This window comes from Vulpes vulpes, chromosome 16 (genome assembly GCF_048418805.1).
Source record: "Vulpes vulpes isolate BD-2025 chromosome 16, VulVul3, whole genome shotgun sequence".
Lineage (NCBI taxonomy): Eukaryota > Metazoa > Chordata > Mammalia > Carnivora > Canidae > Vulpes > Vulpes vulpes.
The window spans coordinates 62,707,556-62,851,734 of record NC_132795.1 but is presented as its reverse complement, the minus strand read 5'-3'; the positions used below and the strand labels follow the sequence as shown (position 1 = coordinate 62,851,734).

The 144,179-nt window shown below is 39.5% G+C and overlaps 2 protein-coding genes across 5 annotated transcripts; one reads left to right on the top strand and one right to left on the bottom strand.

Annotated features, from left to right (window-relative positions):
* Window positions 1-37,085: 37,085 nt before the first annotated feature.
* Window positions 37,086-90,715, bottom strand: SEPTIN10 (septin 10). 4 transcript variants are annotated; one of them, XM_072742595.1, is made up of 11 exons: window positions 90,307-90,670; window positions 70,342-70,410; window positions 64,570-64,690; window positions 63,969-64,164; window positions 58,987-59,173; window positions 55,155-55,316; window positions 53,595-53,691; window positions 52,229-52,397; window positions 44,407-44,539; window positions 40,486-40,673; window positions 37,086-37,320 (listed from the first exon to the last, which is right to left on the bottom strand). In XM_072742595.1, the coding sequence occupies exons 1-11, from the start codon at window positions 90,331-90,333 to the stop codon at window positions 37,218-37,220; spliced, it is 1,452 nt and encodes a 483-aa protein (XP_072598696.1). In that variant the 5' UTR covers window positions 90,334-90,670; the 3' UTR covers window positions 37,086-37,217. The 4 variants fall into 4 exon arrangements, with proteins under 4 accessions (XP_072598696.1, XP_072598697.1, XP_072598698.1 ...); XM_072742596.1 differs by lacking the exon at window positions 90,307-90,670 and adding an exon at window positions 88,833-88,932; XM_072742597.1 differs by lacking the exon at window positions 37,086-37,320 and adding an exon at window positions 37,668-38,710 and having other exon boundaries at window positions 90,307-90,715.
* A 90-nt stretch (window positions 90,716-90,805) lies between these two features.
* Window positions 90,806-95,177, top strand: SOWAHC (sosondowah ankyrin repeat domain family member C). The gene has a single exon (XM_072742898.1). The coding sequence runs from the start codon at window positions 90,959-90,961 to the stop codon at window positions 92,537-92,539; it is 1,581 nt and encodes a 526-aa protein (XP_072598999.1). The 5' UTR covers window positions 90,806-90,958; the 3' UTR covers window positions 92,540-95,177.
* Window positions 95,178-144,179: the final 49,002 nt, after the last annotated feature.

The window sequence follows — 144,179 nt, the reverse complement described above, 5'->3', positions numbered from 1 at the left end:
AAGGTTGGAGAACAATTTACCATTCAAATGGTCCTCAAAAGAAAGCTGGGGTAGCAATCCTCATATCAGATAAATTAAAGTTTATACCAAAGACTGTAGTAAGAGATAAAGAGGGACACTATATCACACTTAAGGATCTGTCCAACAAGAGGACCTAACAATCATGAATATTTATGCTCCTAATGTGGGAGCTGCCAATTATATCAATCAATTAATAACCAAAGTAAAGATATACTTAGATAATAATACGCTAATTGTAGGAGACTTTGACACAGCACTTTCTGCAAATGATAGATTTTCTAAGCACAATATCACCAAAGAAACAAGAGCTTTAAATGATACACTGGACCAGATGGATTTCAAAGGTATGTACAGAACCTTGCATCTGAACACAACTGAATACACATTCTTCTCAAGTGCACATGGAACTTTCTTCAAAATAGACCACATACTGGGTCAAAATCAGGTCTCAACTGATACCAAAAGATTGGGATTATCACCTGCATATTTTCAGACCACATCACTTTGAAACCAGAACTCAATCACAAGAAGAAATTTGGAAGAAACAGAAACACATGGAGGTTAAAGAGCATCCTGCTAAAAGATGAATGGGGCAACCAGGAAATTAGAGAAGAATTAAAAAGACTCATGGAAACTAATGAAAATGAAGATACAACCATTCAAAATCTTTGGATACAGCAAAAGCAGTCCTAAGAGGGAAATACATTGCAATAAAAACATCCTTCAAAAAATTGGAAAAAACTCAAATGCACAAGCTTACATCACATCTAAAGGAACTGGAAAAAGAAGAGCAAATAAAACCTACATCAGGCAGAAGAAGAGAGATAATAAAGATCTGAGCAGAACTCAATGAAATAGAAACCAGAAGAACTGTGGAACAGATCAACAAAACCAGGAGTTGGTTCTTTGAAAGAATTAATAACATACATAAACCATTACCCAGCCTTATTAAAAAGAAAAGAGAAAAGACTCAAATTAATAAAATCATATAATAATAAAAGAGAGATCACAACCAATACCAAGGAAATACAATTTTTAAAACATTATGAAAGAAACATATTATAAGCAGCTATACTCCAATAAATTAGTCAATCTAGAAAAATGGATGCATTTCTGGAAAACCACAAATTACCAAAACTCGAACAGGAAGAAATAAGAAACCAGGACAGGCCAATAACCAGGGAGGAAATTGAAGCAGTCATCAAAAACCTCCCAAGAGAATATAAAAATTGGTGAAAGGGAATAAAGGGAAAGGAGAGAAAATGAGTGAAAATATCAGTGAGGGTGACAAAACATGAGAGACTTCTAACTCTGGGAAATGAACAAGGGGTAGTGGAAAGGGAAGTGGGTGGGGGGTTGGGGTGACTGGGTGATGGGCACTGAGGGGGACACTTGACGGGATGAGCACTGGGTGCTATGCTAAATGTTGGCAAATTGAACTCCAATAAATTAAAAAAAAAAAAAAAGGACACTGGGCATGTAATTTCAGAGGCCAGTCCTGCTGCTGAAGCAGAACAGGAAAGGAAGGGCCTGGGCCTGAGGGCAGGCTGGCAAAGGACCTGCTAAGGGGGTCCCCTCATGGGGGCTCCAGCCCAGGGACACCTGCAGGAATGGGATCTTCTGGTTCTTCCAAACAAACTGGGATCTGTGTTTTTATCTGACATCTTCCAATTATTTTAACTCTGTGCAGGTTCCCAGCATGCAACATGTGGTTTAAAATGACAGAGATGTTTGGGGTGCCTGGGGGGGCTGTTGGTTGAGCATCCCACTCATGGTTTTGGCTCAGGTCATGATCTCAGGGCTGTGAGATCAAGCTCTCTATCAGGTTCTGCCTAAGTGCAGTCTGCTTGGGACTCTCCCTCTCCTTCTGCCCCTCCCCCCACTCTCTCTCTCTCTCTCTCTCTCTCTCTCAAATAAATAAATCTTTAAAGTGGAAAAAAAAAAAAACCCTCCCAAGACACAAAAATCCAGGGCCAGAAGGCTTCCCAGGGGAATTCTATCAAACGTTTAAAGAAACAATACCTATTCTACTAAAGCTGTTCCGAAGGCTAGAAAGGGATGGAATACTTCCAAACTCGTTTTATGAGGCCAGCATCACCTTAATTCCAAAACCAAAGACCACACCAAAAAGGAGAATTATAGACCAATATCTCTGATGAACACAGATGCAAAATTTGCAACAAGATACTAGCCAATAGGATCCAACAGTACATTAAGAAGATTATTCACCATGACCAAGTAGGATTTATCCCCGGGATGCAAGGCTCGTTCAAGAACTGTAAAACAGTCAACATGATAGATCACATCAACAAGAGAAAAAACAAGAACCATATGATCCTCCCAATTGATGCAGAGAAAACATTTGACAAAATACAGCACCCATTCCTGGTCAAAAGTCTTCAGAGTGTAGGGATAGAGGGAACATTCCACCATGTCTTAGAAGTCACTTATGAAATGTCCACAGCGAATATCATTCTCAATGGGGAAACACTAGGAGCCTTTTCCCTTAGATCAGGAACACGACATGGATGTCCACTCTCACCACAGTTATTCAACACAGTTCTAGAAGTCCTAGCCTCAGCAATCAGACAACAAAAAGAAATAAAAGGCATTCAAATTGGCAAAGAAGAAGTCAAATTCTCCCTCTTTGCAGATGACATGATACTGTATATAGAAAACCCAAATGACTCCACTCCAAGATTGCTACAGTAATATAGCAATTCAGCAATGTGACAGGATACAATAGCAATGCCCAGAAATCAGTGGCATTTGTATACATTAACAATGAGACTGAAGAAAAAGAAATTAAGGAATCAATCCCATTTACAATTGCACCCAAAAGGATAAGATACCTAGGAATAAACCTAACCAAATAGGTAAAGGATCTATGCCCTAAAAACTACAGGACACTTCTGAAAGAAACTGAGGAAGGCACAAAGAGATGGAAAAATATTACCTACTCAAGGATTGTAAGAATAAATATTGTGAAAATGTCAATGCTACCCAGGGCAATTTACAGGTTCAATGCAATCCCTATCAAAATACTACGGACTTTCTTCAGAGAGTAGGAACAAATGATCTTAAGATTTGTGTGGAATCAGAAAAGACCACGAATAGCCAGGGGAATATTGAAAAAGAAAACCAGAGCAGGGGGCATCACAATGCCAGTTTTCAAGTCCTCCTACAAAGCTGTGATCATCAAGACAGTGTGGTACCGACACAAAAATAGACACATAGATCAATGGAACAGAATAGAGAACCCAGAAATGGGCCTTCAACTCTATGGTCAACTAATATTCAACAAAGCAGGAAAGTCTGTCTACTAGAAAAAAGACAGTTTCTTTAATAAATGGTGCTGGGAAAATTGGACAGCCACATGCAGAAGTATGAAACTAGATCATTCTCTTACCCCATACACAAAGATAAACTCAAAATCGATGAAAGATCTAAATGTGAGACAAGAATCCATCAAAATCCTGGAGGAGAACACAGGCAACACCCTTTTTGAACTTGGCCACAGCAACTTCTTGCAAGATACATCTACGAAGGCAAAGGAAACAAAAGCAACAATGAACTATTGGGACGTAATCAAGATAAAAAGCTTGATTGCTCTGCAGAGCAAAAGAAACAGTCAACAAAACTAAAAGACAACCTACAGAATGGGAGAAGATATTTGCAAATGACCTATCAGATAAAGGGCTAGTATCCAAGATCTATAAAGAACTTATTAAACTCAACACCAAAGAAACAAACAATCCAATCATGAAGTGGGTAGAAGACATGAACAGAAATGTCACCAAGGAAGACATATATATGGCCAACAAGCACATGAGAAAATGCTCTGCATCACTTGCCATCAGGGAAAAAGAAAACCACAACGAGATACCTCCTCACACCAGTGAGAATGGGGAAAATTAATAAGGCAGGAAACCACAAACGTTGGAGAGGATGTGGAGAAAGGGGAAGCCTCTTGCACTGTTGGTGGGAATGTGAACTGGTGCAGCCACTCTGGAAAACTGTGTGGAGGTTCCTCAAAGAGTTAAAAATAGATCTGCCCTGCGACCCAGCAATTGCACTGCTGGGGATTTACCCCAAAAATACAGATGCAGTGAAATGCCAGGACACCTGCAACCCGATGTTTCTAGCAACAATGTCCACAATAGCCAAACTGTGGAAGGAGCCTCGGTGTCCATCGAAAGATGATGGATAAAGAAGATGTGGTCTATGTATACAATGGAATATTACTCAGCCATTAGAGACGACAAATACCCACCATTTGCTTCAACGTGGATGGAACTGGAGGGTATTATGCTGAATGAAATAAGTCAATCGGAGAAGGACAAACATTATATGGTCTCATTCATTTGGGGAATATAAAAAAAAGTGAAAGGGAATAAAGCGGAAAGGAGGAAAAATGAGTGGGAAATATCAGAGAGGGGACAGAACATGAGAGACTCCTAACTCTGGGAAACAAACTAGGGGCGGTGGAAGGGGAGGTGGGCAGGGCATGGGGGTGACTGGGTGATGGGCACTGACGGGGGCACTTGATGGGATGAGCACTGGGTGCTATGCTATATGTGGGCAAATTGAACACCAATAAAAATAAATTTATTTTTAAAAAAAGGGGGGGAAATGAACATTTTTTAAAAAAAGGAAATAACTGGCTGAGAGAGCCTTGGGTGGGTAGAAAGCCAGGGAATTGGGGGGTGGAGATGAGAGCAGGAGAACAGACCGGGAGATCCCCCTGAAGCCCATTCAGGGTGGCAAGGTGGAGCCAGTGCCAAACATCCTACAGATGAAGCAGAACCATGCTCCCAATGTCCTAACCCCAGGAGCCGGTGAATCTGTCATATTCCATGAGGAACTGAGGCTGCTACCCAGCTGGCCTCGAGCCCGGGAAATCCTCCGGGGTTATCTGGCTGTACCCTTGCAGGTAGATATGGGGGCAGAAGAGTGAAAGACAAATGCCATGTAAGAAGGGCTGAATCTGCCTCTGCAAGCTTTGAAGGTGGGGGCGGGGGGGGGTGAGCCAGCAAGAGCACCCGGCCTTCCACGAGCTGGAAGACGTGAGGAAACAGATTGCCCCCTAGAGCTTCTGGAAGGGACCAAGGCGCGGCCACCCGGATCTCAGCCTAGTGAGGCCTACGTTGAGCCAGCGCCAGAGCCAGAGCCAGAGCCGCAGAGGATGAGGTGCCCTCCCCCGTTCAGGGCGCGGGCCTGGGTACCGCAGCCGCGGGGAGCACGCGTGGCCGCCACGCAAGTGGCCCCCGACCCCAGTCCCTGACCTCAGGGAATCCTGGAGGGCTTCCAGCCGGTCCTGCCCCTGGGAAGGATGGAGGTGGGCTTGTTTGAACATGGACAGGAGGAGGAGGCGGCCAGGCAAAGGCGATGGGCGGCCGAAGCAGGCAGAGGAGGACCAGAAGCCCTGACTGGCGGCTCGGGGGAAGCTGCTGAGAATTTTCCAGGGGGGCCCCCAGCGTGGGGCTGGGAGGGAGCCCGGAGCCGCGAAGCCCGAGGAGGAGGTGGGCCCGGTGGCTGCCGAGGAGAGCCTGGCCTGGGAGCGCTGGCCGCGGAGATCACGAGGTGGCCGGAGGTGGACACGCAGCAGGTGCAGAGCCACAGGGACTGGGTCGTGTTGGCTTCCTTTTTCGGGACACAGTGAAACCATGTGCTCAGGAGCAGGGAGGTGTGGAAGGCTTCCCAGAGGTCTGTTTGGGGGGGCGGGGGGAGGATACTGTCACCACACCCATCACCCCTGGGGCTCTGCATCCGAAGCACCATTGGACAGATGCCTTCCAGGCACCCACCAGGCCCCAGGCTGTGCTCCCCAGCCCCTCCAAATGAATGAAACTTCTTGCCCTTCGGGGCATGGATACTTCTCTTGAATCATCACCCATTCTTCCCCATTCTATTGTTTACGAATAAATCTCATGGTTTACATCCTCCCTGCCCTCCCTCAGCTTTCTGACAGTAAAAACAACTCCTTTCTTAAAAACAAAAACAAAAACAAACAAACAAACAAAAAAACTGTTCTTTCCCTGACTTCCAAGACTGATATTTCTGCTTTGCGTCTGAAGAATCTAATGAATGGTTTCCAGAAAATAAATACAAATGACCTTTGCCATAGGAAAGGATGGCCTCACTCATCATCAGAGAAATGCAAATTGAAAAACCACAGTGAGATGTTACTCATCGCCCATGAGACCCACTGATGTCCTCAGATGCCTGGCAGGCTGCACTGGTGATCAGCTGGGAGTGTGCATGTGGGAGCATAGCTCGGGGAGAGGACTGGAGCCACATGGATACACACTTGTGCACCGAGAGTGACGTTTGGACCAGAGCATTCACTGCAGCCTTGTAACATCACAGGACACAAAGCAGCCAAGCATGCAGCAGCCAAGGACTGAGTGAACACACGTGGCACGCATAGCACATGCCTACCACAGAGCCCACAGGGAGCCCAGCTTAGCAAATGTCTCCACGTGGTTTTTTTGTTTGTTTTTAAAGATTTATTTACTTATTCATTTATTTATAGACATATATATATATATATATATATATATATATATATAGAGAGAGAGAGAGAGAGAGAGAGAGAGAGGCAGAGACACAGGCAGAGGGTGAAGCAGGCTCCATGCCGGGAGCCCGTCGGGGGACTCAATCCCGGGACTCCAGGATCGCACCCTGGGCCAAAGGCAGGTGCCAAACCATTGAGCCACCCAGGGATCACCTCCACGTGGTTTGTTAAATGAAGGAAGTAAGATGTGGAACAATAAATAGTGCATATCTTTTTGTAGAAATGTACATTTTTCAGTAATAAGTGTATTATAAAAGTAGTAAGAATATATATATATTCATATATATACACACACACACACACATACATACATATATACACTGTATTTGCTTGGTTTTGCATAAGCAATACTAACAAACTGATGATAAACACAATTCTAATAAAAATGGTTAAGGAGGGATCCCTGGGTGGCGCAGCGGTTTGGCGCCTGCCTTTGGCCGGGGGCGCGATCCTGGAGACCCGGGATCGAATCCCACATCGGGCTCCCGGTGCATGGAGCCTGCTTCTCCCTCCGCCTGTGTCTCTGCCTCTCTCTCTCTCTCTCTCTGTGACTATCATAAATAAATAAAAAATTTAAAAAAAAATGGTTAAGGAAATGGGACCTTGACAGCAGAGGCAAGCACAAGACAGCTCTGGGTATGCCCTTTTATACAGTGTTTACTTTTTATCCATATAAATATCTTACATCCTCAAAACATAATTTTCAATTTAAAAATCAAATGATCTTAGATTTGATTTGGATTCAGTTGGAGTCTGAGCAGAACACCAACTGCTGGTATCCTGGGCTAGTTGGGGGGATCCGTGTGTCCAGTATTCACCCTACCCAGAGACACCTGGGAGGAAAGGCTGGGCCAAAGCTGGTTCCTCCTCCCCAAGTGGCCCTGAGGGCAGTCTGCTGAGCCTGTGACAGTGGAAGGTAGGGCTGAGCCCTGCCCAAAAGAAGAAAAATTCAGAACCCCACCCCCACCCATTCCGAGGCCCAAGCTTCCATGTGCTTTCCCATCCCACATCCCAGGCCTAGTTCAACACTGTCCTATCCAGCCAAGGAGGGTGTGAACAGAGGGAACAAACAGTGCAGATCCAGGCAGAGGACCCTTCAACCAAGATCTTTGAATATGTGGCCCAATACCTCTGTCTTTGGTCTCAGAGCTTGTCCCTTGGCTATCAATGCTGTCAGAGGGTTTTTTTTTTCTTCCCTCTTTTTTGATGTTCAAAGCTGCAATCCTGACACTTGGTTTCTGATGTGAAAACATCCTGCTCTCCAGACTGATTCCGTGTTTGATGTCAGCCCTTTCAAATGTTCAAGACGTGCTTTGCAGAAATGCGGACTCTGGAAGCCTCCCTCTTGGCTATTTCTTTCTACTCAGTTATCAGTGCTGTGGTGCTGAGCACTTATAAGGGGAAGGAGGGGCACACCCTGAGTTATTAAAATCTCGGCCAATCCAACACATTACCCTGAACTCAGCCCTTTCATGTGACTCTTAAATATGCATCATAGCCCTAATAAATGTAAATCAGTCTGGGAATGACTTCTCAGCTGTTCATTGGGAGCATCACTGATTTAGATTTTTTTTTCAATTAACTTATCAAAGGGCCTAGATTTTAATCAAAGACTTCAGAATCTTCTGTGGGGCCAAGTCAAATCACTGTCAGTGTGAAGGGGAGTCTCTAGTGGCATACCACAGGGCTCTCCCCAGTAAAGCATTCTATAATTTAGGTGAAGGCATCAAGGAATAAATATTGCATCTAACAATTACCCTAAGCTCAGTGGGACAGATAGATATGGTAGATGACAGACTCAAGGTCACAGTTACCTTAAGGGAAGAGATTAATGTGCCAACCTGAATAATTGTAAAACCTTATATATAGAAACCAGCAATTCATTGCACTTGACCAAAGATCATTTGTAGAGTGACTGAAGTTCCTCCAAAAGTAGGATATAATATAAACAAATTTTTTAAAAAGCCTATGTGGGTGAATGTAGAGTGTCACACTGCAGTCTGCACTGGCTCCCTGTCCCACTGAAAGTCCAGCTGCCATGTTGTACGACATGTGGTAAAACACTAAAGATGAGCATTTGTGGAACCTGGAGAAGGTCAGTGGTAAGACAGCATTGCTCTCAGAACTGGGGCTGGAATGGCTTTGGACTCTCAGGATAAACAGGCAGAATTTGCAAGGAAGGTTGGTTTCTCTTCGATTATACACTAGGTCACTTTCCAGGCATTGGAATGATCTATTAATACAGACTTTTGAGTTGCACCAAGCAAGCAAATTATAAATGAACTGCTTTATACTTCATATTTTTAAAAGACTAGAAACTTTTGTTCAAATGAAATCTCATCTGGTGTAGTGAAACAAAGGGGCACCTGCACCCCAAAGTTCACAGCAGCAATGTCCATAGTAGCCAAACTGTGGGTGGAGCCATGATGTCCTTTGACAGATGAATGGATAAAGAAGATGTGGTCTATATATACAATAGAATATTAGCCATCAGAAAGGACAAATACCTACCATTTACATCAACATTGGTGAAACTGGAGGGTATGATGCTGAGTGAAGTAAGTCAATCAGAGAAGGACAATCATTATATGGCTTCACTCATATGGGGAATATAAGAAATAGTGAGAAGGATTATAAGGGAAGGAGGGGAAACTGAATGAGGAAGAAATCAGAGAGGAAGACAAACCATGAGAGACTCTTAACTCTGGGAAACAAACTGAGGGTTGCTGGAGGGGAGGTGGGTAGAGGAATGGGGTAACTGGGTCATGGGCATTAAGGAGGGCATGTGATATGATGAATGCTGGGTGTTATACTATATGTTGGCAAATTGAATTTAAATTTAAAAATTAAAAAAAATTAAAAATTTTAACTGGAAGTCTAACATATAAACTAGATAGGGTTATTCTTCTTGAAACCGAGGTGGGGGCCCAGAATACCATTTTTATGGATGCCCCCTACATTCTAGAACACTCATAAAGTTCTTCCATAGAAAAGCCCCAAATCCCTGTGATAAAGAGGCCTTGAACCATGTGTGCTCTTGACTCCTTTTATTTCTCCCTGGCAAATATAACATTTTTGTAATCTAAAATTTCTATAACAATTGACAAGCTGTCAGTTGTGTTGGGGTGTGATGTTCTAACATGCTCCTAGAGGAGCTTATAAGGATGTTTAGACTTAAAAATATGATCAAGAATTGATATCACAAAGATAAGTTAAACAGCTCAGCTATCACATTTTATATCCAGCATACACTATATTCCCAAAGTCCCCCACAATTTGATTTGGGGCCAGATCTCTCAGGCTTGCTTATTCCTCATCCCCTCTTACTCAGTATCAGGCATGAGACCATTGTCAAGGGACATCCCTTTAAAGCCACTTCACAGCCACGATTCAGGTGGAAATGCACCATTCCAAACAAATCTTCACTGGTTATCTCCTGAAATGCCCAGCTATGTTGATGCTGCCTGGTGTACAGGATTTTGCAAGGATAAGTTCCCTCTTACATCCCATTTAAAAAGCTTCTTATCTCATCAAACACAAAAGTTTTACTGATGTGGCGCAGACTGCTATCATTCTCCCCTTCTTCCATAGAAATATAAATTTTATCTGAGTATAAGATTGCCTCTCACGGTCTCACGAGGTGATCTGGCCTGGCCGTGAGCAGGATAGGTGTGGAAAGCTATACAGTCCCCCACTTCTCTCCCTATTTCGGCAGCAACTGGAGCACAGTTGTGTAGAAAGCCAGCTCTGGCCATGAGGACCGGAGCAAGTCTACAGACAGCAGAAAAGCAAGAAGCAGGGAGGTCTGACTCCATCAAGTTGCCTGCCCAAGGTATTGTGTGAGAAAGAAATAAAGTCTTACCTGTTTAAGCCCCTTTGACTTTGAGTTTCTTATTATAGTAGTCTAGTTTTTTCTTCTTATGGCTGTGTTTTATAGTCTCCTTCAGACTTCTCTCTAATCTGACATTCTGTGAATTGTCATCTCTTCTTGGATCACAACTAGAGCTGGAGCAGGTATTGCTGAGTGACTAAAGCTATAGTTCTGATTTCTGCTTATGGACATAATGGAAGGCAGGAATTGGATTTCCTTCCAGCTTATATAACTAGAAAATCAGACAGAAGACAGGACTTTAGAACACAGACATCATAGAACACTGATTCCTGAGAAAAGGAATCCAAAGGAGGTACATTATTTTGCTGGGGCTGCCATAGCAAAGTACCAGAGGCTGGAGGGCTGAAACAACAGAAATGTATTTTCTCACAGTTTTGTAGTATGAAATTCTGAGATCAAGGTGTGGGAAGCATTAGTTTCTTCTGAGACCTCTCTCTTTGACTTGAGAAGGTTGCTCTCTGCCTGTGTCCTCACATGCCCTCCCTCTGTATATCCATGCTGCAATCATCTTTTCATATCAGGACATCAGTTACATTGTATTAGGGCCAACCCTCATGACCTTATTTAACCTCTTCAGAAGTCCTACACCAAACACAGTCACATTCTCAGGTCTAGAAGATGGGACTTCAACATATGAATGGGAACACAACTCAGCCCATAACACAGAGTGTACCCAGTGAATGCCTAGGCCCTGCCTGGAGAGTATCTAAGCTTTAGTACAAGGAAAGGAGACCCAAAGATAATCTGCTGAGTTCTGCAGACAGAAGCAAAAGTAAGTAGAATTTGTGGGAGAGAGTACCAAAAAGGAGAGGGCTGTACAGAGTGAGCAAGATGTGGAAATCTGCATAGGGACCCCTCAAACCTTTATTTGAGTACCACTCCATGTGAAGGAATGATGCAAGCTTGGGAAAGCACTACCATGAGGAAGTAAGCAAAATAATCCCCAGGACTGACTTGACCAGTAGCTTGTGCTCCCACTAGCAAGTAAGAAGAAACCTCCTAATACAAGAGGCCTCAGAATGGTATGGTCTCAGTAATGCAACCAAATTCACTCCAGAATGAAGCTGCTTGGACAAAGCTCAAATACAAGTCTCATAAAGGTTAAACTGATTCCAAGGAATTTAATTGCATCTAGAACAAAGCCAAAACTATTTGAAGGAATACAATAAACTCCAGCACTCCATTTTTAATAATATAAATTTTACGACATCTGCCATTCAATAAAGAGTCACTAATAAGTGATTGGATTGTATTAAAATTAAAGTATTAAAATATGATTTTCAATGTTTAAAAAATCAATCAATAGAAATAAACATACACAAGACACAGCTTATGGATTTAGTAGACAAAAACATTAAAACTATTATCATGGGCAGCCCGGGTGGCTCAGCAGTTTTGCCTCGCCTTCAGCTTGGGGTGTGATCCTGGAGACCCGGGATCAAGTCCCACGTTGGGCTCCCTGCATGGGGCTCTGCCTGTGTCTCTGTCTCTCTCTCTCCCCTCTCTGTGTTTCTCATGAATAAATAAAATTGTAAAAAAAATAAAACTATTATTATAACTATAGTCCATAAGTTTAAAAAGGTAAAAGAAAGCATGGAAATGATGGAAAGTAAAATGATAGATTTTTAAAAGACACAAATGTAATGTATAGAGAGGAAAAATACAGTACCTGAAATGAAAACTACACTTTATGCTCTTAATAGCAGATTAGGTGATTCATGAAAAAGATCAATAAACTTGAAGACACAACAGTATAAATTATCCAAAATGAACATTCAGAAAAGAGAATATTAAGAGAATGTCAATGAGCTGTGGGAAAATATCAATTAGCCTAACACACATATAATATTGAGAAAATAAGGAAGGTGGACAAAAAGAGACTTTGAAGAAATTATGAAAAAAATTTTCCAAACTTGATGAAAACTATAAATGTCCAGATACAAGAGACTACGTGAGTCCCAAGTAGAAAGAACATGAAAACACACATGAAGATTCACACAGTATGCATACACAAATCATGATCAAATTCCAGAGGGCCAGTGACAAAAAGAAAAGCTAAAAGTAGCCAGAGGAAAAAAAAGCATGTATGTAGAGAGGAACTAAGTTAAGAATAAGGGAGACATCTCATCAAGAACAATATAAGCCAGGGGTGCCTGAGTGGGCTCAGTCAGTTAAGCATCTGACTCTTGGGTTTGGCTCAGGTCCTGATCTCATGGGTCATAAGATGGAGTACCGCATCAGGCTTTGAGCTCAGCAGGAGTTTGCTTGGATATTCTCTCCCTCTACCGCTTCCCCCACTCATACTCTCTACTCACTCTCTCTAATAAATAAAATCTTAAAAAAAAATACAAACAATACAAACCATAAGACAATGACACCTTTTAAGTACTGAATGAAAAAAAAATCAACCTGAACTCCATGTTGGGGTATTTATCTTTCTTTTTTTGTTTGTTTGATTGCTTTGTTCTCATTGAAGTTCAATTTGCCAGCATATAGTATTACACCCAGCACTCATCCCATCAAGTGCCTTCCTCAGTGTCTGTCACCCAGTTACTCCATCCCCCTGCTCACCCCCACTTCCACAACCCTTTGTTCATTTCCCAGAGTTAGGAGTCTCTCATGGTTTGCCTCCCTCTCTAATTTTCCCACTCATTTACCCTCCTTTCTCTTATAATCCCTTTCACTGTTTCTTATATTCCTCGTGTGAGTGAAACCATATGATGATTGTCCTTCTCTGATTGACTTACTTCACTCAGAATCATACCCTCCAGTTCCATCCACATTGAAGCAAATGGTGGGTATTCATCCTTTATGATGGCTGAGTAATATTCCATTGTATATATAGACCACATCTTCTTTATCCATTCATCTAATGAAGGACATCATGGCTTCTACCATGGTTTGGTTATTACGGACATTGTTGCTGTGAACATTGGGGAGCAGGTGTCCCGGCTTTTCACTGCATCTGTATCTTTGGGGTAAATACTCAGTAGTGCAGTTGCTGGGTCATAGCGTAGCTCTATTTTTAACTCTTTGAGGAACCTCCACCCTGTTCTCCAGAGTGGCTGCACCAGTTTGCATTCCCACCAACAGTGCAAGAGGGCTCTCCTTTCTCCACATCCTCTCCAACATTTGTTGTGTCCTGTCTTGTTAATTTTCATCATTCTCACTGGTGTGAGGTGGTATCTCATTGTGGTTTTGATTTGTATTTCCCTGATGGCAAGTGATGCGGAGCATTTTCTCATGTGCTTGTTGGCCATGTCTATGTCTTCTTTGCAGAAATGTCTCTTGATGTCTTCTGCCCACTTCATGATTGGATTGTTTGTTTCTTGGTTGTTGAGTTTAATAAGTTCTTTCTAGATCTTGCATACTAACCCTTTATCTGATAGGTCATTTGCAAATATCTTCTCTCATTCTGTAAGTTGTATTTTAGTTTTGTTGAATGTTTCTTTTGTCGTGCAGAAGCTTTTTATCATGATTAACTCCCAGTAGTTCATTTTTACTTTTGTTTCTTTGCCTTCATAGATGTAGCTTGCAAGAAGTTCCTGTGGCCAAGTTGAAAAAAGTGTTGCCTGTGTTCTTCTCTAGGATTTTGACGGGTTCTTCTCTCACATTTAGATCTTTCATCCATTTTGAGTGTACCTTTGTGTATGGTATAAGAGAATGGTCTAGTTTCATTCTTCTGCACGTGGCTGTCCAATTTTCCCAGCACCATTTATTGAAGAGACTGTCTTTTTTTCCAGTGGATAATCTTTCCTGCTTTGTTGAGTATTAGTTAACCATAGAGTTGAGGGCCCATTTCTGGGTTCTCTATTCTGTTCCATTGATCTATGTGTCTGTTTTTGTGCCAGTACCACACTGTCTTGATGATCACAGCTTTGTAGTACAACTTGAAGTCAGGCATTGTGATGCCCCTACCATTGGTTTTCTTTTTCAATATTCCCCTGGCTATACAGGGTCTTTTCTGATTCCATACAACTCAAGATTATTTGTTCCTACTCTCTGAAGAAAGTCAATGGTATTTTGATAGAGATTGCATTGAACCTGTAAATTGCCCTGGGGATCATAGACATTTTCTCAATTGTTAATTCTTCCAACCCATGAGCATGGAATATTTTTCCATCTCTTTGTGTCTTCCTCAATTTCTTTCAGGAGCGTTCTGTAGTTTTGAGGGTATAGATCCTTTACCTCTTAGGTCAGGTGTATTTCTAGGTATTTTATGGTTTTTGGTGCAATTATAAATGGGATTGATTCCTTAATTTCTCTTTATTCAGTCTCATTGTTAGTGTATACAAATGCTTCTGATTTCTGAGCACTGACTTTGTATCCTGCCACATTGCTGAACTGCTGTGTGAGTTCTAGCAATCTTGGGGCGGGGGGAGTCATTTGGATTCTCTATAGACAGTATCATGTCATCTGCGAAGAGGGAAAATTTGACTTCTTCTGTGCCAATTTGAATGCCTTTTATTTCTTTTTGTTGTCTGCTGAGGCTAGGACTTCTAGAACTGTGTTGAATAATTGTGGTGAGAGTGGACATCCCTATTGTGTTCCTGATCTAAGGGAAAAGGCTTTCAGTTTTTCCCCATTGAGAATAATATCTGCTGTGGACATTTCCTAAATGGCTCCTAAGATATGGTGGAATGTTCCCTCTATCCCTACACTCTGAAGAGTTTTGATCAGGAATGGATGCTGTATTTTGTCAAATGTTTTCTCTGCATCAATTGAGAGGATCATATGGTTCTTGTTTTTTCTCTTGTGATATGATCTATCACCTTGATTGTTTTACGAGTGTTGAATGACCTTGCACTCCGGGGATAAATCCCACTTGGTAATGATGAAGAATCTTCTTAATGTACTGTTGGATCCTAGTATCTTGTTGCGAATTTTTGCATCTGTGTTCATCAGGGATATTGGTCTATAATTCTTTTTGATGGGGTCTTTGTCTGGTTTTGGAATTAAGGTGATGCTGGCCTCATAAAATGAGTTTGGAAGAATTCCATCCCTTTCTAGCCTTCGGAACAGCTTTAGTAGAATAGGTATTATTTCTTTAAACGTTTGATAGAATTTCCCTGGGAAGCCATCTGGCCCTGGACTTTTGTGTCCTGGGAGGTTTTAAATGACTGTTTCAATTTCTTCCCTGGTTATTGACCTGTTAAGGTTTCCTATTTCTTCCTGTTCCAGTTTGGTAATGTAGTTTTCCAGAAATGCATCCATTTCTTCTAGATTGCCTAATTTGTTGGCATAAAGCTGCTCATAATATGTTTTTAAAATCATTTGTATTTCCTTGGTATTGGTTGTGATCTCTCCTCTTTCATGATTTTATCAATTTTAGTCTTTTCTCTTTTCTTTTTAATAAGGCTGGGTAATGGTTTATGTATGTTATTAATTCTTTCAAAGAACCAGCTCCTGGTTTTGTTGATTGTTTTATACAGTTCTTCTGGTCTCTATTTCATCGAGTTCTGCTCAGATCTTTATTATCTCTCTTCTTCTGCCTGATGTAGGCTTTACTTGCTGTTCTTTCTCCAATTCCTTTAGGTGTGAGGTTAGGTTGTGTATTTGATTTTTTTTTTCCCACTTTTTTGAGGGAGGCTTGTATTGCCATGTATTTCCCTCTTAGGACTGCTTTCACTGTACCCAAAGATTTTGAATGGTTGTATCTTCATTTTCAGTAGTTTCCATGAATCTTTTTAATTCTTCTCTAATTTCCTGGTTGCCCCATTCATCTTTTAGCATGATGCGCTGTAACCTCCATGTGTTTCTGTTTTTTCCAAATTTCTTCTTGTGATTGAGTTCTAGTTTCACAGTATTATGGTCTGAAAATATGCAGGTGACAATCCCAATCTTTTGGTATCAGTTGAGACCTGATTTTTGACCCAGTATGTGGTCTATTCTGGAGGAAATTCCATGTGCACTTGAGAAGAATGTGTAGTTATTTGCATTCAAATGCAAAGTTCTGTATATATCTGTGAAATCTATTTGGTCCAGTGTATCATTCAAGGCCCTTGCTTCTTTGGTGATGTTGTGCTTAGAATATCTGTTATTTGCAGAAAGAGCTGTGTTGAAGTCTCCCAGTATTAGTGTATTATTTGAGTATGTCTTTACTTTGGTTATTAATTGATTGATATACTTGGCATAGGGGCAAGTAATGCCCACATTAGGGGCATAAATATTCATGATTGTTAGGTCCTCTTGTTGGATAGACCCTTTAAGGAACACTTTAGTGTTCCTCTTCATCTCTTACTACAGTCTTTGGTATAAACTTTAATTTATCTGATATGAGGATTGCTACCCCAGCTTTTTTTTGAAGACCAGTTGAGTGGTAAATAGTTCTCCACCCCTTCGTTTTCAGGCTGGAGGTGTCCTTAGGTCTAAAATGAGTAGATAGCATATAGATGGGTCTTGCTTTTTTATCCAGGTCAATACCCTGCTCTTTTGATGGGATCATTTAGCCCATTCACGTTCAGGGTAACTATTGAGAAATATGAATTTAGTGTCATGGTAATACGTATACAGTCCCTGTTTTTGTGGATTGTTTCTTTGGGCTTCCTCTTTCTTTTACATGGTCCCCCTTAATATTCCTTGCAGAGCCAGTTTGGTGGTCACATATTCTTTCAGTTTCTACCTATCCTGGAAACTCTTTCTCTTTCCATCTATTCTGAATGACAGCCTTGCTGGATTAAGTATTCTTGGCTGCATATTTTTCTCATTTAGTACCCTGAATATATCCTGCCAGCCCTTTCTGACCTGCCAGGTCTCTGTGGAGAGGTCTGCTGTTAATCTGATATTTCTCCCCATATAATAGTGTCTTGTTTCATGCTGCTTTTAGAATTTTTCTTTATCTTTGAAATTTGCAAGTTTCACTATTCAATGTCAAGGCAGTGAATGTTTTTGTTTTTTTTTTATTGATTTTGGGTGGGGGTTGTCCTCTCTAACCCTTGGATCTGAATGCCTGTTTCCTTCCCCAGATTAGGGAAGTTCTCATCTATGACTTGTTCAAATATACTTTGTGGTCCTCTCTCCCTCTCTCAGCTGCTTTGGGAATCTGAAATATATGTAAAATCTTCTCAAGCTCTCATTTATTTTCCTAAGCCTTTCCTCATGGGATTTTAATTGTTTTTTTCTTTTTTCCTCAGCTTCCTTCCTTGACATCAGCTTGTCTTCTAGGTCTCTCACTCTCTCTTTCACCTCATTAACCCTATCAGGACATTCAGTTTGAATTGCATCTCATTTAATCTATTTTTAATTTCAGCCTGATTAGATCTCAATTCTGCAATAATGAAGTCTCTAGAGTCCTTTATGCTTTTTTTCCAGAGCCACCAGTAGCTTTATAATTGTACTTCTGAATTGACTTTCTGACATTGAAATCCAAATTCCGTAACTGTGGCAGAGAGTACTGTTTCTGGTTCTTTCTTTTGTGGTGAATTCTTCCTTCTAGTTATTTTTTCCAGTGCGGAGTGGCTGTATGAGTGGGCTGAGTCAAAGATAACAACAATGAAATCATGACCTAAGTAAAATACACCCTAGATGATTCTGAAGTGGTCAGAGACCACAAAATAAAAGAAAAAGAAGAACAGAACAAAATAAAAGGGCCACTAAAATGAAAACAAATTTTAAAATAAAGTAGTGAAAATAAAAAGCCAAAAACCACAAAGAAGAATAGAAAAGAAAAATAATAGAAGAAAAAAGGAAAAAGAGAAAAGAAAAAAGGAGGGTAGGGGGATGGTGGTGGTGAGGACAGTGATAGTGGAGAGAGAATGTAATCTACCTGAGGGGTCCTAGAGGGTGATCCTCTTGGTTCTGAGTGTATTTTGTTCTGTATGTTAGTTGATGCTCAACCCCAAATTTACATAATCCAGCAATACTTATAGAAACCCCAACCTTGACCACCAAAACATAAACAAGGTAAATGAGGGAGGCAGAATGGGAAGGAAGAGAGAATATAATCTCAGAATGAACCAGCTCAGTATTCCACTTGGTTCTGGGTGTATGTTGGTCGTGTTTTAGAAGGTACTAACTTCCACCATTGTAAAATCAAACAAGGCAGAAAAAAACAAAAAAACAAAATCCCCTATCTCATGTATGTCCCGAAATTTAATTGAATACATTGAATGGAATCCAAAAGTGTAAAATATATTTAAGACATGTAGTTGTAAAAAAAAAAAAAAAAAAAAGACATGTAGTTGTAGAAATATGAAAGTCAAGAAGGAAAAAACATAAAAATGAAGAGCTGGTAAAATATTGTAATATTGTAGTTAAGGTGGGAAAAGAGAAAAAATATTGGAAATTTTTATCTGCTATAAAAACGAGTCGTAATGGAAAAAGGAAAAGAAAAAGGAAAGGAAAGGCTCCTCTAGGGGGGCCTATTTTCTCTCAGTCCTGGAGCTTTCCAGCACTGCTGGGTCAAGAACTTGCTCTTCCCTGGTTCTTCCAGCTGGTCTTCTGGGGGAGGGGCTGCTGTGCTGATTCTCAGGTGTGTGTGCCTGGGGAGCTGCCCTGCCCCTGCCGGGTGCCAGGCTCAGTGGGAGCTGTTCACCTTGTAAGGCCTTTGTTCCCTGAACACCCCACCTCTCCCAGGCACACGGTGAAACATGGAGGAACACTGGTGGCTGCCAGACTTCCAGGTCTGGAGAGTGCTCCCTGTGAGTAACTAACTACCTGCAGCTCCCATTCTGCACTGGCCTAGATGCTTCCGGGGAGGTGCATGTGCGCTGATCTGCACAGCTTGGGGGCACCCAGCAGCAGGAGAGTCCTTGCTGTCCTGGGCCCTCCCCACTTCTGCCTTTCCCAGGGGGAACACAGGATCACTGGCTGTGTCTGCTCGGCGCCCTGGGATCTGTGTCCCTGTGTCCCTGGTCCCACCTGGGGGCCACCTCTCCAGAAGACAATGGGGCTCAGCCACCTGGGTCCAGAGCTGGCCAGCCTAACCAACTGGCTCCTCCCAGAGCCCCAGAGGGCTGTGACGCTCCGGCACTTTATCGAGATCTCAGCCCCTTGTTTGTAGTGAGCTTTCCCCTGGGTGCCCCTCCTCTAATAGTGACTCTGGGAATCTTGAGGCTTCACTGCCCGTCCTGTGACTCTGCCTGATTTCCCTGCTAAGCACTTTTCCATCCAGGAAAAATCCGGTGTGGATTTTTAAAGTTTCCACTTCTCCAGGGCTTGGCTTTCCTGTCCCAGAGGCTCTTGCTGCTCCACTTCAGCCTGGCTTCTCACGGGGCCCTCCCCGACTTTATTCTTTTTTTTTTTTTTTTTTTTTCACCTTCCTTCCTTGTTAGCATTCCAGCTGTTCTCTCTTTAAATCTCAGGTCAAATTCATAGGTGTACAGGATGTTTTGAAAGTTATCTAGGTAAGTTTGTGGGACCAGGTGACTTGAGGACCCCTACTCTTCTGCCATCTTGCCCCTCCCTCCTCAGGGAATATCTTTCTAAAACAAAAACAAAAGAAAGGCATTGAAACAAACACTGAAAAAGTTTATTGTTGGTACTCTTAGATTATAAGAAATGGTAAAGAAAGTTCTTCAGGCAGAAGGAAAATGAAACTTGAAGGAAATTCAACTCTAGACAAAGTGTAAAGAGTGCTGGAAATAGTAAATATGTAACATAAAAGACTATTTTTCTCATATTAAAAAACACTTTAAAAGATAACCCATTGTTTTAAGGAAAATCAAAGGATATTATGGAATTTATAACATGTAGAAATAAAATATATGAAAACAGTATAACACAATGTCTGAAAAAGTAAAATGGAAGCATACTATAATAAAATGCTTAAAAAATATGTAAAGTGGTACAACATTTATGTTTAATATCATGATAATTTAATTGTAACTAATTAAAGATGTGTAGTGTAAACTCTTTAGCCATTACAAAATCTTAAAACAAAGAAATATGCCTCTTAAGCAAACAAAAAGGAAATAAAATGGAAACATAAAAAAATATTAAATTAACCCAAAGAAATCAGGAAGAAAATGAGAAAGAAGAAACAATGAGTGGATGAAGCAAAACAAAACAGCAAGATTGTATATTTAAATTCAATTTTATTACTGGAATGGCCAAAAACACTCCAATATTAGCAGGCAGAGGTCATCAGATTGGATTGAAAGAGTAAGATTCAGTTATATGCCATCTAGTAAAACACTATTTTAAATATAGACATAGCTAGATTAAAAGGAAAAGAATGGAAAAAAAGATATATTCTGAAAATGTGATTGAAAAGAAAGCTGAAGTGTCTATATTAATGTAAGACAAAGTAGGTTTCAGAGCAAATAATTTTATCAGAGATAAATTTTATCATTCTTACTGATAAAGGGACAATTCATGAAGAGAACTTATCGATCTTAAGAGTATATGCACCTAATAACTGAATTCCAAAGTACATGGACCAAAAAACTGACGAAGTGAAAAACATCTCCAAATCCCATAGCCAGTAAAAAGGTCAAAACTACTATTGTAATTGGAAATTTCAAAAATGTTCTCAGCAACCAATAGAACAAGTAGGAGCTCTATAAAGATACAGAATACTCAGCACTATCAGGTTGCCCAAATTTACATGTGTAGAGCACTGCACCCAATAGAAGCAGAATAATAATTCTTTTCAAGTACACACAGAACATTTGCCTACATATACCATATTTTTCACCTCAATAAATGTAAGGGGGTTGAAATCATATAAAATATTTTATTTGAACCACAATGAAATTAAACTAGCAATTAATAATGAAAAGATATCCGGAAAATCCCCTCAAATACTCAGAAATTGAACAACACACTTCTTATGAAATGAAACTCATGGTTCAAAAAATTTTAACAAATTTACAAAATATTTTGAACTTAACAAACCTAAAAACACATGTAAAAAATTGTGAGATACAGCTGAAATAATGGTTAGAGGGAAATTTATAGCATTAAACAGTTACAATAGAAAAAAAAAGTTGTAAAATAATGATTCAAGTTTCCATCTTAAGAAACTAGAGAAACAAGAGCCAATAAAGCCAAAGTTAGTAGGAAGAAGGAAGTAAAGATAAAAGCATAAATCAATGAAATAAAATGTGAAAAAATAAGAAAGAATTTCAATAAAATCAAAAGCTGTTTCTTTGAAAAACTAGGAGATTGAGGAGGGCAAAAAGAGAGAATACACAAATTATCAATATCAGATATGAAAATGAGGACGATAAACAGACCCTATAGTCGCTAAATGAATAAGAAAGAGATATTATTAATAAAAATTGATGCCCATCAATTTGATAATTTAGACAAAATTAAAACAAATTTCTTTTTTTTTTAATTTTTATTTATTTATGATAGTCACAGAGAGAGAGAGAGAGAGGCAGAGACACAGGCGGAGGGAGAAGCAGGCTCCATGCACCGGGAGCCCGATGTGGGATTCGATCCCGGGTCTCCAGGATCGCGCCCTGGGCCAAAGGCAGGCGCTAAGCCGCTGCGCCACCCAGGGATCCCATATTTAATATATATATACTGGAATATTACTCAGCCATCAACAAAGAATGAAATATTGCCATTTGCATCAACATGGATGGAACTAGAAGGTATTATACTAAGTGAAATAAGTCAGTCAGAGAAAGACAAACACTATATGATCTCACTCATATGTGGAATTTGAGAAACAAAACAGATGAACATAGGGGAAAGGAATGAAAAATAAAATAAGATGAAAATTGAGAGGGAAGCAAACCAGAAGAGATGCTGAACTCTAGGAAACAAAAAACTAACTGAGAGTTGCTGGAGGGGAGGTGGTGGGGAGGAAGGTACAATTGGGTGATGGTTATTAAGGAGGACACATGATGTAATGAGCACTGGGTATTGTATGCAACTGATGAATCGCTAAATTCTACCTCTGAAACTAATAAAAAATAAGTTAAAAATTAAAAAACATTTAAATATGTTAAGCAAATTATTAACAGATCTGATGGGAAAAATAGACAACAAATACAATAATAGTAGTGGACTCTAACACCTCACTTTCAGCATTGGATTCAGACAGAAAGACAACAAGGAAATTTTGGGCTTGAACCATACATTAAACCAAATGGGTATAACAGACATTTATAGAAAATTCCATCCAACAGCGGCAAATACACACTCTTCTCAAGTGCACACAGAAAATTCTCCAGGATAAGTCACATGATAGGGCCCAGAACAAGTCTTAGCACATTTAAGAAGATTGAAATCATATCAAGTTTCCTTTCTGACAACAATGGTAAGAAACTAGAAATCAACAGTATGAAATCTGGAAAATCTACAAATATGTGGAAAGTAAACAACACACTCCTGAATAATCAATGGATTGAAGAAGAAATCAAAAGGGAAAATTTAAAAATCGCAAAACAAATGAAAATGGAAACACAATACAGTAAAACCTATAGGATCCCATAAAAGCATCTGGGGGGATATTTACAGGAATAAATGCATATAGTAAGAAAATAGAATCTAGATCTCAAACAACTTAACTTTACCTCAAGGAACTAGAAAAATAACAAAGCCCAAAGTTAGCATAAGAAAGAAAATAACAAAGGTCAGAGTAGAAATGAATGAAATAGAGACTAGAAAACATCAATGGGGGGATCCCTGGGTGGCGCAGCGGTTTGGCGCCTGCCTTTGGCCCAGGGCGCGATCCTGGAGACCCGGGATCGAATCCCACATCGGGCTCCCGGTGCATGGAGCCTGCTTCTCCCTCTGCCTGTGTCTCTGCCTCTCTCTCTCTCTCTCTGTGACTATCATAAATAAATAAATAAAAAAAAAAAAAAAAAAAACATCAATGGAGCTAAGAATAGGTTTTTTGAAATGACAAACAAAATAGACAAACATTTGGTAGACTACAAAAGAAAGAGACAAGACTTAATAAGTAAAATTAGAAATAGAAGAGACATTACATCTGATACTACAGAAATACATAGTATAAGACACTACCATAAACAACAAATTAGAGATTGAATTGGTAATCCAAAACCTTCCAACCCAGAAAATCCGAAGACCAATTGGCTTCACTGATGAACTCTATCAAACATTTAAAAAAGAATGAACACCAACCTTTCTCAAACTCTTCCCAAAAATTGCAGAAGAGGGAAAACTTCCAAATTTGTTTTATAAGGCCAGCATTATCCTGATACCAAAATCAGATAAAGACACTACAAGAGAAGAAAACTTTAGGCCCAATGAATGTAGATGTAAAAATTCTCAACAAAATGTTAGCAAACTGAATCCAATACATTAAAAGGGTTATACACCATGGCCATATGAAATTTATCCCTAGGATACAAGAATGGTTCAACATCTGCAAATCAATAAATGTGAAACACCACATTAATAGAATGAAATAAGCATTTTATGATCATCTACATGGGATGCAGAAAAAGGATTTAACAAAATACAACATACTTTCATGATTAAAAACCCTCAAGAAATTGGATACAGAAAACAAATTAAATCAGTTGCATTTCTATACACTAAAAATAAAACAACTGAAAAAGAAAAGAAAACTGTCCCATTCATATGAGCTTCAAAAATTAAAAAAAAAAAACTTAGGAATAAATTTAACCAAGAAAGTGAAAGAGGGAGAATTGGATGAAGGGGGTCAAAAGGTACAAAGTTCTAGTTACAAGAAAAAAAAGTCCTGGGGATGTAATGTACAGGAAGATGACTGAAGTTAACACTGATGTACCATGTATTTGAAAGTCATTAAGAGAGTAAACCCTAAGGTTCCCACTACTAGGGGAGAGAAGTACTTTGTGTGTGTCTCTATGAGATAATAGATGTTAACTAAACTTATCGTGGTCATCATTTCACAATATATGAAGGTCAAGTCATTATGCTCTTTGCCTTAAACTTACACAGGGCTGTATGCCAATTATAACTCAGTAAGACTGGAAAAAAGTAAAATATCTGAAGAATGAAAACTATAAGACTTTGATAAAAGAAACTGAAGACAGATGAAATTTATTCCATGTTCATGGATCTCAAGATTGAATATTGTTAAAATGCCTATACTATCCAAAGCCATTTATAGATTCAACAAAAGCCCTACCAAAATTCCAATGGTATTTTACATCGAAATCGACAAAACAATTCTAAAATTTGTATGGAACCACAGAAGATCCCAAATAGCCAAAGCAGTCATGAGAAAGAGCTCAGCTGAGGCATCGCACTTCCTGATTTTAAACTACTATAAAACTATAGCAATTGAAACAGTATAGTACCAGTATAAAATAATACACACAGACCAATGAAACAGAATACAGAGCTCAGAAACAAACCCCTGATTTTGATAACATTTGACAGGGAGTCAAGAACACTCAGTGTAGAAAAGATAACTTCTTTGACAATGGGGTTGGAAAAAACTGGATAACTGCATGCAGAAAAATGAAATTGGACACCTATCTTATTTACCCCACTCACAAAAATTAACTTAAAACTGATTAAACACTTAAACATAAGACCTGAAACAATAAAACTCCTAGAATAAAACATAGGTAAGATGCTCCCTATGACTTTGATTGTGGCAATGATTTTTTAAGATATGACACCAAAAGCAAAGGCAACAACAGAAAAAGCCACCCAGTGGGACTACATCAAACTTTAAAACTTCTGCACAGCAAAATAAATGATCAACAAAATGAAAGGGTAGCCCCTGGAATAGGAAAAAATGTTTGCAAACTACATATGGGATAAGGTATTAATATTCAAAATATATAAAGAACTCCTAGAACTCAATAACCAAAAAACCCAAAATTACAATTAAAAACAGGCAGAACTAAAAAAAATTAAAAATAAAAAAATAAAAACAGGCAGAACTAAGTAGATATTTCTCCAAAGAAGACAATTGAATGGCCAAAAAGTACATGAAAGAAATATTTAACATCACTAATCATCAGGGAAATGAAAATCAAAACCACAATGAGATTTCAAGAAGACAAGAGACAACAAATGTCGGTGAGGATGTGGAAATAAGAGAATCCTTGTACAGTGTTGGCAGGAATGTAAACTGGTTCACCCATTCCAGAAAACCGTATAAAGTTTCATCAAATAATTAAAAATAGGTCTACCACATAATCTAGCAAAAAATAAAACTACCATATGATCCAACAATCCCACTTTTGGGTGTCTATCCCAAGGAAATTAAAAGAGAATATTGAAGAGGTATCTGCAATCCCATGTTCACTACAGCATTGTTCACAATAGTCAAGATATGGAAACAACTTATGTGTCTGCCAGTGGGTGAAGGGATAAGGAAGATGTGATCTATGAATATATACAATGGAATATTATTCAGATAAGTCAGATAGGGAAAAACAAATACTGTACGACATCACTTACATGTGGAATCAAAAAGAGCTGACCTCCTAAACACAGAGAGTAGAATGATGGTTACCAGGGCCTGGGGAAACTGGGGGAGATACTGTTTTAGGATGAAACTTGCAACTAATAATAGTCCTGGAGATCTCATGCACAGCATAGATTATAGAGAATAATACCATATTATAAACTTCAAAGTTATTAGAAGACTGATTTATACTATGTCAATTATACCTCAATAAAATACATTTAAAAATAAATTTAAAAAATAAATTAAAAAGGAAAAAACATGATCATTTCAATAGAGAAAGCATTGAACAAAATCCCCAGCCTCCAGTACTGATTAAAACAAAAGAAGGCTAATTCACCATCCTTTAGACTTCTGCATGGGTGTTAACTCATCTGGAAACATTGCTTGAGGGGATCCCTGGGTGGTGCAGCAGTTTAGCGCCTGCCTTTGGCCCAGGGCACGGTCCTGGAGACCCGGGATCGAATCCCATGTCCAGCTCCTGGTACATGGAGCCTGCTTCTCCCTCTGCCTATGTCTCTGCCTCTCTCTCTGTGTGTGTGACTATCATAAATAAATAAAAATTAAAAAAAAAAGATTGCTTGAGGCTCCACCAAGTTCAGATTGGGCATATGCCATTTTATGAGTTTTGGTAGCATCCTGAGCTTCCCCATCAGAGCCCTCAAACAGCGGAGCTCTGAGCTGTGCCTGCTGGCTGTGTTATCATGCCTCGAACTTTTTAGCCCACATAGATATCTGGAAACTGAATAAATGGATAAATAAAGTTACGGGCTAAGCTTTACAAAACATTCCTCAAAGTAGAAGAAAAAATAATTAGAAGACCCGTATAGGAACTATGTATGCTTGTTTAAAATGTATGGTCTGCCAAATTCGAAAACAAAAAAGAGATTTTGATAAGCTTTATAGTAAAAACATATACACAAGTAAATATGGCAGTTAGTTTTTTTTTTTAAGCTATTAGAAACCTTACAGAGGAAGCAGGGAGGTAAATGTACCAGGAATTAAGAACAAACTTATTAATCTTATTGGGTGCTGAATTGAACTTTGAGCTCCCTAGTAGCCCAAGCAAAAAGAGGAGGATATCAGAAGGGACTGTAGAATTATCACTGGCTCAAAAGGAAGGCAGGGCCTAATTAGTAGCATAAATAAGCTGCTTAAAAAAAAAAAATAAGCTGCTTATACAGATAAAAAGATGGGGACAAGTTAGTCAAGGAAGAATTATATGATTGCGTCAACAATTGGGGCCTTTTCAGACAGTAACACTATCTACAGATCATTTATCTCTCCTGGGCCGCCAGGCCCCCATGTTAAAATCAAGATTCCACATGAGCTGTCTATCCATCCCCTAGAATAAAAGATAAGCATTTTCTCTATTTAAATATCTTTTTTTTTTCCTGAAGAAATACAGAATGTATCTTGTGGAACTGTAAAGCCACTTGGACGTGGATGACTTTTGGTTGTTTTCTGTGAATCATCCATGTTGACTTGCTTCTGATCATGGCACATTAGCTCAGCACCCCCGTGAAGCTGGCATCAATCTGCCCGTCCCTGGCTGTGTAGTGCTAAACCATGTCATGCTCATTAAGGAACCAGAGATAAATGATGTGTGAGTCTGCTGACCACACCTGCTTTTGTGTCTTGGATCTCTGCTAAAGGAGGATCAAGTTCCTTGCCTGGGCAAGGTGGAATTTGAGCAACTGCCACCTTCCTCTGAGAGGAGCAGGTGGGGTGACTCCATACTTCATGCAGGTACTTCATGGGGTGTAGCCCAGCTAGCTCAGGGAAACACTGGCAGAGGAAGACCCAAGTGCAAGGATCCTGTCTCACGGAGGAAAGAAGTCAACAACAAGGTCAGTTCTTCTGAAGGTAAATAAGTAAATAACAACAACAACAAAAGCTACCTAACTGATAGATCTTGTGTACTTCTTGCTTAAATAATATATACTGTGTCAACCATCATTAAACTGTCTCTCAACTTCAATTTCACCCTTCATCGCCTGTTCGTGAAAATTAAGATGATTCCTTTAAGTATTTTTTCTTCGCTGGCTGGTGCCACATTCATTTGTCAGTTGAGGGCATTGGAGAATGGTGCTTGTGCCGTGCAGTGCCTTTGCTGCGACACCTCCCTGAGAACAGCCTTCCTGGCACACTATCAGGTGGGTTTCCAGCAGGTTTTCCAGGGAAGCACCACAGAAGCCACTCCCTAAGCCTGGCAAGGACCCTGGGGTGGGAAGCTGGGTCAAATCTTGTCCTTGGCAAACAAGGGGACGTCATGAATCTCATCTAAATTGTATGGGAAGGGGGATCTTGGCAGAAAGTCATTTCTGGGAACACAAAAAGCAGGGGTTTTTCCAGTCTTCAGTCTTCACTGTTTTCCAGGATCACAGGCTTGGATAAAGTTTGACTACCACTTTTATTTTTGATGTTCTCTTGGATTTTACCACACAAGGAGAGAGAGAGAGAGAGAGAGAAGGGTCAGTAGACTGGTGCTGACCTTACCCTGTCCTGATTTCTCAGGCCCTGCTGTGGCTGCTGATCACCACCGGCTTCACATTCAAACTCATTGGGACAGTCTCACTGGTTTATAAGCCCGAGGCTCACACCCTCCCTCCCATCTCTTCCTTTGCAACTCCATAGCCCATATTTTAATTTTGCAGCACCTTCTGATTAGGCTTTGCAGAGGGGAGCCAAGGGAGCACTGCAGGGTGAGAGGGGGCAAAGGCAAAGCACCAGTCGCTTGCCGTACTCATCAGCATGGCCCTTGGGCACGCTGGAGCTACCATTTCAATGTTACTCAGAGTCCTCCTGTGTTCTGCAACACCTATATAACCAGTTCCCTCTGTGACATTCTTTCTGAGCTCCCGGGTTCCCCTCTTCCTGATGATCCTAACTGATCTGGACAGTTAAGTTGTTGTTAAATGCAATGTAAGGCCCTTATTTCATTCTCTCATTCCAGAGAGGTTAATCCCACAGGCTACTAGTCAGCCTTGGCTGGTCAGGAGCCCTCCTGGGTTGAACCAGCTATGGTTACAAGACCATGTGGACCAGGAGGGGAATTCTCTGGGCACAGTGCTACAAGAGGCTGGTAGGGTAGGTGCCCAGGGCCCCACAGCCTCCTTGGCACAAAACTGAGGTTCCCCAAGGACCAAGGGGATCCCATGTGGGAGCCTCTGGAGACAGGTTTGAACAACTGGACAGATAGTGTTCCATTAACCAGACTAGGGTACCCAGAAGGAAGAGCAGGGAGCAGATATGAGGAGGCCCACTTGGGACTGCTGAACCGTTGGTACTGGGTAGATATTTCCAGTACATGGTTAGAAATATCGATCCAGTGCTTAGACGAGAGATGAAGGCCACAGTAAAAATATGGCACCATGGGCATGTGGCTGAAGTGAAAAGTGGAGGTGAGCACACACAGGAGGACCAAGGAGGGGAAGGAGAAGGAAAGCTGAGGATGGAACACTGCTGACACCACTTCAACGGATTAAGGAAGCTGGTCCAACACAGAAGGGGGAGTAGAAGGGGAAGTAGGTGGAGAGGGAAGAGAAAAACAACTATCTTTTGGAGTATGCTGAGGATAAGTAAAATAATAATATAACAACATAATGCATCCACATGGTGCCTCACACATAGCATGTTAACCTCATTACATGAAGAAACACACAGGTCCAAGGCCCAGGAAAAGCAGGGGCTCCACTCATTCATATTGACAGTAGAGCGTCAGGAAGACCTCAGTGGACATGAGAATGGAATAAGCCACTTAGCAGATGGGTCATAGTCCTGTCATCCAAAAGGAGAGATGGTAATCTGTCCATAGGAAGACATCAGAAAAACTATAAGGTCAACAACTTATCTAATGCTAGAGATTATTTTTATGGTTGGTCTGTCATTACTTTTGCTTATGAACACCAGGCACCTCTTAAGGTCATTTGTCACACTTAAGTATAAAAAATCTCATATATTTACCCAAATGATAGATTTCTAAAAGAGATGGGAAGCTACTCAAATCAACCATCTCTGTGAATATCCCACTATACTTCGGAACACTCTTAAAAACCTCTCAGGTATTTCCTGGACAGCCTCAAGTGACTTACTAAATTCTTACCTCTCTCACAACCCACTTTGACACTGGGTAAACCTTACATTTGTTCAGAAATTTGCACAGAATTAATGCTAGTCATCAAGACAGTCATCCTAAACCGCATGATTAAGACACGCAGCCACATACAACTGACAGTGATCACTTAGCAGCATCTGCTGGTGGAATCATAAACACTTGGATTTGAAAAGGAAATTATCTTACTTATGACAAACTGCCTATATATTTACTAGGAAAAGTCTAGCACCTCAGAAAGATTTTATTATTTTTTGTTGTTGAATGAGGAGGGAAAAAAGAGAGAAAAATGGTTCATGTTTAAATGGATGGTTCTTAAGATGTTAGCATTTGAAAAATCAATATACCAAGGTGCACTGTGAGTTGTGTGCAAACACGTGTGAACTGGAGCCCACAGGAGGACTAGCAAGACAGGGACTTCCTTTCTGTTATTGTGCTATTCTCTGTATTTTCAAAAGATATATTAGACACTGATTTTTTCCCTTGGAAGACACAGTATTTTATTTGCATCTGCTACTCAAGAACAACAAAACATCTTCTGTGGCAGAAAATTTTTTAAGAATAAAGATTTTATTTATTTATTCATGAGAGACACAGAGAGAGGCAGAGACACAGGCAGAGGAAGAAGCAGGCTCCCTCTGGGGAGCTGATGCAGAACACCATCTGGGGACCCCGGGGTCATGCCCTGAGCCAAAAGCAGGTGCTCAACCACTGAGCTACCCAGGTGTTCCATATGGTGGAAGTTTTGATGTGGAGTTCCATGGGAAATCTTGATCAAACTCAGGCTGTGCAATGGGATAACATGGGTGTGAGGTAATGTCTGCATTCCAATAATATTCTCCACTCATGTCACATTCATGTATCATTTTTTCTTACAGAATAACCTTTAAAACATTTTTAAAAAGGAAATAGGCTCTTAGCAAATAAAGAAACAGCTAAGTATTAGAGTGATACAGTGCCATATGAACTATGAATCCACTAAATTCCTGTAAACACAATTTCTAACCAGTAAAAAACAGCCTTTACTATGATCATATTAGAGAATAGGAGGTCTTGGGAGGTGCTTTAAATAATTTCCCATCTAGGGGCATCTGGGTGGCTCAGTAGGTGGAGCGCCTGCCTTCACTCAGGTCCTGATCTCAGGGTCCTGGGATTGAGCCCAGTGTCAGCTCTGTGCTCAGCAGGAGCCTGATTCTCCTTCTCCCTCCACCCCTCCCCCTGCTCCTGTGTGCTCTCTCAAATAAATAAAATCTTTTTAAAAATTTATCATCTACTGGTATTCCTGAAATCCCATCACTCAAACTTGTTCAAGTCTTGAAGATTTTTTCGTTCTTAAAGCATCTTTTTAAAGCTAGCATTTCTCTCTATCTGGGGTAAGACCTTGAAACACTGAAATTAACAACTCTGCCATAAGAAACCGGAACAAATAACTGAGGAATCCAGGGTCAAGCCCTGGAGAATGCTAGCAGGTGCTGGCAAGGGGAGGCAAGCTGCCCTCCCTCCTTTGGTGTCTAGCCTGAGGACACTATAACTGCTTTCCAGATGCCCAAAAAGAAATCCTCTTCAGGTCACTGCTTCCTGGAGACATTCTTTCTTTGGACAAGACTGTTGGTATGACTGTCAGGGACAAGTTTTGTGGACAAACAGCTACACTGCTAACTGGAAAGACTTGGAAATGCCTGGTTTCCTTAACCTGGAGTACAGGGCAATACAGCAGGAGACAAGGGCGGTCAGTAACAGGCACCCACCTGCTGCCTGAGTCACATAGGAGCACAGACATTAGAGCAGAGTCTGAAAACTACTAAGTGCTTTAAAAGCAGCTGAGAGGGCACCAGACTCGGCAACTGCTTAAGCCAATGCTACTGAAATGTCTGGGACCGAAACTTTCTCATTTTTCTATTTTACCTGATTCAAGTCAGGGAGTTTAGGGGAGGTGATAGTGGATGTAACTCTGAGAAGGCCGGCATCATCCAGCACTGCCTGGGTGGGTGCAGGGAAGGGGACTCTCCCTGGTTGTGGGCTCCATTTAACAAGCGCATCTGGCTCTCACAGTAGTAAGCTTAGCCTTTGTCGGCAACAAAGGTGACATTCTGGCTTCCAGCTGCCTATTTTACTTTTCAATTTCTTTCAGAACTCTGGTGAGGAAACTGGGAGCTATTTATTAGCCCCTGGAAAACTTTAACTGGTCAGGAACGCTGAGAAATAACAGAGAATGGATTACGTGGACCAAAGGAACTCATGGTGAGGTTCTGTGGGACCAGGTGCATGGACCCCAGAATGTGGCACTTCCCCTCCTTCTCTTCTCTCTTACCACTTGCTAGAGTATTGCAGGAAGTGCACAAGTAGATGTACAGCCTAACAAATTTTCATGAAACCCATGTAACCAACACCAAGATCGAGAAATGTTCCAGGACCCCAGAGTGTCCCTTCAAGCCCCCTCCAGTTACCACTTCTTGCCTGGAATGACCGTGACTCAGACTTCTAGCTGCACAGATGTGATATGGGTGGGTGTTGGGGCGTGGTGTCCTGTGGGGTATTTCTGGCTGTGCACTTGACTTTACACTTCTAGACTTGGAAGAATCTAAGGTTTACAGCACCTGCTGCTTTGACCTTGTGGGCAACAGCTACTTGGAGCTAAGAGAAGCAGGAATTTAAGTAAAGGTCAGAAGTCTCAATTGTATCTCATTGGGCTAAAATCAAAGACTCAAAAAACAAGCAAACAAACAAAAAACAAAAAGCACAGCTGAGTTCCTTCTGGAGGCTCCAGCGGAGAATCGTTCCTCACTTTCTCCAGCTTCTGGAGGCCTGGGCGTTCCCTGGCTGTGGCCCCTTCCTCCATCATCAGAGCCAGCAGGGGTGTGTCCCTCGGATCCACTCTCTGCCTACAACCAGGAAAGGCTCTCGGCTCTAAGTAACTGAGTGATCAGACAGGGCCACTGGTACAATGCAGGCCCTCGGTCTCTTATGGCAGAAGAGGGGACAGCTTCCCAGGTTCAGGACATCAGGGCACAGACATTTTCAGTGGTGGGGAGAGGGAAGCGCCATCCTACCTACCCCAGGGGGAGTACTGAAAGAATGCCCGCCTCTTTAAATGTCTGGTACGAGTCTTAGGTGAAGCTATCTTGGCCTAAACTTTATGAGGATTTTAATTATGGATTATCTGTTATTATGAGACTTCCTATTAATTTTTGTAAGTTATTTTTAAAATGAATTTATCATTTCTTCTGTATTTTCACATTTATTTATGACATTTTAATGTTTAACAGGATCTGTATAGTGACACTTTTTTTTCATTCCCATTGTTCCTGCCTCTTTAGAGTTTTAAGAAGAAAAATCAGGCTTAGTTGAGGTCCGTGGAGTTTTCCCACCACTCCGAGAGGTTTCCCTGTGTGCCTTTGAAGTCAGTCTGCTCCCTCCCCTTCACCAAGCCCAGGAACCACAGCTCAGTTCTGTCCTGATAGTTTTGCTCTGACAAAAATGTCACATAAATGGAGTCACACAGACATCTGAGTCTGGCTTAGCATAATACTTTTAGGTTTATTCACGTGTCTACATGTATCAGTGTGCTCCTTTTCATCGTACGATGAACCACAACTTGTTTATGCATTTACCAGTTGATGGACATTTGGGTTGTTATATGAGTTTGGCAGATTATGGGAAAAGCTGCTATGAACATTTCAGGATAGGTCTTTGTATGGATAAATGTTTTCATGTATCTTGAATACATTTTTTAGGACTGGAATTGCTGGCTTGTACGATATGGCAGGCAGACCTCAATCTGGGAGGGAGACATGCCGTCCCCCTACCGCCCCAGACCTCAATCCCTGTGAATGTTAGGTTACATGGCAAAGGGAAAACCTCAGGTTGCTAGCCAGCAGACAGATGTTGCTAGACAGCAGACCCATGCTGTCACTAGGGTCTCTGAAAGCTGAAGAGAGAGGAAGAAGAAAAGGTCACACTGAGGCCCTGTGAGGATTCAACTCACCACTGCTGACTCTGAAGACGGAGGAAGCTTCATGAACCAAGGAACATGGGCAGCTTCCAGAAGCAGGAAAAGGAAGAGGGTTCTCCGCTAGGGCTTCCAGGAATACAGCCCTGGCCACACCTTGATTTTAGCCCTGTGAGATCCATATCAGCTTTCTGTCCTCCTAAACTGTGGTTTTTAAGCCACTAAGTTTGTGGCAATTTGTTACAGTAGCTGCAGAAAACTAACACATATGGTGAGGGAACGGGAAACCACAGACATGCCACAATGGCTGAACATTATGCATTCCCACCAGCAATGCTCTTCACAATCTCTCTCCCTCTCTCTCTCTTTTTTGTAATGTCAGATTTGTTGTTTTTAATTTTAGCCATTCTATGCCTCTTTCTTTTCTTCTTGGTCATTCTTCCCATGGTATATCAATTTTAATAATCTTTAAAAAATATAAGAACTTTTGATTTTTTTTCCTACTTTATTAATTCCTGTTTTCATCTTTATTGTTTTGTTTTGGGTTGAATTTACAATTTTTTTCCCAACTTCTTGAGATGAATTTAAACAACACTGGTTTTCAGTCTTCTTCCTCTGCTAATACTAGCATTCAAGATTATGAATTGTGACTCTAAGAGTGGCATTAGCTGCTTCTCACAAGTTACGATGTATGGTATTTTCATTATCATTCAGCTCAAAATATTTTTCTAATTTCCTTTTTTACTTCCTCTCTGACCCATGAGGGACTTAGAAGTATATTTTTTAGTTTCCAAACAGGAGAATTTCTGTTATTACTGATTTCTGTCTTAATTATATTATGATCAGGGAACACAGTCTACATGATATAATTCCTTTAGAAGGTACTCAGGCTCACTTTGTAGTCGAATGTCCTAGTAAGTTTTCATAAATGTTCCCTGTGAGCCTGAAAGCAGTGTGTGTTCTGTGATTTCGTGTGCACTGCTCTGTAATTGTTCACCAGGCCAATGTGCTTGAATGTTTTCTTCAAGGCTCCCATAGCTGTACCAATATTGGCCCACTTAGTCTGTCATATACAAGAGGTGTCTGAAAATCTCTCAGAGTATGGATTTGCATACTTTTCCATGTATTCTCATAATTTCTGCTTAAATATGCTAAAGTTGTTATGTATGTACAAATTTGGAGTTGTTACATATCCTTGTATTTGAAGTATCTATCTCCATTTCTAACAATGCCTTTGCCTTAGAGTTTTTTTTAATATATAGAAAATACAGCTATACATTAGCTTTTGGTTAGAGTCTACATGATGTATCTTTTTCTATCTTTTGTCTATGAAGACAGAGAAAGTGTCAGACCAGTAAGATGGTTATAGCTGATTTTTTAAAGACTTTTATCTTTAAAAAAAATTACAGCATGTAATCTATGTAATTACTTATTTATTTGGATCTAAATCTACCCATATTACTAAATGCTTCCTGATTGTCATATCTGCTTTATTTCCTTTGTTTTCTTTTGGATGAGCATATTTTGGACTAGTAGTGTTCCTTCTACTGGCTTCAGAGTCAGACACCTTAACACGTCTGTGTGCACTCCAAGCCTCATGTTACCAGGCTAACTGGGACTCTCAGTTAACACAAGAACCTGAGATTACACGATTTACCCCTCCCCAATTTATATGCCACTCTAGTTTTGTATTTTAGTTCTCTCTATATTTCCATCTCCACAAGACATTGTTTTGCAGTCACTATCCATTTAGATTTAACCATATGGTTACCACTTCCATTACCATATATACCTTTCTGCATCTGTATTTTTTTAAACACTACTTATCTATTCTACTACACACTTATTAATAACTGCTTGTCTGGACTGCAGTCTTTCCCTGAGTCAGCCAGCCTGGGTCAGCTCTAGCTCCACCAGTACATCTTTCCTGCAAACCCTGGAGGAGTATTATGTGAGGCCAACTCTTTTCATGGCTCCTACTGCCAGTGACATTGGGTTTATAAAGCTCTTTCACATAGACTATGATTTCAGCTTCAGAACAACACAAAGGGAAAAAAGTGCATTATGGGGGCAAATCCTTTTTTTAAATGATTTTATTTATTTGAGAGAGAGAGAGAGAGAGCAAGTGCAAGAGAAAGAGAGAGCAAGCATGGGAGGAGGCAGAGGGAAGGTTCTCTCTCCCACTGAGCAGAGAACCTGATATGGGGCTTGGTCCCAGGACCCCATGATCACGACCTGGGCTTAAGAGAGATGCCTAACTGACTGAGCCACCCAGGTGCCCCTATCCCATACCTAATTCTAAAATCTCATCCTTATTTATGCCCCACAGTGCCCCTATACTCTCTACTCATAGTTAGAGATTCTCTGGATTACCTGGATTTTATCAAAAATTGCTATTTCTTGTAACCTGGATTGCTCCATTCATGTATCTGAAATACTGCTTCCAATCTTTTAAGACCCAGTCACTTCCCAGGATGCTTTCTTGTGCTGTGTGGGTGGAGGCTGAAGCCTTTCTGAGAGCTCTATACATAAATCTACTCTCTTGTTACCACTCTGGTTGCTCCATGAGGGCATGGCTAGCCTTAACCATGTGTATCTCTATTTCCTAGCCCAGTAGGAAAATGGAGCCAATATTGAGTTCATCCTCAAAAAAGGGATAATAATTAAAAAAAAAAAAAGGGATAATAGTCCCTGTAACGCATTTTGCCCCTTTGTGTTCTGAAGCTGAAATCATAGTCTATGTAAAAGAGCTCTTAAAATCAGATAAGTATGTAGAGATTAATGGTTGGTAGTGCGACATAGTTGTTTCACATGCTTTATGAAAAAAAATCTAAATTAAATATGTCTAGATTTTGTTCCCAAGAAATTTATTAATTCCTGGATCATAATTACTTTGTAAACTTGTGCCTGAATAGTGAAGAATAAATCAGTTTTGTAAGGAGAATGTGAATGTTATACTTGTTCTAGAAATTTTTTTCTTTGCAGGATAACTCTTTTAAAATAAAATCTTACATGAAATCCCAAAAATATTAAGTAAATTAAAGATTCATGTTGTGACTGTGACTGAAGCACATGTGGTGAGTGTCTCTCACAGCAGAGTCACTAGTAGTACAAAATGATTACCCTTCTGGTAGGTTCAGAGTCATGTCTTCAACTAGAGAACTGAATAACTTTGTTTTAACATGCCAACAACCAATCTGGCATTTAAAAGTAACTTTATTAAAGTTGAGGATAGTTGTTGATACACAGTTTGATATAATAAATCTACAGATAACCACCACTCACATCACATAATTGAGCTTCTGAGATGACACTCTCCTCGGCTAACGCTCAGCGCTGTGGCAGTGGCTGGGCTCTGTACGACAGGCTACCTGCTCTCATGGACTCACGGGCTCTCCTCCTCCCACTTTCCAGAACTTGGACATTACTGATCCTGAGAAGAAAGTTCAGAGCTTTTTCTGTGATACTTATAACTTACTTTACTAAAGTTTTAAAAGGCTAGGAGACATTCGTGAATTTCAAGTGTAAAGCTGGAATTTAAAGTGTTTGTCCAGATAAATTGTACTATGAAATGAAAGGTTTTATTTGCAACTTATACAACTTCATAAAAAACTACACTGCTCAGAATCTGACATAGGCTAAGTGAAACATTTTATTTTCTGAAAAATACTGGCAATATATACCTGTCTTAAAATAGTTCAAACACATGATTAAATGAACTAATTTTGATAGAATGTTTAAGATGACAGTTTGTAAAAAGAAAAGTAATTTAACCACATATTAGTAAATATATTTTATTTGTCAAAAGTAAATGCCAAGTTTATTTAGGATATTCAAGTACAAAAAATGAAAAATTATATACCTATGTTAAGAAAAAGTTAGAAGGCATTAAATTGTTATAAGAATACTACAAAGGCACTGAATTCAACTATAACTTAATATATGAATTATCTAAGTTTTAATATCTTTAATGTTCAGTTGCTCACAGTTATTTTCTTAAGAAATATTTTTAATAAGATGTTCAACCTTATGATTTTTCCCCTGGAAGACAGAGTTTTAAACAACAAGTGTGTAAAACATCCTAATGAAATAGAGTGGGAATATCCCAGGCTCAAAGGTACTCAACACTAAAAAAGGGATGTATTATCCAGAAGCTTTTACTTTTAAACACATCTTTTTTTCATCACAATACATCTACCACAAAAAGGCACTTCATTGTGCCTTATTGAATGCCTCAATGAAGTGCCTTATTGTGCCAATTTTACACAATTTGATAAAAAAAAAGTTTAGGATTGTGTTACCAACTGGATAATGATATCAAAAATTTAAAAAGTTTCATGAAACTATTAAGAGGTTAGAGCTTCAGATACACAGTACATTTTAAAACATATTCCCCAAATTTTACTTTAGTATGTACAAAAAAGGAGTTCATCTTGGAATATAAATGCAATCAGATAGCCATAAAATGAATGACTTCTGTATTTTCAATGGCACTGACACTTTGCTCTGTGGTACAATGCATATAAGTAATAATAACTGGGCAGCAGGAAAACAATCTAGATTCATCGCAAACCAGCAACTTGGAAACTTCTAACAACAGTGAATATAAAAGTGGTATCATCCACTGTGGCTTATGTATTAACCTTATACTTAAAAATATTTTTCCATAAATGGCAGTAACTACAGCCATTTGCCAGATATAGAATAAGTGATACAGCAAATAAAAACAGCAAGAAAATCAAAGCATACTTCTAACATTTTAATAACTTTTGCTTGTGATGACCTTCTGTGATCTGGAACCTTTGTTTTACATAAAATTGGAGCTGGAAAGAGAAGAAAAAAACCTTTTGATTGGTACAATAAAGAAACTATATAGGAAATAAAAATTGCTAGAATCATTAGTTTTATAAAGCTTTTTTTTTTTTTTTTAGTTTTATAAAGCTTTTACAGAAAGAGTAAGTATATATCTAATATATAAAAGAATCTTTGGAAAATAAAAAACCATCAAACCCTATTTTCTTGTGTATGAATTTCTGAGCTCTCAATAAAACTATGGGCTTGGACCTGACTTTATAAACGAGCATATGCTAATAATGGTCATGTTAAATGGAGTCAGGTGACCATTTTTACAAAGCAAATGTAAACTGTCTTTCACATATGGAATAAACTTGAGGAATCCAATTTTAGTTAACACTGGATTAGGAGGAAAAGATAAGAATAGGTAAAAGGTCCCTCAGCTTTATAATTCAAAGCCTATCTTAAGGCAGTAATAAATTTTATTTATAGTTTATCTTTTAAAATTCAATGACTGAGTAAAACATAGCTATTAATAGTCATATTCATTCTTTTGACTAGTGGCTTGCCCACTACATAGCAAGCGCTTTTGTAGGCTCTGGAGATAGATGCATCAATGAACAAAACAAAGATTGTAGAACTTATATTGAAAGATCATACATGAGAATTTATTCCTTCTTTCTTCCCCCAAACTATAAAATCCACAGGTCAGCTAAATCCACCAGAACCTTGTGGATTTACTTCTCCACAGTTCAAAAATGGAAAGCCATCATGAACCAATATTATGTTTTCCTAATTATTTTGAAGTTAAATTATAGTATTCTGAAAATTTGAAGGGTTTGAAGGAAGATGTAATGATAAAACTGAACCAGAAATATTGCAGTGTGAGGAACAAAAGGAGAAGTGGATGCTGCCAAAGCAGAGATAGTTGGAGTAAACTAAGGCAGAGCCACCAAGAAGCACTGTCAACTGAACAAGTCAGTGATAAAGTTCAAGGACGGTCAAATAGGCAAAATGACAAGGACACTCTGAGTGGGAGAGATAAAGGACAGAAAGTATAGAAAAGGAAAAATAAAACTTATTTTCTAAAAATTTGGTAACTTTGATTTTTAACACATACCCCAAACCCTCAAGCCTCGAGATTATCATCCATATGCTACTCATGGCCGCCCCATTGTACCGAGGCCCTCTCTACCTTCCTCTGCATCTTTACGTCCACCATTGGTTTCACAAGCTCTGACATCAAAGCACAGGAGTTCGAATCGATAGCCTGGTTCCCTTATTAAAATAAAAATTCTCACAAAATTATCATCAGTAGAATTTATTTAAATAAAAGTAAACCTAAAAATTTGTTTTTTTTATCAGATATTATTTTACTTCTAAGATTCCCCAACAAAGTATATAGCTTCTATTTAGACAAGAAATTCAACCATAGCTAATGGCAGGTCTGCAGTTACTAGTTATGCACTAGAAACAGGCTGGACAATGAAATAAGAGCAGTCATTTTTCCTCTCAGGTAACTGACCCTTATTAAATTATGATGTATTTAGTTCATTCATTTATTTGCTCATTTGGCAAATATTCACTGAGCACCTAGTATGTGCCCAGTGTTGTTCTAGATGCTGGGGAAACAGCAGTGAACAAGAGGGACAGGTCTCTGTTCTTAAGGAGCTGACATTTTAGTTGCAAGCAGCTGATAATAAACAAGGAAATAGACTGTTATAAGCACAAGATCAAACAGGGCAACAAGACAGACGGTAATGGGGAGGGGGCCACCAAAGTGGGGGCTTTGGGGGTAGCTTACTTTTTACGGTCCTTGTCTTTCCTCAGGTTGCTGCCTGATGCCATGTAGGACTGGCTTTGGTATATCTCTGAAGTAGCTTTCTTCTTTGAGAAAGCAATTATTTCTTCTTCCAAGAGTCGTCTCTTCTCTTCAAGCTTCATTCTCTCTTCTTGGTGAACTCTTTTAAGGTGCTCAAACTTGGCCTGTAGCTGTGAAACAAAGGTGCAATTCCCATCAACGACACAGTGTGGCAGCACATGCACAGGAACGTTCTCCAGTTTAACAACCATTGCTAAGGCTAACCTACACAGTAATCTACAAATTATCTGGATGTTGCAAAAGTTCATGCTTAAAGTAAAAATGTACATATGAAATTGCCTTGGTAACGAGTTCCCACGCAAAAAGATGCATGAATAACAACAACAAAACAAACTATAGCCTCTAAAAATCTCCTTTTAAAACAATGGACCTTTTCTTAGTTTTTATTTTCTTGCTCCATATTTTCCTCACAAAGCCTCTTCAAATAAACTTTCTAAAATCCATGCTCAATAAAAGTGAGGGACACAAATACAAAATCAAGTTATCAAAAAAACACCTTATTGAAACCTAAACACATTCACCTTCTTGAAACCTAAACTAAATCAAGAAATCCTAAGTTAAATTTTATTCATAAAAATACTCACTGTAGTAGAATTTCACCATAGCCTGTGTCTAATGAAGTCAAAAAATAAATTTATGCTAAGTACACTCAATGCAGCCATTAAAATGAGTTTGTAAGAGGGTTTTTTTTTTTTTGTAAAAGGTTATAACACTATAAGATGAAATTTCCCTTTGTTGTTTGTTGTTTATTAGGGAAATAAATCTAGAGATTTGAGCAGATTCCACATGAATCAGCTGCAAGCCTTGCCTGCCAAGAACACAAACACAGCATCCAGAATCTAGATCAAAAAAGGCAACTTCTAAAATTCTCTAGTCTAGTCAGATTAACTTTAGTATTTTCAGTTCTGTGCAGCATTCATATAAAAAAAATAGGACTTGGTTTCTAGAAAATATGGCATAAAATAATTGAAGAAATACTTTGCTAAAAATTAGAGGTTGAGGGTAGAAAGTGAAGAGCTAAACTCCATCCTAATAAAAGTTAATGGTTTCAAATATGGAAGAGGTTGTCTTGTGTGCTAGTAAAGCTTGACAGATGAATTGAAATGGAGACAGAAAAGAATTGAAACAGATTAAGTAAGACCCTTCTACCCTAAGATTCTTTTATTCCTGAGGATGGAATTTCAGAGAAGTATCAGTTCCTTAGTATTTATTTCAATAATTCCTGCTTTTAAAAAAAGCTATGTAAGTGAGTGTGTATGTATGTAAAGGGTGGGGTTCATCTAGCCGTCATTCAAATCAGTGGTATAAATAAAAGGAGTCACAACTCTCTGAGTCTGTGTGCATCTCCTACAAATGTGGGAGAGGAACTGAGTAAACCCAGGAAAGACAGGATCTAGGAGTGAATTTATATGATGTGAATGAAGACATCTCTGATTACTTAAATGGAGGCTGCATACTCTATGTGCATAGTTAAATACCTTGAAAGGTTATAGGGTACTTTATATGTCATTCATGAGGTTGGCTAAAAATTGCAGAAATACTATAAAGAGAAAAATATTTTAAAAGGGGAGGCAAGGGGCGCCTGGGTGGCTCAGTGGGTTAAGCATCTGCCTTTGGCTCAGTTCATGATCCTGGGGTCTTGATCTCCTGATGCAGCCCAGTGTTGGGCCCCCTGCTCAGCGAGAAGTCTGCTTCTGCCTCTGCCCCTCTACTCTGCTTGTGCTCTCTCTCACGTTCTTTCTTTCTCTCAAATAGATAAAATCTTTAAGAGGGGAAACAGGGGTAGGTGTGACTATTATTCACATTATGTGGAGTTCACATATACATACTTGTGGTTCCATGATTCAGTATAATAGGCATTTAATTCAAACATATTTTCAAATACTCTGAAGTAATGTTTACAAAAGATACAGCAGTGTGCCATATTGGTGATACTGTCTTAAGGGTGTGGTGAGAAGTTATCAACAGCACAGAGGTCTCCTATTTTTCCGACTTTGACTCTTAAGTATTTAATGATACTGACTTTACAGTATAAAACCTGGTCAAGAGGTACCTTGTAATATTAATAAAAGAGGTCCAGAATCTACTGCCTCGAATGCTATATAACTAATATGTTTAGAACTCTTGTGAGAACTTTGGTTGTTGATGCCTCAGGCTTACATTAACTACATTTTTTGTGCTTCACAAAAAAGCACTTAACCATAAAAAATAAAAGTCTACTACGGATCTGCTGACAAATAGTCTTTTTCTTTTTCTTTCAACCGTGTGGTCACTCTGAATTTTCTATATCCTTTTGAATAATACACATTTAAGAAAAATATTCTTATGTGGGATTTTAAAAATTAAAAACTCAACTATAAACCACTTCTACATCTTTTCTCAGTGAAGAAACTAAAAATCATGATACGTGAGAGATAAACTCTTAGTTTTACTCTACCATCTTAAAGATGAAATCTACTAATGAAAAAAATATCAGCAACCTTATTCCTTCTCTTCACAACTCCTTCCTCAATATTCATAGAGACAAACAGACAGAATACCCAAATGTGACATGAGAATTGCGACTGAATTCCAGTTCAAAAATGAAAAAAAAAATCACCAAATTAAAAACAAACAATAAAAGGCCATATTTGGACAAGTGGGAAACGTGAATGTGATCAGGCATTCCCATTAATTTTCTTAGATGTAATACTGATACAATGGTTATGGAGGAAAATGTGCCTAAGCTTCAGAGATGCACACTGCAGGGCCTAGGGATAAAGTGTCATCATGTCTACAACCAGTTTTCAGATGACCAGGGAAAAATATATATCCTCCCCTTGGATATGTACATACACATATATAAAATACAGAGGGCAAATTCCTTTCTGAGCTCATCCTTTTTGACCATCATCCTGAATGTGACCATTGACTTAAAAGCAGCCATTGTGGTTAGGTCTATAGAAAATAGCTTAACTCAAATAAAAGTAAAATTATGACTTGAAGAACTAGAAGCAAGCCAAAGGTCACCTGACCACCACACTCCTCTGGAAAGCCTGACTTCAAACTCAAAGTTACTTAATTACTTTCATAGTTAACCACTAGGTAGCAAGCATCAATCCCAACAATCTCCAGAACTCTCAAGAAAGGCTTTATTAAGCCACAGCTAAAACATTTCTGGTTTAAACTTAAGGCATTTATTTTTTTTTTTTAAGATTTTATTTATTTATTCATGAGAGACACAGAGAGAGGCAGAGACATATGCAGAGGGAGAAGCAGGTTCCCTGTGGGGAGCCCAATGTGGGACTTGATCACAGGGCCCTGGGATCAGGCCCTGAGCTGAAGTCAGATGTTCAACTGCTGAGCCACCCAGGAATCCCCTAAAATTAAGGCATTTAAAACCTAGTTCACCTAACTCTGGGAAACGAACAAGGGGTGGTAGAAAGGGAGGTGGGTGGGGGATGGGGTTGACTGGGTTACGGGCACTGAGGGGGGCACTTGATGGGATGAGCACTGGGTGTTATTCTATATGTTGGCAAATTGAACACCAATAAAAAATAAATTAAAAAAATAAAACCTAGTCCAATAAAACCTAGGTTAACTTAGTTAACCTAGTCCAACGTAAGTTGTTGGCGAACCACTTCAAATGGAAGAGTAACATTTGCCAAAACGTTGGCAAAAAGGCCAACGTTTTTATTTGAATTCAGATTTTTTAAAGTCTGTATGCAAAGACTGTATGTTAAAATAGCTACTTTTTAATGAACAAGTAGTCCCCAAAAGTATCTCAGCTAAATTCTTGAGATAAATCTCCCAAACAGGACACCTAAAAAACAAATGCAGATCACATTAAACCAGCGTACTTGCCTCTCTCTCAGCTTCTTTCAGTATGGCTTCTTTTTCCTTTACTCGCTGCACAAACATCTGCTTCATTTCTTCTTCCTTCCTCTGACGTTCACCATAAAATTCATGTCTTTTGGCTTCATAGGTCTCTTGAAGACTAAAAAGTTATTTGTGGTACTATCATGTTAAAAATGATGTAGGACACTTGCAAACACAAACTTCTCAGGATAAGCCTCAGTGTTAACTATAACACCCTCTTATACAGAGCAAACATGACATTTCCATAACACAACATTTCCTACAGCACAAGACATAAAAAGCCACCAGTGCTGTAGTGCTATAATAAATAAAGAGTACTAGATTTCTGAAATCTCTGCTTTATCAAGTCCTTCACAAGAAGTATTCTCACTTTACTCCAGATAAATTCTTTCAGCCTTGGTTAATTAGCATCACTGTGTCTGGAAACCTTTGAGGTCTTGAAGTCATCCTTGACTCTTCCCTTACCTTCTCTCTGTATTTGATCACCAAGGTCTGGGAGTTCAGTTTGTGACCCTGACATCATTTTATTTTTTATTTTATTTATTTTTTTAAAGATTTTATTTATTTATGCTTGAGAGACAGAGTGAGAGAGAGGCAGAGACACAGGCAGAGGGAGAGGCAGGCTCTGCTCCATGCAGGGAGCCTGACATGGGACTCGATCCCGGGTCTCCAGGATCCCACCTTGGGCTGAAGGCGGCACTAAACCACTGAGCCACCAGGGCTGCCCTTTCTTTTTTTCTTTTTTTTTTTTTTTAAAGATTTTACCCTGACATCATTTTAATCCAGTCTTCTGATTTCTACAGATATCCTGATACAGCCCAAAATCTTCATGATTTTCTGCCCTCACTACTACAATAATAACTTAAGTCATCTCTGGGCTTTTAGTTCCTCTCTCTCTCACTCTTACTTCTTGCCACTCCTAAGATTTTCTAAAATCCCCCACAGGTCTCATTATCTTTTTTCTACTGCATTAGTTATGTTCTACAAAATAAGGTCCCACCTCCTGTAAGAAGCAATTAAGAAACTTCACAATCTGGCCTAATTCTACCTTTCCAGATTCATCTCTTACCAAACATATCCAATCCTCCTAAGGTTTCAGCCATATCAACTTATTCAGTGTTCCTAAAACTACACATTTCATGTGTTAGCTTGTGTATCTCCTGCGCTTCCAAAGCCACTGCCCACATGCCAACCCTCATTCTAACCAGCTGATCCTCTAATTCAAATGCAACTTCCTCTATAAAGCCTTCTCTGGTCTCCCCAGTTGGAAATAACTATGCCTTCTAAGTACTTTCGTGGCACTTTGTACCTCTTCTTTGGCATTTATATCCTACTTGTCTTACTCTTCTAATAGATCATTATCTTTGTAACCCAACTATCCAACAAAGCTCGCTAGCTTTTCAGGCTCTTCATAAATGTTTATTTAATGACAGAAATTCCCAGGAAATAGAGTCAGATTTAACCAAGCAGAGCAAGTACTGTCCTCAAGCACTGTGTCTAGCTGCCCTTTCTTATTTATTGCATTTCAGAGGTATAACAGATCTTATTCGGCAGAATTACCAAGCCCTTCCATTTCATCTTACTATGAGAGTATCCCAAAGATTTAACAAGAAACACAAATGTACCTTCCAGCTGTGTTGCAGTTAGGAATTTCTACTGCTTACAAAAGTACTTTATATCAAAATAGATACAAATGTGATGAATTAAGGAATTTTACAGTCTTAAATATTACAACTGGAGAAATAAACCTGGTAAGTAAAGAATTCTAGAAGTTCACGGAGAATTAGAGTAAGAAATGTGCAACAGCTATTACGGCTGATTGTGTAGGGTAGGTGTAGCAGGTTTTCTGAGGAGGAACAGATCCTAAACATTGTCTTAAGAGAAAAATGTACAAACTGCCATAGATAACCACATAAATGCCCTAAATCTCAAGGAAAAATTTCACTTTCCACCAGGCTTTGTTTTTCTGTGTTTGTTTTGGTCTTAAAGAAGCCTCTATATCTATCAGGCTTTTTTCATCATTTTCAGAAACCTCACTGCATTTTGCTGGTCCTAGAGTGGACCGAAAGTCTTTATAAACAAACTTGATTTAATTAAAGTTTTGAATTCATATCAAATGTAAGTTTAAAGAAGTTCTCATTATCTGTTTATGTAAGCACTTGAGTTGCTTAAGAGGAAAATAAATCTAACTGGCAAAGAAAAGACCTAACATTTGTTGAATAGCTGCTACCAGCAAGGTACTTTTCTGGAATTCTTTCTCTACCCAATTCCCATAGCATCCGTGAAGAACAAGCACTAACACTCTGTTTTACAGATAAGAAAACTAAAACTCAGAGAGGTAAAGTAATCAAAGTAACGTAGTTGATAAGTAAAAAGCTGGAATTTGAATCAGGTCAGATTTTTGTTTTATCAAAATAACCTTTTGATAAAAAGATTATTTTCCATCACGTCACATTGTTTTTCAACCTTGACAACCAAAAGTCAATTGTAAGTAAAGAAATGTTTAGAAGATGTGTAAGGGAATAATTTATATAGTTAGTGTCATAAAACTAACACAACAATTGTTTACAATCATGGATTTATTCATTAAATGAAAATGAAAAATAGTTTTCTTGCTATTTTAATATAAAATTCTTGCTTTTTCTAGTATAAAAGTATCTTGTTGTCATGAATATTCAATGAAACACATTACTATACTTGCAAATATCAGTGATTTAAAGCAAAGTTGAAAATTAAAGAGGAAGAAAAAAGTTCTCAGATGCTCACGTTCATCAAGAAAATCACTACAGTCCATTCACTCAGGACTTCTTTGTTTCGTATACAGTTCTAAAAAGTCTGTTGAACTGTTTCCATTTCTGCTGTAGACTAAATGTAGGAAGTTATTTATTTCTTGAGAGTTCCAAAGACACAAATTTTATTTTATTTTTATTTTTTAAAGATTTTATTTATTTATTCATGAGAGACAAGAGAGAGAAGCAGAGATATAGGCAGAGGGAGAAGCAGACTCCCTGCAGGGAGACTGATGTGGGACTGGATCCTGGGACTCCAAGATCATACCCTGAGCCCAAGGCAGATGCCCAACCGCTGAGCCACCCAGGCGTCCCTAATGACACAAATTTTATGACAGAATAAAATTATGTAAAAAATGTAAGCAACTCTAAAACACTACAAAAATCTTCCTTTCAAAACTATATAGGTCCCTCAACACTTCAAATGGCAGTGATTTTGTACTCAAATGTTAAAGATGCCTAACTTGTGGGAATGAGAATGGTTATGTTAATCTAAAATAACTTGAGGATTTAAGAACATTTATAAGCACTTCTGATCTAGCTTAAATAATTAAAGATCCATTAATTAAGACTAGAGGAGGGTATAATGCCATTTACTGGGACCTCATGACAAGCAAGTGAAAAGTGTTGAGAGATTAGGACACTAACTATGACTCAGCTTAACTGTTCACAATAAAATATAAGTGGAAAACAAGCTAAAGGTCTGACAATGAGAAGGACTGGGTAGTAAAAAGAAATAAAGGTCATCTTCACAGGTTCATATAACTTTTTAAAATTGATATAATATTGAGGGATAGATTTTACATGCCAACCAAATCATAGTGACTATTGTTAGGTATACCCCAAATTAAATGGAAAATATTGCCCAGAAAATAGAATGTAACTTCTTGAAACCGTAAAACCTTCCTAAGACATCAAGCTACAATGAACTATAGAAGCTTTATCAAATAATTTATTCATAAGTGAGAAAACACCAAGAGAAGAAACATTCTGCTATTCCTGACTCAAGATATCCAGTAAGAAATGTCTTCTCTCTGAAGGAGAGCAGCCTACGAAGTGCAGAGGACTCAGGCAGCTTACACTGAGATCTAGTTCCCCATCCTTTCCTGCTTGTTAACCTGGTGTAAACTGAAAAACCTCATTTTTCCAATTTTCCACTCTTCATTCGATCAGTGAACAATGTTTCCTGAACTGAAGAAATGCTTAAAAAAAAAAGGATGTTCTAAACAATCTTTGATTCTGATTGCTCACCATCTATCTATACCTCCTTTTTGTACTGTTAACCTAATTACCTTTTGGAGAGCTACCTCTTCCCCCTAGGGATATAGTCTGGTGGGACAATTAATTAGATTCATGCCCACTCCGGCCAGGACAAGGGTACATGTCCTAAGCCAGGCCTGCTGGACCAGGCTATAAACTGTCAACCAGAGAATAAAAAGGCTGGAAATGGTTTTTGAGTTCATTCGCTCCACTCCCAGCATAGAATGAAACTGGTTTCTACCTGTTGTAAGAGTCTTCCCTTTGAACCTGTAATTCTTGGCTGATGTAGTCTTCCAACTATTGCCCTTTTTGTTTTAGATGGAGTGGTCTTCATTATTTTCAAAGAGTTGTAAAGGAAACAACTGGATTGTATTACACTTCTGTACTTCTACATTGAGAACCTGATCCTCAGCTTCAACACAGCTGACCTCTTCTTTCCTGAAACTCTTTTCACTTGGCTTCCAAGACATGACACTGCTGGCTTTTCTCCTTCCTCTACCCAAGGCTTCTCAATCTCTTCTATTTGCTTCTCTGGCTGACAAACAATAGAGTGACTCAAGTCTGATTCTAAGGCACATTTCTTTCCAGATGTACTTCTCTCTCCCGGCAATCTCATCCATATTCATACATTTAGTTAGCCATCTAAATGCTGATGACTCTTAGGTTTATTCCTTTGGCCCAGCCCTTTCTTCCGAGCTCCAGAAAAATACCAAAATGCCTATTCAACATTGTCACTTGTATGTTTCAGAGGAAACTCAAGTCAACAGGTCCCAAACCAAGCTTATGCTCTCTATTATGCCCATCACTGCTGCTCCACAAAAAAGGCCAATCCATCCAGAGATACTTATCTCATTGAAAGGTACAACCATCTACCTAGCCAATGAAACTATAATACTAGGAAACTAGAAATCTTCTTTTTAGCAGCGTCTTCTGCTTCTTTAGAACTCGTTATTCCCAGTTACTAAGTTCTTTCCTTTCATCTTTTAGATATGTCTCAAACATGTCCAGTTCTATTTTCACCACTTTTACTTTAGTCCAAGCAATATTCTCCCACTGGTCTCTCCTAAGCATCTTTGCACACCCCTTTAATGCCTTCTTTGCCTTAGAGCTAAAAGTGATTTTTCAAATGCAAATGTATGATAACTCCTTGAATGGTTTTGCCTTTCCCCTGGGACAAAGCCCAAATCCCAACCAGGTCCTCTGCAGTTGGACTCCTGCCTACCTGTTCTCTCAATCTTATGCCCCCTAACTTGTCTACTCTCCAGCTGCACTGACTTCCTGACAGAGAAGAGATGTTATTTTTTCTCTGCTTGAAGTCTTTTCATGTCTTGCTGATTTCCCCAAATTATTAGCTCAAACCAGTAACTGCCTCAAGAAAGTCTTCTCTAATTTTCCAGAGTAAGTGAGGAAACCCTTCCCCATTATATACTATCTCTTCTCTAGTGTACATTTCACAGCTATGATTAATTGTGCAATTTGATTTTGGCCTCCCCTATAAGAATGTAAACTCCATGAGAGCCAGGTCTATAAGATCTTACGCAGTATGATATCCCCAGCACTTAGCCTAAAGCTTTGTAAATATTAGACATGTTTAAAATGTTTATGATTTTTCATATTATTCACTGTTGACTCCCAAATTATTAACCCAGCCTTAACTTCTCCCTAAGTGCCAGGTTCATTTATTTAATAACCTACTGAAGCTCTTCACTGGAATATTTATTTATTTAAAAGATAGATAAATTGATTGATTTTAGAGAGAGAGAGAGAAAACACATGTGCATGCATGAGTGGGCAGAGGGGCAAAGGGAGAGAATCATCAAGCAGACTCCCCACTGAGTATGGAGCCTGATGCAGGGCTTGACCACGACCCATGAAATCATGACCTGACTTGAAACCACACATTGGATGTTTAACCTATGAGCCACCCAGGCACCCCTTCACTGCAATATTTAATAAGCAACTTAAATTTAACATGTCTAAAACCTCTCAATTATGAACCATAACCCCTAAAATCTATCCCTTCCCCAATCTTGCTCATATCAGTAAACATCACCACCATTCAGCCATTCTTCAGGTCAAACATAGTGACTGAAGTTATCATCCTTGATTCCTCTGTCCTTTACATCCCATATCCAAACCATCAATGAGTTCTATTAACTTTACCTTTGAAGTAGATGTCCTAAATGTGCTCCTGACCACTCCTACACTACCACCCTAATCCAAGCCTTTATGGTCTCATCAGAACTACTGTAGCAGCGCCTCTGACTATTTTCCACAAAGGGCCAGAGTGTCCTCCTCCCACCTCTACCCCAGAAATTCTGTAAGGCAGGGTTTCTGTTTAATCCACAGTGCTTACATACCCACTGACTAGCACTAGGTGAGTCAGATGAGATAAAGAGTAAATATCTGCTAAATGAATGGAAATTTTAACTCAAATGCAGATTCTTGGGCTCCATCCCTGGAAATTCTGAACCTGCATTTCTTAATCTTCAACAGGTGTCTGATGACTGAACTATCAGGCAACCTGAATCCCTCTTCTTGGAGTACTTCAAGGTTGTCCAACTTGCTCTCACTCAGGATCCGTGTCTTAGTAACATACACTGAGACCTCTGAATTGACCCTCAGACCTCAGACTTGAAAGAATGAGAAGTGAAGCCAAATCTTCAATAGAGAAAATAATTTCATTAGAACTGGCCCATAATCAAAAGCACAGCTTGCCTGAAATGGTGAGGAGGGGTTAAGTACATATAATTCTTTATTTCCCATACTTCTAGAGTTAAAACATTAATTAAATCCATAGACTGAAAAAAATTAAAAAATTTAACCTCAGCTACCATTACACCTTCCCAAAGTTCATAGGCAATGGCAGCATTGATAATGTTCTCCTCCTTCTTTTTGTGTTTACTCTAGTGCAAATATTAACAGTCAGGGAAACGCCAAACTGCAAATAATGAAATGGAAAATAAATCCTTAGTTGCACAGCAGAGTTTTAAAAAGTGTTTTTCCTAAAGATCTCATGCTTTCTGCCACACAAAAACTGTTCTGGAATGCTACACCAAATCTAATTTGATGTAGTAGGTTAAGGATTAGTCACATATTTACATATCTTAATAAGAAAATAAGTCAGGAATGTGGCTGCATATAAAATTACCCAGCAAGTTGATAACACTGAATGCTCTAATTACTGAGCAAGGAGGTCATCAAGCTCTAAAACTCTTATAACTATCCTGTAATATTTTAAGAAACAGTCTAATCCCTGACTCCCTACAAGCACTTTCATTCTTCCTTTGTAAGACATTTTCCTAAGTTTAAGTCATTCCAAACTTTCATCAGAATTAAAACCAAGGTTTTCTTGGTTTAATATGATTCACATTCCAACTTTTTTTTTTTTTTTACATTCCAACTTTCTTTTAGAAGAACAGATAAATATACTTTCATCATTTTCAGGAAAATACAAACATAAAACCAAATAATTATAGTTCTTTCCTTTAGTTTTCATTTCAGCATGTACTGAGATCATGGGCTTCTGCCATACATTTTTTCTTAAACTTTTGAGTCAGATGAGGTGTTAGAGGCCTTTCAAAAGCAAGAAGGCCTCAAGTGATTTGAGAAGTATAATAGTTAATCATAAGCAAATGATTCTACTTCGTGATTTGCCCAATTTCTGAAAACCACATTCTCCAACAGCCTAGCTACATAACAAGGTACTATCTTCTCTAACCTCCTCTTGGTTGGCTCCTCCCAGAAATCCCCATTACCTGAGCGGCTGGTTCTCTGGGCCCAGGTCTGTAAAGCCCATTTCCTCTAGTTTACAACGCCTATAAAGTTCATAATGCCTCATGTGGGTCTGTTCGCGCAGATCTTCCATGTTGGTACAAATGAGCATTTCCCGGAGCTTTACAAAGTCACAGTGGTTTTCATTTTCCACTAGCCAGAAAAATAAGAAAACAGCAACACCAATTTTTAATTCCTGGCACATAGTATTTGTTGAATGAAAGAATCTATAAAAACACTCTGAAATAACAGTGAAATGATAAGTCTAAAATCTATGATTGTTTTATACAAGTAACCAACAAAGAAACTCTTGCATTATACACGCTGAATTATAGGCAATGTAAATGAACAGATTAGGAGACTGCTTTAAATCTAGTAGGCAAGGTATAAACAGGTAAGAAATACACTATGTTACCATATGCTCCAGTTATTTCACTAATATTTTGTTTGCAGTTTACAAACCATCCTCAGGACATTTTACAAAGTGCTTAAAGAGTCTGTAACATTATTTTACTAAAACTTCAAAGTAGTAATTCTGCATACTCCAGATACCATCTGTACATGCTATAATTATCAAAAATTTTTAAACCATGCCACAGTTACGGTACTGTGTTTGACACCATTCAAATCAGTGAATAAATATATTTAGTTCTCCTTACACAGTCCTTCTTCTAGACTTATGATGACCAAAAGACTAGAAATAAATGTGTTACTATACCAATAGTTTTAAGCACGATTACTATTTTTATATTTTTTATACACTAAAAATGTTGTTTGTCAGTACTTCTTATTAACTACAAACTTGTCAACTTAAAAAAGCAGCAGCACTGGGAAACCAGTACCTAGTAGGGGTAACTCATTCCCCGTTAATTAGTACCACAAGTAAATGAACCAGACAATACTAATCACTTATTCATACAATGCTAGATAAATCTTAAAAATTTTTTAATTGGTTGACTAGTTTGTTTTGGAAATAGTTGGCAATACTCTGATGACTAAGATACTTTAATGTACAAGATGGTTTATTATGTCTAGAAGTACCTAGTATTTAGTTTATGCATCATGTTTAAACACTAGTATTTATACTCAAATTCTGTTCAAAGTACCTGACTAGTGTTTCCTACTTTCTGATTGTCTTGTCACACCAGGCACAAAATGTGTGTAGTATAATGCAGAAAATGGGGAAGCTCTGCCCAGCCTCTATAGACTTGGCCAAAATAGAACACATTTCACTTTTCTGATGACTAAATCATAACCCAAAATAAGTATCACCTCAGAGAATGCACAGAAAGTAAACTTTCAGACTGTTAGGTGACATACATATTCCTAGGCATTATTCATGTCATTTACCTTGTACCACACCCCAAGGGTACTGGCGAGCTTTGACCATCTTATTTCCAACTTTTACCTCATCCATACTTCCTACAACAGCAAATGGCAAATGTCCCTGGAAAGGAACCATGATACCAAATCATATCTCACACCATTGTGATAAATGACTAAAAAAGTTTTATGAAAATAACATATTAGAGAAAATTTACTAAATAACAAAGTTATTAACTGAAATGATCTGCTGTGCCTCTGATTTTTAAATTTGGCAGTGAATATGTGCCAACTGTTCTATAAAAGTACATTTTAGGCCCCATAAAGAAAATTATTTTTTGAGCATTCCCCACATGCAAGGTATTATGCTATAGGAATAAGGGAAAAAAATCAGTATTATCTCCGCCCTAAAAGACAATGTTAAGGAAATTACACACATACATATATTCACAAACACAAAATAAATAACAAAACTATCTATCTATATTTAGTGTATGCATAGATATATGATACTAATACAATGTCCCAAGCCAGTGCTAAGTACAGTAAATGTTACATAAACTTGGATCACTGTGAGCAGGAAGACAACCCAAACTGGAGATGGATCAAGGACAGTAAGAACTTAGGTGAGGAAAAGATTTTGAACAAACACATAATAGTTAGCTTTAGGGCACAGTGAGTAGACCAGTCCGTCTGAAGCTGAGGATTAATACAGGACAAAAGTCTAATGTAAAACTACTAAGTATTATGTTTAGTAATTGACACTTAGTGTCTTAATTGTGCCTTTCTGAAAAATGATTCGAAGTGAGCACAAAAAATAAAATTAGATCTAAAGACAATATAACATATAGGTATTGAGATCACTTCTTTTCTATTAGTCAGCTTTATATATATTTAAATAAAGTATCTTAATGAAAAGTGAGAAAAGGAAAAGGAGAAGTGGCATGAACAGTTACTGAATGTTACTGTGTTAGGCAGTGAACAAACTATATCCTCACAATGACCCATTCGCAGGTATTAACCCAATTTTGTAGGTAAGTGAACAGTCTCAGGAAGGTTAATAACTCCCACAAGAACTATGGCTAAGTCAAAACCAATAACCCTTTAAAATATAACCAGATACTTAAGAAATTTAGTAGCCCGAAGAAAGTAACACAAAGAACTTAGCCAACTTCAATTATATTAAATGAAAGTTTATGTCAATGTTTAATACGTAAGTCTGACACTGTAAGGAAGGATGAGCTTAACTACCAGATTAGAAAGGTGTCCTTAAAGATTTTAAGATTCCAAAGCATTCCAAGGGAGAGTATAGACTTCCCATGTTTTTAAAGACAGGGTAAAAAGCATCTTTCTAAGGCAATTAATAAGTACAGTACCACAAAAGGAGTATCCCAGCCTTGCCAATGTATCATGTTATTTAGTTGAAAGTAGAGGAAAGAAAATATGCTCAAAAATATATTCTCATATATTTTTTCCAATTCTAGAAGTCTTTTTGGAAGATATAAATGAAAATGTGTTAGTAGGAAAGTCACTTATAAATTAATCTTTTCACATGTAAACAGAATTAACATTCAACTAGGAGCTTACATTCATTGAAGCATTGATTTTAGCAATAGTTTCATCATCTGTTGGGAACTGATATATCTGGACACCGTTGCTAACCAATTCACTCATGAGCTTAATCTTAAACTTCTGTAATTCAGCTTTAGAAATTGCATCTGCTTTGGCAATCACTGGTATAATGTTTACCTATCAATAATAAAGAAAAACAAAATATTGTAATTGAGGATTTACTTTTTAATTCTGTAGTTTTCACATTCAAAACCAGTCAATATCTGACAAACTTCCTTAACCTAGATTAGGGGATGAACACACTATGTATGGTCTAGCTCACTGCCTGTTGATATAAAGAAAGATTTACTAGAACACAGCTAGGCCCATTCATTTACATATTACCCATAGCCACTTTCATTCTCCAATAGCAGAGATAAGTAGTTAACCTCAGAGACTATATGGCCTGTAAAGCTTAAAGTATTCACTGCTTGGTTCTTCACAGAAAAAGCTTATCAATTCCTAACCTAGATAATCGCTGGCTGTCAATGTCACCACATTCTCCTACACAATCATTCCTACAGATGCGGGCCTTAATAGTAACTGCTTTTAAAAAACAGAGTTCTTATAATCAATCTTACATTTGAATTTAGGGTTAGAAATCTTACATTTTCAAAAAAAAAAGAAATCTTACATTTTCTTCTCTTTCTCAAAGTCTCTTATAATTCTATCACATACCAAATATAAGCAGGAAGCTGAGATCATCTGCTTAATTCACTAAGTATTTTTTTAATGTCTAGTTTTTTTTTAAAGGATTTTATTTATTAGAGAGAGAATGGCAGAGACACAGGCAGAGGGAGAAGCAGGCTCCACGCAGGGAGCCCTATGTGAGACTCAAACCCAGGTTTCCAGGATGAGGCCCTGGGCTGAAGGCGGCGCTAAACTGCTGAGCCACCTGGGCTGCCCTCACTAAGTATTTTTTATGTCTTAATAATCTAAGTACTAAATAATCAGGGTAAATGATCCCTCGGCAAAACTATGAAGCAAGTGAGTTTCTTCTTTGCCTCTCATTTTGGCAGATCCCCTCCCCAATGGATCCATGTAATCTGTACTCTGTTGTGAGAGGCTCCTACCTAGATGTTGAAGGAAGAACATTTTATAAATACCAACTGAAAATTCTGATGACATTCCCAGCCTTAAAGTCCTATTACTGGCCAGAGAGGAAAAAATCCGGTGTCATGAAGACTAACTTTACAACATTAGTCCCATAGAAGATTAATGTCTCCACAAATGTAGGGATTTAAAGGCTTTTTGTTTTCTTTTTTTTTTTTTTTAGATTTCATTTATTTATTTGAGAGAGAGGAGGAGAACGAGCAGTGGGGAGGAGCAGAGAGAGAGGGAGAAGCAAACTTCCCGTTGAGCTGGGAGTCCGACATAGGGCTCAATCCCAGGGCCCTGGAGATCATGACCTGAACCAAAGGCAGATATCTAACTGACTGAGTCACCCAAGAGCCCCTACTTAGTTGGTTTTAGTGAAAAACTTCAGGCTAACTAGTCATTGTATCATGAGAGTGAGATACCAATTTAATTTTCAGAATGAAAAGGAAAAGAAAAAAAAATCAATCCTATTCTTAAATTTCTTGCTCTTCTCCAATTTCACACTAACTTACTGTGTATATATGGATTTATTATTCTTATAAATATGCTTCACAGGAAATAAAGATTTTTTCTTTACCCATGAAGACTTACCAGCAACTATGGGTAAACAGCTTTCATGCTAAATTAGTTAAAGTACATAAAAATTTGATGCTAAGTTCTTGGTTTCAGTATTATATACTTAGATTGTCAATAAATTATGCCAGGTTAATAACTTATAATTGATTCCACAGTAAATAGCGAAAGCACACTGTAGTTTAAGTGCCTGACATTAAGCTTTTCATTGCCAAGGTACTCACTTCAAAGACATGCATGTCGAACAAACATATTGCCAACCCTGTGGCACAGCTATTATCAAAACTGTATAAGACACAAAGCCACCACCCCCCGGAGAGTTCCCCTTTTAGGAAACCAAGGTGACCTGGATAACTGAGCACTTGAGTGACCCTACTTCTTCCTCCCCATGCCCTAATCCCGCTCTTATGCTTTAAATTTGCCAATAGAGTGTATCTGTGAAACCCTAGATACTTGACCCTCAACCCTAATAAAGGCAGAGCCCAGATTCACACTTGACCTCATCGTGTGGCCCTCCAGCATGTTATGTGCCCTCCAGGACCTGTGAGTAATAGATCTTGTTCTTCAGAGTTCTCTCATTGTATCTGGCTGAAGTGCATCCTGAGATCAGAGTAAGAGCCACAAGGGCTGGCCCAGCCATGACACTGGCCCTGGGGAGGATGTCTGTGGGGCTTGCCATGGGTAATATGGTTGGGGGAGTACCTCAGGCATTCCTAGCCAAGAATATCACTGTAATTAGGCTGGGAGGGTACACCATAGGCTGAAAGCTACACACATGTTTATTTGTACATTGGGGGGAGGGAAAGAGATGTTTCACACTGAGGGTAACTTGTCACTGTTTGCATAAGGTAACTTTTATGTGAAGCAATGGAACATTCTGCTTTTAGGGACAAAAGACAAGCTATCAGTTTAATTAATCCTCACATCTGCCCCTTCATTTTTTATTTTAGAGTTGAGGAAATGGAGGCTCAGGAGGCTATAAAAACTTGCTGAAGAACACAAAGCTATTAAGTGACAGAGCTGATACATAAAACCTGCCTCCACTGACACCAAATTCTATGCTGTTTATAGAGATTATATTATGTTGCTTCTGTCTAGCTAAGACAAACTCACACATGCTTGATTTTATGTTATTTTATGAATTTCCATATAATCAGACTCAACTATGAAAATACTGGATAAATGGTTATAACATCTGATCAGATGAGTAGACTATCACATAATCTTCATCAAGTTTTGGCTAAAGCCAGGGGACTATGCAACTAGCCAAAAGTCAATCAACCTACATACCACAACTTCACTAGCAGCTTTATGCTTTCCATATCGATTTCTACACAGAAAGTAGTACTTGCCTTCTTCCTGAATCCTATCTCATAAAATCATTAGCCAGGATAATGAAAGCTGCATTTCTTATACCATCAGAGGTTACGGGAAAACTGTGTGGAGTCTTTTTAGTACAAGATCATAGACTTCAACCACCTTTTACACAGATTTTTAAATCAAGTAAGTTAATTTGTAGATATTATTTCTCATAGCTCCCTGCATTTATATATAACTCTTTGGTTCAGAAATTAGTATAGTTCTTGGTATAGTTCAAATCAAAGCGTAATATACTATAACACATGATGAAACATTAGACCTTCCTCTTTTTCTTTTTCTTTTTTTTAATTTTTATTTATTTATGATAGTCACACACAGAGAGAGAGAGAGAGGCAGAGACACAGGCAGAGGGAGAAGCAGGCTCCATGCACCCGGAGCCTGACGTGGGATTCGATCCCGGGTCTCCAGGATCGTGCCCTGGGCCAAAGGCAGGCGCCAAACCGCTGTGCCACCCAGGGATCCCCCTTCCTCTTTTTCAATGAACTTCCTTTTACTTAACAGCATCATAAAGTAAAATTAGTATCAAATAAATTCTGGCATGCAATTTAATTACTAAAAAACAGGACTAAAATTTTATGTTATTGTATTCTCTTTGCAGCTCATCTTTCAAACTGAGTTTCTCTGGAATAATCTAAGATCGAAACTTATCAACTGTTTTTAAAATGCACAGAATAAAAGTTAAAATATATTTACATGCTATAAAAATATTGTAAATAAATATTAAAGCATGATAAACTCATTCCTTTTCCAAGCCCACCTTGCTGTCAAGGCTCTTCATTGTTAAGAGATCCAGTGTCTTCAGAGAGTGACCTGTAGGTGAGATGAAATAGAGGCACACGTGGATTCGAGAATCATGGTAGTTAAAGAGAGAGCGCTTGATCTTCAGCTCCTCTTGGAGATAGGCCTCAAACTGAGCATCTATGTAGTCAACTATCGGTTGGTAGCTGAAAAAATAAACATTAAATTATTTAATCTAGTTTACTCATGCTACCTTAATAAGATATTTATGTAATTCTAAAGTGTGAGATCTATATTTTTAAGAATAAATAGCTACTATCTTTGCTAAACAGAGAACTTTAGTAATAAAACAAAGTGCACAGAACATGCATGTACAAAGGTAGTATTTCAAAACCATAAGTACAACCTGTGCTTTAAATTGCTTTATAGAAACTGAATGTACACAAACTCATTCTTACATATACTACACCCCTTACATATACTGCACCCCTTTCTGATAAAAGTTCCCATACTTGCCAGAGTGCTGAATGAGGCCAGGCGCTGAACCAAAACCAACATGGACATGACATGTTATTTAACCAACAAAAGTCATGAGTATTAATAACTTAAAAGATATTTAAGTCAAGTTCTATGATTTCTTGTTTCTTAAATCAGATTCATAAGACATAAAGAACAGCAACAAAATAAAGAGGAAAGGTATACATCAAATGAAAGTAACCAGTAATGCAGGCATGATTTTATTTTTAATTACAAAGGAAAGACACACACACTCTATGTTCTGAGTCCTTGCTTAGATCACTTCTCTCCCTGGCATGCCTTTTCCCACTAGCTACTTCATTCTGTTCATCCTCCAAGATGCGAATCACATCACACTCCATGTGTATGGGCACTTACCTTAATTTGTGAATGTCCCACTTGATTCTGATATACTAAATCACTACCTTTATAATTCAATGTTCTACTCTTAACTATTCTCATTAAGTAAATCTGGTTTTCCAAGTGAAAATAATAGCAAATTGTTCCTCTGTCAAATTCCCTGGACACTTTTATAATTATTTTTGTAGTCCAAATGGAGCTGTGCTTTGTGCAGCTAAGGTACTCAGTACATGTGCACAGAACTGAATTCTTCCATAAATCTGCTTGATCCTTCTAGTCCTTAAGGATCATCACCTCTTTTACTCTCACTGACTACCTTGTCCTTCCCATGCAGATGGTAAACCATGTGAGGACAGAGACAGTATCTTATACTTCTATGTTCTCCACAACACCTAGCATATGCTTTGAACATGATCAGAGAGAGTGTTAGGAACACCTGTATTCACTACCAGGAACACCATCCCTGGGAAATTTGTCTAAATATGATCCAACACAATTCCCTCCCCAAAATAATAAAACAGTTAAAATTAATCTGTAAGTACATGTTTAACATAAAAAATTCAAAGAGGTATTTATTAATGACTTGAAAGAGATTAGTAACATGACCCATTTTATGACCTAATGGCCACAGACAGTCCTCTACCTGACCATGCTGCATTACGCTTGTCATAAATGAAAATTGAAACATTTTCTACTAAATAAATAGCATACCGTTAGGAATTCTTCCACAGTAATTTGCCCTAGATTTCCATTTCCAATACACTGCAACTCAGTCTTCCAATGAAACAAAGGATAATGGCTTAAACTATAAAAATCATTGATCTTAAAAGCCTATACCTTCAGGGTAAGAATGAACTAGAAATTAACCTACAATTCCTCCCCACTCCCCAGGTTCTGTAGGAAAGGTTGCCCTGGCACTAAATGAAGCAGGGAAAATAAAAGGAAAGGAAAAAAAATAGTCCTTGAGAACTTAAAGCCACAGGGTCTGCCCTCACACATGTATGCAGCCCAGGCTCACAATGCCTCTTTGATGCTGAGAACCCCAAAACATGAAATGAGTTTAAGGATCCTCAGGGTATTAATGCCAACAGGGACCTAATATGAACAAATCCAAATCTGTTCAAAGGAAAACAACTTCATCTTGGACCTCAAAGTATCTCTGCAAATAGTATTTCAAAGACCATGAGAACTACAATAAAAATATCACCAAGCGTATATGGGGAAAAAGGCACAATGAATGAGAACCAAAGGAAAAAACAAACAGGGGTAAATAATTTATAATCTTATGTGCATAAGCCGAGAATCAATGAGAAATTAGAGCAAATTAGATCAAAACCCAAAGAAATGTAAATTATAGGTGTAAGAGCAGAAATAAGTAGGAAAACAAACAATATAAAATTGAGAGGACCAATAATAAAGCCAAAATTTGTAAAAGCCAAATAGACCAATAAAGCTTTGTTGAGACTAATCAAAGGGAAAATAAAACAAGCATGAATAACCCAAATCAGAAAAGGAAATGCAGATATCATCATAGATGATGTAAGCAATCAAAAGATATTAGGAATATATTATCAAATATTTTAAGTAAATATCTTTGAAAATTTGGATGAAATGGACAGATTCTTAGAAGAATGTAATATTACAACTGTCTCTAAATAAAACAACTCTAAATTGTCCTATAATCATTAAAGAAAATTAAATTAGTAATTAAAAATCTCAGAAAACTCCAGACTGAAATGGTTTTATTAGTGAGTCCCACCAATCACTTCAGGGAAAAATAATTCTGATTTTATACATAATATAAAAAGAATATAAAACTCTACAAGGCTAATTTACCAATGAAAACTCAGTTACTATAATTCATCTTGTTAAAGATTAAAGAAGAAAATGTACAATCTTCTCTACAGAATGCAAAAACAAAAAATATCTGATAATATTTATTCATGATAAAAAAAAAAAAACACCTCTCACTAGTAATACAATGGAACTTCCTTAGGCCAATTTAAAAAAAAAAAAAGCAAATAAGCATTATAAATGGTAAAAATAAAACTCTCCCTTGCATTGAAACACGTCAAAGATAACCCATTAATACCACTGATTATCTAACATACTATAAGTCCTACCCACACAATCAGGTTTAAAAAATGGGAGACAGAAAAATAAAAACTATCTTCAGCCATGATGAAGTAAACCAGGACTGGATTTACTCTCCCACTCTGAACAACTAGAAACTTGGATAAAATACAGAAAAAAAAAAAAAATGCTTTCAGACACTAGACAACAGGCAATATATAAAAGTGTTTGTTGAGAAGGGAAATAAATGAGATAAGCTTCATGACTCCCCCAGCTTACTGCCGGAGTTTCCAGGAACAGCACAAAAGAGCATAGAGCCTAGCAAACTCACTGAGTTGAAACCGAAACAGGAGTTCAGGGAGGCCAAGGCAACTAGAATTTTAGGCAAGAACACTGAAAAGAAGGCAGCTGCACCAACAGAAGATCTAGATAGACGGTGGTTCCCTCCAGTCTGTGGTGAAACACTAATTTTCACATACATGTGAGGAAAGAACCCAAGACTATGGATATTTCCTATATTATAGTCATGATGGTAGTTACAAAACTATGTATTTGTCAAAATTAACTGAATTGTACACTAAACTCAGTGCATTTAATTTATTCTATGTAAATGATATATCAATAAAACTTATTTTAAAACAGAGAACAGAAATATAAATTCATTACTTGTAGATTATACTATTATACATACATAGAAAATCTACACAAATTTGGAGATGAATTGTTGGAATTAATCAGAGAATTTACAAAAGTCACTATCTGCAAAATCAACTCTTTTTCTATACACCAAAACAGAAAATGAGGTATTTCTAAAAGATATCATCTACAGGAGCATCAAATATACCAAATATCTAAGAATAAATTTAAGTAAAGCTGTCTAAGACCTCTGCATATAAAATTATAAAGGAATTATAGAGATTTATTTATTTATTTATTTATTTTTAAAGATTTTATTTTATTTATTTATTCATGAGAGGCACAGAGACAGGCAGAGACATAGGCAGAGGAAGAAGCATGCTCCCTGCAGGGAACCTGATGTGGAACTCGATTCTGGGACTCCAGAATCAGGCCCTGAGCCAAAGGCAGATGCTCAACCACTGAGCCACCCAGGCATCCTAAAATTGTGAAGATTTAAAGTAACAGGTCACAGGCTTTTGACTCTACAACTAACCTGCTTTTTCTAGAAAATCCACATAAATGTGCTGAAAAGGCAAATGTAAGTCACATTAAAGGGAGTCACTTATGAAACTCTTTCCTCTCTAAAGCAAACTTTAGGAAATTAGAAAATTAGCTCTAATAATGAAAATATTTCAAAAAGGAAAAATAACAGAAGTTATTGCTTTACTCCAATCTATTTCCCTGTTTCATACTTTAAATTTCATACAGAATCTATAATCATTCTTTATAATACCACAGGAGAAATAATAACATAACATAAAATATAAACAACAATTTCACTATCAAACCTTTCCTGTAATGCTTAATAATAATGGACCTGGCTGATTTGCTTAGAATTCCACACACAGAGAAAAATTCACGCACCATGGATTTGGCCATTATATATTTGCCATTTTATGTCTTGTTTTTTTTTTTTTCCTTCAACAAAGTTAAGTCCTGCCTCAAAATTAGTACAAATCACTTATGTTTTTTAAAGATTTTATTTATTTATTCATGAGGGACAGAGAGAGAGAGAGAGAGAGAGAGAGAGAGGCAGGTTCCATGCAGGGAGCCTGGGACTCAATCCCGGGTCTCCAGAATCACACCCTGGGCTGAAGGTGGCGCTAAACCGCTGAGCCACCTGGACTGCCCCAAATCACTTATACACCAAATTGGCATATGAGAAAATAATTAAGGCAATTTTTGCCAAAATATACATTTCTATAATGTGAGGTTAAATTATGCTAAAAAATTAAGACAACTATATAGAAAAATGCTGATTTGTTAAGAACAAAACATTGCTGAATTATTAAAAAAGAAAAAGTCTGGAAGGAAAGGAAGACAAATGTGTTGAAATAAGAAAAACTTATTTTATTACAATAAGAAAATGTGTACCTCTCTTCTTTGTTTATTTGGTCACCAAATCCTACTGTATTCACGATGGTCAATTTCAATCGAACATTACTTTCATGGAGTTCATATGTCTGGGCTTTAAGTCTAACATGTGGGCAAAAATGTGAGGACTCATGGTCTTCAAAATTAGTATTAAACAATGTGTCAATCAGAGTTGATTTTCCAATTCCAGTCTCTCCTGAAAGAAACAAAGGTACATCTTCACAGGTGCAGAGGACAAATGAGAAAAAACAGAACTCCTAGACTGGTTTCAAGGATCCCAAATATTTCAAACATTCCAAAGGCTGAGTTGTCTTTTAAAGACATACAAGTTAAGGCTCATCCACCGAGTCATTAGCAGAACATAAAGTGAGTATAGATACTAAGTTACTCAGAACTCTGAGGAAAGCACTAAAATATTCAAAGAATAAAAACGTTTAAAGCAATACAACTAAAAAAAAAAAAAACTGATAAAATTTAAGTAACTGAAAAAAATCTGCAATCATGATCTCAAATTAATAGCATGAGCATCATACTACTTCCAGGAGTGAAGAGAACACAAGGAATGTAAAGGAATAATTTCAAGGAAGAGTCTGGCACTTACCCACACAGAGAATATTAAAACAGAAGCCTTGCTGAATGGATCTGTTGACCAGCTGATCAGGCAAACTCTCAAAGCCAACATGGCCAGACATAGTTAAAGAACGAATATTTCCCCTTTTTTGCTGAAGGAAAACAAAGACAACATCAATAATTTAAAAAAAAATAAAGAAAAACAAAAAAAAAAAACTTTTACTGAAATAGGATACAGCACATCTGAAAGGATAAATACAATTTACCAAAGAAACTAAGGATTTTATTATTATTATACCTTCACCAAGATACAACTATATTACGTAAATTTGTGAGGAACCTGTTTCCAGACCCTGAAAACACATACACATTTCTTACTCTCTTCCTACAATGGGAGTCCAGCATTATTTGTAACATTCAAATGTTTGATTTCCAAAAAATAAGAAAATACTCAGGTAAGCTATGGCATATTTACTCACAAAATGGAATGTTTATAAAGTTATTATAGATGTTTATGATAAATATTTAGTAACTTAAGTTTTGCATTAAAATATCACATGAAAAAAGTACAATACAAAATTAAACAGTTTCAGCTCCCAGTAGTGGCAGAGTAACTTATGTCATATTAATGTCCCTGCTAATAACAATCTATTCTTCCAAGTCAATGCAGTGCAACCAAAGGCCAACAGACACTAGAAGGAATGATACTCTTAGGAGGAAACCATGTAAGGTGAGATGCACATTTTCTCGGTCTTTCTGAGGGCACACCCCAATCACTGCTGCGCAAAAAAAAACAGACCTCCAGATACAAGTGGTAGTCTTACTGAGTTGAGAAGTTGGAAGTAAGGGAAGGCAGAAGAGCTGAAAATTGAAGAAGAAAATTCCAGAAATGAGGGAGTCCAAAATCTGCAAATTTGAGGCACTTGCCTCAAATCTCTGGCTAATCACTGAACTGCACAAAGACAGTGGGAACACAAAAGAGCCTAGCAAAGTGGAAATGGAAATTGGAAGGAGCTATGTAGAGTTTTTAAGAATGCCATCCTGGGGGGCTTGAATTTTAGCTCTGTAAATTAAAGGGGCTCAATAAACACTTCAGGCTTTCCACTAAAAACCTATATGGACCACATTTTAGGAGTAAGGGTCACATCCCACATCAGAAGTGTTCCCTAGTATACAACTGAAATAGACTTGCCCTAATAAAGCATATAACCATGGCTCAACATGAACAACGTAACAAGCTAGTATTTTACTACCTGCTAGAACCAAGGTCAACACTCTTCAGAAGAAGAAATCAGAATCCAGCACTCTGTAATGTACTATCCACAACAGCTACTATACAATAAAAAATTACTACAGAAGAAGAAGTAGAAAGATGTGATTCATAGGGAAAAAAGTCAATAGAAAGAGATCCATAAATGAACCAGATATTGAATCAGCTGATAAGAACTTAAAAATAACTATGATAAATATGCTGAAGAAGAAAAATATGCTTTTTTTCTACACAAAAAGAGATGGGTATAATGGGTGACAAATTACAAGGGAGATATAAAAGCTCTCAACAACAAAAGTAAACAAACGGAATTCCTAGAAGGAAAAATGCAACATCTGAAATAAAAAACATATTAAACAGTATTAACAGGAGATCAAACAATGGAGAAAAGATTTGTTCAATAGTTATTATCTAAGCATATTTAAATATCCTTATCTATCCAAACTAAAAAAATTTTGTAGAAAAAATAAAACTGTAATAAAGTCCCCCCCAAACCCCCCAAAAAACCTATGGGACAATATCAAATGATCTTACATACCTCTAACTGGAATACCATTTAGAAAAGATGGGGGGAGACTGGGGGAGGGAAGAAGGAAACATCTAATATAGTAACCAAAATTTTTCCAATTTTCAAAACATGCACTCAGAGATCCAAAAATTTTAGCAATTACAGACAGGTAAAATCCAGGGCAACCCACAACTAGGCACAGTAGAGCAAAATGTTTCAAAACAAAGTTAAAGAAAAACTTTACCAGCAACCAGATGTGGAAAGACATATTACACACAAGTAAAACATATAAAATGACTACAGGTTTCTCATAAGCTACAATGCAAAGCATAAGACAAGAGAACATCAATAAAATGCCAAAAGAAACAAATGGCAACCTAGAACTCTATATCCAATGAAAATATCATTCACAAATGAAAGTCAAAGGAAGATACTGTCAGACAAAAGATAAATTGGAGAAAATTCACTAAGAGTAGACTTACACTATGGGAAATGCTAAAAGTTCTTAAGAGACAGGAAAATGACAATATATAGAAAGGAAAATGACACCAGATCTACAAAAAGGAATGAAAACTAGGTAGAAATGTAGGTAAATGTAAGAGAATTTTTTTGTTGGTTTTAATTTTTTGAACATATAATTGCTTAAAGCAACAAAAACAACAATGTATTGCAGAATTTGTGATCATGGAGAAGTAGAATATATGACAGTGACAGCACAACAAATGGGAGAGGGAATAGAGAGCAAGCAACTGTTGTCAGGTTTCTCTATTATACATAAAGTATTATAATATTGTTTGAAGATATGTGTGGTAAATTAAAGCCTATGCCAATTACTATTTTTAAAAAACAAAAGAGCAAAGAGGTATAGCCAATAAGTCAATAAAGATGAAATGCAATAATAAAAATATTGACCATAAAGCACGAAAAAGAAAAATGAAATAATAAGTGGGACAAAGAGAAAATAGCAGCATATTGGCAAACTTAAACCTAGCCAAATCTATAATTACATTAAATGTAAGTGGTCTAAACCAGTGATGGTGGAAGTATTTGGTATCTGAGCAGTACAACAGGAAGGAGCTGATTTTTAAAATTTTATTTTACTGATTTAAATTTAAACAGCCACATGCAGCTAGTGGCTACCAAACTAGAGAGTGAAAGTCTAAATGTTTCAGTTAAAAAAAGGAAATTGTCAGACTGGATAAAAAAGCAAACTCAATTCTATGCTGTCAATATAGTAACTGATAAGCTGGTTCTAAAATCTATACGGAAATGCAGATGATTAAGAATAGCTACAACAATTATGCAAAAGAATTGTGGTCCTGTAACAATCTAGTTATTTATTTGTCTACTTCATCAAAATTTAAAAAGTGATCATCAAGGAATATGTAAATTAGAGATTGAAAGAAAATATATATTTGACACATACATGACAAAGCACTTATATTCAGAATACATACAGAATTCAAATGGTTTAATGACAATACATTTTTTTAAAATGGGTAAAGATTCAAACAGAACTTCAGAAAGAAGATAACAGAATACCCAATAAGCAAATGAGAGAGTGCTCAACATTACTGGTTATCAGGGAAATGTGAATTAAAACTACAGTAAAATATCACTGAACACCCACTAAAATAGCTAAAATTTTAAGAAGCTGATAATGTCAAGTATTACAGATTATGAAGTGGAACTCTGATAAATTTGCTGGTGTGAAAGCAAAATGGCACAGCCACTTTGGGTAACAGGTGGGTATTTTCTCATAAAGTAAAATACACATTACTATACAACCAAAAAACTATACCTGTAGATACTCAAGATAAATAAAAACACATATGAATGTTCATGGTAGCTTTTTTTTTTAAGATTTGTTTATTTATTTATTTATTTATGATAGACAGAGAGAGAGGCAGAGACACAGGAGGAGGGAGAAGCAGGCTCCATGCCGGAAGCCTGATGCGGGACTCGATCCCGGGACTCCAGGATCACGCCTTGGACAAAGGCAGGTGCCAAACCGCTGAGCCACCCAGGGATCCCCTGTTCATGGTAGCTTTAATCCAAACAGCCAAAAACTAGAAACAACCCAAATATCCAACAGTTGGTGAATGGAGAAATAAAATGTAGTATATCCATACAATGGAATACTAAACTACTGATATATGCCACGATATGGTTAAGTCTCAAAAAGTCTCAAAAATTAAGTGATTTACTTACCTTGATTTGACAAAGAAAATAAAAGTATATTTTTCATATGTTCTCATATACATGAATATGGATAAAAATCTTTCAAGGATAGTGACAGACTATGCACAGTGGTTATTACTAGGGAATGGTCTTGGAGGTAGAGGTGAGAAAGATTCACTATTTATATGATGGGTAGAATTCTAATACAGTCCCTGGTGTACCCACACCTTCTGTTTTTTTTTTTTTTCAAACACTAAGTACTGCTATGAAGGGATTTTGCAGATGTAATTAAAGTTCCAGATCAGTTAACCTAAGAAAGGGAGATTATCCTCGGTGGGCAGGTGAGCCCTTAAAAAGGACTGGGAACTTCCAGGTGAAAGAGATGTGAAGCCTGAAGGGGATCTGACATGGGGTTCTCTGCTGTTGTATGGACAACAGAGAGTTATATGGCAAGAATTTAAGAATGCTCTTTAGGAGCTGATAGCAACCAAACAGCAAGAAACTGAATCCTGCCAACAGCCTGAAAGAGTTTGGAAGGGGAGCTTCAAATAAGAACCCAGCTAGCCAACATCCTGAGTGAGGTCCTGAGCAGAGAAGCCCGCTATGTTGGCGTGGCTTTCTAACCTACAGCACTATGAGCTAATAAAGAGGTGTTATTTTAAGAAGCTAAATTCATGGCAATTTGTTATGGGGCAACAGAAAATGAGTACATTATATTCTCTTTTCTACTCTTTGAATCCCTTTTAGTCTTGTGTTTATTATTAAGAAAGTGAAGAAACACTATGCTTCCCAGTCATGAAGGTATTCAAGAAGATTAGAGTAATACATGTCAGAGTTTTTACCTGATAAGCACATGCTTATCAGCTAAAAGCTGAACTAAACGGCATACAGAATCCCTTCTAGTTCTAAAGCTGTAAGATTTCAATATCATGGAAATAAAAAAGGCTTTTTTTAAAATGTGGTGGTGGTCACCATAATTTAATGAAGAAGAGGGGCTAGAGAAAACGAGGACTAAACAATGACCATTCAGTGGATTACTAGTGACTGTGACAGCAGTTTCAGCAAAGCAATGTTAGAAGGCAGATAAAGAGTCATACCAAAGGTCTGCAAGGTGATAAAATAAAGATAGGGCAGACTATTATTACCAATGAGGGAAAAAAGATAAAAAGGATGGTAGTTTGGTGATCAAACTACAATTTATCAAAACAGTGGGGCCCTTAGCATGTGTGAAGGAAGAGGGAAAAACAAGAGGCCTAATGGGCATAGAACTAAAGAAAATTATTTCATCTTACCAAATTACTCATGCTTATATTTGCAATTTTCTATTTAAAGAATCATCAAAAAAATGAAAAAAATAAAAAAAAAGAATCATCAACTCATCTTTTTCATCAAGTTAAATTCACTCCCCTTTAAAATGTAAGTTTTAACATGAGTTACCAAAATCTCCATCCTATGCAGCCACACTTAGAAGAACCATTAAGGGCTGATCTCGCGCTCAGGAAGGCATCTGACAGCGCCATTCAGAGACGTCCTACACTCTGTCATTAAAGGAATTCTCTCCATCCACCAAGTTCTGCAAGCATGCCCAGCAAAAGCAGTGCTAGTCTTCCTACTCAATGCTGTGGGAGCAGTTAAAGTATTAATTTGCTTTATGTCCCATAGGAAAGAGACACCGTAAACACTTAATGATTATTCAATCCATTCTCGATTTGTAATTTCAATCAACATCAAAGTTAATTTACATTCAAGATACAAACAAAAGTCTGTTAGGTCTCTGAATAGCTATTTTAAAATCCTAGAGGGGTGTAAAGTACATTACAGATCTATTTAAAAGATATACTCACTTTCTGTTCATCATCAGATACTTGTGAGGACAGACAAGTTGTTTTTGTTGGCATGTGAGACTGAAAGAGCTGAAAAATAAAATTAAAAGATATTACTCCAAAAAACCCTATATCTAAATAATATGTCTATATTAAAAGGAATTCCAGTATTATCATTAACACCAAGTTTTGCCTTGCAATCTATACAACTTACTCATGCTTAACACCAAGGTTTTCTTGATGGATAAATATATGCAAAAGTAGATATAATATTCAACATATAACATATATCAATATACTTACCCACATATGCAAAAATACTGTAAAAGAGTAAACTCTCTTTTACATCCAAGAAGACAAAGAACATTACTTTTATTTAAAAGACTAAATTTACAGTGGAACCAGAAAAGACCCTGAATAGCCAAGGGAATGTTTGCAATAGTGAGGAATGAAGGAAGACAAGAACAAGAGAAGTGGTAATTTCAAAGCGATCCTGCCTCATAAACTGATACTTTTTAGTGTAACACAAATACTAAGGAAATGTGGCATTTTTTAAAAAGTAGTATTAATATGGATGTAGTAAGAAAAATGTAAACAGTGCCAGTAAGAAAATAATGCAAAATAAGTTCCTTTCCTACCCTTGATTTACTAGTACCTCAGCAGACCTACATAGCCTTCCAGAGTCAGACCATGCATGTATGAGTACCTGTGAGTGTGCAGGTGTCTGAATTTATACAAATGGTAGTCACCTCTTTCTCTGCATTGTGGTTTCTCCCCTTAATCTCTCATGGAGACTGCTTCACTATTACACAGATCTACTTCATTCCTTTGGTAGTACAGTATTCTGTTTTATATACAACAATATATGTGGATCTCTATTTTTATTTAAGCAGTCCCTAGTCTTTAATTATAATAAACTATGCTGCAATGAACAGCTTTGATCACATGTACGATGAAAGGGAGAATCTTACTACTGCACTAAAAGAAGAGTGTTTGGGCACCCTAAAGTGCCCCCAACCATACACACACATGGATTGCGATGCAATGTCACAGATACACAGGTATGTATCATGCCTGGATTTTACAGAATGCTGACAACAACCTCTCTCTGTACATTCTGGGTAATATAACCTTTTGAAGCTGGCCTTGTGACTTAATTGCTAAGTATATATATATATATATATATGTAAGAGAGAGGAGAGAGAGAGAGAGAGAGAGAGAGAGAGAGAGAGAGAGTGTGTGTTTCCAAATCCTGAGTAGCTAACTGAACACACTGTTCCTTTTTTTTTTTTTTAAGATTTATTTATTTATTTATTCATGAGAAACAGAGAGAGAGAGAGGCACAGACACAGGCAGAGGGAGAAGCAAGCTCCATGCAAGGAGCCCGATGTGGGACTTGATCCCGGGTCTCCAGGATCACACCCTGGGCTGCAGGCGGCGCTAAACCGCTGCGCCACCGGGGCTACCCTGAACACATTGTTCCATCATGAAATGACTCGTCAGTTGGAAGATGTCCTTAGGATTAACACTTAGGTACAGGCTGTATTTTCACAATTTAAAAAAGTGAAAAATACATAATGACACAATGTACATCAAATAGGCCTAAGGTTTTGTTTTTTAACTATATGTGCTTCATCTTCCTCCCTTCAGGCAGCTCCCTTGCCCCTAGTCATTGTGCAGCATGCATGCAGTAGCTCAGGTCCCTCTCCTATGCCAGAACACCAATCGGAGGAGGACAATCATCCTCTGGTTTCACTCATATGGGTAATATAAGAAATAATGAAAGGGATTATAAGGGAAAGGAGAGAAAATGAGTGGGAAAAATCAGAGGGTGACAAAACATGAGAGACTCCTAACTCTGGGAAACGAACAAGGGGTAGTGGAAGGGGAGGTGGGTGGGAGGATGGGGTGACTGGGTGATGGGCACTGAGGAGGACACTTGATGGGATGAGGACTGGGTGTTATACTATATGTTGGCAAATCGAATTTCAATAAAAAAAATAATAAACCCACAAACAATAAGTCTCACCAACTAGCAGAAGTAGCTGGAAAAAAAAACAAAAAAAGAAAAACAACAAAAACCAAAAAAAAAAAAAAAAAAAAGTGATAGCCGAGGGAAAAGAGCAGTGGTACTTAGGGAGATGAAGAAAAAGAGATCATTAAAAGCCAGAACAGTTTTCAGAAAAGACAATGATATTGCAATGAGTCAGGAAAGTGGCATATATAGCAAGAGAGAAGGTGGCATTTAGGGTAGAAAAAGAAAAATCCCTGAGCCACAAGAGGGAGGTAGAATTTAGTATTTGGAAAAAGTAAATAGTGAATATAAGAGTTTGGTGGGGGGAGGGGGAGTTCATTGCTCTCCTGGGCAGTAATGAATGAGCTTATGAATGAGGTAGAGAAACACATTAGGGAAAACAGATGAGTAGCTCACTGAGGAATTCTGAAGTGTCCATCTCAAGAATCTGACCTGTTGGTAAAGGCAAGTAAGTGCCACAGAAAATAACTGTCTGGGGGCCCTGTTCACAGCCTTGCCTTAGATAAACTAAGAGAATAGAACATCTCATGCTCAGTGCTACTTTCTGATGTCAAAAAATTATGGTGAGAAAGTAGCTCCGTGGTTTTTATATAATGACTAGCATATTTTTGTTAAATACTTGCTCAGTAAGCCGTGTGGTTGATAAGTAAAATTTGCTTAAAAAACAGGATAGGTTTTATACTAGTTCATCATTAAATTTTGACTAATAAAACCTAGGTTGTATTTCTGTCATTTATGTAAGTTCATTTCAAAGATCTGCTTGCAATAGTTCATTTCATATGTTTTTGAATACCTGCCAAAAAAAAGCTACTTAATATCTCTGTGGATAAATGTTTTGATCAGGAAGTATGAATGAGTCACATAAAAGTATTAAAAATAGTTTTTAATTTTTCCACTGCTACTACCTGACTAGTTGAATTTCCAAACAAGTTTTAGAATAAAGTTTTTAACAAATTAACAAGACATTTTTGAAGGTAAAATAACAAGGGGACAATAGCTGAGCAAGTCCCTCTAGTGGCAAACCCTAAATTAAAAAAAGACAAATTGGAAGTGGAATTCCAGTCTGCAATATCAATGATCGCTTACTATGTGCAAATCACTGTGCTGGGTAATGAGGTCTCAGGGGGAGTAAGACAGAGCCCTTTATCTTAAGAACTTATCTCAGAGAAATACAAACTCATTGACCACTCTCATTCCAAGGAAAACTAACAAAATCGCCACCTACACTAGATTATGTAGTTTGCTTTTTCTACGGTTTTCATTTTAAATACATATACACATCACAAACACATATATATTTAAATCTATACACAAACTATCTAGAAGGAAAAAAGGCATACAGTACCTTTAACTCCTGACAAACTCTAACACATATTATTTAACTTGTAATTTATAATGAATTATAGAATAAAAAAGTGCCAGAACATTTTGGAGTAGCTGGAGGAAGACTGGGCGCTCTTACCTTCTTCAAAATTTCAGTTTGGGAGTATGTGCAATACAACAGGGGGAGCACACAATTTGTTCTGGGATCCTTTGGTAGACATATAGTAGATGACCTTTTTCCTATCAGCCAATTATGGGGAAACATTTGGTGATTCTTTCACAATGGGACCTCAGATAACAAGTTTCCTTACTTGTAAACATTCTTGAAACTGCCCCTCTCTGTAGCTATAACAATGAGCCTTAGAGAAACAGAAAAGTGACTTAGCTTTACCATAGCTTCATTTTAACTTTTCTGTCCCACAATTTTTTTCTTTATAAAATTAACCCAAGAAATAGAACCAAAATTTTCAAATTGTTCCTTGCTGTTTCCTGGGGTTCTTTAGGGGAAAAAAAAAAAGAATGAAAAGCAGAGGGTAGTCAAAATAATTACCTGGGCCTATTTCATAGGTTTCAAGAAGACAGAGTTCTTTGGTTTAAAATAGTACTTTGAAAGATTCCACAAATTCGTTATTTAAAATCATTTTATTAAAAAAAATAAAATAAATAAAATAAAATCATTTTATTAAATCCTCAGGTTAAGGAAACTTTAAAATAAACTTAAGAGTGCTGATCTAGGGATCCCTGGGTGGCGCAGCGGTTTAGCGCCTGCCTTTGGCCCAGGGCACAATCTGGGATCGAATCCCACGTCGAGCTCTGGGATCGAATCCCACGTCGGGCTCCCGGTGCATGGAGCCTGCTTCTCCCTCTGTGTCTCTGCCTCTTTGTGTGTCTCTCATGAATAAATAAATAAATAAATAAATAAAAATCTTAAAAAAAAAAAAAAACTGCTGATCTAAAATTTTCCTACAAACAGGTAATAACATTACCTAATTCTAGAAGTGGATGCTTAATTACAACCCAGGGAAAAAAGAAAGAATTCAACTGAAACCAGTAAGACTGTGCGTGTCTTGCCTGGATCTCCCCCAGTGAAGTCTCTATTTAGTTCAGCCTGGGGTAGTCCAAGTCTCATCAAAATATCACCTCAATGTCACCATCATCTCTAATAAATAAAAAAGTTAGAGGATAACTACAAAGTCTAATATTCAGCCTCAAAAGATCAAGACATGGAAATTCTTGATAGTGGTTCATGTAATAAAGAGTTTGGGGTATCAAGCTTAACAAAAGCTTACTGTAACGGAAGCAGGCTTCCGTTAAATGCAATCTTATTTTGAAATTATTTTCCTCCCTTTAATTAGAAATGGGAGGATTTTATGTTTATTATAGGATAAAATACCATTTCTAATTGTGTCATTTTTTAAATAACACTGCAAACAAACATCCCTTTTGTGGTATGCTACTTGGATCTCCCTTCTAGCAAGAACTTGCCCTTTGGTTACAAAGAATGCAGTTGACAGCCTTCAGCTGCAGAGCCTTCACCATCTGTACAGTATTTCACCCAAGACCACTCCTCCCTGGCAGCCCCTAGTGCAGGACTGAGCAGTGAGGGCGTCAGGGCCTCGCCCCTCTGTGCTAGGTAGGCAGCCCTAACAGGCAGTCAGAGAGCTCTCTATTGGGTTGCCCCAGGCTCTACCAGACCCACATGGCCTCTGAGGCTCTCTCCACCAGGTTCTAGCTTCCCAGCTACTTTCCTTTCATAACTGTGTCCAACTGCATCAGAGCCTGAAGGCTTTTCCTTTCCAGTCCTGCTTCCCCTCCTCTCTTTCACAGGCATTACCTCCACTCCCTACCTATACTACCCCTAATCTACCTCTAACACTCTTAACTTCACCATCTGCTTCCTGGAGGATCCAAAGGTACATACCTGTATAAGCATTAGTCATCTCATACATTTAATAATTTCCTCATGATAAATTCCTAAAATATAGAGTCACTGGTCAAAGGTATGAACATATTGCCAAACTGCCCCTTTAAAAGGCTATATCTATATGTTGGCAAATTGAACACCAATAAAAAATAAATTTACAAAGAAAATAAATAAATAAAATAAAATAAAAGGCTATACCTGCTTACATTTCCAAAATCAGTCTGTTAAAAAACAAAAACAAAAAACAAAAAAACAAAAACAAAATGTGTATGTTCATTTCTTTATATAGTCATCAATACAGGGTATTAACACTTTTTAGGTGTTTGTCAATTTGATACGCAAACACTGGCATCTTAATTTGATGTCCAGTATTTTAAACATTTTTTTCAGCATATTTTCATAAACCATCAGTTCATGTTTTTCCCCCATCTGCCCATCAGGGTATCCTGTTTTGGCTTCTCTTAACAAAAGCTGTTGGATATAACTCTGTGCTTGTCATGGGTATTACAAATATCTTTTCCTGATTTGTCATTGGCCTTTTCAATTTTCAAATAGTCCAATTTATCAATCCTTTCCTTTATGGTTTCTTTCATAAATGTAAAGCTTAATTTTTTTTTCACACCCTGATGTTTAAAAGAATGGATCTAAATTTTTTCCAAGTTCTTTTAGGATTTCATGTCTTACAACATAAGTTTCTAAGCCTTCTAAAAATTACTTTCTAGCACTGTGTGAGTCAAAGCAATTGGGCTTTTCCCCAACATCCTTTTAGCCTACTGCTCCATCAAGGGACAGCAAAGTATATTCAAACATCTATAGTCTGTTTTAGAGAAACGCATCCCCAAGGGAAAAATTAGAATGCATGAATGGGCTAGAGAGACCAATCTGACACAGCAAGGAGAAATTACTGAAGGACTAAGAGTGAGTGGCTTGCTCCCCCTGGGGGTGGGGTGGGGTGCGGGATGTCAACAGTTACACAGTCATCAACTGGGCAGCCAATTCATGCGCTGAGTGGGAAACAAAAATAATGATCTTCTAAGGTCTCTTTCAATTTAATTTTATGACTGTGTATCTATGAGCAGGCAATGAGGAAAAAGTATGTGATGTATTGGAGAATGAAGAATGAGTCATGGAAACTGAATGCTCAGACAAAGGGAAGTAAGGAAAAGCACAACAAAACTGCTAGTTGATGTGAAAAGGCTTCTTGGAACTAAATTTCAAGGCTTAATTTAAGGAAAAGTAGAGAGCTCAAATTTCTGGGAGAGGGGGTATGTTCCATGCAGACTAGGTGATAGAAAAGCCAATCATATTTCAAAAATCATTTATTTAACCCAAGAAAAGCAAGTAGAAAAGGAGCTGAAGAAGGAGGAAGGCAGAAGAAACTCATTAAAACAACTTATAATTGACAAGGAATATCTGAGGAAAAAAAGAATACTGAGGAATCAGTGTGAGGACTATCAATACACAGTTTTTCATTTGTTCCACAAATACACGGAATACTAACTAAAAGGCCTTCCATTTTCAGGACAGAATAACAAACCTCAGGCACTGAGAATGAAAGATGAGTAAGTCAAGTATCTTTGCAATTTAAATTTTAGTACAATGAAGAACAGATAGTCCTTCAACTTATAGACAGGACACAACAGTAGCTCAGGGTATAATGAACCCTGCATGGTCAGAGAAGACACTGCCAAGAGAAGGCTTGAGCAAAGACTTGAAGGAGAAATACAAATATTCCAGGCAAATGGGAAAAGAAAGTAGAGGAACTGATGTGTGCAAAAGCATGCAAGTATACTTGGAATGACTGGAAAACTGCAGTAAGCTCATTATCATTTAAGCCATTAGGAGGCCTAAGGTTAAGTGTAAGGAGGACAGAAGAGGTGAGCATAGACAGGGCAGCAGGGGGCTGGACATCCATTCTGCCTTAGAGTGAAGCCTTGCCCACTTTCAGATGTCTTGACCTAAGGTGATTTGGTGGGTATTACTGTGAGGCAGGAAAGAAAATGAGATAAATCAGCACAGGTTTGATGCAATTCTGCAAATAGAGTTTAAGGTTCCCATGGGCACTCTGGATCTCTCAGGGAGAGTCTACCTAATCACCCAAATCTTTAGTTTAAGTATATAATTAATCTCGGGTAACTTTTACATGATTATTAAAAATACAGTGGTAATTCCCATTTCTCTTGAAGTTTCCACTGATTCTCTATGACTGGAATTCATCCATTCTGGTAATTCTTCCACATTTTAGAGCACTAAAAATTTAGCCCTACTCAGCCATTTATAGGCTTACTTTTTAGACTGAGTATATTACCCATAACAGGCTGCAGTGTAGAAGGTAGTATCCTATTTTTGTAAGTCAGAAAAAGAAATGTTTAAATAAAAAAGGAAAAAGTTGTGTATACATCTACATTGAAATACTATGGGGAATATTATTATAAAAATTGAAAGAAATCATGAAAATTAAGAGAAATAATATGATGTGATATTAAATGGCAAAATGAAACATTAAGACTGTACTGACACCATACTTACAAGTTATTTATGCATATGAGCAAGCATACACAGAGTTGATTCTTGGAAGGAAGAGAATATTACCTTTTTTTCTTGTTATCAATATTATTACCTATGTGAATTTAACAAAGGCTAAAAGAAGAATATAAGTATTTTTCAAATATCTGTAAAAATGCATCTGTTCATCAGATATGTATTGAGTGACTACTATGTTCCAGGAAATGTCCTAGGTACAGGGGAAGGATAACTTAACAAAACAGAAAAAAGTCCTGGTTACCAGGAAGCTTCCATTCTAGTTAGGGGAAGACAGGCATAAAGCATATGCTGTGATAATAGAGAATAACACATGCAATAAAGAAAAATAAGGCAAGAGAAGGCAACAGGAAATGTGAAGGTGGTACAGGAGAGGAGGTGCCATTTTGGTTTTGTTTTTAAAGATTTTATTTTTTTATGTAATCTCTACACCCAACATGGGACTTGAACTCATAACCCTAAGATCAAGAGTTTCATGCTCTACTGACTGAGCCAGCCAGGTGCCCCAAGGAGTTGCCATTTTGAACAGGGTGGTTAGGCAAGGCCTAACTAGAAAGGTGATAGTCTCGACCTCAAGGAGTTAAGGGAGCAGAGCAGGTCCAGAGGCTATGTGGAGGAAGCATACTCCAAACGGAGAGAATTAACCATTTCAAAGATCCTAAGGCAAGTGTTGCTCTTGTGTATGAGGAACAGCAAGGAGGCCAACCTGGCTGGTGGCTGGAGGGCTGGAAGGGAGATGCAGAGCAGTCAGAGAGAAATGAAGTGCCAAATTATGTAAGGACTGGTTTTGAAGGGTTTTTAGCATACGAGAGATATTTCTTTTTGCATTAAAAAGTTTGCTTCAGCTATTATGCTGAAAGTAGACTGAAGAATGGCAAGACAGAAACAAATAGACTGGTTAAGATCCTAACTGTGTTAATCCAGGAAAAAAGATCATGGCAGAATGCTACTGGTGGAAGAGGTAAAATGTGGTTAAATTCTGGATCTACCTCAAAAGCAGAAGCAATAGGATTTGCTGAAAGTTCAATATAAGATGTGAGGAGATGGTTTTAAAGTTTTTGACTTGAGCAACATTTACTAGAATTGGGAAGACAACAGAATGAGAAGGACTGGGGAAGATCAGAGTTCTTTTTGGAACATAATAAATTGGAAATACGTTTTAGACACTTAAGTGAAGGTTCTAGGTAGGTAGCTGAATAGACAAAATGAGAGTGCAGGCATCTCTGGATCACAGATAAACATGCTGAAGTCATCAGGACATGGCTAGTAATCAATGCTGTGGGAAGAGATGAAATCACCCACAGAACAAAGGTATTTAGAAAAGAAAAAGGATCACAGAATTGACCCCTTAGGGAATTCCAACATTTAAAGGTTGGGAAAATGAGGAGCAAGGAATCTAAGTGATGGAGAAGGATCAGCCAAAGAGACTGAAAGAAATCCAGAAATGTGTGGAATCCTGGAAGATGTAAAGAAAGCCTTTTGGGGAGGAGAGAGTATGTCACTATCATTGTTTTATGTATTGTGTGTGGTTGTTTTCAGGCCACAACAGCAGAACTGCAGAGTTGTGACAAAAACTATCTGGCTTAGAAAGCTGAAAATAGTTACTGTTTGACCCTTTAAAGAAAATGTTTGCCAATTCTTGATCTAGAAGAATTAGAGGGCAAATAATTTAATGAAGAAAATGCAGTACAATTTTCAGACAGCACCAAGGCCTCCAGAGTTCAGTGGTCATGATGTTTAAGTGAGACCACTCAGCATGATTTCCCTCAATCTCATTCAGCTGTAAGGAGAGTGAAGTCTAGGGAGAGTGTGTCTGGTTTTTGCCAGGGGAGAATGATGAAGCAAAGAAAGGAACTGAGGCAAGGAAATGACTATACATGTTATGAGGAAGGACTTAACAGCTGGGCAAAAAGAGGAGAGGGCATGGGGGATATGAGGGAAGGGAAAAGGTAGTAGGAGCAGCAGATCGGGTCAAAGAATTGTGGGACTTGGTACCCAGGGGAGTAACCAGGCAAACTCCACAACCAAACAGGTATGGTTAGAGTAGAATGCCTGGAGGGGCTGCATTTACTGGTCATAACAAGGTCAAGGTTTTTAACCACAAGGAGAGGTGAAAGCAGGGGACTGAACATAAGATCATTGAAGAAGAGGCCAAAAACTGAAAGGCAAGGTACTGAAAGGATAATCTATGTGGAAACTGAAGTCACCATAATTACCAGACGTTTAATACTGGAGATCACATCGAGCCAGTAGGTACACCATCAGGTATAGAGGGAGATGAAGGTAACAAAGACAGGTGTGAGCACACCTGAGGATAGCTGAGAGTCAAAATGGAGAATATTTAGGGAGGAGAGGAGAATGATCTGGATGTGTCAAAAGGACTACTGGAGGAGTAAAATGGTCAACTATGACACCTCCAAGTTTCATACTACAAAGGGTGTCCATTAATGACAGGAAGCCTTGAAACACAGCTTCCACAGATCCCCTCTGGTAGAAGTTTGATCACATGTAAAATTTTAAAATATTATTACATTTTGACTAAAATAACAAATCCTAAGGAAGGGCTTCATCCATCTTAACCCAAGAAGAGCAGTGGGTGGAACTCTCTAGGGAGCTGTGGAACAAGACAAAGGCAAAAAATAAACGAAATTTGTATTATTCCTTTTTTATCCACACTGATAAAGAGGAGTATCATATGTGAGGATGCCCTGTTTCTTCTCTAGGGTAATCCTTTTGCCCCGGTCCATACTCTCCTTTGGTACTATGGCCTCTCTCTGGCCCTGCAGGATTTGACCACCATCTATCCCTCTCTCCAGCTTCATCTTGATTTTGATGCCCTCCCTTTGGACATGTTTTCAGACATGCCAAAGCTCCACCCCCTCAGGCACTTTACAACTATCATTCCCTCTGCCTGGATACCCTTTCCATCCTCAGTCCCATAAAAAATAAGTTCCTCCTTTCTAAGAGCTTAGTGGAGAGGAGGCAGCTAAAGAAAGAAAGCAGAGTGTGGTCAATGTTTTGATGGAACAGAGTGATGTGATCCAGAGCAGTCAAAGGGGTAATGGCAGGAGGAGGGAGGGGTAGAGTTCCAACAAGGTGCAAATGCAATTAAGTGGAGAAAAAGAGTCTTTTTAAAGAATGGTGCTGGAACAACTGGACTCTCATATGGAAAAAAAAAAAAAAAGGAACCTTGTACCATACACAAAAATTAACTCAAAATAGATTGTAGACCTAAAACCTTGTGGCCTTAGCTTAGACAAAAATTTCTTAGCTACAACACCAAAAGTGTGATCCATAAAAGAAAAAATGATAAATTGAAATTAAAAAGCTTCTGCTCTTCAAAATACTATCAAGAGAACAAAAATACAAGACACATACTTTTTTTTTTTAAGATTTTATTTATTTATTCATGAGAGACACACACAGAGAGGCAGAGACACAGGCAGAGGGAGAAGCAGGCTCCATGCAGGAAGCCTGATGCAAAACTCGATCCCAGGACCCCAGGATCACGCCCTGAGCCAAAGGCAGACACTCAACAACTGAGCCACCCAGGCACCCCACAAGACACATACTTTGATGAAACATCTGTAAGTCATTTACTCATAAAGGACTTATATGAGAAATATACATATACTTAAAACTTGTACAACTCAATAATTACATAATTTAAAAAATGGGAAAAGTTTTGAACATATATTTCACCAGGAATATAAGAATGGCAAATAAGCACATGACAAGATGCTCAGTATCATCAGTCATTAGGTACAGCCAAATAAATCACAAGATATCCCTACATACCTATCAAAATGACTTTTAAAAAAACTGACAACACCTGTAAAGATGCAAAGCAACAAAGGCTCTCAGTCACTACTGGTAGTAATGCGAATTGGTACAAACATTTGTTTGTTTCTTAAATTAAATACACATCTACCATTCTACTCAGCAATCTTACTCCTAGGTAATAACCCAGATGAAAAGAAAAAATTTATTCACATATAACCCTGTATGTGAATATAACCAGTAACTTCATTCAAAACTGTTAAAACTAGAAACAGCCCAAATGTTCCTCAGATGGAGAAAGAATGAACAAACTCAATTATGACACATCTATACAATAGAACAGTACTCAGCAATAAAAAGGATCGTGCAACATGGACAAATCTCAAAGATATTCCATTCAGTGAAAGAAGCCAGCTCAAAGGCTATGATAACTCCATACATAGGACACTCTGGTAAAAACAAAATAATAAGGGCAGAAAACTGACCAGTGATTGTCAGAGATAAGGAGGAGGACTACAAAGAAGTACAAAGGAATATGGGGTTGGATGGTGATAGAACTATTCTACATCTTTGTGGTTGTGGTTACACAACTGTGTTCATCAAAACTCTCAAAACTTTATACTACAAAAGTGTAAATTTCACTATACTAAATTATACCTTAACAAAAAAACTTAATTCACAAAGATATAAAAAAATTTTCTAACTAAACATAAGTAATCAATACATGGGAAAGTAGTAGCTAACAAAAACTTAGAACATCTGAGGATAGGCTGATTATGACAACATATTGGTAAGCAGCAATAAAAAGTAAGTATACACCAAAACAAGCAAATGCAAAAGGAGATTAAAATATTTTCTCCAAGTTACAATTCAGCATTAGGTTCTTTTGGCTCTCAGAGTTACATAGAAATGATAGATTATATTTCTTTTCTATGCAACAGAATCTCTGTTATTATATGACAAACAGTCTATCTTCTCCCAAAACAGAGAGCCCTAGAAATGATCTCAAAGGCCCATGTCACAGTAGAGAAGAGCTAACATGACATCAGCATAAATGTATGGCTTAAGAAGGCTGTTCAAATTAAGTGCTTATGGTGGCAACAGATGCAAACTGCTGGCACACTAAGTAACTGCCAAAGCCCTGTACAAGGGCCTGGGACAAGGAGGTACAATGACAACATGAACAGAATGAGATTTCTCAGCAAAATCTGAGAAAGTTAACCCTCATCTCCCCAAAATGGAATAACAGTACTGAGCTCCTGGGGTTGGGAGGATAAATATGATAATACAACCACAGTACTTGTCACAGTGAAGCATTTGGTAGCACTCAATTATCCCAGAGGATATACTCAAAGGAGCAAAGGAGAAATCCACATAAAAATATATCTTGAGGGGCACCTGGGTGGCACAGTCAGTTAAGTGTCTGATTCTTGGCTTCAGCTCAGGTCATGATCTCAGAGTCATGGGACTGAGCCCTGAGCCCCCAGTTGGGTTCCACGCTTAATGGGGAGTCTGCTTGAGATTCTCTCTTTCTCCCCCTGCCCCTCCTCCTTGTACCTGTACACACGTATGTGCCTGCTTTCTGTCTGTCTGTCTTTCTCTCTCACACACACACACAAATCTTTAGGGAAAAAAAATTTTTAGATGTATCATGAATATTTTAATGTTTGCAAAGATCTTGAGATTATCAGATCACTAAAAGAGTAAAAATATGTTCAAAGAAGTTGAAAGTAATGGCTAAAGTTCTCTTTAGTTTTTAAAAACTATACCTAAAAAAATTTAAAGGGAATTTTTTCACGATTGGTAAATACATTAAAAGACATCTCATGTTAAAGACTGAGTATACAGACTGAGTCTGAGATATTGAATCTTCTTCCTGCTTAAAATATCCAGCCAGGGGCAGCCCGGGTGGCTCAGAGGTTTAGTGCCACCTTCAGCCCAGGGCCTAATCCTGGAGACCAGGGATGGGGTCCCACGTCAGGCTCCCTGCACGGAGCCTGCTTCTCCCTCTGCCTGTGCCTCTGCCTCTCTCTCTGTGTGTCTCTCGTGAATAAATAAATAAAATTTTAAAAATATATACATATCCAGCCAGTTCTTCTAATCTATGGCCATCTTTCTTTAATACTTGGCTGAATATTGAGCTTTTGCAGAAAGTCTTCACTACGTAACTAAAAACCAGTATAATCATAAACTCACAAATAGGTTGTATTTTCCAAAAGTTCATTTTAGTAATAAGCTTCTTGAATGTAGAATATAGTTTCCATAGAAACAATATTATAAATGGAGTTCAGGTCCTGAGTTGGTTGGCAAATATCTTATTTACTTATGATATACAGCTTATAGTCCAAGACTAAGTTTTCAAATTCAGATCATGCATTTGTAATGGAAACATTACCCAACTCACAGAAAAGTGGTGGAACTCAATCCTTAGGGCAGGAAAACCCCCAAAATAAATGGTTTGTAGCCCTTCTATAAGCTCAACATTCCTAAAAAAAATTATTCTTTGGTATTGAATTCTTATTAGGGAGAGCTTAAAGTTATTTACTTGGATTAGCTAATGTAAAAAGATTAATTAAATTTCTTATTAAATAAATTTAACTTAAATTCAGTTTTTCTCTTTAAGGGGCAATAATGAAAAGAAAAAAACCGGCTGAAAACTACTACTCTATGTAAACCCTGAGTTAGGCCATGTTTGCCATTTTGCCTTCTCCCATCTTGCTTTTGCAGTACTCTCCTATGCTGTCTGCCCACTCCAGTCTCTTCACCCAGTCTGGCCCTAAATCAAAACTGCCCACTCCTAATGGGGTCCCTTACTGGATTCCTGACACCTCACTAGGTGTTAAGAAAGTGACCCACTGACCTTCCAGATCTAGGTATACTTTCACAAAAGAAAAGACTTTTTAATAAGTGGATTTTATGCAATATAAATGGGAAAATGCCACAGATTATTACTGGAGATGGGGAATAATTCAATGCCTTTGTTTTGGAAGCCCTAACTCACTGCTCTGCAGACTGAGCAGTACTAGCTACATTGTCAAGTAGGACAATTTCTCAACCACATATATAGGACTACCCTGGTTAACAACTCCTCTTAAAACAAAGCTCCTTTAATAACAAAGACATCTCTTTATTTTCAAAAATAATTCGAGCGATTCTGGCTTAATCCACAACTCAAAGTAATGTTCCGCTAGAGTCTAACAGTCAACTAAGTAAAATACTGCTGTGCACAACTTAGATTTGTCTATGAAAAAAGCAGCATACAGATGACTCACAAAATACCTTTCTACATATATCATGCTAGAATGATATATACCAGATAAGTACCAGAACAGGACTTCTTGGGGTCTCTATAAGCATAGCCCATACAGAGAGTAGGATAAACTTGTCTGGTTCTTAGGAGGAGAGGGGAAAGGAGTTATCTTTCCCCCTTGATCATGTGACACAAGGCTGTCTGAAACTTGCCTGAAGGGGCTGAGGCACCCATCATACCTGGCAAGGACCTGCAGAGCTGGGGCTTCCTTCTGGTCTCACTCCACATCCAAATCTCAAACACAATTGTCTCTTCCCCTTTCCCTAACCATAGCCCTTCCTTCTTCCTATGTATATATTACTTTGTTCAATATACAGCATCGTTTTAGTTTCTATTTCAATTTAATATATTACTCTGGTCTGACATCCCAGCAAATAACCCTAAACCTTTCTACTACTGGTCATAAGGATTTCTGGAACACATCTTTTGTTAACTAAACTATTACTATGCAATCTCTACTATACTGCTTACTTTTATATCTGTCGGTTGTCTCAGGCCTACATGTCAGAGTATATAGGATTCTTTAAATGGAAAAAGATTTGGGACAGCCTTAAACGGAAAATAGCTAAAAGGGAATATCTTTATACCTCTCCCCTAACAGAGGCTCTGGCCTTAGCTCTCCGCTGTTCCTATCAGAGAAACTACCACTTCCTCTCACTTGAGTCTCCAAGCATCTTCCCTTCTAACAGAAAGAAGTAGGAGTGAAACTCTAAAGCCTGGGGTCATTCTCCTAGGTTTCTATCTCCCCAAGGGTGAATTTCAAAAATCTTTCACATGCCATTTGACTTTACCTTCCTTTCTAGTTTTTTATTTTATTTTATTTATTTATTCATGAGAGACACAGAGAGAGAGAGAGAGAGGCAGAGACACAGGCAGAGGGAGAAGCAGGCTCCCCGCAGGAAGCCCGATATGGGACTCGATCCCAGGACCCCGGGATCATGCCCTGGGCTGAAGGTGGCACTAAACGGCTGAGCCACCCGGGGTTCCCTTCCTTTCTAGTCTTAATACTCAGTTCATTTTTTAAAATTTGCCCCGACAACTTATTTACTCCATGGTTTAAAACTGAAAAAACAGACTGAAAGAAATCTGAAAATTCTATATTCCCAATGTAGTAAATTTATGGTTACTGAGAGAATATGGTAACCATGTTTCTCCAAACACAAGGTCTAAAGGGATCATGGTACTTAGATAACTGGCACTGCTGCAGAAAATCCAGGACTCAAGACTTTTCTAACTAGGTAAAACTGTAATCACACATCTTCATTTGTCTATGATAATATGGTTTGTAGGTAGTCAATGGGAAACCTGTCCATCTGACGTGACATTATTTAAGCAAAGCAAACAAGGAAAAGGGAGGTCCCAAAATATAATTCTGAACAACTTTATTTTTTTTTAATTTTTATTTATTTATGATAGTCACACAGAGAGAGAGAGAGAGAGGCAGAGACACAGGCAGAGAGAGAAACAGGCTCCATGCACCGGGAGCCCGACATGGGATTCGATCCCGGGTCTCCAGGATTGCGCCCTGGGCCAAAGGCAGGCGCCAAATCGCTGCGCCACCCAGGGATCCCCTGAACAACTTTAATATTGACAAACAAAATTCGCCTTCTGGGATGTCTGGGTGGCTCAGCAGTTGAGTGTCTCACGGGCTCAGGACGTGATCCCAGAGTCCTGGGATCAAGTCCCACATCAGGCTCCCTACATGGAGCCTGCTTCTCCCTCTGCCTATGTCACTCTCTCTGTGTGTCTCTCATAAATAAATAAATAAAATCTTTAAAAAAATAAAATCTTAAAAAAAATAAGAAAATAAAATGTTCTAGAGTGAATTGTTTCAGCTAAATCCTCAGTGAAAAATATCTAGACTTGCTGCGAAATACAGAGAAAACAGTTAATTTAGAATTAGTATAACTGCCAAAGACAAAATTCCAAAGATGGGAAGAATATTGGAGCAAAATACGCATTTACTAAAAGTAATACTAAGAAGTCTAAGTGCTATATCTCAGTCTACAAAATCATGATATTTATTTTATAGGTATTTAAAATGTTCTAATATTTTATTTATATTATCAAGACTATAACAAATGTGATTCCTATTTTCATGATCTTCAAATCGGTAATACATACAAATCTTACAAGGTGTTAAATAAATTTTTGAAATAAAGCATCATTTAAATCAAACTTCCTTCCAGGTATAAATGAAGAAAGTGTTTAAAATCAAAGTTCTCAAAAAAAATAAAAAAATAAAAAAAATAAAATAAAATCAAAGTTCTCACTAAAAAAGAGCTTTGAAAATCAAGTATTTTGTATAAGGTGTACTAAAAAACTTAAGCAGAGAAAATCAGATTTAACATCGTTAAAAATGGGGACTGAGGGGTGCCTGGGTGGCTCAGTCGGTTGGGCGTCTGCCTTTGGCTCAGGTCGTGATCCCCGGATCCGGGATCGAGTCCTGCATCGGACTCCCTGTGAGGAGCCTGCTTCTCCCTCTGCCTATGTCTCTACCTCTCCTCTCAATCTGTGTCTCTCATGAATAAATAAATAAATCTTTAAAAAAAATAAAATAAAATAAAATAAATAAAATAAAATAAAATAAAATAAAAAAAATAATAAAATTAAATTAAATTAAAATTAAAATAAAATAAAATAAAATAAAATAAAATAAAATAAAATAAAATAAAATAAAATAAAAAGGAGATCCCTGGGTGGCTCAGCGGGAGATCCCTGGGTGCCTTCAGCCCAGGGTGTGATTCTGGGGTCCTGGGACTGAGTCTTGTGTTGAGCTCCCTGCATGGAGCCTGCTTCTCCCTCTGCCTGTGTCTCTGCCTCACTCTCTGTGTCTCTCATGAATAAACAAAATATTTTTAAAAACTATTTTAAAAACCCTCTAAAATCAACAATAAAAAATTCCAGTTAGTAAATGGGCTAAAGAAATGAAGAGACATTTCGATGAAGAGAATATGCAGATGACAAGTCCATAAAATGATCCTTAGCATCATTAACCATAATGGAAATGCAAATTAAAACCAGTATACCGGTCACACATACATACATACCTATCTGAATGTCTAAATAAAAAATAGGAACACTAAATGCTCATGAGGATATGGGGAGACTGATCCCATCTACATTGCTGGCGGGAATGTAAAATGGTACAGAAACTCTGGAAAATAGTTTTTAAGTTTCTCATCAAAACTAAACATGTAACTGCCATGTGACCCAGCAACTTATCTCCTAGGCATTTATCCCAGAAAAAGGAAGACTTGTGTTACATTCCATGTAGCTGTACTGGAATGTTTATAGCAATGTTATTCATAGCCCAACAATGGAGACAACTAGGTGTCCTTGAAACAAAGTGTGGTACATCTATCTCATGGAATACTATTCAGCAACTAAAAGGAGCAAACTAATGACACATGCAACCACCTGGATGAAATCTTCAGAGAATTTTGCTCCGTGAAAAAAATCCAATCCCCAAAGGTTATGTGTTTATTAAATAACTTTCTTGAAATGAGAAAATTATAGAATGAAAAACAGATTAGTGGTTATCAGGGGTTAAGGAGGATGTCGGGTAAAAATGAAGTGAATGTGGTTTAAGTGGCCACCTGAGGAACTCTGTGGTGATGGAAACTTCTCTGTCCTCCACGGTATCAATGGCAATGTCTTGGTTGTGCTCTTGTAGTGCGGTTTTGCAGGGTGCTGTTACTGAAGAAAACTGGATAAAGGTTACAGGGGATCTCTGTTATTTACCAACTGCACCACTGCATCTGAATCCTCAATTACCCCAAAATAAAAAGGTTACAATTAAAGGTAGCCTTGCTATTGCAAAATGAGTACAGCACTTAACAAGAAATCCAACATCAATTAAACGAAGCACTCTGCCCGGGTCTAATTCTGCAGATTACTCTGAATCCGTTTATGAAGCACATTTTCCTCTCCTACACACACGCAAAAGAAGCGTAACACAGTTCAGACACAAGCACTCGGATGTCTCCAAACACGGGCCAAACGTAGAAAGTGACCTGGCCTGAATCAGGAGGAAAAACGCTGGTCCTGGCTCTACCGAGGAAACCAAGGGCGCTGACTTCCACAGGTCCTCTGACCTCTCAGGCTGCAGTCCCAGCTCCATCCTGCAGGCCAAACTAACCTAGGAAGACTGCTTACAGCAAGAGTGCCCAATCCTGGTCTCAGGCCCCCCAGAGCTCCCGCTAACCTGGAGTGGAACCAGTAATATTTACAGTATTAGGACACACATCAGCCCGCAGAGAAGCGAGGTCCCAGGTCCTTCCACACCGCGCAGTCCCTGGAGAGCTCCATGTCTACTTAGAAAGAGGGCGAAAAGGGCGAGCACCCGGTTGCTATTGTCATGAAAATAAATTGTGACCGCAGTTTGAGAACCAATGGAATCTATGCATGTAAGCGATTGTACAAGTATAAAACACTGAACAAACTGCTCCCATACGTTCCTTTAACGTTAGGGCGCCAAGGACACACACACACACACCGCGAATCCCACCGGACACGCTGGGCCACCGCAGGCGGGTCACCGGGGGCTCCAGCAAGCGCGGCCCGGGAGAGGGTACGACCGCGCCAACGGGCTCCGCGCGGCCAGAACCGTTACACGGAGGGACTAGGATCCCTGCTGCCGGTTGGACTCCTGAGCAGCGAGGGAAGCCGTGCGGACCCTTCCGGGGACTGCAGACCGAGCCCCGGCTCCCGGCGGCCACCGACCGCCACGCTGCTGCGGGAGGAGGAGGAGGGAGGCCCCGCTCCCCGAGGGGTCCGCTCGCGCAGGGGCGCTCACCGGGCCGCGCTGCAGCCGGAGGGGGGGAGGGGGGAGGAGGGGCCCCCGCGGGGTCCGCCGGGGCGGGGGGGCCCGGGAGGGACTGGGCAGCGCCAGGCCGCGGGGCAGAGCAGGGGGAGCCAAGCGGGGCAAGCAGGGGCGCGGCCCGTCTGCGCTGCGGGCCCGAGCCTCGGCGGAGGAAGCGAAGTCCGGCCCGGGACCCGCGGGGCGGGGCGGGGCCCTGGGGGAGGGGCAGGCTGGGCGCGGAGGGGCGTGAGGGGTCGGCGGGGACTCACCGGGTGCCGCGCCACCTCAGAGGCCATGGTCCCGAGCGGGAGGGCTCAGCCCCGGGCCGCGCGCCGAGCGTCCCGACCACGGAGGGAGCGGAGGGGGCCGAGGAGGGTGGGACCCGCGGGGCGGAGGCCGGTGGAACGGGCGGGGCGGGGCGGGCCTCCGCCGGGGGGAGAGGCGGCGCGGAATGTCCGGGGAAAGGGGAGGGGCCGAGCCCCGCGGCCTCCGAGACGCGGGGGCGCAGAGCCGGAGGGCGGCGGCCCCGCCGGGCAGGGCGCGCGCCGTTAACCGCGGCGCCGCGAGCTTCCCCCAGCAGTGCCCGCCGACGTCTCAGAGCGCAGCAACCCACGACCGGGGAGGGGACGCCGGAGAAACAAATCTCGGCCGGCGGGCAGCGGCGAGCGGGACCGGAAGGGGGCGGGGCGGGCGAGGGGCGTGAGACCGCGGGCGGCCCGCGCGGGACCGGAAGTGGGCGGGGCGGGCGGGCGGGGGCGTGTCCGGCCGGGGTGCGGCCCCAGGCGGGCGGCGGCCTCTCCCGCCGCGGACGTCCGGGCGCGGAACCCTGGGGCCCGGCCGATTGGACGGTCAGTGGGTGAGCCGCCCCCGGGGATGGGGCCGGGTTGAGCCTCCGCCGCCGGACGAGCAGGGTGGCCAGGGATGGAGGCGCCCGCGGAGCTGAGCGTCGAAGCGGTGCTGCGCTTCCTCCGGGAGCGCGGGGGGCGGGCCCCGCACGCCGAGCTGGTGCAGCGCTTCAGGGGTGCCCTGGGCGGGGACCCCGAGCAACGCGCCCTCGCCCGCGCCCGCTTCAAGGAGCTGGTGAACGCCGTGGCCACGGTGCGCACCGACCCCGCCGACGGCTCCAAGTTCGTGCACCTCAAGAAGAGGTTCCTGGAGGGGGCCCCGCCGGACCTGCCCCGCGCCTCGGGGGCCGCAGAGCCCGAGCCCAGCCGCGGCGCCCCGCCGGAGTTCCCAGACGGCGGCCAGCGCTCGGAGGCGGCGTCCCCCGAGGCGTCCCCGCGGCCCGGCGGCGGGCCGGGCGATGGGGGGCCGCCGGGCGTGGACAGCGAGAGCTGCCGCGGGCCGCCCCTGAGCGCCGGGGCCCGGCCCAGGAACCCGCGGCGGGACGCGCAGCCCAACCCCCGGGGGCCGGGCCCCGGGCCCAGCGAGGACCCGGCGCCCGCGCCCGCGCCCCCGCCCCACGGCTGCGCGGAGACGGACGCGGGAGCCCCCGCCGGGGGAGGCAGCACCCCGAGGCCGACCCGCCAGAGCCTCCGAGACCTCGTGATGGGCAGCTCCCCGCAGCTGAAGAGGAGCGTCTGTGCGGGGGGAGGCAGCCCGGGGAGCTCCTCTGGCGGAGGACGCGGCAAGGGCGGAGGCGACTCGGACAGCGCATCTGTCGCTTCCTCGTCTGCAGAGGAGGAGAGCGGCGGGGCCTCGGTGACGCTGGACCCCCTGGAACACGCCTGGATGCTTTCAGCCTCGGACGGCAAGTGGGACAGCCTCGAAGGCCTGCTCACTTGCGAGCCCGGCCTGCTGGCCAAGCGGGACTTCATCACCGGCTTCACCTGCCTGCACTGGGCCGCCAAGCATGGCAGGCAGGAGCTGCTGGCCATGCTGGTCAACTTCGCCAACAAACACCAGCTGCCCGTGAACATAAACGCCAGGACGAGCGGAGGCTACACGGCCCTGCACCTAGCGGCCATGCACGGGCACGTGGAGGTGGTCAAGTTGCTGGTGGGGGCTTACGACGCAGACGTGGACATCAGGGACTACAGTGGGAAAAAGGCCTCCCAGTATCTGAGTCCGAGCATCGCGGAGGAAATCAAGAACCTCGTGGGAGCCCTGGACGAGGATGATGGAGACTGTGCCGCTGGCGGCGGGGGTGGGCGCTGGAGGCTATCCAAGGTGCTCCCTTCACACCTCATCACCTACAAACTCTCACACGTCCTGGAGGATGGAGGAGACCACCACCACCACCACCACCACCACTTGACCGACGGATGGGCTGGAGGCAAAGTGAAGGATCCAGGTCGCAAGGCCCCCGGCAGCTCTAGTGGACGGATAAAACCCAGACTCAATAAAATACGCTTTCGGACTCAGATCATCCACACTACACCCTCTTTTAGAGACCCAGAGCAGCCACTGGAGGAGGAGGGGGAGGAGGAAGAGGAGGATCGGGCTCTTAAAGGACACTCATCCTCCTTCAAATTGAGGCCAAAGTCCAATGTATTTGGGTAAAAATAATTTCTTTTAGAAAATACTAGGTTTATTGGTCTTCGGAAATATAATGCCAAGGGTACAAGAAACTGAGACTAGAAAAGAAGGTAAATTCTGCATTCTTACTTGGGGCGTTTGAATGGGTAGGAAGAATTCCTTGAACAGCGTTCTGGGTTGTAGTAGGGTTTACAGGTGGTTTCATCAAACCTTGCCCTAGGCCCCTTTTCCCCATGCCACCCCTCTGCCCTGGAGTCCCTGTTTCTGAGGACTGAAAATGTATTTAAATTGGGTGTACAGAATGCATGATTGACGGTTCCTTTGATTTTACCAATATTGGCTGCCATGCAAAATAAGGAATATTGCACTTTTATATTTCTATTTTTAAAAGTGGTTACTCTTCCAAGAGCAACAAGAAATGCAAGTTGTAATGAAATTATACATGTGGGCAAAACTACATACTGCCCTGATTTTTGGTTTTTTACTTACTGCATTTACCTGCTAAAATACTACTGAAGGTCAAGTCAAAGTTGAAAAAATACTATTTAGAGAATAATGTGAATGAAAATAGTATCCTGTTTGTATCGTAAATAGTGCTCAACTATTTTTTTAAAAGAAATTTCAATTTTAATCACTGAACTAAAGAAATAGGCAACACTCTTCATTTTTGAGGTAATCTGTACTGTGGTTTCCTCTTAACTGTCTAGTATCAGTGCACTCAGTATTAAGGTACCTTATCAATAGCTACACACGTTTTTATTTAAAGAGATCACTTAATAATCTATGGTACTTTTACTTAAACATTGCCTCTGGTTCTGATTCTCACTAACTTGTTTTGCTATTCTAAAAGGCCAGTTTTAATTCTAGGAATCATATAACCATTGGTTCTATTTGACATTACCCTATTTGATGATGCTTAGATGTGAATTGCCTACAGAAGCTGTCTCTGGTTTAGATGACTAGCAAAAATTGGCATAAATGTTAATGAGCCTATGCTTCTGTGAAGTAATTATTAAATCAATGATTCTTACATAAGGTACACTTTTATTTTACTAATAAAATATACTCATAGTCTGTGCTTTGTAGCAATTTTGCAAATGTTTCTAATACTAAAGACTTTCCATTTTCCAATGTTTCCTTGAATCTGTTAGAGATGTACAGTGAAGTTATTAAAAGGCTGGATAGTAAATCTACCCAGTTAAAAATAGCACTTTATAAAAGGGGAAAAGAGAAGAGATGGGACCATTTCTTTATTTAAATGCTGCTGGCTATTGAATTATTTTGTATATAAATGAAAAAATACCTTTCATTAAAATTACAGAGTTTAAATGTAGTTCTTAATTATATTTCATTCAAATTTGTTAGGGTAAATGTTTATATAATTATTGTAGAATTTAACTCACAAGCATATTAAGTTGATTTGTAACAGATTCAAAACAACATTGTGGGAGATTAATTCTAACAAATCCATCTCCCTTAGTCTTTTTGGTCTCCCTAACTGCTGAAACCTAAGAATCTGCAGCCCATAAAGGTTAAAGAGTGAGTTAACAGCTTGCAGAGTGAATGAACCAATATATAAATCACACAGAACTGCAGAGTTTAGAGAGTTCTAGATCTTTACTTTCCCAAGTGGGAGAAATTTGTACGAAGTTTGTCACACCTTTCTAGATAGCAATTTAATTTGTTTAAAGACATATCAAAAATATTCACATAAAATATGTAAACTCTTATCCATTTGTGTGCCTTTTTGTTTTAGGATTATGGAAATGGGCTATGTACATTTGAGAAGCACCTTTATCCATACATGTGGGTAAGAACAGTCCAATTTTGTATAAATAGAGGTTCCTTGAAGGTGAAAAACGGTCACTTGTTTGGAATCCTATACACATTACCTGTATCTAGTATGGAACAAGCTATATAACTTCCCACGGAGGAATCTTACATTTCATTGACATATAAAGCTAAAGAGAACTATAAAAAATAGGTACTTCAGAACCTTCTAAATGTTCTAATGAAGTCAATATTAATCTCAGAACATGTGTATTAGTAATAATTGCACAAAATCTATAATTTACTAGATCTTTAGAGATTGAGTCAATACTTCATTTAAACTGCTTTTCACACTAAAAAGATTTTTAACTTTTCCAATAAAATCTAACTCTAAATTTTCAAAAATCATTCCTGAGGTAAACTACTTCTAGCATTGTCATGATGTGCTCGTGTGCAATAAGTATAGCATTTTCTTCTACTTAAACTCTACATTCCTCTTATTTTTCAATTTCCAAATTGAGATGATTAAAAGCAAAGGATTTGTGTAACTTGATTTTGTGGAGTTGTGTCTGCTGTTAATGGAAATATATATGTCAATTACTTAGATGTTTGTTGATATGAAAGTGTGTGGGGTAGAAAACCCAAGTATGTCCACATGTTTCTTATAGGTACACTTGAAACTATTGAATGTTTGGTCACAGTTCTCTTCACCTTTATGGTATATAAAATGCAGCTAGTTTATACAATGAAAATCTGGTACTATTTTATTCATGACTGAAATCTTAGGAGTCTAGGATGCTAGTCTTATTTTTTAAACAAGTGAAACTTTGGTAGTTTTAGAGTGTATAATTTGTAAAAGTTTGTTCTGTCAAAATAAAAGATTCACACTACATTTTTTTTCTCTGAATTGTCTAAATAATTGTAGTCCTTTATGCTTCTTACCTGTGTGGTGTTTTGTAGTTCACACGGTGCTTTTTGAAGTTTCCATTTATTTGATCCCTTTCCTGTCCCTTAAAGTTAATAAAGGAATGAAATTCAATGGCTGTTCAGGGTCATGAAGTAAATGGCAGTTAGTAAGATTTTAAGATTTAGTGCTTTTCCACAATATATTTTCTGCACTTCAAATTGCCAGATCTTGGCAAAACTACTGTAGTTTGGCTTCAGTGATGGAAGAATCAACTTGGACACCACCACCTTTAAAAAAACAAAACAAAACAAAACAAAAAAACCCTATCGTTCACTCGCATACCAGCTAACTGAACCCTTCCTACCCAGACCAGATCTTAAGAAAGATATGGGAATGTGTTTTTCTATTGAATATCTATTAAGCTTTGGTCATTAAGGAGCTTTGGTTTCCTCACCAAAAAACAACAACAACAAAACCACAAAAACTTTTATCTTTATTTTAATGAAATTCACCTCTATTCATATGGTAAGGGAATGTGTGGGAAGCCTTGATGCTCTCCTGGGAAGATCCAATTATGATTGCTGCTGGGGATTTTTGTTGTCACTCTTGCTTTATGACAACTTACAATATATTTTTCTGTACAACTGAAGGATTGAAGTTTAGTTTCTGTTTCTAGAATGACTTCAAAGTACGTATCTTAAAAGGATTAACTGAACAGTCCACTTGAAGGTATCTTTGTAATTTGTCCTAGTGAAAAACTATATTTTGCTAAATAAATGGCAATTATTTGGAGTTTCCTAGAAATTAAATCCTAAAAAATTTTCCTTAATCCTAAAAAATAAATACTCTGGGAACTTGCTGCAAACCATTGTTCCTTTGGTGATGAGTCAGATTTTCATGAAATAATGTTGGAAGTTAGGTTGGAAAATGAAGAAATAAAATGACACTTTGTGAACTCCTTTATCAAGATTCAGCAGTAGAGTTGTTCGGGTCATATCCGATTATTTTCCTCTATACTCTTTTCTCCTTAATCTTCTATTTAAATCTCAGTTTCATCTTAGGAGTGGCTTCCCCATTTAGTTAAAAAGAATTGTCTATTTTTCCACATTTAAATTGGTGAGAAATATGGGACAAGTTGCCACTCTCGCACAATGCCTGGCATGTTGAAGATCATAAGTGGGTTTGGGTTTTTGGGGGGTTTTTTTAGTGGACAACACTAAAATATTTCATGTTGTTCCATCATACGGATAATTTGAATGGTACACATTTTTGCCAAATGAATAAGGTAAGTAATTTTCATAGGATCTGGTTCCTAAGTCCTGGCCAACCACTTCATTTACAGACCAGCCAAAAGAACAATCTTCCAACCAGGAGGTAAAATCAGCTTTAATAGGATTTTACTTTGGAGCAACTTAAAAGATTTTCATGAGTAAATTTGATTATCAGAAAGTTTTACCTTACAAGTTGAGATTCAAGTACATAATCCCTGAGAGAATCTACTTTCACTGGCTTTAAATATTCTAAGTATTAGCATGTATACAAATGACCACTTTGTGAAAACCCCAAAACCAAAAGAATAGAGAGGTGAAGTTTAGCTTAGAGAACTTTCTAATAAACATTTTAAACATACCATGGACTTCTCAGGAGACACAACACAGCCCTTGAAGATAATTGATCAGAGGTTATATGAGCACCTGAGTAGTTAAAGCAGATCTACGCACATTTGTGACTGACCCTGTCTTTTTTTTTTTTAAGATTTATTTTTTTATTCATAAGAGACACAGAAAGAGAGAGAGAGAGAGAGGCAGAGACATAGGCAGAGGGAGAAGCAGTCTCCTCACAGGGAGCTGGAAGCCGGACTCAATACTGGATCCTGGGATCACGCCCTGAGCCAAAGGCAGACACTCAACCACTGAGCCACCCAGGCGTCCTGTGACTGATTCTGTCTTAATAAACATTGCTCTAGAATGTTAGAATCCTATTCATTCTGTCCAAAGGTTTAGTAAAACTGGCCTGACTTTGAAATAAGTTATCCAATGAAGTAGCATTATATAATTTTTTAGCCCTAATTTATGCTGTTCTGATGAAAGAACCTGGAAGCAGGTGTTAGGATACTCATGGGTTTCTCAGAAGTTTTTTTTTTTTTCCTCAGAAGTTTTGAATTGAATTTCTATAAATATAATTGAGCTTTCCTGAGATTCATCCAGAAGTTTCAATATTGATAAGTGTGATCCTTAAGTTTTGTCTCAGTCCATCTGGGCTGCTATAACAGAATACCATAGACTGGATAGTTTATAAACAGAAATTTATTTTTCATAATTATGGAGGCTAGGAAGTTCAAGCCCCAGGTGCTGGCAGAGCCCGTGTCTGGTAAGAATCTGCTTCCTGCTTCATGGACAGTGGTCTAGGGGTCTCTTTTACAAAGGCACTAATCCCATTCATGAGGGCTTCATCACCAAATCACTTCATCACCAAATCACCTCCCAAAGGCCTTACCTCCTAAAATCCTGGGCGGGGGGGGCTGGGGGGGCAACATATGAATTTTGGGAAGACACAAACATTCAGTCCATAAAAAGTACATATTCAAGGGGCAATGGTCTGGCTGTGGTCAGCAGTTCAATCCTATGGCTGCATGCGGAGTCTGCACTGAGGAGATTCTAAACCCAGCTAAGAGTTTTTTTTTGGCTGTGTGAAAAGTTATTATTTCCAGGAAGCTTACTGTGCAGGCCAGGCAAAGCTTTAAGCGCTTTATAAAAAGTGAGCCGTTTTATTCTCCCTGCTCTGTCCCTCCTCATTAGATTCTAGTGTCTCCATTTTATTGATGGAAACACTGAGGTGCAGAAACTGACTATTTGTCCAAGTCTACAAAAGTAGCTGGGAGTAAAGCCTGGCCTTAACCTCAGGCGACTTGGTTCTAGGGCTTGTGGTAAGCACTAGACTCTGCCACTTCTCTGGGAACATAAATTATAGTCAACTGGCCATAAGCTTACAAGGCTGCAACCTCATCGTGCAGAAAAAAATTCACAGTTCCTGTATAAGAGACCAAACAAAACCACAAGCCCTGATGATTGAGGCGAATACTGACTTTCATATCTGACACTGCTGCACAACAATAAGATGGAAACTAGATTTTTAGGTGTTTAGTTTTTTTCTGTTTTACCTAGGATAAAATTCAATTGGGTTGAGAAAGATCCTTTTCTTAGCTCAGGATGATAGAGTTGCTAAAATGTATATAGGGTATGGTTAGGTTTCTTTGTTTAGGCTCACCTCCCCTCTCCCCAGCCTCTCCTCCCACTTTGAGCACTAGGCTTTAATGGAAGGGCTCACCGCTTCCACAAAATCATAACATTAAGGGTCAGCCTGAAAGAAAACCAACACATCGTCCACTTTCCTTGCCATAAAATTACCAATTTTTAAACAAATGAATCTGAATTTTGAGAACTCATCTTGGAATAGTCATAAACTTGTCTTTGCTATATTATAAAAGGTGATATTTAAATGTTTTAAAGAACGATCTTTAGGGATATTTGCCCTTTGTTTGTAAACTGCTTTTAAAAATGAGTCACTTGGGACGCCTGGGTGGCTCAGTGGTTGAGCGCCTGCCTTGGGCTCAGAGCCTAATGCTAGGGTCCTAGGATCGAGTCCCGCATCGGGCTCCCTGCATGGAGCCTGCTTCTCCCTCTGCCTGTGTCTCTGCCTCTCTCTGCGTCTCTCATGAATAAATAAGTAAATAATAAAATCTTTAAAAAAAAAAATGAGTCACCTCCTACAACTTTGACACCCAGTTAACTACATATGTACTTCAAATGAATAAAAATACCTTGCTTTAATTTATTTTTAAACAAGATTTTATTCATTTATTTAAACAGAGACAGAGAGGGCACAAGCATGGGGAGTGTCAGGCAGAGGCAGAGAGAAGCAGGCTCCCTGCTGAGCCAAGAGTCCCCTAAGATGAGAGGCTCCATCCCAAAACCCTAGAATCATGACCTGAGCTGAAGGCAGATATTTAAATGACTGAGCAACCTAGACACCCCATAATTTATTAACTATTTTTATATAAAAATGTAATGTATGCTCATGGATTTAAACAAATGACAGAATAGAACTAGGTAAGGTAAAAAGTAAAAACTACTCATTTCTTCCCATTTGTATTCTCCAGTATAACTCCAACTTAATGGTTCCTTCTTATGCTTTCGAGTATTTGACTTTAATTTATACTAGCCCCTCTCCTTGGTCTAAAATAGTTCATTCAGTTTTCACTAGATTATATCTAATACAGATATTGAAAAAGTGAAAAAAAGCTAGTAAACTTTCTTTTTCACTCTTGGACTGTTCCTTCAGGTTTCCATCTGAAATCATCTGCAGGTTGCCTGAGAAATGTTACTTGAGGTCTGCTCTTCTTCTCCTTTCCTGTTGGGTTGGAGGGGAGTTAGTGTAGTCTAGCCACATTAATTCTCATATTGACTGCTCAAATTTGCTCTTTCCTTATGTCCTTTCATATGTTGCTATCTCTTGTGTTTACACAGAAAATCTTTTTTTTACAAAAAAGATTTTATTTATGAGAGTGTGTGTGCACACGTGCTCTCACATGAGCAGAAGGGAGGGGCAGAAGGAAAGGCAGGAGCAGACTCCCCACTGAGCAGGGAGCCCAATGTAGGGCTTGATCCCAGGCCCTGGATTGTTACCTGAGCCAGAGGCAGAGGTTCAACTGACTGAGTCACCAAAGCACCCTATATAAGGAAAATCTGTTCAAATTTGGGCTGCATTGAAATTATGCTCTTAACTAATTATGAAGTGATATTTCGGTAAGTAAATGAAGAGAATAAGGAGTATTTAAGGGAAATGTTGGTAGGTGAAGACTGTAAACCACCGCCACATGTCTTTCATTTAAGGCTAATACTACTATTAGTGTAGGATATTGAAGAGAGAATTCCTGAACTAAGTGGAAAGGTGGACAGGATAAACTTTGAAGTCATTTTAACAAGAAAATTCTGTAATACAGATGCTTTTTCTCAAGCCCCAGCCTAGCTACAGGTCATTCCAGGCATTCGTTAATACTGGGACCTATGTTGAAGCAGAAATTTGTTAGCCTAATTTGAGTTTATAAATGGAAATGGATTATATTTGTAACATCTTATAATTCAGATTTTTCATCAGTGCATGTTATCTGAATGAAAATAGTCAGTCACTCAAACCAAACTAGAAATATAGTAAACTTAAAGATGGTGATAAGAAATTATACAAAAACAATATAGTAACTTTACAATAACAACTTGAGAAATAATATTAAATAATGTTTTAAGGGAAAAAGACTTAAAATAGAACATATTTTTAATTTATTTTTTTTAAGATTTTATTTATTTATTCATGAGAGACACACAGAGAGAGAGGCAGAGATACAGGCAGAAGGAGAAGCAGGCTCCAGGCAGGAAGCCCAATGTGGGTGAGACTCCATCCTGGGACCCCAGGATCACACCCTGAGCCCAAGTCAGATGTTCAGCCACTGAACCACCCAGGTATCCCTAGAAAAAAAATTTTTTAAGATTTTACTTATTTATTTTGAGGGAGGGAGAGAAAGAAAGAGAGAGCATGAGCAGGGGGAAGAGCAGACGGAGAAGGAGAAGCAGACTCCCCACTGAGTAGGGAGCCTGACCTGAGGCCTGATCCCAGGACCCTGAACCCATAACCTGGGTTCAAGGCAGATGCTTAACCAACTGAGCCCCCTAGGCACTCCCCAAAATAGAAAATCTTCAAAAACCAAGTAACTATTCAAGAAATTGAGTCGTTAATAAAAAATTATCCTTTCCCTAAAACACCATAATCTCTCAAAACAAACAAAATGTACACAGACTCTTCCTAACATATACTGTTTCAGAGAATATAAAAAGAAACACTTTATGAATTTAATGTAATCTTGATAGCGAAATCAAACTGGTAGAGTACAAGAAAAGAAAACTGTAGGCTGGTTTCATTTATTAGAGTGAAAAATCCTTAATAATTGCTTAACAAATTCAGCAAATTCAAATAAGGTCCTTCTCTCAGCAGTGAAAGGTTGGTTCAAAATCTGAAAATCTGTTTGATATGATATACCACAATCTGGTATGGAGAAAAACTGTATAGTCATCTAAACAACTTAAATTCTTATAAAATCAAGTGTTAGTAAAAATGTAGAGTAAAGGGAACCGTCATATGCAGAGAGGGTATAAAGTAGAACCACTGTGAAGAGTAATTCAGAAAAATGTTATGAAGTTGAAGATACCTATACTCTTTAAGGCAACCATTCCACTTCTTAATACATACTCTACTTAAGAGGTAGCCTCTATTTTTTTTTTTTTGAGATTTATTTATTTATTTGAGAGAGAGGGAGAGAGAGAGAGAGAGAGAGAATGAGAGAAAGAACACAAGCACAGGGAGGGGCAGAGGGAGAAAGAGTGGGGTTTGATCTCATGATCAGGACCTGAGCCAAAATTAAGATTTAGAGGCTTAATTCACTGCACCCCTGGTATCCCTGCAGGCTGTCATTACACCAACAGCATCACCATCACTTTGGAACTTATTAGAACTCCAGAATCTCAGGCCCCACCTAGACTTCCTGAATCAGAATTTGCATTTCAACAAGATCCTGGGAATTGGCTAACATTGGCTGTAAGGAACTCAAGCAAGGGTACTTGTATGTTGTCTGCAGCATTGTTTCTAATAACAACCCAAAAGGGAAAAACCCAAATTTCCAACATAATGAGAACAGATACATTGTAGTACTACCATACAATGACATATTATAAAGCAGTTAAGGGATCCCTGGGTGGCGCAGCGGTTTGGCGCCTGCCTTTGGCCCAGGGCGCGATCCTGGAGACCCGGGATCGAATCCCACATCGGGCTCCCGGTGCATGGAGCCTGCTTCTCCCTCTGCCTGTGTCTCTGCCTCTCTCTCTCTCTCTGTGACTATCATAAATAAATAAAAATTTAAAAAAAATAAATAAATAAAGCAGTTAAAAGTAAATGAAGTAAAGCCGTATGTACCAACATGGATTAAATTCCAAATTGTAGTGTTAAGTGAAGAAAGCAAATTTCAGACTGAAATGTAGAGTATGATACAGTTTATATGACTTGAAAATAAAATAATATTCTGTTTCATTTGGGGTTACAAACATATGTCACACAAAAGACTACAAAAAAGGCATGGGTGTTATGTACCAAATTTAATACAGTTGTTAAAGGAGAATGGAGAAATAACTATATCTGTGGTGTTCTGTTTCTTAAAAAAGAAAATCAGAATCAAACTTAGCAAGATGATTAAATATGGTGCAGCTAGGTGACAGGTATATATTTTTTTATCATTTTATAAATATGTTTGAAATATTGCAAGAGGGGAAAAGAAGTACCAAAAAAAAAAAAAAAAAGATAGGCATACTTTGATCTCCTGTCATGACTTTTCCATTCTTGTTTTGCTGTTTATCTGAACTCATTCTCAGTAAAATCTAAACAGTAGAATATAGTCCCTGAGAAGGCTACAGCATCAAGCTATTAACAGATGAGGCAGTATTAAACTAAAGAGGCAAGTACCAAGGACATCAGCTAGTGGATGGGAAAGTGGGTCTGATCTGCAGACCCATCACACAACTCCATCCCAACCCCCTGTCCTGTGCTTTGCTCTGGAAACTGGAATATTTCAGAATTGCAGCTATACCTCTCAGACCCTCAAATTTGAGAAATTTTATTTAACTTGACTTCCATCAAATTACTGCTCTGCAGCTTAGGAAGGTCAGGTGAGATGCAGGGTCTTCTGACCCTGTCATTCCACAGTCAAGTTGGGGATGGAGATCTTTCCAGGGGCGTGGTCCAGGGGTCCTTAGATTCATCAAAGTCCAGAGCAGTGTGCAGGCATCCAGTCTGCTCGTGTGGACTGGAGCTAGGACAGTGAGGGCCTAGATTCACAGTTGAGGCAATGACTTAAAAAAATTTTTGTGGGAGTATATAAAATACTCCATAGATTAATTTTGACTATCTTTGTATGTTATATGGATGGAATTATACAATATAAACTCCTTTTGTCTTTTTTTGCTGAACAGTGTTTATAAGATTCATCCATAGTATTGATTGCAGATTGGTTCTTTATTCTCATTGCTATATAGTTGTGTGACTGTAACACAATTTATGTATTTTGATGATCAATTGAGTAGTCTCATTTTGGGGGCTATTATGAGTGTGCTATCCTGATGAAAGGCTTTTGGGTGAGCATATGCTGGGCGTCAGGGCATGCATATCTCTAACTCTGGTCCATCTAGGACAGTGACTGCTTGATTCTCCGTTTCCCAGACAGTAACAGGTGGCAGCTCCAGTGGTCTTCTGTGGTGGTATTCTGGGAGGGTCTTAGAAGCTCAGCCTAGCCTTCTCTCTAACACAAAGATCATCCAGACACCTAAAAGACTGCAATAAATATCCCTTTTCTGATTCCTGTTTCAAACAATTGATCATGAGCCATTAAAGAATATATTTCCTGTTATTCCCATGATAGCCACATTTGGTTTACTGGGGTGACCTCTCTCCTTCATATGCTTATTTATATTCTCATGTTTTCTAGGTGGGTGCATTTTCCTGCCCCCAATGCTGTCTGCTTATTTTATATCTTTTAAAATCTATCCACATTTCATTTCAAGATATTTCACCAATATGACATGCTACATTTTCAAAGCAACACATCTCAGGTAATACATTTAATTTACTTTTAAATGACAAATTTTATTAACCTTACAAAAGTACCTAAAGAGTTCTGGTTGCTGTGCCTTTCTTCTTAAAAAATCTCATGTTTTTGGCAAGCAAGCTGGCAATCATTTAATCAGAAGTATCTGACTAAACACAAAATACTTCCGAATGTTTAAATACTACTGAATAGCCACCAGCAAGTACAAATATTACTTGGCCTAAAATAGTTTTTTTCAAAATAAATTATATGGATCTTTCATTTTTCTGGGCCTCATTTTCACAAACTTAAAAAATGATAAATTTCTACCTTAATATAAAAATTAATTTTATATATGTTTACTAAATTGAGAATTGATTTTTAAATCTCAATACCATATTATAATGATAGAAAGTTTCTAAGATTAAAAGCCTGAAAATTACATATTAACAATATTCTAAGAGTGATAGTTATTCGAAGCTTAAATGCATGATGCCCTCATTGTATGAACTGGCTGTTGACTTGTGGCAGGCGTAGGGTGGCAGATATGATCATGTCCTGCTCTTGGTTGTATACAGAGTAGAAGAGATAAGGCAAGAGTAACATTGTGCTAGGACTTGGATCTAAGCCCACAGAGTCCCAGCTCAGTACTATTGCCACCACTTAAACTATTTTTATAGTTTCTTATCATAGGATAAGATTATCATTTATACTTTCTTATCATAGGATATTTTGAAAAGAAGTCTTGTTCATAGTCCCAAATCTTTTTGGAAAGTGAGCTAAGTATGTAGATACCAATTCATAAGTTTAAAGGACAACATCTGTCATAACTTGCCAAATCCTTAATTTAGGAAAGCCTAGTTGCAAATAACATCCGAATTTAAGTTGTATGTTGATTTGTGTCTTAAGTCTCTTCCCACTACTAATGTGACTTTTGAAAATCTTGTGCTCTGGGAGAAGCTACAAGTTCATTAAGCCATCTCATGATCACTGTTGTATGATAAAGAATGTTTTTGGTCTCTGTCTTGGCTTCCTGACACAGCAGAGTCTCTAAAATGTCTAAATTTCCTAAATGATAGGAGTGTCTTTGTTACACTACTGAGGTGACTCAGAATAGGTCCCTACATAGCTTTAGGATGGGGGCTGCTCACTAAACAAAAAGCCAACCAGGTAATTAGAGGGCTGGGACTTAGAGCCACACCTTTGGGGAGGAGAATGGACCTGGAAATGATTAACCATGTCCATGTGATGAAATTCCAATAGTGTCCCGCCCTGATTTCACAAGGAGAGGGCACAGAAACAGAGCATTTGGGACCCTCCCAGGTCTTGCTTTATGTATATCCTTCACAGTAAACCTATACTCATAAGTATAGTGCTTTCTGGAGTTCTGTTAGTTTTTCCAGTGAGGCATCAAACCCCAGGGGACCCCCTGAGACTCTCAGCTGCCCTCTAACATGAGAGCATAAATACATGCAGCTTAAATAACATGTAACTAAACAATGAATAGGTCAACCAAGAAATCAAAAAAGAAATAAAAAAAACACATGGAGACAAATGAAAATGATAATACAATGTTCAAAATCTTTGCAGCAAAAGTGGTTCTAAAAGGGACATTTAGAGCAGGGGGCTAGCGTTGGAATTGAATTACAGTGTACCCAACTGGTATTGGGCCAGTTTTGGTGGAAACAATACCATCTTATCTATTCAAGACTTGATGTCCAAGATGAAATACACAATTATCATGTAGAGTTCTTTCCTTTTGAATTCCTTTCTGGCTCTCAAATCTGATATGAGATTTGAGGGATATCAGCGTTGTTACTCCATTTTTGCTACACTCATGCTCTACAGAAAAGGATTTTGAGGAATTGTATTAGGCAGGGTTCTGATGAGAAATATAAGGCATGTTCAGCTGGAAATTTTAAAAAGGCTTTTGAATGAAGGCACTCTCAACAAAAATTCCTGGAATGCAAAGATTAGTTATAGGAAAGGAAAAGCTTTACCGCCCTGCAGTTTACAAACTGGGGAGACATAGCCTCTGTTGAAAAACCAAAAACATACCCCGAAATTGATCAGACTCAGGTGCCAAACTACAAACTTCAGGAGCAGAGTGACCAGCAGAGTACAGCCTGCCATTTCTGGTAACAGTTTCAGGATGTGGCAGCAGTCGCTGAAGAGCATGATAAGATATGTTGCAGGGATCTTTCTGCAAATTTTGATGAATTTTGTGCAAACTTGTTATCTTGGTGCTGACTGGTTTTGTTCCTCATGGTCATTCAGCCTGAGTAAAATTTAATTTTTTCCCCCTTGACATGAAGGAATGTTGTGCCCAAGATTGCGAATCCGAGAAACCACCAAGGAGCCCACACCGATGCAAACACACCAGGGTTTAAGCTCGAGCTTGGGTCCAAGTGTACCCCACACAGCAGAGCAGCGACTTGGACCCCGAGGTGGGTTTCAGCTTAGTTTTAAGGGCTGGTCTAGGGGATTTTCTGAAGGGGTGGAGGAATTTCTCAAGTTCTGTTTACATTTTGATATGGGGCTTTCAAGGGCATTGAGCTCTGTTCTTATTCTAATATGGGGCTTTCTAGGACGTCAAGCTGTAAGCTGTTTTCTTCCTGTAACTGAAGTAAGATAAAGTTCAGCTCTTATTCACAGGGGTCTGGAATGGCTGAACTTGTGCTAACGCTAACTTGAGGTGGAATGGCCTAGATTTTTCTTGGCCTCCACAGGAACTCATCTTGTCTGTTAACTCTTGCTAATTATTGGGGTGTATTGTTTTCAGAACAATTTAAAAAAGAGTAGATAGGATTAAGGAACCAGCAGGGAAGGCTGAGGCACCCAGGGAAGCTGTTACTACCTTCCTGCCTAAGATATTACCTGTGTCTGTTGAGAACTAGAGAAAGGGGCAGTCTGGCAAGTCCTTAAGCCCAGAAGGATGCATCCACTGCAGAACCATAGCCTGGGGCAAGAAGCAGGCTGGCCTCCCTCCTGCTGTGCTCCTCAGAAATTGACTGGAACTGAAGCAAAATAAAACCCAGATGATCTGTCCTCCAAGTAGAGAATGAATCTGGGGGTGAATGGAGGATATCTAAGCACAGAGAATGACCATAGGACTCAAAATAAGAAACTGCGGGATTCCAAAACTATCACAGATTGCTTCATTTTCAAAAAGTCAGTGGATATTTGTTTTCTCCTATAACACAATGTTGATACTATAATTCTGTTAAAAACTAATTTGTGCAACAGCTGGTGTCATTTGAATGCTACTACTCAAGAGAAATATGGATTAACTGGTAACTTCACTTGCATTTTGTAGCTAGTCATTTTCTTCAGGAAGCCTTTGATGAGTTTGCTACATTTATTTGTAGGTTGTGCTCCCTGTTGCATTTTCCCCCATGCTGTTGTAATTTAATTTTTCTACCTGATTATTTTCTGTACTACATAGTGAGCTTTTTCTGGGCATAGAGTTTTTCATATTCCTTTCTGAACACTCAGTACAAAAATGTGAGCAACTAACGAGAGACTATATATTGAATAAGCTTATTTGAAAAAAAATTAAAGAAAACTTTTATAAATAAAATGTATAGCAATTGAAATTTAAAATGAACAAACCTAATGGACAGTCTGTCTTACACCAGATTAGACATTTCAGAAGAAGAAAAAAATCAACTAGAAGACACATTTGAAGAAATTACCCAAGTGCAGCTCAGAGGGAGAGATTTTTTTTTTTTATGTAAAAAAGAAGGCAAAACACATAAAGGATAGGATGAGATGTAACATACATGCATTTAGGATTCCAGTAGGAGATAAAGAAATAATGGTGGAATTTCCTCAAATGATGAAAAATACCAATCATTGACTAGGCAGTCCAACAAATCACAAGCAGAATACATGAGTACAAAACTAGTACCTAGGTATATTCACTTAGAGTGAAGTACGAAGACAGAACATTAAAATAAGCCAGAGAGAAAAGGCACATTATCTCCCAAAAATGGACAGCTAGGCTGAGACCTTAACTCTTCACAGCAATAAGAGCAATAAGAGCCTTGAGGACACAGGGATGATGGCTTTAAAGATTTTATTTATTTATTCATAAGAGACACAGAGAGAGGCACAGACACAGGCAGAGGGAGAAGCAGGCTCCCCACAGGGAGCCCAATGTGAGACCCAGTCCCAGGCCGGGATCATACCCTGAGTGGAAGGCAGATGCTCAACCACTGAGCCACCCAGGTGCCCCAGGCGATGATAGCTTTAATGCACTGACAAAAATAACAGTCATAACATAATTGAAGATGAAGCTAAGAGTCTTTCAAGACTGACAGCACAATTAAGGTTGTTTTCGGATAGGTAAAAATTGAGAGAATTTTACTGTTGTTCTTAAAGAACCATACTGAGAAAAAACCACAGTAATGAAAGTTCTGAGACATATGTGGTTCTGTGTGTGTTAATGTGCATATGTTGGCAGATCAAAAGATTATTGACTGCATAATACAGTAATAACAATCACTTATGATGTTAAAAATTAGAACTCACATAGAAAGGAGTTTAGAAAAAAAAAAAAAAAAAAAGAAAGGAGTTTAGATCTGTATACAAAAAAAAGATCAATGTTCACTATAATACAATTTTCATGTAATATAAAGTCAAACTGAAAAGGAGTATCTATGAAGACAATGTCTTCAAAAATATCATCAAAGATAAAAAGGGTCTGAAGAACTGTTTCAGATTAAAAGAGATTAGAGAAATGTGACAACTACATGCAACACATGATCCAGACTTTCTTCTGCTATAAAGGACATTATTAAAATAATTGGCAAAATCTGAATAAGGTCTGTAGATTATAATGGTATTGTTTTGATGCTAATTTTCTGATTTTATTATTGTCATTGTGTAAAAGGATGTCTTTCCTCCCCGGAAATACACACTAACTATCCGGGCTAAGGAGCATCATGTCTGCAATTTACTCTCAAATGGTTCAAGAAGAAAAATAGCGAGAGAGAAAGTTAAAGTAAATGTGGCAAAATATTAACATTTGGGGAATCACAATAAAACACATGGGAATTCTTTGTGCTCTTAAGGCAACTTACATTAAAAATTAGGTAAAAGAACAAAACTCTCATGCAAGAGTCAAGAGGTAAGATGTAGCACTCACTAGAAGATTAAGTTCATTCAAAGATGGAGTAAACACTAAGTTTGCTCTCAGAAAGTAGTTTCCATATCAGATTTAACCCTTTTCCCTGAAACTTTCATTTTATGTTCCATAAAAGCAAACCCAAGTTCCAAGTTCCCCACCAGATGTGCACGTTACATGTTTGGACTGGTGTGTGTGGTTCTTATTTGTCCTGAACCTAGTTTTGAAAACGATGTTGAAGAGTGGCACTGAGCCATCTGCAAAAACGTAATCATGATCTAATTGCTGGTCTTTTGTGTGACCTCTTTCCGTTGACCAACTTAAAAACCAATCCAGTTCAATTTAGCTTTCACACATATGTTAAGAAAATCAATTTCTGGTTCCCCATCTAATGTCTTAGTAATACACAGTAATACAAAGAGTAGGTGTGCACAGTAATAAAAAATTTAAATGGAGCCTCAGCAACAGGGCTCCCATTATTCAATTTTTTAAAAAATTCTTTTAAAGTAAGTTTTATTAATTTATTTTTTAAAGATTTTATTTATTCATGAGAGACACACACACAGAGAAAGAGAGAGAGAGAGAGAGAGTCAGAGACACAGGCAGAGAGGCATAGGTTCCCTGCAGGGAGCCCTATGTGGGACTTGATCCCAGGGTCCTGGGATCACACTCTAAGCTGAAGGCACCACTGAGCCACCCAGGTGTCCCAGTTTTATTTATTTTTAATTGAAAAATTTTGATAAATACATTATATACATTTAAGGTGCCCAACATAATTTGATACATTTATGTATTGTAATATGACTGCCATTATAGTGATAATTAGCACCTCTATCACATTACATAATTATCCTCTCTTTTTAGTGATTGGAATCATCAAGTTCTAGTCTCTTAGCAAGGTTAATGGTTATAATACAATATTATTGTCTTTCAGTGTCTTTTTTTTTTTTAAGATTTTATTTATTCATGAGAGACACAGATAGAGAGGCAGAGACACAGGCAGAGGGAGAAGCAGCCTCCTTGCAGGGAGCCCGATGTGGGACTTGATCCCGGTGTTCAGGATCACGCCCTGGGCGGAAGGCAGGCGCTGAACCACCGAGCCACCCAGGCGTCCCTTTCAAGGTCTTTTAATGGCTCATTGATTAGGGGTTGATCTCGGCCACTAGGACTGGTTCTCCTAAAAAACCACTAAACTGGGGATCCCTGGGTGGCTCAGCAGTTTGGCGCCTGCCTTCGGCCCTGGGGTGTAATCCTGGGGTCCCCAGATCAGTCCCGCCTAGGGCTCCCTGCATGGAGCCTGCTTCTCCCTCTGCCTGTGTCTCTGCCTCTCTCTCAGTCAGTCTCTCTCTCTCTCTATCTCTCATGAATAAATAAAATCTTAAAAAAAAAACAAAAACCCTAAACTGTTAAAAAATCACTGTTTAAAAGTAGTTTCAAATGCCTAAGAAGTAGCATTGTTGAAATGATGCTCTTGTAAGATTCCCTTGTTCTTCCGCCAATACTCTGAGATGATGTTTCTTGAAATAGGGGCTGGATACTTTCTACCTCCAGAAGAGTTCTGGCCATGCTCCAAAACAGAGCCTGGATCCAACAGATGTTGCTACTGGCCAAACCCCTTTATGGCAAACGTGGGAGCAATTTAAAAGAGGTGTCACCTGGCTTTTCTAGCCAATAATCTTGGAAAGAAGGAGATGGTTTGCCTAATGCTTAGAATGGTTTTTATGGTCAGACCTTTCACATGTTAAAGTAGTTTTAATCTGCCGCACCTCCTCATTTTCAAAGATTCACTGAGATTTTTTTTTCATAATGCTTTTATTCTCTACTTTCTGAATTGAGGAATTAATGGTAGTGATGGATTTAAGCATTGGTGAAATTTATGCTACAAAAATAAAGCAGCTGTTTCTTCATCTCACTGGACATTGTGGTAAAGAGAATCCCTCCTGAATCTTTGGCAGGTTTTAATTAAGTAGTTATTGAACTCTAGGGGATCCCTGAGTGGCTCAGCAGTTTGGCGCCTGCCTTCGGCCCAGGGTGTAATCTTGGAGACCCGGGATCGAGTCCCACATCGGGCTAGCTGCATGGAGCCTGCTTCTCTCTCTGCCTGTGTCTCTGCCTGCCTCTCTCTCTCTCTCTCTCTCTCTCTCATGAATATATAAATAAAAATATGTCAAAAAAAAGTAGTTATTGAACTCTAGAAATCACGTGAGGAAATGGATTGTCAGGTAGAGGCTTAAAGGAGCCTTTTACAAAAGGTTACTACAGGTCACTCCTGTTTTCTAACAGTACTGGATTAGAAAAGAATCCACAGAACTTTCTGCTCAGAAAGGGCTGGGGATTTCCTCTCTTTCTTCATTCTTCTATTTTTTCCTGAAGGAGTGCATTAACCATAGTGGGGCACTCACAGGAATACTTAGGAATTATATGATTTCTTTTTTTTCCAAGCTCGAATCTCTTGTGTTTTTGTATTTTTTTAAAAGATTTTATTTATTTGAGAGACAAAGTATGAGAGCACACACGAGCAGGGAGAGGGGCAAAGGGAGAGAGAGAAGCAGACTCACCCTAAGTAGGGAGCCTGGACTTGGGACCCAGGGCCCTGGGGTCATGACCTGAGCCCAAGGCAGATGGCAGACACTTAACCAAGGAGCCACCCAGGGATTTAGGCGCCCCTAAATCTCTTTTAATATTTAATCTTTCCTCACAATGGCTCTGAACAGTAAACATGTTTTACAAGATCCCTTTTCTAAAAGCTGGTAAAGTCAAGCCAGGGAAGGGCAGAGCGGATTAGTCACTGAGGGCCTTCGTGATGCTGCATTAGCACAGTATGTCACTGCAGCCCTTAACTCTGGGTGGCCAGCCTCCCGCTCCGGTGAATCACAGCCACACTCAGCCATTTTTCAAGCGAGGCTCACATTCCTGGGCTCTGTTTTTTACCCTGTCCTACTGCTGTTTACTGAACAGTCATTCCAAATCCTCAAGCCTGGAGACTGAAGCATCTGTTATTCTAAATCAGGCCCAGGTGAAGCAGGAAGGACTGAATCAGATGGCTCAGCACCCATCCATACTTGCCTGGCTCCTGTTTCCAAAACAACTCCAACAATCTTCTGACATTTAGAGACTGTTGCTTTTTATATGGGGCTTACCAAAAGCTAGACATTGAGGATAAATCCTCTAGAATAACTGAAAAAATAAGAGAAGGGAGAAGGGAAATGTTCCTTAGGATGCCTAAGAAGTATAACTGCAAACAGTTTGCTTCCAAACATGGATTGGGCTGGGTATATATGCAAAAGAATTGAAAAATAGGAACTTGAACAGATATTTCTACACCAATATTCATAGTGGCACTATTCACAATAGTAAAATAGTTAAAAGTTTGGGGTATTTTATACCCCAAATGGCATTGGTAAATGAATGGGTAAACAACATGTAATATATTCAAACAATGGACTATTATTCAACCTAAAAAGGAGTGAGATTCTGACATACGTTATAACCTAGATTAACCTTGAAGACACTATGCTAAGTGAAATAAGCCAGGCACAGAGAAATATTGTAAAATTCCACTTATATGAGGTGCCTAGAGTAGTCAAGTTCACAGAGACAGCAAGTGTGGCAGCAATGGTGGCTGCCAGGAGGTTAAGGGATAGAGAATGGGGTGTAATGAATGGGTAATAGAGTGTCTGTTTTGCAAGATGAAAAAGTTCTAGAGATGAATGGTAGTGATAGTTGCACAGCAATGGAATGTACTCAATGCCACTGAACTGATCTAAAAATGACTAAAATAGTAAATTTTATGTTTTTGTGTATTTGCCGCATTACAAAAAATGAATTAGAGAACAAAGGGATAGTATCCTAGCCAGTCATATAAATGGCAGAGGCAGGCTTTCTGGCTATTTGAGATACATTTTAGAAAGAAATTAGGATTAATAAAAGGAACTGAGTAATGTCCATTTAATGAGTGGTTCAGGGTGTTTTAGCCAGATTGTATACTTTGGCAGACAGAAGTGTTATGCTGTAAGCAGGAAATAAAAGTCCCTTGTGTGTGCATAAAATGATACTTTACTTAGAGCCCTGGGGGAAATCTGCTAATATTATCTCTAAGGGCAAAAGACAAATCTTCCCACGCAAAGCTCAAAGTATTCAGAAGGCCGTCACCAGGTAAATTTTTTCCTCTTCTGGGCAGATTGCCTCACTTCTTGCTTTTCTTTTTCCTAACTTTGCTTTCAGATATCACCATCTTTTTCCTTTCAAAGGCTCTACCTCTAGCATCTGAGCCATTACAGCTATTTAACTAAGTCATATTTATTTTTAATCACTTACTATGGACCATAGTGTTAAGTCTTCGGTGTATACCAAAAGTACAGGACAAGGTTTTGGGCTCAGGGACTTATATCCTAGATAGGGAGGAAAGTCACATGTATACAGAAAGGTAACTAACACTGTCAGTGCTAAAGGTGAGATACACATATTAATGTGTTACTGATGTTACCAGAGGAAAAAGTGTATTGTAAAATGGGAAGCATTAGAGGAGACAGACTGTGGAACCATGTACACGGTTGGGTCGGTTCCAGCAGCAGGACAATATAATGCATGTCCTCAAAGTCTGGGGTCTGTGCCTAACATTGGGAGACAATGAATAGCCCGCTTTGCTTAGAAAAAAGCATACTTCTGAGAAGTAGAAGATAAGGCAGGAAATAGGAATTGCTGTCAAAAGACTGTATGTCCTAAGAACCAAGAATACTATAACCCATCCTGGTTAGCTCTTGTTATTATTCCTAACTTTTCATTTTGGAACATGTAAAAAATACGGAAAAGTATATAAGCCCCAATGAACCCACAAGCCAAGCTCCATAGTTATCAGCCTTTGTGTCAAATCCTCTTTCATTTATTTTCCTACCACTTTCCCTTGTCTCATGTTATTTTGAGGCAAATCTCATACGTCAGAAAAAGTAGAGTTCATAAGCATTATTGAAATTGCTTAAAACTGCTGATGGTAGTTTAGGAATACAAATTTTGAAATCTAAAAGGCTGTTTTCTACGAACTGTAAAAATAGAGACACTCACAGTGCTGCCAAGTTGCATGTCATCAGGGTGTGTCTCAGTGAGGTATGTGGACGTATTAAATGCAGAAGGGTGTAGTGCCCAGGAAGCCTTCTCAGTCTTCTACGAAATATTTAGATATGTTTAAAGATTTATTTATTTTAGAGAGAGAGAAAGCTTGACCAGGAGGGGGCAGGGGGAGAGGGAGAGAGAATCCTTAAGCAGACTCCCCGCTGAATGTGGAGCTGGATGTGGGGCTTGGTCCCAGGACCCCTGAGATCATGCATGACCTGAGCTGACATCAAACGTTGAATGTTTGGTTAAGTAATCGTTAAGTAATCTTGGTGCCCCAAAATATTTAGATTTTTAAATTCTTAATAAAACTTAAAATCAAAGAAAAGCTTCTTTGTGTCCCTAAAAGGTAAATGTGTGTATGTGTACACACACGCACACACAATCACATAGTCACAATATCATTATCACACCTAAGTATCAGCAATCATTCCTTAATATCATCAAATATTCAGAGTGTTCAAATTTCCCTCTTTTTCTCTGATTTCTAAATAGTTTGTTTTTTCAAAATAGAGTCCTAATTAGGGTCATGAATTTCAATTGGTCAATATGTGTTAAGTCTCTTAATTGATAAGTTTCTCTCCCAATTACTGCATCAAAAAAAATTTTTTTTATAGCTTCTATTTGTTTGCTGAAGAAATTGGGCTATTTTTCCTGTAGAGTTCCCACTGTAAAGATCTTGCCACCTGCATCCCAGTGGTGTCATTTATTTCCTGTCTCCTTATTTCCTGGAAAGTGGTATTCATATTGACAGTCTTGGTTATATTCAAGTTCCATTTTACTGAGAACACTTCATAAGCGGTATTCTGTACTTTTATAAAAATATAACATAATATAATCTATTATCTGTACCTATAAGTGTGCAGTTTCCAGGTATTGAAGATGCATGCCAGATCTGCTATTTCATTAAGTGTTGCCAAATGGTTATCTTCTAATTCTATCATTCCTTCTTCAATTATTAGCTGGAATACTTCAGTAAAGAGAAATTTCTTCTCAATAACTATTCAGTTACACTGAAATATAATTTATATAAGAAAAGAAGGATGGGTTTTATCCCTTTATTTGCCAGTTTTTCCAAACAAAATAGTTTCCTAGAATCTTCCAAAAGTGCCCAGGGAATAGAATTTTAAAGATATCTTTATGAATTGTGAACTGTGAGCTTTCACAGTTTCACTGTGGGTTTCACAGGTTTATGAACCTCCCTAATTATTTTTTGATGCTCTAACTTTCATAGCCATCTTGAGAGAGTCCTTCTGACTCTCAAGTTGGCTAACAAACTCACTTTAACAAACCTCTAGTAGTCCCCTGTTGCTTCTGACCTTTGTTTGGCTCTCAAGTTGGCTAACCACTCACTTTAACACACCTCTAGTAGTCCCCTGTTGCTTCTTTGCTTTCTAATATGACAATATGTTCCAAATTCATTTTGTTCATTTCCTTCCCACACCTGGAATTGGACACTTCTCTAGAAACCTCATTTTTGTTTTGTTTTGTTTTTAGTGAGAAATGCCATAGAGACATCTAGGTTCCACACTGCTATTGGGTCTATCATTGTTTCTGGGCCTTTCAGAGGACAGTGCTACAATATCCATTTAAAAAATTAAAACATATTACTAGCGTGAGACTTAAATCAGTTTGATTCACTTCTCTGAGCTCACCAGCAAAATAAAGATGAATAATATCTACCATCTCATAGGTTTGTTATGGGAATTCAACAAGGTAGTATGTGCTAAGTTTAACTTGATGTCTTTCTGCACAACTTGTAATGCAGTTTATAGGCCCACTTAATCTTAGGGCAATTATATGCTATTGGGAGTTGGCAGCCTCGAGGTTTAGTCTATTCCCTTCCAAAGTACTATCCCTTCCTCTTGATGCTCATAGATTATCCCTTATTATATGGGGGTCATTAGGGAATGTATCTTTGACCTTATCCTCTTTTCGGGTATGGCCTGCAGTGAATGGATGGGTTGGGTTGTTAAGAAGACACTAAAGCTAAAAAGACTTCACTCTAGTATCTGCCACTTCCTAAGAGCCTAGAACTGTCAGCTCCCCTTCATCCTCAACTTCTTGATGACTAACATTCTTTTGACCAATTTTTCTTAAACTCTCAGAACTCAAAACATCTTGTTTCATCATTCTTCTAAAACATTCAAGAGGTGACTGGCCCACTCTTAATGAGACTGAGTTTTTTAGTACTGACTATCCTGTGATGAAGCTGGCATTTTCTCTCTAAAGTAGAATGTAAAAGTCACTGTAACATCAGCAAAATCCTCTTTCTGGCAAAGTGCCCTGCTCCCCCAGTCTAGACATAACAGAGGGCTGGTACAGTAGGGGTGAGGGTCATACCCGGGAGAAAGAAAAGGATGCATGCCAAGGTCAGGAGCCCGTCTCAAGATGGCATCCATTCAGTATCTGACCCCAGTGGTGAGGCAGGTGGCCTGTGATTTTTGAATGCCTTGTTGCTATGTCCTTATCCCTATCCCTTATCTTCAACCAGTCACAACTAATCACGTTGCTTCGCTTTTCCCACTTACTGTGTAGACTCTGGGTTTGGATCACCAAATGGGGTTCTCACCGAATTTTAAAAATTATAGCATCATTCCATTAATTTCGTTTTGAAGGCATTCTGAATTATAGCTTATATAAAAATAAGTCAGACACTTGAACCTACAGTTCAATCATAGATGCACTAAAACTGGAACTATGGACATTATACCCCCTGGCATGTGCAGAAAGAAGTTTTCAGCACCACTTATGTAGTATTCTGGCTGTAAAAATATAACCTAAACTTAATAAAACCTGTAGAACTAGCTACCATCTTTCCTGTAGGAAATAGCAGGAACAGTGAGACAATTTCAATGACATCATGAGGATGTCATCAATCAATCCAGAATGTGGAGAATTTCACGGGACAAATGACTAGGTCCCCCCCCCCCCATATTAGTGGCATAAAAAGGGATGGGAGATGATTTTAAAAGAGATTTAAGGAACAAATTAGCCAAATGCAATATGTAGAATTTGTTTAGATCTTGATTCCACCAAAATATTTGTAAAAATAGGTTTTTAAGATAATACGTACAGTATGAAAGGAGTATGACTAATTTTGCTAGATATGATAGTACTATGGTAATTGTTTCTTAATTTTACAGATGCATACTAAAGTATTTACAGAAAAAAAGTGGCATGATAGGAGAGATTTGCTTTTAAGTGTTCTGAAATAAAACAAAATACCAGTGTAAAAAAAAATAAAAATAATATGAGCAAAATGCTGATATTTTGAAGCTGGGTGATGGGTTTATGGAGGTTTATTATGTTATTCTCATTCTCTCTACTTCTTAGATGTCTAAAATTTTCCATAGTAAAGAGTTTTTAAACATAAAAAGAGTAAAAATAAGTGAGAGAGAAGGAGGGAGGAAAGCTTTCACAATATGTTAATTTAGGTGAGAAGTGAAGGTGCCTTGCACTCTGGTTCTGTCAGTGAGTTAGTGAGAACTGAATAATCAGAATATATTTTGGAGGAGTAGAGAATTGTTTTCTAGTGGTATTAGGAAAAAAACCAATTATGATTCCTAGGTTTTAGGCTTTGAGCAACTGGGAGGATGGCTATGAACCTGTTGAGAAGAAAACTGGGAGAGGCACTCTCAGAAGTTGAGATTTGGCCATACTGAGGTTTGAGGTGGTGCTTAGAAGTGTCAATCCACAGTTGGACATTCAGTTCTGGAGCTCAGAGGAGATGATGGAGCTGGGAGTGCACAGTAGGATTCATCAGCCAAAGGATGGTATTTAAGACCACAGGATCAAATAAGGTCACTAGGGGAGAGAACATGGTTGAAGGAAAGTAGTCTCTATTAAGTTAGAATGTTCCAGAGTCTAAGATGGGTACTAAGAAATCATCTGCAAAATTTCTGTAAGGCAGAAAAAGAAAATCAGGCTTTTGCAGTAACCATATTCAAACGACAGGAGCTTTGGATTGGTTCCAGTGTTTACCCCAAGAACATTGCTGGGAAAGTTGCAGCAATGCTGCCTCGTTTGCAACCTTGGACTGGAATTTAAAGCTGAGGCCAGCACTCCACTTTCCAAAGAAGTGGAACTGTTATCCAAACCTGGACTCTGTTTCCTGCCCTGTTTCCTCAGCTGCTTGTCAATATTTGATTTCTAGATCACAGGACCCTATCCACTGCCAAGGTCCGAACCTGTCACTTAGAATAAAGAGAAGAGGAAGTCAGTAGAAACCACTCTGTTCACACTGTCTACTTTTAGGGACTTTTCCCTGGGTGGTTTGTTCGTATTCTTTCCCACCCCCAGGAATAGCAATGCAAGGCTAACTCTGGGTAGCTTTTGTTCACTTCCCGGACTGTGTGGCCCCAAACGACAATGCCTTGATTCAAAAGCCAGTGGGATCCTAAATGTCAGAGTGAATGCTAGTGGCGAAGTTACTGTTCAGTCCACTGGCAAAATTCTTCCACAGGCGTTTGATTTGTACTGCATGCCTTCATGGGCTCAGGGCATTTAATTCCCTGCACACTGTTTTTAAGCCTCCCTTACCAAGTGAGTGCAGGGGTAATCTTGCAAAGTAAAGGAGTTTAGAGACAGATAGGAAGAATGCAGTGGGACTGGGGCTGACATTGCAAATCCTTCACCCGAGCCCCACTAGCCTGACGTGGGACTTCTATCAGACTTGACACTCACTTGGTAAGGGAGGCTTAAAAACAGTGTGCAGGGAATTAAATGCCCTGAGCCCATGAAGGCACGAAGTACAAATCAAATGAACATGAGTTCACACCTTGGTAAGTTAGAGGTAGAGACTACACCAGGTGGAATTGTCACACAATAGGAACTTTATTTGCAGCAAATAAGGAGATTACAGGGAATAACGTCCCAACTGTGACTCACCCTTTGAACAGGGGTGAGCAGGTTCTTTTTATTTAGGATTTAGGATGAATATTCAGAGGAGCTTTGTCATCACATGTAAAGGCAGGCATAAAGTTGCACAGGAGTACTCAGAAAACCCATGCATACATATGTCAATGAAGGTAGTGCTCCTTAGAGGAGCACTAAGGGGTGGTGACTAACACTATAATGAAGCAGGGGTAAGCAGGCAAGGGGCAGGGGCTATGGGCATGTTCCCAGAGCTGGTATAAACTGGATAGGGTCTTGGGCTCCTTATCTCTGTAAGGAATGCAGGGCATTCGGAGTTTCACTACTGATTTATCATCTCTGATATTCTTAAGCTATTTCCTGGTCTGATAGAAGCTGTTAGTTTTTGCACTCCCTCTGTTCCCTTAAAATCCTTAACTATTGAGATTTTTGCATTTCTTTGTAACTCTGACACCTCCAAGGAAGTTCCCCAAGAATCAGCTAGGGCCAGTAGAGCAGATAGGTAGGGCAGATAGATCATGGAAAATAGCCAGGGACCTAAAAGGGCTTCTCTTCTGTCACAAGAGCTAAGTCTCATCTTTCTTTTTCTGAGGACCCCTAACTCTTTCTGCATACACAGCCACAGCCATCCCCTGTCTCCAGGCTGGCATATCCCCTGGGCAGTGGCCAGCACAGACTCAGGCAATATCTACTATGCTCGGTGCAGTGTGGGCTGTGTGTTCAGATGTGTGCTTGTGGGGGTCACTTGGGACAGCTGTGACCTGCAGGGATCGCTGCTGGGGTGGAGGAATGGTGTTTAAGTAAGGAGAGCCTTTGGTTGGACTGACGCCTCCACAGGTGCATGCACACACATATTCGAAGATCACAAGGCATGGAAGGCAAGCCCCGGGGCCCTGCTGAGCAGCCATTATGGAGCCTGAGGCAAAGAGTTGAAAAGGTTGGTGCCCCCTTATAGGTCAACAGTTTGCAAAGACACAAAATGGGCCATGTACTGATGGAAATGGAGACAAGGCAGACCATGTGGCTGGGAGCAGTACTTGGAAACAGCTTTCTAGGTTCTGGATATTTCCCCATGAAGCTGTGGTGAGTTTCATGACCTACAATGCACATCCTTATCACTCAGTCCTCCTTTATCCCTTTTGCTAGGGTAGGTGGTTTTCCATCCCTTAGAATAAAAAAAATACTCTGAGGCAAATTAGTAAGGCAAATAGGATAGCGGAGCCCTAATAACACGGCTTCACTTTGTACAGCTGTCAGGAACAATGACCACAGGTTCATGAAGACAATATATAAGGAAGGTCAGAGAGGGAAAACTATTAACAAACCAGTTAGCAGGTGGAAAGTCATACACAGCAGTTCCAGGAGTGGCTATTTTGAGCCACTGCAGAAAGCCTGACTGGCTAACTATCACCTCTTCAGAGAATATTTCCCTGATTTCCTAGACTGAGATGAGTCTGTCTAAAATTACAGAATCAAGTATTTGTGGGAATGTTTTATTGTCTGTCTCCTCTGCTGGAATGTAAACTCCCTGGGGGGGTGGGGGGGGGTGTCTACATCAGTTTAGTCACTATTCTGTCTCCAGTACCTAATACAGTTGGTGACTATGCCAGGTGCTTACTACTAGTTTATTAATGTAAACAAGTACATGCATTGGGTAAAACAGTATCTTACTGTGATATCATGACTCAAGAGGAACCCTTGAACTTTCAAATGCTTGTTACAAGAGACTCCCATTCTTCACAAGTAAATATTTGTTCTTAGAATGAATACTCACAACCAGTACTAAGTAGTACTTCTGTACCAGTGCTATTAGCAGCACTTACCTGAGTTACCATTTTGATCCTGACAGTAGTTTTAAGTGGCAGTTCAGGGGAGGGGTGGGCTTTGAATCAGCTCTCTAGCCTCAGGACTACCCTCTTGGATGGAGTAAATGAACTGGATGAATTAATTCTGAAACAGAAATGATTCCATTTCAGTGTCATTAGTAACTCATATCTTATGAATAGAACACCTGGGAAAATACAACAGGGAGACCAGAAGAGGATTAGCAGGCCTTGGCACCTGGAGCAGGGAGGAACAGAAATATGGAAGTCACTTACACAACTCACCAGGTTTGCAGTGCTAAAGCCTAAGAACAAAACAAGACTTGCTTTTATGCCCTTCCCTCTCGGAAGACTTTGGAGCATAGGTGTGACTCAGACTTTGAAAACAAGTATCATTCCACAAACCCTCCTTGGTCATCTTACTGCACTCCGTTTCCCATGCAAAGCCCTGTGGCCATGACAAGGGACCCCTGTCCCTGCCCTGGAGTTGCTTACAGTCTGTTAGGGGAGGCAGACAATAAGCAATAAGTGGGCAAATAAGCAAGAATCACACATCAGAGGAATCTAGGGAAGGAAGCAGAGAAGATAAAATGATAGACTGACCAGGGTTGACTTCTGAGGGAAGGCTGGCAGGAATCTGTGGATAAATATTTTCCATGCAAAAGAAAGCCTCTGGAAGATTTTAAGTAGCAAAATGACATCATCTTACTTACATCTTTTAAAAGCATTTTTGTGGAGAATGGACCTATGGGTTGGAGGACAAGAGGCAGAGGTAAGACACCAGGTAGCAATCCCAGCAACAATGGAGTCCTGGACTAGGAGAAGGTGTAGAGGCCAAGAACAAGGCCCAAGCTGGAGATTCATTTTGGGGTTAGCATCCTCAGGCTTACTGATGAAGTGGATGGAGGATGCTAGGGAACACAGTCAGGAATGAATCCCTATTACATTTTCAAAGAGTTCCTATTTTTTAGACATAAACACTAGAGTATATTTAGATGAAATGGTAGTATGTCTGGCTGGGAAGGGGAAGCAGATAGAAGTCTCGATGAAAAAAAGCCCAGCCCTGTGTTGATAATCACTGAAGCCTGGTTTTGGATGTGTAGGATTCAGTATGCCATACCTTCTTCTTTTGAATATGAATGAAATTTTTCATAGAGAATTTTTTTTTTTAAAAAAGAGTGAGCTAATGTTATATGTCCTGCCAGACACCATTCTGAATGTACAGTATTGCATTTGAATGCTGTATTTATCATCACCATGCCCGTTTTACAGATCAGGAAGCTAAGATCCAATTTAAAACTTAATGGCAGAACCAGGGTTCAAACTCAGGCCACCTGGCAAAAGAGCCACCACAGTGCCTCAATTTCTGTCCTGTCTGAAGGATTATGTCCCAAGTCATTTCACATGACATGTTAATATTTTTGGGACAATCAATAATAGAAATATTAATATGTAACAATCTCAAAGAATATTAAAATAAAGTTTAAAAATAACATATACAAGTAGGTTCAACATTTAAAAAATCTAAGAGTAACATATAAATATAAGATACTATCAATACCAATAAGTTTCAGGATGCCTGGGTGGCTCAGAGGTTTAGCACCTCCCTTCTGCCTAAGGCATGATCCTAGAGTCCGGGGATCCAGTCCCACATCGGGCTCCCTGCATGGAGCCTGCTTCTCCCTCTGCCTATGTTTCTGCCTCTCTCTGTGTGTATCTCAAGAATAATAAATAAAATCTTTTAAAAAAAGAAACCAATATGTTTCAAACAAGGCAAAGCAATATCCTTGGTCTTGTCTGCTCTTCTGAGAAGAGAGTAGGGGGTGAGCTACTGCTGCTCAATGAATCATTGCAATGTGAACACACCGGATGACCACTGTCCACACCAAGAAAGAAAACCTCACCAGGTCCCTAGCACCAGGTCCCAGAGCCCCTCTGTGCCCCTCCCAAGCCCTGCCCCATCCACCCCCTCAGCAAGAGCCATGGCTTGCTTTCCAACATCACCAGTTAATTTTGTGTGGTTTGCTTCATGGAGTATGTTAGCAAACAAAAGATCCCCAGCTTTTTACTCGAACAACTTGTCTTTATGGAGATGATCAGGTAGGAGAAACAAGTTTTATGGGAGAAACCAAGGATTATATTTTAGGATGGGTTAAGTTTGAGATGCTTATCCAAATAGAAAGGTGAGGTAGCCAGTTGGAAATTAAAGCCTAGGGAGGGGTCTGGGTCCGGCCTGAGTGCTCATAGATGACCTGAAAAGCCAGTCTGAGTTCACCTGGCTGGAGTGCAGTCACTGCGTCAGACCACACCCTCCAGCCCTCTGGTAGGCGTAACCTGGGGAGGCGGGCAGTGGTGCAGCCGTGACAGCATGTCCTTTGTTCTCACTGGCAGTAACTGCATGTCACCTGCAAATGCTTGGAGGAGTCAGGCTCTCATGTGTCACCATTTCCTGGGGTCAGGATGGGTGTGTTACAAACGCAATCCTCTCAAAAGCTCAGAGAGATATATGATCCAACTGCTGTAGGGAGGTTGCTGTCCTAACTAGAACACCCTCTTCATCTCTGAGTGAATATCAGAAGATGGACGAATGAGTGCTCCCTCCTTTTGCTAACCCCCAAACACACTAGCAGGTAAGTAGTGGTTGTGACCATGTGCATTGACAAATAACATACAGATGCAAGACAATGTTGATAACCTGGCCACAGGGCAAAACCGTTGCTTTTTCAGTGTGAGTAGCATGGCTAGTCTGTTATTAGGAGGACTTCAGACTCTAATCAGCTTTAAGTTACCAAACATTCCCAACCAAGTTTTCTTAGAAGAGTATTTATTATCTCTTATCACATGACTTTCCAGAGGTGTGATGGTCATTTAGTGATGTCACCAGGGATCCAGGTTCATTCTATCACTGCACTCTGCCATCCTTAGACTGCTATGTTCAGATGGATCTCCTCTAGGACTGCAGGTGTGGGCACAGACACTGAAACTGCCTGTGGTAGGAGACCCAGTTTCTCCCTGGAGCTTCCTTTCAAGAGGGAAGAGATTTTTCTCAAAGACCTCTGGCCCCTACACCACCCCTACATGCCTCACCAGAAGTGGATCAGTGAGCCCTGGTTTGGGAAAGGGCCTTTATGGTAGCTGTATTTAATAGTCACCTTGAGTCCCTGGTAAGGGAGGGCACACGAGGATAGCTTCTGATCTCAACCACAGAGTACACCAGGCCTGTTGTGCCCTCAAGCCTTCTCTGTTGAGGCTGGCTGCTTCAATCAGAGGGCCTGCTCTTCAGCCATCTGAGGGAGCTCCATCAGGTTGAGTCTGTTTTTCTGCCTATTGTTCTTCTTACTGGGGCCATGAGAAATAATCGTGCAGAACGAAAAGTGCTTCTCCAATGTGCTTGAGGAAGCAAACACGAATTTCCACAGCCTGGTTTTCCTGCACCCATGCCTGGGAATGCCTCCAACAAACTACTGGCCTGTGGTCTTTGGGGGCAGAGGGCAAAACCGGAGAAGAGGAAATAGAAACATTTCTTATGCCCCTCCACATCCTTACCCCTCGAAGCCTCTGGGAAAGAGGAATAACTGGTTTCTGGTCCTGTGGACTTGGGGAATGATAATTACCTCAACCAGAATGATGCAAACTGCTTCCTCTGGACTCTGGTCAGGCAGGAAATGTTTCCTGAGGCTCCCACCTCCCCAGAAAGCAGCAGACAGGTAGGCTACGGGCCCTGAGAGTGCACAGCTGGGGTAAAATGGGGCCCTGGATTCCCTCTACTCCTCTGCTTTTCATCCCTGCCCCCTTCAGCTGGCCTGGAAGACCCCCCATGCATCCTGACATCAGAGTGCTTTACCTCTGCTAGCAGGTATGTGGCTGTCTTCCCATGGGCAGAGCCACTTCTTCCCAGTTATGCTCAGGAATCCACTCTTGGGAAAGGTGACCTTTCCCTGGTGGAGAAATCTTGGTCTGTCTTAGCCTGTTGTTGTGCTTATTGCCTCACCAGGCAAGTTCTGCAAGGGCCAGCAACTGATCCCAGCTAATGGGCTATACTGAGGAGGCTGCTGGAGACCTCTGAGGAAGGGTCCCCCCTTCTTTAAGGAAGGAGCATACAGGCCTTCAGCTGACCAGGGTCTCCCTACAGCTGAGGTTATGGGTGCCTCCTGGGGTGGTGCCTTGTTGGAAAGGAAGCAGGAGGGAATAGGTATCTGTGCTGGTATTTCTGGTTTCTGAAGGACCGTGGTGGTCTCTGTGCTTACAGGGTTTGGGGGGAAGAGGAGACACCCTGATTCAAAATAAGCTGTGTGCCCTCCCTATGCAGCTGCTCTCCCAGGTCTGCATGGGGCCCACAGGACCAGAACTCCCTTCTGCTCTTCCATTAGAGCCATGACCTGCCCAAGACAGTCAGTGCTGGAATCCAGACTCAAACCTCAACAGTCTGAATGCTTAGCCATGACCATTGTCACGTTTTTAAATTGCTCTAGTAAAAACCTCTCTACCACAGAACCATGCTTCTCCAGACTTGAAGGCAAATGTGAACCAACTGGATGGAAACTATGTTGAAATTCAAATCCCTGGCTCGGTGGGTCTGAGTTTTTTTTTAAGCTAATTTCTAGACCACAATTTTCCTTTAAGGAAGATAATTCCTTAAGGAATTCCTTTAAGGAAGATAATTCCCTCCTGTGTGTTTAAGGGAAAAGAATCTTCCTTTAAGGAAGATAATTCCTTAAGGAATTCCTTTAAGGAAGATAATTCCTTCCTGTGTGTTTAAGGGAAAAGAATGGCTACTTCAGCAGAGATGAACTTGGAAAAGCCACCACACTGATAATTAGCTCCTTTGAGGCCATGATCCCTCCCTCATTAGCATGTCACACTAGACATGATTAAAGGACAATTCTAGAATGCAGCCATTTGTTACAAGACAGTTGTGATCTTTCGTTTGGGCAAGCCTGCAATAGTCCTAAAGCTTCCCAAAGCAAGCTTGGTCCTGGATGTTCTTCGCAGGGCACTGATGTGTGTGAATTTGATTTTTTTTTTTTTTAACCAGTATACAAATGCATGTACTCATTTGGATTTTGTGGGAAACAAAAGTCAAACAGATGATAGAAATTCACAAGACTTAACACAGTACATTCTAGTGATGTGACAGCACACATAGGCTTGGCAAAGAGCCTAAATCACACAGATCAACAGGGAGAATTTAATCTGGGGAATTAGGAGCAACGGGTTAGGGAGCTGATAGAGCAGAGTGAAGGGCAACGTATCCCAGACATTAGTAATTTCAGGAAGCACTACTTCCCTAGGGCAGAAAGGACAAAGAAACGACAAGAAGCCTGATCTCCAAAAGCCAGGACCACCTGTATGTGCGGAACTGAGATTATGGGGGAGAAGCCACCTAATTAGAATTTAGGAGGAGACACTTCAGGAGCAAGGAAAATGGAGAAGGAGTACCCTGATTCTCTCCTTTTCCTTCCTGCCAATCTCGGGCCAGTTCCCATGGGCCAATCCTAACTGGAGGTCTGCAAGGGAGTCTGGGAAATGAAGTCTCATAGAGTGGACCCCACTGGAGGCTGGGAAGGTATGAAAGCAGATGAAAAATAACTGACACAACCACTCCTTCTGTGGCTCGCTCTATTCTCATATATCTAGACATAAATACAATAATGTCATTAAATGCAACTACCAGGATCAGGCTCTCCTTAAGATATTTTCTCCCTTCAAAGAGAGAGGCACAAAGCCCCAGCGATCTCTGGATCCATCTCAATGTGCATATATAGTTCCATTGGTCAGATGCAGATATGGCTTCAGAGGGGCTTGACGAACTATACAGGCCAAGTACCTCCAATTCTCCTTTTCTAAAATAATAGACAACAGATAAAGTGGACTTGTGTGTATATATAATTTAAAAACTTATTTGTGTATGTTTTTATTTGTATTTATTTACAACATTTTCATTGCATTTTATTATTTAAGACTATTATAGTTCTCATCTCTGTAACTGTCATGAGGTCCGTGTTATCACTTTCTTTTTTTACCATCCTTTCCAAATTCCCTTTGCCATCATCATGTGGTTGGCATTCTTTACCTGTTATAATGACACAAGCCTTTCTTTCTGAGTCCTCTGAGTCCTCAGTGGTCCTACTTTTAACGGGCAGCTGCAGTTTTCTATTAGGTTTAGTTTTGGACATAGAAGTACTAAGAAGAGCCCACTAAATCCTCTGGGTGCCAAACCTGGTCCTCTCTTATCCCTACTATACAGCACCAACCTAACATCCCCTTGGAATTCAGGATACATTACTCAGACAGCTCATTAAGTTCCCTTTTGTATCTGCCTATTGTTATGAGGCAGTGGTATAAGGAGGCCCCAAATTGCCACATTTCAGCCTGCATACAGTTGGAATATTGTGTATCCCCTGGTAAAGCATTCCCTCCTCTCTCCCCCGCCTGACAACCCAAAACTCTAAACCTTCAGAGCAAGTTTTCAAGGATGGTGATAGAATATCAGGTAATGGTGAGAGGGTTCTTTAACATTTTCAACCATTGATCCCTGGACCTGTGAATTCCTGCTGTGGAAAAAAAAATAGCACGATATATTTCTCCCCACATGAGAGTATTTTGTAGGATAGCTCCTCTCTTGCAATTTTGTTTTCCACCTGGTCTAATATATATATATATATATATATATATATATGACTGGGCTTAAGCAGATTGAGAAGGCACAGTGTCTCATGATGCCTACTTTTGCTGCACTGCTGCCCCTTCCTCCCCGCAAACTTAAGCCTCATAGAAACACCTTATGACCATATGAGAGGGACATAAAAACTTAGATCTGGTTTACAGGTATATCCACAGAACTTGGTGGCACCAACAAGAAATTGACTGGTGATGCATTCACTCCCTTTCAAGGTGGGCCTAGAGGACAGAGTGGTAAAGAGAAGTCTTCCCAATGGACAGGATTTTTAGCTCTTTGCTGAACAGGAGAGAGAGCCAGAGGTAAGGATCGTCAGACAGTGGCTAATGCTTTGGCTGGTTGACTGGGGACTTAGAACAAAATTGGAAGATATTTGACAAGGAGATCTAGAGAAGCGGTCTGATCTCTCCGAATGGATGGAACATGATGATGTCTGTGTCTCGTTTGATAACTTCTCAATGGCATCTATTGCAGAGGAGACTTTGAAAAGTCAGCTAGACGTAATGATATTAATATGCGCATATTAGCTTTCTCCTCAGCTTGTTCACCGGTCCAGGTACAAAATGGCCATAGCAACAGGGATGATGGCCCAACAATGAGGACTATCCTTTACCAAGGTTGATCTGCCTACTGCCACTGCTGATTGTCCAATCTGCTGATGGCAGAAGTCAACACTTCTTCTCCAATAGAGCACCATTTCCAAGAGGGGGTTGGTGACAGCCCAACATGGTGATATGTTGATTATATTAAATCCCTTTTCATCATGGAGGGGGAAGAAATTTGTTCACAAGACAACAGAAAACTATTTCTAACTCTGGACTTGCTTTCCCTGCCTGCAATGCTTCTGTTAGTCCCACTATTCATGGTCTCAAAGAATGCTCTTTTTACCATCATGGTATCTTGTAAAACTTTACTCTGACCAAGACACTCTTACGCATCAAAAGAAGTAAGGCATTTCTCACATGATAAATGAATTCCTGCTATGCATGCACAGCTGTATGACTTTGTGGCTCAGATAGCACCCAGTTCATGATGGGAAGTTGTGCTGCCTACTAATCTGGTGTCCTGTGGTCAACCTTTCAGTCTCTACCAGAGCTCAGTAGGAGACCAGCAGCTGTTTCTCAAAAGCAGAAGTTAACAGTTTGTGAGTAGAATATGTTGCAGATTTGCTCTGAATGGTAGAACATGGCTTTCCAGAGATTAATATCAACATATATTTGGTGCTTAGTAAACCCTCAAAACTCTCATTGTTTCTCTTTCCTTGATGCTCAGTCACTCTGGTAAATGACTTTGGGTCCCTTTGGGGATGGCTTGGAGGCAGACTTATATTATTGTATTTCTGATAGTTCTGAAGTTTCCTTCTTGAGGAGACTTGTCTTCTCTTCATCAAGGGATTGGAGCTCCTGTGAGCTGGCAAAGGTCTGGGAATTGAAAGAGAAGTAACTTCCTTTTACGGTTACTTGAATTATATTTCTGCTGACCTAGAATTTTTCTGCTTATGAAATGTAATGTTTTAATAGGGTGCCCATGCTTCTTTTCAAAGAAAAGATCCCAGCAGTTCAAATTTAAAACCGTCTTCTTTCCTTTTGCACATTATAGTTAATTGTACCCAACTTGTCTGCTGGTTAAGCCCTCTCAGTTGGACCCATTGCCCTAGGGCCCCATCATTCCCACTGAACCAGAAAGCCCATTTCACTGGAAATTTTCCTACTGTCATTCTCACAGGGCTGTTCAAGGCTTCTGGTCCTCTCCTTACCAGAGCATTTCTCAAAGCCTTAATCAGTCTCTGGTCAGTCTCTGGGTCCTCTTGGGAGACATAGGTGGTGGGTAAGTGAGTTGCACAAAATAATTTCCTTTCAGCTTTCTCATATTTCTAAGTCTTTGACATTATTCCAGGGAAGTTTGAGCCCCTCCACTTTGTTAAATATAGACTGCTATTGGGCTGACAGTCAACCAACAGTTAACCAACCAATCAAACTAGTAGAGCTAATTCCAGCTTCCAAACTAGTACACGAAGCCCAGAACATTGGATAATAGTACCTACATTAATAAATGTAGTCCAGTCCCATATATTATACATCTCATATTCTTTTGGATATAAACTTAGCAAAATCTTGCTGTTGTTTTGCTATATAAGCTATGTCTAGGACTATACCAAGGATGCATGACTCTTAATCTAACTATAGGTTTGAAGAGAATGAGCAGAGTGATGGCAAATCTTCAGAACAGACTTTTCCTTGAAAGCCTATTATGTCAGATGAGTGGTCTCAAATGGCATAGAAGGAGGTGTTTGTACTGGTAAGAAAGGCTTAGTGGATTTTGGGGTGCAAGATTCTTAGACTTTTGCAAACCTGTCCAAATTTCTTCACCTCAGTTTCAAGGTCCCACATGCCATACTAACATAACCTAACCTTAATATAAGTCTTGACATCACTGAAAGTTGCACTTGTCTTTTAATTCAGAAGCCTGTACAACGGGATTTTGATCTAGTGTTTAGCGTGTGATATAAAAATAGAAAGTTCTATTAGCACCATCATGGAAATTCTCCATTTCTTTGACAGTGTTCTGACTTGAGCCAAGAGTTTAAAGCCCTGAGCTTAGCACTTTCTTCTATATAAGCTCTCCAGTGCCACATGAAGAAGTCAGTCCTTCTTCATTATTAACACAACCATCGTTACTACCAAAACTATCAAGTATAGTAGCTCCTTTATGTCTCAAAGTCTTATTCTCCAATGGCCTTTTACCTCAAGTCAGCATGGATTAAAATATATGTCGTTGTGATATCAAAGAATTGGTAAAGCTTATAGCTGCTTTCAAGATCAAATAGGCAAGCATTCTCAGAATCCCTGAATCTCTAAATTTCTGGGACCACTTCTGGGATCAGTCAGGAGTAGTCCGGGTAGGGAATGCACCCCTACCACAGTGTTCTATCACACACTGCCCAGGGGCCATGAACCATAATTCTCTACTCCACTGCTGCTTCCAGTTGTAGTTCTTTGGAACTAAGGAGGACATCAGATCAGCAGCTTACAAATGACTGGCAATGAAGGGCTCTACCTAGAAAAAAGAATTGCTCCAATCAAGTCTCTCATTTGAAAAGGAAAATGGATAAGATGCGGAAGCTCCTCAGGTTTGGGAAAGTTGAAGGCCATAGAGACACTGATGAAGAAGCAAAAATGACTTCTTCAGAGGAAGAGAAGAATGGAGGAAGAATAGAGCAAATGAGGAGAAGCAGACTAGGGAGACTGTAAGGAGAGAGTGAAAAGGGCCTTCACTGGGTGTCAGCACCTATACTTTGGGCCTTTGTTGGGTGTCAGCACATGTAATGTTCTGCTTATTTTCCCACATTGGTTCCTCAGGAGGCCTCTATATCTTTATTTTTAAATAAACGAGGAAAAGAAAATCCAGCAAAACAAAACCCTCTTTTGCACTTAAACTGTTTGCATGGTCTCTCTTCCTTAAAACCAAAATATCCTGGCCTGAGGAAGAAAAAAAATGTCTCTAATAATACATCATTGCACTAAATGAGGTAATTTGAGTGAAAGCCTGGATATACTGGGGAAAAAAACAACAATAATTTTGTTTTCAGAATCAGCTTGGAGTTCCAATTCTGGGCCTACCATTTATTATTTGCATGACCTTGGGTCGCCTGACTTCCTTGGTACCTCAGTTTTCTCAACTGTAAAATGAAGATATTTCCATTTGGAATGCCCTTCCAGACCTACAATTTCCATTTGTGAATACATTCTTCAAAGTCAGGTTCAAGTGAAATCTCCACAAGCCCTTCCTAAGTCCCTAAGGGGAGTCACCTTCCTTCTGTGCCTCAGTAGAGTGATCCTATTCTGCTTAACATACTTTCTTTATATACCTACTTCATCTCTGCTACCATTGCCATGAGCATCCTGTAGGTACAGGCCATATGCTTTCACCCTCTATTCCTCATAGGACACAGTAGAGAGGAGATGCAGAACAAATGTTTCTGGAGTGAGAGAAGCATCTACTCTCCGTTAGAACCACTTTCTCTCTTTCTTTTATTTTTCAACCCCATTTCTTAAAAATAAAATTCCAAAGCAAGCCCAGCTTCATTTGCTCAGGTCCTTATCATTATACAGTCATTTCTGAAATATATTTCATATGATAACTAGATAGCAATTATAGAATTAACTAGTCCTTTTGCACTAATTAATATCATGTGAGTATTCTGGGTTTTCTTCCCTTGGATTTTAATGAATGCATGTATGACCTCAAGGGAATGGAGAAACAAAAAATTATCTACTATGATTCTGTTAGGATAATCGAAAGAATTTATAAAGGTAAAAAAATTGTAGGAAAAATCAAGATCTCCAGTGAAGAACAAAAAAGACAGATGGTAAAAATTAATTATAGAATGGGGATGATCTTACAACCAATCATTTTAACACTGGGGACAAGAAAATCCATGATATGATTTAAAAGTTGAGGTCATTTCAGGTAACTTAGAAACAATCTCTGGATACTCTGCTTTCATGAATAGTACAAACCTAGACATTACCTAACTGCTAAATGGTTAACGATCATCCTCTGTGGGCACACACAGACATCCCTGCATTTTAGCATGCCAAACAGCTGCTAGTTAAGCAGACACTCCCAACCATGTTCTTTCTCTATATTGCCATAGAAAGAAAATCCAAGAAGTGTGCAGAGTGAAGTTCAACTTGAAATAAATATTTAAATTGGTTATAAATTCTTGGTCAGTATGTTTAGCTATTAGTAATTAAGAATGGTGTCATTATTGAGGGAGAGGAAGAGTATGTTCTTAAAAGGGAACGTAAGTTAACTGAAATCTCCAAAGGCATAAATTAGCTGAGTTTGTCATTAGTTACTTAATGTGGAACATTTACCTCAACTTCACAACTCTGAAAATAGCACAGATTGAAATTGATGGTATATAAGCTAATTCTCACTTTTTCTCCCTGAATAAAATAATTTCATTTCTAACAAATATAAATCAGAATCACAACATTCTCTCCTCGTTTAAATAGACTACCATGATATCTAGTGATGAGATCCTTTTAGAACAATGTTGAGTTATAATGAAAGAATCTTTTTATTTTTTATTTTATTTTTTTTTTAAAAAGATTTTATTTATCTATTCATGAGAGACACACACACACACAGAGGCAGAGACGTGGGACTCATTCCCAGGTCTCCAGGATCACACCCTGGGCTGAAGGCAGCACTAAACCACTGAGCCACCCGGCTGACCAAAAGAATCTTTTAAAAACTATTGAGAGACTGACAGATGACATCAGTGATATCCTAGGAAGAAAACTAGCACCCCAGTGGCCTGGGCTCCATTTCAATAGTGAATGCTGGTGACTATTAGAACCCTGTCTTCTGATGAGGAATGTTCTAATTTATCCTTAGATGGCTGTGAGTGTGGTCTGGGACTTGCTGCTGGGTAGACAGTGGCAGTAATGCGTGGGACATAGCCACTGCAGCAGGGACTGAGTACAAAGATTTTGTCTGGCAGACAAAGTGTGAAAGCCCAGGGCTGAGGGTTAGGCTACAGATGAGGTGGAGGAGAGGGCCCAGGAAACCTGGATATAGGGTCTGTCTGCAGTGGCCCAGTTCTTGAAGCCTAGGAAGAGAACAAAAAGGTAGTATGAGTGGGGACTGATATTCTTGGTGGATTAGGTGGACGAGGCTCTTGAGGCCAAGGGCCAAACCACAGCCCAGGGGCTGTGAGAATTGAGGCACAAGGTAGGGCTGAGTCTCAGGCACAAGTGGATGTCCAGATGGCTAAACTGGAGCACAAGATGGGGGTACAGAATAAGCAGCAGAAACTTAGCTCTTGTCTCAAGTCAGGATTAGCATAGGGAAATTAAAGTCCAGAAGAGCAGAGCCTACAGGGAGGGATCGAGCAGTCACCATAGCCAGGAGGCAGTGGGGGGAACCAGAGGATGAGCAGTCAGCTGGCCAGGCTGCCCAGTGTTGTCCCAGGCATGCTAACACAGGCTGTTGAGAGCCTGAGGAGCAGAGTGCTGGTTCTGGTTCTGCCACCAAATGATCTTAGACAAATCTCTCAGAACCTCATTTTACTCTTTTGAAAAACAGTGGTAATAACACTGGTTCTGCTCACAGTCTGGGTTGACATCTTGTTCTCCTTCCCTGGCTCCTTGTCATCTACCTTGGCCTTTGGATTTAGAGAAGATATTAGCCTGGTGTCTGTCTTCAGCTCTCTTTCATTTTTATTCTCTCCCTATAACTACATCTTTAACTTTGGCCTCTTCTTGGACCTCAGTATACTAGTAAGGATTCATTAGGTTGGTTAGGGCTGGTTTATCTGCTGCAGTAAATATATGATAAATAGGTAATGGCTGAAACATGATAGAAATGTATTTCTTGCTCAAGGAAACACCCATGCCCATGCTAAGGGGGCAGAAGGGCTCCATTCCATGGAGTCATTCAGTGACCCACGTTGATGGAAGCTCTGCCACCTTCAACATGTAGCTTCATGGCTGTCCTGGAAGGGGATGCCAATATTGGAAGGGGAAGGGGCATGAGGGAGTGGGAAGAAGCTTATCAGGGCTAGGAATGAAAGTGACACATACTTTTGTTTATATTCCACTGTCTAGAATTCACATTGCTACACTTAACTGCAGGGAAAGCTAGGAAATGTAGTCAGGTCATGAGCCCAGGAAGTAGGGACATAGGGTTTATTGAACAGCTGTAAGTTATTGCCACATTCATCCTTAATTTCCAAGTATCTTCAGGATTTATCCCTTGGATGCCCCATAGGAACCTCAAACTAAACCTATTCAAAGTTCAAACTCACTAACATCCCTAATGAAACTTGCTCCTTCTACTATGTTCCTTCCTCTGTATTATCACCCACTTAGAAAGCTACCTACAAATTTCTGAGTAAGCTTCTCCTTCTTCAAGTAAGGCTTGGTGGTAGCCATGGAAATGCACTGCTCCTATTTTCTGCTTCAGGGAACATGATTGACTAAAGATCCCAGCTGCTGAAGACCCCTTCTGGGGCCATGTCTGTGTTTGTACTGAGCCCACACTGCCTATGGGCCACTCTACCTGTGACTGAGCATGCACGGCCCATTCCTGCAAGTTGTGGGGCTCTGTAGAGGGCAGCTTTGGCTCAAGGACTTTCCATCAGTACTGCACAAACTTTCTTAGATCTCTACTGAATCTAAGACTCTCCTCCCCAGCCCTCCTCCTTTTCTCTTCTTCACTGAGATAGGATCTGTTCTATGGTCTAAAGGTTCATCCCACCTTTAGTTTTCACACATGTCTCCCCCAGTAAATCTCTTGCAGATAAGTTTAATACAATGTTGGCATCTACTTTTCAGAGGACTTGAACTAAAGTAGTTTTCAAAACTGTGCTTTTTCACATTCCACTGCCTAGTTCAGTTGTGTCCTCTCTCTCATACCAATGGAAAAGCTCCTGATGGTTCCCTGCTTCCTGTCTCATTCTCTTCAAGCAACGCATCTACAGTGCCACAGCATTCCATTTCCAAAAAATAAATATTAACCAATTACTCCTTTGATAAGTGCTTTCAATTGTTCCCATCTGCCACTTATGAATCCACCTAAATTTCTTAGAACATGGTTCAAAATCCTTCACAATCTCTCCTCTGTCTCACCTCCTCCCACTGTCCTTTCTATACCGGGAGCATTTGCCTTTCCCTATTGTTCTCCCTTTATGTGGCCTCCTCCCTTTACCTGAAATGGCTTCCATTCATTTCTCATTCTATCAAAGTTTTATTCATTCATTAGAATCCAGCTCAAGGGATCCCTGGGTGGCGCAGCGGTTTGGCGCCTGCCTTTGGCCCAGGGCGCGATCCTGGAGACCCGGGATCGAATCCCACATCAGGCTCCCGGTGCATGGAGCCTGCTTCTCCCTCCGCCTGTGTCTCTGCCTCTCTCTCTCTCTCTGTGACTATCATAAATAAATAAAAAATTAAAAAAAAAAAAAAAAAAAAGAATCCAGCTCAAAAGTCTTCCTAATCCTCAAAGACCTACTGTTTCCCTCTTTTTGGTTCTCAACAGCACTTTGCACATAATCCCTCACCTTGCTTATTTATTTAAGTGTATTTCAACCTCCTCCACTAGCTGGAGATCCTTGAAGGCAAGGACGGTGATTCATTCATTCAGCAAACAGTTATTTTAGCGCCTACTGTGCCTTAGTTCCTGGGTGTTGGGGATAAATCAGCAAAACAGATTTAAGAAATCTTTCCTATGGAGCTTCATTCTAGAGTATAACAGTGTTGAGTGGTGCTCTTGTATATAGCAAGTGCCTCATTGTTTGTTAAATACTGAAAAGGAGATCATTTAAAATACTCTACTGACCTAATGTGTAGCTAATGGCAATGCTGAAACTCACACCTATTTAAGGAGAGAAAAGTGAAATTGTGGCTCAGAATGTCTGCAGAACTTATAGAAGTACTACACAGACAGAAGAGAAATCAGCCACAAATTTAGGCCAGGAACACCTGAGGCAAAAGATAAAAAGGCTGACAGAACGTCCAAATTAAGGAACAGCTTTTGCGTTAAAGCTAACAAGAATCCACATCAGCAAAGAGACCAGGGATATCTAGGAGTCATTTCCAAAAATAGCTCCTCTTTCAATTGGCTTTGTGGAAAATGCTCCTGTGACACTGAGATGCCTCCCATATATCACTGGGCAGCCACAGTCATCACCTCAAATGTATTAACTCTGAGATCTGGGAGGCATATAGGTGATGAAGACCTTTCATCTTCTGTGTGGACACAAAGTGAGAAAGTGGCTTTTTTGCAGACCAGACCATTCTGTTCTGTTGCTGGGCAGTCCTCATTACATTTTTTCCTCTTCTAATACATCTTGGTTTTTGCCCATCCTTCCACTGGGTAAGAGGCCTGCTTGTAACAAAATGTCATTATATTTATCAGAAATGGTGAATGCATTATAGAATTCCAAGCAATAGTACAAAACATTTTAAATCACCCCAAATCCCAAAACCCAGAAAGAACTATCAAGACTATTGAGTCAACATTCTTACAGAAATCTCTTAATGAATACCTAAACATAGATAAAAATAAGTATACCAAAATGAGATACTACAATCTTATTTTTAATTTTAATTTTATTTGAAAGCATTGTTTTGAAGTAGAGCATACATACAGAAAAGGGAACAAATTAAAATAATAAATGCAATGAATTATCACAAAATGGTATGTTTGTGTTACCTCCACTTAGGTTAAAATATAGAACGTCATCAGCATCCTAAAAGTTCCACTCCTGTCTCCCTGCTAACAGTCCTTCAAATCACACTGTTCTCTCCTTCCCCAGAGTATTCCTATCCTGACTTCCAACACTATAGATTAGTTTTGCCCTTTCTTTTTAACTTTTTTAATAAAAGGAATCATACATTAAGTATTATTTTGTGTCTGGCTTCTTTGGCTCAAAATTATATTTGTGAGCATCATGAACATCATTGCATATATATTTTTTTAAAAGATTTTTGTATTTATTTATTCATGATAGCCACAGAGAGAGAGAGAGAGAGGCAGAGACACAGGCAGAGGGAGAAGCAGGCTCCATGCACCGGGAGCCCGACGTGGGACTCCATCCCGGGTCTCTAGGATCGCGCCCTGGGCTGCAGGCGGCGCCAAAGCGCTCCGCCACCCAGGGATCCTTCATTGCATATATTTATAATTTATCTTCATTCCTGTATAGTAGTATTCCATTCCATTCCAAAATTGTGTATGCATCAATGGTTGATGGACAGTTGGTTTATTTCAGTTTGGGATTATTATAAATACTAGTAAGATATTCTTGTCATTATTTTAGCAAGCATATGTGTACATTTGTTAGGTATTCCCCAGGAATAGAATATTTGTTTCACGAAGCATGCATATGCCCAACTTAATCAGAAAAAGCCAAAAGTTTTGCAAGGTACTTGTATCAGTTTACCTTTATGAACAATGTCTGAGAATTCCAGTGATCTCTAACCTTGTCTACAATTGACATTGCAAAGGTTTTTTTATTTCCTTTCTTTCTTCATTGTAGCTCTCCTGGAGTAATGTTACTACATTGCTCAGTTGGTTTTAATTTGCATTTCTCTGAATACTAATAAGGTTGTACACCTTCCCATGTATTTTATTGTCCATTTGGCATATCTGTTTTGTAAAGTGCCTGTTTCAGTCTTTTGCCCATTTTTTAAAAATTGGGTGGTCTGTCTTTTTCTCATGAATTTGTTGGGATTATGTTGCAAATACCTCCTCATGCCCTGTGTGAAGAAATAACTTTCACTCTTACTACTACCTTGTTGGCAGCTCTTCATTGTGTTAGTTTTTACAGTTAATGCATACATCCTATTCTAAACAATAAGCATCGAATGTAAGTGTACTTGAATTTAGCAGAAAAAAAATGAAGTAAAATTGAAGGAATTACTGAATTTCAGATAAATGTTTTCTCACTTTAAAAAGAATACTAGTTTCTAAAATAAACCCACTAAAATTAAGGAAAGGGTTTATTAAAAGCATTTTTAAGAAAGCATTTCTTTTAAATGTAGTATCTGTGAACTCCTTGTTATGAATATTATGAAATTAATATTTGTAGATTTCCTCTTCCCTTCTCTCTCCTATCCTCCAGAGTTTGCCAGCCTTATCCTGTTGAGATTTAGATTTTATTCTGAAACCACCATTTCTACCACAGCATAATCTTAACCCTGTTTATATGGGGTCATCTCTCTTTAACAGTCTTTTTATCATGCCTTCTCTCTCCCTTAATTTTTACTTTTGATTTATCTCTTGGTTGCCTGGACTTCATTTTCAACTACATTTATAAAGGCCCTCAAGTGCTTATTTCCTCTGGTACTGAAGAGCATCTGTAACCTGCCGAATGCAAAAGGAAAACTTGGCAAAGTTGAAAGTGGTCAGGCGGGCCCCTCGATAAGATCATCCATATACCTCCCACAGCACTCTGCTCTATAAGTCCAGGGAATGTGAACTAAATTTCCACTCTATGTTCTTCCTTGGTGCACTGAGATCCCAAGTTCCTGTACTAATTGGCAGAAGCCAGATTCTAAGTGGAGCAAGAAGCCACAGCAATCTAAGTGGCTCTGTTAATCCCTGCCCCCTTGCTTGCTGTAACTGTCTTTCTTTCTCTAGGGTGGGATCTGCTTGAAAGTGTGCATTCAGACAACCCCAGGTGGATTTCTGGTCTTATGGCATGCTCAGTTTTCAAACCTTATGATCTGTGAGGCCTCTACAGATCAGCTGTTAATGTTTCATCGTGAAGTGAACTGTTTGGTTCCTATGGGAACACAGGCACATGTGTGGATCAGTGAGATTACAATGGCCATTGAGGAAGACTGAATCTATTTATCCAAGTTGTCCATGCATTTATTCTTCCTACAAACATTTATATACAAGGAAGTGCCTCCAGTGTAACATCCACCACAATCTTGCTCTGTGTGTGAGGAACTCAAGAGAAGTCTTTTACAACAAACTGGAGGGACCAGTGCCAACTAATATGATGTCACTCTGCCTGGCCCTTGTCCTCCTGACCTTGCACTCTGTGCTTCTCTACTTCCACTCACATGACCCTGGAAATCACAGGTAAAAATGGGGCCAGACTCTTCCTCAGCGTCTTCATAACCCCTCTATAGGGCAGCCTTTGCCAGCACCATCCTCCACCATCATACTGGACGTGTTCCCACCCGCCCTTCCTTTCCACTGACTAAATAACTTTGCTGAATGCAATTTAACTGATGCTCTTAAAGGGAAGCAGCAGACATGTGCAGACACATTGAACACACCCAGAGTCTTGGCCACGCAATATTATCAAGTAAATTTTCTATCTATTCAGCATTGTCAGGTAGAAAACACTAGTTTTGCCCTAAGCATCGGGATTACCTTTGTCAGAGCAGAAGCCATAGAGCTGACAGGATATGACAGGCTCAGGAAATTCCAGCTGAAGGAGGGGTTGTAAGCCTAACCATGCAAAGAAAAGGAAGCATTTTTTTTTTGACCCCAGTATACGGAGGCAAGCAAGATATTATAACACAAGTACTTTGCAAACTCTGAGTTTGGAAGGCAAGATAGCACAGTGTGTTCATTCACACAGTAGTGGAATTCTTCCCTGAGCAATGGGCACATCCACAGTCAGAGGCTGATCACAGTTTTGGGATTTGGGCGTGGGATGGGGATCTGCGGATACATGTGGAGAGAGACAGTAGTGGGTTTTTCTTTGGCGTCTGAATCTATATATCTATTTACCTGTCCATCATCTACCTACCTATCTTTAGAAACCATGACACTCTTGAAGGTAGACAGGATTATACATGTTGTGAGATTTAAATTTGAGTAAAAATAATAGTAGTCATTTCAGAAGCTGGGATATTACCTCAGGTTTCCATCTCTGTTCCACTCCTTACTACCACTGCTTTGTGACAAGTTCTCCATTTTCTGAGGTTTGATACCCCAACTTGCAGGTGGCCCTTTGCTCCTGCTGCTTCTCCTCAGCACCTCTCATCTTCTCCTCCTTCAGCTCTCTTGGGAGCCCCCTCCTCTGGACTCCCTTTTTCCTGACTCTCCAAGCCAATCAGAAGCTTCTCCCCTATCTGTGATAAAGGACAGCTCCATCTGGGCCAGTCTCCCCCCATCCCTTAAGATCTGTATAGGACTGACTCAGGTCCCCTTGCCCAGCTTGTCAGACTGGAAGTGTGTGTCCTGCCCAAAATTCTCTGAATTTGTGTTCTCAAAGTTACAACTGTGCTAATTTCCAGCCTTGGCCAAACTGTTCTTTTCTCTATATGTTGCAGCTATTTTGGTACCTCTGCCCTGATGTCAATTCAATATGGGTTGAGGCCTTTTCTCTTTGATCATTCCCTTCACAGTAACAGTGAACTGAATTCTGTTATGAGCAGCAGAATGTTTATTGAAGGTTTATGGGTCACTGGAAGTGCCTTTAAAAGCAAAGCACTTGGGACACCTGGGTGGTTCAGTGGTTGAGCATCTGCCTTAGGCCCAGGTCGTGATCCTGGGGTTCTGGGATTGAGTCTCACATTGAGCCCCCTGTGGGGAGCCTGCTTCTCCCTCTGCCTATGTCTCTGCCTCTCTTTTTCTGTGTCTCTGATGAATAAATAATCTTTTAAAAAATAAATAAAAATAAAAATAAAAGCAAAGCACTTAAAATCAACATCACTTTTTAAACTAGTCCTCCAGCTAGGATTTTTCTAAGCTGGGGTAACTTCCCGCCTTTCTTGTACCCCCTTTTCAGAAACTGACCCCTAACTCCTCTGACAACCTTCATGCTCTCATGTGCCAAATCCTGACCCAAGTTTATCAGGTTACTTTTCCAATAAAACCAGTTCCCTCCTAGTGAAGAACTCTGGTGTCAACTGTTTAGATAATGCAGTGTTTCTATTTCCTAAAATAGCAACCACCACACTGTAGTATAATCATCTTATTTTTGTACCTCCCACTGAAACCAGTCTGAACAACTCACTGAAGGCAGAAACCTCCTCTTTTGATCTATATATCCCCAGTCCCTAGCAAGCGTACTGACTCATGAGCACTCAGTAAATCCAGTTGTTCCAAGAGTGAGCCTCTGATCTGAAAGGAGGGAAGCAGACCTCTCAGGCACCATGCCTTTAGTGGTTCTACTTAGAAGGAGCATGAAGGTCACACCAGGTAGCCTGTTGCTAGGTGATGATGGGGCTCTGTGGAGGGATGTGCAATGTTGCTTAGCAACATTTCCTCACTCTCCTGTCACATACATTGTCCAGAAACAAATTATTCTTTTGGCCAGACTAGGTCTTTTGACCTATCTCACTTAGAAATAGGTAAGATTTTTCCCTTTGTCTAAACATAGACAAGGAAATCCGTAACGTTTTCAAGGATCACAAAGGCAAAAAAAATCTGAAATATCACACTCAAGCATCTACTTCATCAGAAGGTTAATGAGGAGAGCCTGAGTGCCAGTCAGTTAAGCGTCTCTCTTCAGCTCTGGTCACGATCCCAGCATCCTGGGATCTAGCCCCACATCTGGCTCCCTGCTCAGCGGGGAGTCTGCTTCTCCCTCTCCCTCTGCTGCTCTCCCTGCTCACTCTCTCTCTGTCTCTCAAATAAATAAAGAAAATCTTTAGAAAAAAAAAGATTAACTGAGTCAGAGGGACATTGGGAGGATTTCCAAGAACTCACAGCCTATCTTCTGTTCCCTGAAAAGAAAAATTCAGTTAGCTGCGGCCAGTAATGCTGTTGGCCTGGAGTGCAACCAAGACTCTCCTGCAGGCTCAGACATAGAACTCCACTCACTTGGCATGGCCTGAACCAGAGTCAGCTGGTTTCCAAGGACAGAAATGCTTTCTGGATATAGTTGATGCTTCCCTGACTTGCTTAGTTTAGGAAAAAGAACATTCAGATTTATTATCCATCTGAAATGTAGAAAACCTTGGTATTAACTAAGTTCCTTGAAACATTTGCATTGAAAATGTTGCACATGAGTCAAATAACCATAAATAATGGACCAGATTTCCCTCTGTGCCAGATAATACACAGCATACACTTTGTGACCGTTTTTCCTTCTCTTGCTTTCCTACTACCTTCCACGAAGGGAAGCTGGTAGGATGTGGGAATCTGGATTCAGTCTGGGGAGCAGGGCTGGAAGAGGGCTCCTGTTCAGTCTCTGTGGGTACAGGGAAGACCGACTGCCTTGTAGCTGTGGAGCTGGCAACTTGCCAAGAATGGAGATCTCCAGGTTGGACCAGGCACAGTGGGGGCACAATCAATCAAACAACCCAGAATCGTCCATAATCATTCAAGCATTCAGTATTCAATACATATTTTTTTAAAGAGACTGCCCTGTGCTGATATAAAAGCTCTAAAGGCAGAGAGATACTCCCTACACTCAGAGTTCTGTCTGCCTGGGAACTAGGCAGGTGAGAGGCCTGGGGCCTGGCCTCACAGTGCTCCCCAGTAGTCATGTTCTCTAAAGTCACAGTGAAGACTATATTAGCAAATACTGAATCATTGCCCTTAAGGATTTTTGAGGGGTAGGTCCCATGAGCACAGTGCTATTATCAAGTGATCAATACATAATTCTGTTTTATGCACATTTCTGTTTAAAGACACCTTATTTATTAATATATAAATATTAACGTTGAACTCTTGTCAACAGCACTCGAAATTAGACCTGAGCAAAGCTCCTCAAATGTGTATTTTCTCCCTATGGCATATCACAGCCTTCCCATGCTTAGGAACACCAGCCAGTATTCAACATAATGCTTGGGGGCATTTCAACAGCAAAATCACTTGTAAAAAGCACAAAATGTAAAAATTCTGGCACTAAATAGACCACCAAAAAAAGATGCATGACAAGCAGAATCAAGCAGCAGAGCCTCACTTGCTTGGCCTCAGCAGGGAACCTACCAGATTTTTCTGGTTTGTCAGATTTTGAAATTTTTCTCCACCTTATACAAGTCCACAATGACCACAAAAGCATCGTAAGTGTTAGTTTCGGTTACAAATACTATTAGAAAGTGAGTGAATTCAAAAATATAGGATCTGTATAATGAGGATCAACTATATAAATGTATATATGTACATGGTGTTATTTGTATCTATTGAAGTTGAACATACATATACATGTACACAACTATAGGTATATGCATACATGTGACACATATGCATGTGCATGTATGCATTTATTTATTTTTTAATTTTTTAATTGGAGTTCAATTTGCCAACATATAGCATAACACCCAGTGCTCATCCCAAGTGCCCCCCTCAATGCCCATCACCCCAGTCACCCCCATGCCCTGCCCACCTCCCTTTCCACTACCCCTTGTTCATTTCCCAGAGTTAGGAGTCTATCATGTTTTGTCACCCTCACTGATATTTTCACTCATTTTCTCTCCTTTCCCTTTATTCCCTTTCACTAATTCTTATATTCCCCAAATGAATGAGACCATATAATGTTTGTCTTTCTCCGATTGACTTATTTCACTCAGCATAATACCCTCCAGTTCCATCCACATTGAAGCAAATGGTGGTATTTGTCGTTTCTAATGGCTGAGTAATATTCCATTGTATACATAGACCACATCTTCTTTATCCATTCATCTTTTGATGGACACCGAGGCTCCTTCCACAGTTTGGCTACTGTGGATATGGCTGCAATAAACATCGGGGTGCAGGTGTTCCGGCGTTTCGCTGCATTCGTATCTTTGGGGTAAATCCCTAGCAGTGCAATTGCTGGGTCATAGGGTAGCTCTATTTTTAACTTCTTGAGGAACCTCCACACTGTTTTCCAGAGTGGCTGCACCAGTTCACATTCCCACCGACAGTCCATGAGAGTTCCCCTTTCTCCACATCTTCTCCAACATTTGTTGTTTTCTGTCTTGTTAATTTTCCCCATTCTCACTGGTGTGAGGTGGCATCTCATTGTGGTTTTGATTTGTATTTCCCTGATGGCAAGTGATGCAGAGCATTTTCTCATGTGCTTGTTGGCCATGTCTATGCCTTCCTCTGTGAGATTTCTCTTCATGTCTTTTGCCCGTTTCATGATTGGATTGTTTGTTTCTTTGCTGTTGAGTTTAATAAGTTCTTTATAGATCTTGGAAACTAGCCCTTTATCTGGTATGTCATTTGCAAATATCTTCTCCCATTCTGTAGGTTGTCTTTTAGTTTTGTTGACTGTTTCTTTTGCTCT

Coding starts and splice junctions, on each gene's coding strand:
- SOWAHC (XM_072742898.1), top strand. CDS start 90,959: ATGGAGGCGCCCGCGGAGCTGAGCGTCGAAGCGGTGCTGCGCTTCCTC.
- SEPTIN10 (XM_072742595.1), bottom strand. CDS start 90,333: ATGGCCTCTGAGGTGGCGCGGCACCCG. Junction 53,692..55,154: donor AAATCAATGCTTCAATGAAT/GTAAGCTCCTAG, acceptor GTTCCTTTCCAG/GGACATTTGCCATTTGCTGT. Junction 37,321..40,485: donor AAAGACAAGGACCGTAAAAA/GTAAGCTACCCC, acceptor CTTTCTTCTCAG/GATCAGTAATGTCCAAGTTC.